This window comes from Acomys minous (assembly GCF_964271855.1).
Source record: "Acomys minous genome assembly, chromosome: 2".
Lineage (NCBI taxonomy): Eukaryota > Metazoa > Chordata > Mammalia > Rodentia > Muridae > Acomys > Acomys minous.
Window position 1 is genome coordinate 57,060,875 of NC_140484.1, and position 101,889 is coordinate 57,162,763.

General features: G+C 48.4%; 9 protein-coding genes across 10 annotated transcripts; all 9 read left to right on the forward strand.

Annotated features, from left to right (window-relative positions):
• Positions 1–16,660: 16,660 nt before the first annotated feature.
• Positions 16,661–17,659, forward strand: LOC311592939 (uncharacterized protein; the record flags this gene model as incomplete). The annotated part of the gene is made up of 1 exon (XM_084773843.1): positions 16,661–17,659. One exon carries the CDS (start codon positions 16,661–16,663, stop codon positions 17,210–17,212), a length of 552 nt encoding a protein of 183 aa, XP_084629969.1. The 3' UTR covers positions 17,213–17,659.
• Positions 17,660–28,779: 11,120 nt separating this feature from the next.
• Positions 28,780–34,851, forward strand: LOC311592941 (uncharacterized protein; the record flags this gene model as incomplete). Its single annotated transcript, XM_084773845.1, has 2 exons — positions 28,780–29,316; positions 34,417–34,851. One exon carries the CDS (start codon positions 28,780–28,782, stop codon positions 29,284–29,286), a length of 507 nt encoding a protein of 168 aa, XP_084629971.1. The 3' UTR covers positions 29,287–29,316; positions 34,417–34,851.
• A 14,293-nt stretch (positions 34,852–49,144) lies between these two features.
• Positions 49,145–54,712, forward strand: LOC311609588 (uncharacterized protein; the record flags this gene model as incomplete). The annotated part of the gene is made up of 2 exons (XM_084802763.1): positions 49,145–49,590; positions 54,322–54,712. 2 exons carry the CDS (start codon positions 49,145–49,147, stop codon positions 54,710–54,712), a joined length of 837 nt encoding a protein of 278 aa, XP_084658889.1.
• A 4,389-nt stretch (positions 54,713–59,101) lies between these two features.
• On the forward strand, positions 59,102–66,174 carry LOC311592928 (uncharacterized protein). 2 transcript variants are annotated; one of them, XM_084773827.1, is made up of 2 exons: positions 59,102–59,785; positions 65,488–66,174. In XM_084773827.1, the coding sequence occupies exons 1-2, from the start codon at positions 59,154–59,156 to the stop codon at positions 65,732–65,734; spliced, it is 879 nt and encodes a 292-aa protein (XP_084629953.1). In that variant the 5' UTR covers positions 59,102–59,153; the 3' UTR covers positions 65,735–66,174. The 2 variants fall into 2 exon arrangements, with proteins under 2 accessions (XP_084629953.1, XP_084629954.1); XM_084773828.1 differs by lacking the exon at positions 59,102–59,785 and having other exon boundaries at positions 65,168–66,174.
• Positions 66,175–69,740: 3,566 nt separating this feature from the next.
• LOC311592940 (uncharacterized protein) lies at positions 69,741–71,196 on the forward strand. The gene has a single exon (XM_084773844.1). It carries the CDS (start codon positions 69,786–69,788, stop codon positions 70,293–70,295), a length of 510 nt encoding a protein of 169 aa, XP_084629970.1. The 5' UTR covers positions 69,741–69,785; the 3' UTR covers positions 70,296–71,196.
• A 5,992-nt stretch (positions 71,197–77,188) lies between these two features.
• On the forward strand, positions 77,189–78,263 carry LOC311592943 (uncharacterized protein). Its single transcript, XM_084773847.1, has one exon. It carries the CDS (start codon positions 77,239–77,241, stop codon positions 77,713–77,715), a length of 477 nt encoding a protein of 158 aa, XP_084629973.1. The 5' UTR covers positions 77,189–77,238; the 3' UTR covers positions 77,716–78,263.
• Positions 78,264–82,257: 3,994 nt separating this feature from the next.
• On the forward strand, positions 82,258–83,537 carry LOC311592930 (uncharacterized protein). Its single transcript, XM_084773832.1, has one exon. It carries the CDS (start codon positions 82,308–82,310, stop codon positions 82,977–82,979), a length of 672 nt encoding a protein of 223 aa, XP_084629958.1. The 5' UTR covers positions 82,258–82,307; the 3' UTR covers positions 82,980–83,537.
• Positions 83,538–87,577: 4,040 nt separating this feature from the next.
• On the forward strand, positions 87,578–88,274 carry LOC311592944 (uncharacterized protein; the record flags this gene model as incomplete). Its single annotated transcript, XM_084773848.1, has 1 exon — positions 87,578–88,274. The coding sequence occupies one exon, from the start codon at positions 87,578–87,580 to the stop codon at positions 88,052–88,054; it is 477 nt and encodes a 158-aa protein (XP_084629974.1). The 3' UTR covers positions 88,055–88,274.
• Positions 88,275–99,122: 10,848 nt separating this feature from the next.
• LOC311609594 (uncharacterized protein) lies at positions 99,123–100,046 on the forward strand (the record flags this gene model as incomplete). The annotated part of the gene is made up of 2 exons (XM_084802774.1): positions 99,123–99,325; positions 99,497–100,046. The coding sequence occupies exons 1-2, from the start codon at positions 99,135–99,137 to the stop codon at positions 100,044–100,046; spliced, it is 741 nt and encodes a 246-aa protein (XP_084658900.1). The 5' UTR covers positions 99,123–99,134.
• Between the last annotated feature and the right edge of the window lie 1,843 nt (positions 100,047–101,889).

A 101,889-nucleotide genomic window follows, 5' to 3' on the forward strand; every position in this document is an offset into this window, starting at 1 on the left:
GTAGCACCTGTTTTTAATTTCAGAACTGGGGAGGTCTAGAAAAGAGGATCCCTGCAGGCTGGGCATGTTGGCATACACCTTTAATCCCAGCACTCAGGAGGCCAAGGCAGGTGGATCTCTGTGAGTTCGAGGCCAGTCTGGTCTACAAAGGGAGTCCAGGACAGACAAGGCTGCACAGAGAAACCCTGTCTCAAAAAACAAAACAAAACAAAAAAAGAACCAAAAAAAAAAAAAAAAAAAAAAAAAAGAGCATCCCTGGGATACTTTGGCCAGACAGCCTAGCCTACTCAGAGAGTTCAAGGCCAGTGAGAGAGAAACCAAGATGAACAATACCTGAAAAATGACAACTTAGGCCTACATATGCATAGAAATATAAATAAAATAAGGAGAGTGGATGTCCATATGAGGACACAGAGAGAAGATATTGTCTGAAAGCCAAGGATAGAGGACTTGGGAGGTGCCAGCCCTGTACCACCTCCATCTTGGCCCTCCAATCTCAGACACCTAGAACAACGGGCCTCTGATCTTAAAGCCACTAGCTATGTTGTTTGCTACAGAAGCTCCAGTCAATGCCAGGGCTATGGCAAGAGCTGGGCAGACCCAACTGAGAGACGTCAGAACAGTGGGGTCAACCTGGTCCTACAAGGCAAAGCTGCACAGGCTCTGTCTGCAGAAGCTAATGAAACACCGAGCTGGATGTAGGTACCACAAGTATACCAGGCTGGACTCAAGCTTGCTTACTGTGTAGCCAAGGATGAGTTTCAACTCAGAATCCTCCTGCCTCTACCTCCTTCCCAAGTTCTGGAATTATGGGCATGTACTATCAAGCCCAGATTTTATGAAACTTTCACTTCCAGAAAAATGTATCTCAAGATTGGCATGAACGGATATGAGCTGGAGAGGTGGCTCGGTTACTAAAGGGCTTGTCACGTAAGCGTAAGGACCTGAATTCAGATGCCTAGAACCTAAGAAAAAAGCTGGGCACGAGAGCGTACACCTGTAATCCCAGCCCTGGGAAGGCAGAGACAGGACATGCTGGAGTTCACCAGTCAGTCAGCCTAGCTACATTGGTGAGTTCCAAGTACAGTGAAAAACTCTGCCTCAAAAAATAAGGTATACATGACTCTAGCCTTCACCACAATATGCACAGATTCACACATGAACCCTCACACATATGTGCACACATATACCCATACACCACATGTATGTCCACACACACATGAAAAGAAAAAATAAATAAATAGAAGTGCAGCCTCCTCTTACCTGGAAGACCTTGGCCGTCGTGGTGCTGTGGCAGCCACGATGCTGGGGTGAATTCTTGTCCTCACATCAGGAGTGCTGTGGGGTGGATTTTTACACTGGTGACAAGTTCTCAACATCTTTGGGTTTTCCTGAGCTAAGGCTACTAGTGAATCAGGGTGCAGATCTTTATCAGAAGCATCTCTTCTCAGCCTCTCATAAACCAGGACCCTCATCTTACTCTTAAAGTCTATCAATTTTCCCCCAAAACCAAGAAGGCTCCCCCAAAGAAGCTGCAGCCTCTATACACACATCTATCCCCTCACCTGACATCCAGAACAACCTCAGCAAGCTGGAGGTTTTTCAAATGGGATCTAGCATTCAGGGTGTTCGGATGGGTTGACATGCATAAAATGGTAGAGTGCTTGCCTGGCTGTGCAAACCCCTGGGTTTCATGTGCAGCACGCAAAAGCATGGCATATTGGCACATGTCTGTAATCCAACACTTGAGAGGTGGGAACTGAAGGATCAGAAGTTCAAGGTTATCCGCAGCTTCATAACAAACTAAAGCTCTCAAGAAAACCACCTAAGGGGCTGGAGAGGTGGCTCAGCAGTTAAGAGCACTGGCTATTCTTCCAGAAGACCTGAGTTCAATTTCCAGCAAAAACATGGTAGCTTACAGCTATCTGTAACCTCAGTTCCAAGGGACCTGGCACCCTCACAGAAACATATGTGTAGGCAAAACACCAGTACACACACATACACACACACACACACACACACACACACACACACACACACACACACTAAAATAATAAAAAAGAAAACCACCTAAAATGCTAATTTTTACATAAAGATGTGGCTATTTCTATAAATCCACCTCCCCACCTCCCCTAGGGCTCACTGTGTCTAAGGGATCTCTCTGGGTTCCACTGGGACAAATTGTTGGCTTTGGTCTGTCTACCCTACTTAGTTTGCACAAGGTCAGTGAAGAATACTGTGTTTTCTTTGGTTGCTTGGATTTTCAAGACAGGGTTTCTCTGGGTAGCTCTGGCTGTCTTGGAACTTGCTCTGTAGACCAGGCTGGCCTCGAACTCAAAGATCTACCTGTCTCTGCCTCCCAAGTGCTGGGGTTAATGACACAGGAAGAAGACTTGATGGAACAAGAGGTTCCCTTGCTTTTTTCCTTTATCTAAAACAGATCTTTGCGAAAGAAAGTGTGTTTCCCAAGGAACAGACTCAAGAGAAAACGGATACGTTCCCCACCACCACCTGGAGAAAGACACTTTTTAATCCCAAGAAGTTTAGCCTGACAATCATTCAATCAATTTACTGTAATTAAGTCTCTGTCCCAGTAAAACAGAGAGGCTATTCAAGAATCTAGCCACTGGAAAGCACCATCTCGAGACGGCATGCGCCACCTAATGGAGGAGATAAAAAGCGCATGCCATCCCTGCAGCCCTTTCGCAGAGGAAGTTGAGGCTTTGCTACAGCCGCTTAGATCTTGTCTATTGGTAGGAGATGCATGGTCTTGAGCCTGGCTCGGTGGTGTACGCCTTTAATCCCAGCACTTGGGAAGCAGGACGATCTCTGTGAGTCTGCAAAGCAAGTCCAGGACAGTCAGGGCTACAGGAAAAACCCTGTCTCAAAAAACCAAAGGGGTTGGGGGGGGGGGCAAAGAAGGAGAAGGAGAAGGAAAAGTAGAAGGAAGAGAAGAAGGAGAAAAGAAACGAAAAAATGCACGGTCTTTTCCATCAGAAATGATAATGATGAAATCTTGGGAAGTGTATTAATTGTCTCTCCAATATGTTCCTCGGGAAAAGTCTTTCTCCAGCATTTAAGACAAAGATCTATTTTAGATGAAGAAAGAAAGCAGGGGAATCTCTTGTTCCCTCAGGTCTTTTTCCTGCGTCATTAATGACGGTGTACTCCGGAGAAGAGCAGCTGGGTTGAGGAACTGGCTTGAATGGCTCCGGGGCTTGAAGATGGCAGAGGAAGAGGTGACAGCTTTTGATTATCACCTCAGATTGTTTCTATGACAGCAGAAGTGTGACCAACCTGCTCTGCCTCGGGACTGATTCTTCCCTTGATGGGAGAGCAGCCATCCGGTTTGAAAAACTCTTCCCGGAGAAGCAAATCGAAAAACGCAGAGCAAACAAAGAAAACTCCTTAGGCGATTGGAATTTCACAGCTTGCAGTCCAGCACACTGGGGAACCATAAATGTGCAATTCCACAAAGACTGCTAAAGTGCAGGATTCACCTTTACTGCTTCTAAGAGGAAATGGATGTTCAGGGAGGTGTGGATAAACAGCAGCCCTCTAGTTGGGGATGCAGTGCACTCAAGGGTTGAGTCAGTTAACTTGCTTATGCGCCTCTGCCCCTGTATTCACTCAGTTCTGACTTGCACCCCTGCATCGATTTGAATATGCACCTGCACCCTGGATCTGCTCGCCTGTCCAAGCACCTGCACCCCTGTTGTCTTACAGTTTCTGCGCCTGTAATAAAAACACCGTGACCACAGCAACTAATAAAAGAAAGCATTTAATTGGGTTTATATTGTTCCAGAAGCCTTAGATGGCTCCTCCTTTCCAGCTTTGCTGCCTGCAAGATTACAACTCTCTCTGGAGCTGGTTTCACTCCCTGTGTGCAGTTCGCCTGGGCAGATACCTCACAGCTCTGGCATATAGAAGATGTTGGGGCCTCCGATGCAATCCAGAGTTCACTCTCACAGCTCCATGCAATGATCTCTCAAGGCCTTCATGCAGGGACTTCTCTTCCATACGCCTGGCCTCAGTGGCTCTCCTCAACTGCAGAGGAAGATACCGTAACCCTTTACTCACGGGTCCTTCAGTGCTCAAAAGCCAGAGCCACGTGGACAACATTGCCATATTTGCTGCCTGCTAGGTAGTTACCCCGGCCCCTTGAAACACATTTGTGGAAGCTTTTGTTTGCCGTTCCTTTCCAGGAACAGAACTTCCTTAGGCCTTTCATTTTCACAAGTTGGAAGCTTTACCTGGTATGGTTTTACCCTGAGGGTGCCCCTCTCTTCATGGTAACTGAGACCAGGTCTCTCCTCAACCTCCTTATCTCTTTCAGCACAAGCCTTGACAACATTACATTTCCCGCGTGTCCTATTTCTTTCCAAACTACATTTTGTATTTCTTTTTGCCCCACCTGATTTTTTCCGCTGCAGGCCTGCACAAGACTGATTACTGATAACCATACCACAAAGTCAACATTAAGTGGTTTTGAAATCTCCCCCAACAAAGAAATTAGTCCATTACTTTTCAATTTAGCCTCAGGCAAATTCTTAGGACGGGGAGGCTGGATGCTAGACACAGCTTTGCTAAGATACCACAGGGATGGACTCTAGGCCAGGCAGTAAGACTCTTCCCCTCCGAAACCTCCGGAGCTGAGCCTCCGCAGCTCACATTGTTCTCAGGACTACTACTTTCCAGGCTCCTACTGGAGTGGCCCGTTAAGCTCTGCCTATAACAGTTAAGCACTTTCATACTCCAAATACACAAAGTTTTCCATAGTCCTCAAAAAAAAAAATTGCCTAGGGCTTTACAGCAATAGTTCGCTCCCTGCTCCCAACTTCTGTTTTAGAGGTTGTATTATTGTGATAAAAAGTAATGATCAAGGCCCACCATGGTGGTGTAAACTAGTCCATGTAACGATAACTAGTCCACCGACCAGTCCAGCTGGTCAGTTATTGGGGGGCCGAGGGGGGTCGCAACCTGTATTTAAAGAAATGGGCGAGAGAGAGACATAGAGCTCAAGCGAACAGTTGCTTGTCAAGAGCCATTTATTGAAGGTAATGGCAGGCTTTTTAAAACCTGCTTTAGTGAGGGCGGGGGTACGCAAGGAGAGTAGTGGAAAAGTACAAAATCTTCTGGGTTGAGCCCCGGGAACATTAGCAAGGGGAGGGGTCTTCCAGGTGAGACAAAGCAGGATATCTCTGTGGTTATCTTAGGATCAGATCGCTGTCTTCTCAGGGTTAAGCCGGATGCCTTGCATACCTAATGAGTGGCCCAGCAGGATGTTTGCTGCAAATACTGAATGGGTGGGGGTCGGCCTCAGGCCTTTTGGTCCCTGGCAGTGGTGCACACCTTTCATAACAGCACTCGGGAGGCAGAGGCAGGCAGATTGATGTGAGTTCGAGGCCAGCTAAGGCTACACAGAGAAACCCTGTCTTGAAAAACAAAACAAAAAACGAACAAAAAAAGACAAAAGAAAACAAAAACAAAGGGAGTCCAGGACAACTAAGGCTCCACAGAGAAACCATCTCGGAAAAACAAAAAACAACAACAAAACAAAACAAAACAAAAAAACCCCTAATGTCTATGTGGCCATCTGTTCTACCTCTTTGATTTTCCTCTACCTCTCAGGAAGATGATTATGTGATAACAGCAAGAAGCGTCATATAAAAATATTACCTGATATGACTATAGGCAGTCTCCAGGAAGATGCTTAAAAGTTCAAGGCTGCCCTGAAGTCAGATGAGGCAGCAGGCCTAAAATTCTACAAGCTGCATCTTCTGCTCCAGGCCTGGCATGAGGTGGCTCTATCATAGTCATAGAAAAATCTCCGTTCTCCCCTCTTTGGGGCTTTCTGGACAGCAGCAAGCCTGCTCACCCTAGATGTCCTGATGTGTCTGTTAAATCTGCTCACCTAGATATTCTGTGTCCTTGGGGCTATGGCCTGGCTCACTCTAGCTGTTTCTTACCCCTAGTCCTCACTGTAACCCTGACCAAATACGTTTCATATGCCACTGCTGGAGCTGTGCTGTCTTGACATTCCTAACGAGTTCATTTCTTGTGAATTCGGCCTCACTCACGCTTTTCTGGACATAGGCATGTAGTAGACCAACCGTTGGAATGTAACATGAATGGCCTCTGGTTTTGTTCTCGGTAGAGCCCTGTTCCCCCTGAAGTCTCAAGACCACACAGTCCTCCCTGCCCACATCTCTAGGTACATTCTGGTCTTCCAAACTCACACCACAACTCCCCTGTGTGCCTCTCTTCTTGTTGCTTTTTAGAGTTTCTATGTATCTCCAAAATCCTCCAGAGTCCTGAAAACCAGTTCCAAAGACCTGTGAATCACACAGTGAGGCCTAACAGAGCAACCAGCCAGGTTCTCTGTTATCCCCCTTTTCTCATAGTCCTGACCTGTGAGGACCACCTTGAAGAAAGAAGGCTGTGTTCTGTGGTAGTTTCAGAGAGATTTCAGTTCATAATGTAGAGGAAGGCATGGTGCACACACACACACACACAGACATACACACATACACACACATACACACACACATATACACACATACACACATATACACACGCACACACACACATACATACACACATACACACACACACACACATACACACACACACACACACACACACACACACACACGCAGGCATACACGTGCTTGAGTGATACTTGCATCTCCTTTTCTGTTTTTCTTTCTTTCTTTTCTCTTCTTTTCTTTCTTGGCTTTTCAAGACAGGGTTTTTCTGTGTAGCCTTGGCTGTCCGGGAACTCACTCTATAGACCAGGCTGGCCTTGAACTCACAGAGATCTGCCTGCCTCTGCCTCCCAAACACTGGGATTAAAGGCATTGTGCCACCACTACCTGGCCCTTTTTCTGGTTATTTTTGTTTGTTTGGTTTTTGGTTTTTGTTGTTGTTGTTGTTGTTGTTTTAAGAGTTTAAAACAAAAGCCACAGAGGTAGGTGCCTAGCATCTGTGAAGCCTTGGGTTTCCTCTCAGGAAACACACACACAAATTTAGACATAATAGGGGCTGGAGAGATGGCTCAGAGGTTAGGAGCATTGTCTGTTCTTCCAGAGGTCCTGAGTTCAATTCCCAGCAACCACACGGTGGCTCACAACCATCTATAATGTGATCTGATGCCCTCTTCTGGCCTGCAGGTATAAGTGCTGGCAGAGCACTGTATACAGAATAAAATCAATAAATCTTAGAAGAAGAAGAAGAAGAAGAAGAAGAAGAAGAAGAAGAAGAAGAAGAAGAAGAAGAAGAAGAACAACAACAACAACAACAACAACAACAACAACAACAACAACAACAACAACAACAACAACAAGAAGGCTGGGCGTGGTGGTGCACACCTTTAATCCCAGCACTTGGGAGGCAAAGATAGGCGGATCACTGTGAGTTCAAGGCCAGCCTGAAACCACCACCAACAACAACCAAAAAAAAAAAAAAAAAGAAAGAAAGTGAACTCCTAGAACACTTCAGAGCTGGAACATATTTTTAAAAATTAAACATGATAAAACTGAAAAATAAAGATAAACATAAGAGTCTGAGTGAAGCTGAATTTAAAAGCAATTTGACAGATCAACTTCAAGACAGAATAACATGTGAGATGTAGTCAGTATTATAAGCTAATGCTATCCCCTCCTGTAATCCAGGGCTCAGAAGACTCAAGCCAGATCACATGAGGATTTGTACACATCACAGGACACTGACAAGGAAGCCATTAGGAACTACAGCTGCTGTCACTTCAGCCACTGCCCGCAGTATTGCAGAGGTGTCATGACCCACGAACCTTGGCTAGGAGCAGTCTTCCCCCAGTACGCCTACCCTGGCAGCCAATGTCATGTTACGTTATTCACAGACACAGATGTCCAAGCCCAGGCTCCACCGCCATCAGTCAGCTACACACAGTTACGCTGGTGCCTGTAACACACACACAAACACACCATGGGCTAGACTGCTCTCTATGGGAACACCACCTGTGAGCAACTGTCTCTCGCCATGATTTCAGTCCTGGTTACATTTCTATTGCTGTGATCAAACGTGCTGAACAAGGGTTTATTAATCTTATAATTCCAAGTTCCAGCCCGTCATTGAAATGTCAAGGCAGGAGCTCAAACAGCCAATCATCACACAAGAGAAGAGAGAATCAACGGCACTACACTGCTTGCTTGCTTTCATTTTCCTCACTCTAATATAGTTCATGGACCTCTCTAGGGAATGGTGCCACCCACAGTGGGCTGGGTCTTCCTACATCAGTTAACAATCAAGACAATTCCCTGCTGACACATATGCCCACGGTCCAACCTGATCTAGGCCATTCCCCATGGAGATTGTCTTGCTGTGTGATTCTAGGCTGTGTCAAGTAGGCAATGAAGGCTAGCCAGCACTGCCACCCTGGCTTGGTTCCCATGACAGTGGCCATGGCTGTTGGGCACCCACTGGACTGAAGGAAAGGGCAACTATACTCTAGTTTCTGGACTTCAAAAGAAATTTCTCCTCCACCACTTCCTTCATGTGACTGTGATTAGTCCCCTCCCATCTTCCCTTTTCTACCTGTCCTCCACAATACTCCTGAAACACTGCCATCTGGCTTGGTTCCTGCCTTCATATACTTCACAGAGCATTTCTCTAGCCTGGTGGGGCTAAAAATCAGAAGTCAGCCCTGTTCCTGCATCCTCTCTCTTCTCTGGTACAGACATCCTTGCTCACATCATTGGTCCCCCGTCATCTGATTCTGGCCTGGTCTCATCTTCCCATGGATGAGATTGGCTGCTACAAATTATCCCCTGAGCTTCTATGACTGCATCTTGACACCACTGCCCTCATGCTATGCACAGAGAGTGTCCAGTGTGAGTCTAGGATGGAGAGTGTCCAGTGCGACTCTAAGGGTGCCTTCAGTGTGATGCCCGGCACTTCCTGTTCTCTCTCACTGGCCTTGTGTTTCCTTCTCCTATTCCTTCTTTCAGGTGTTTGCAGGCTTTCTGATTACACAGGGAGAACACCCATCTTACACTGCCACATAAGTCACTTTCTTATTAATGCATTTGCCCCCATCTTGTCTTCAACATTAAATTTAACACCAATGTTAAATTCTAGGATGTTATGACACAGCCTGCCAGCGTCCTGCCCCAGAGGAAGGAGGGGCTTGAAGAAATGGGGATGCAAGGAGAAGGAGGGAAAAGTCAGACATGGGGCATCATTCAGTTTCTTTTCATGAGAGACAGACAGAGAGGAAGCACATCTAGAGATGGCTTAACCTACTCTGACAACCTGTGTCTCTTGTAAGCTTTATTTATACACAAAATCATTTCCTTAGAAACTTTAAGTATTGATTACATAGCTTTAAGTCTTCCTTGGTTACATAAGTATATAGGACACAAAGAAACAAAGTGAGCAAACAGCAGATTTCATGAGAACTAAAAATTAGCATTATGATAAAATTCTTTTTCTTTTAACTCAGTTTTCTTCCTCAAGGTTGGTGTCATGAAGCCTTTCAGTCACAGAAATGCTAGACAGAATGACTCTATTTGAGTTTGATCCTGTTTCAGTTTGGCACAGAATTAAGAGAATCAAAAATTATTTCCTACTACCTGTTACATCAGACTTATCTTTCTACAGAAGTCCAATATCTCTGACCCTTCTTTAATTCTTCTTCTCTTTCCTCTATTTTTCTTTTATGTTTGACATAAGACCATCATTCCTTTTCTTTGATTCTTAAACTATTGTGTAGCTCCTTATTTAAGCAAAGGTGGTCTGTTGCTACAATATCAGAAAAATCCTGGTGTGACAAGTCTGCTCAGGAAAGCAGGAAGTTCACGGTTTCCTCTGTGTCCATCATGAATCCTTGTTTCAATACGATTACCATCTTTATTGCCATCCTGTAAGGGACAGGAGAACATCAGGGTTCTTAAAGCCATTTACTTTGCCTTCAGGAAGGTACCAAGATCTGTCAACAACAGCCTGATCAAAATCTTTGACTGTCCATTCTAGTTTTTTATTTCTAAAGCTGAAGATGAAAGCCTAATGATTCAACTTTGGTTTGTCTGCTTCTAAAATCTCTGTCAGTTTGTCTTCTTTAACAATTTTTTCTCAAATCCTCTATCTCATGCTTATTAATATCTTTATTAATAATCTAAAGATAAATTTAAATAGATTCTATGGAAGACTCAATTTTCTGCATAGCTGATTTTTCTAGGGAACTTCCATTGGTTTTATTATTATTTTTTTTATTAACACCAGCTTTTGTTACATTATTCCAGCTCTAGCCTTTGGAGAGAGAGCCCTTAACAGTAAGAAATATCCACCAAGGGCAAGAAGGATCAACCCAAGATGTCCAGGCATTGGAACTTTCTCAAGCAGTGCCCCCAAGAACTCTTGGCCTCGCCAACAGCTGACCTGCATATTACTAAAATAGCAATCTCTCTGTCCCCTAAGGTGGTTAGCAAGGCAAGGGAGGAAGCAGGTGCCAGAGCTTGCAGAGTGCCAACTGCAGCAGAACACATACATAAACACACACACACACACACACACACACACACACACACACACACACACAAACTGGACTTTCGAGCATCAGTCTGTAGGAATGTCAACCACACATAGTGATTTACACTCGTACCTGATTGTGGAAGACACTAAATCCTCTATATTCTGGGTTTCATAATACCATTATTATTGTACTAATAGGGAGCTGGAGAGATGGTTCATTAGTTAAGAGTGTGTAGTGTACTTGCAGAGGATGCAAGTTCAGTTCCCAGCACATATACTGGGTGTCTCACAACTGCCCATATTGTAGCTGCAAGGGAATCTGATGCCCTGTCCTGGTATCCAAGCCCACTGAGTGCTAGGAATTGAACTTAAGTCTTCTGCAAGAATAGTGCATGCTCTTCACTCCTGAGCCATCTCTTGGCTCCAATATATTAATATTCTCAGAATATTATTAGTTATGTAAATTATATAAATACATTATTGAATGTGGTGGTATAGCATGTATTTAATACTTATTAATAGACACAGTAAAAGAGCATCAGGATGTGAGAAAGGTTCTACATAGTGACTCGGATATGGGGAACACAAGTGTGTGAATACTTTGCAAAACTCACCAAACTGCATTAAAGATCTCTAAATTCATTGCATTTAAGAGTATGTAAATTACATTCCAATAAAAATAAATTCTAATTAAAAATATTTATTAATATAAATATTAACATAATAGTAAATTTTAGTGTAGTCAAATTACTAATGCATTAATATCTTGTTGCTTACATCTTAATATATTAACATATTACTTTATATTACTTAATAATGTGTAATATATTAGTAGTAATATTACCACAGCCAATTATTATTTTATATACTTATATCATTTCATAATTATTATAGTATTTATTGTGTTATAATTATTATATTGTGAATTTATCATATCCTAACTAATAATCGACATCATTAACATTTTTGAATGTTTACTGCTGCTCATTACTGTCTAGAAGCAAGCTCTGGCCACACATCCTTGAGCTGCTCTGCCCTCTGCTGGCAGCTCCCAGGGCTACAGGACTCCACGCAATCTTCAGGGTTGCCTGTTGTTGAGGTTAAAGGTTCATTCTAAGACCAGCTTCCTTTTCTCTCAGGAGATTCTTAAGTAGGAAACATGTCTTCAGTGACGAAACATCACTTGCCACACAGTTTGGACTCATAGAATAGAGCAATAAGTCTGGAAGAGCTGCTGACTTCTCTGGGGTTTTGTTGTTGTTGTCTGTTGGTGGTGGTTTTGGTGGTGTTGGTGGTGGTAGTTTTTTTCTTTCTTTGTTTGGTTTCTTTTTGTTTTGTTTTGTTTTGTTTTTCGAGACAGGGTTTCTCTGTGTAGCCTTGAGCCATCACTGCCATACAGAACAACAGAGTGGTCCAGATAGATGGTCAGGACCTGGTTTAGGGAAGAGGGAGTTTCCTAGACAGCCAGATTTAAGGAGCTTCCTGCATGAGAAATGGATACCTGCCCCATCGAGCTGGATGACAGCCTAGCAGAGGAATCCTGCTAGGCTCCAGCTCTGAGCAGACATCCATTGGTTCTGTTTCTCTCTGGTGCTCCTGTTCTCGCAGGGAGTCTCATACAATTTGAGTGCAATTACTTGCTTCCGTTAGTGAGTTAATAGATCCCCAAAGAGTTCCTGGCATTCTAATGGTGCCAAGGCTCTTACACCACAATTGAGCTTAGAGAACAGTCTGGTGTCTGCAAACAGTCTGGAGATGGAGGGACATCCGGGCAGCTGCAGAGCTGCACAAGGCATCTGATCCTATGGGGGCAGGACCTGGCCACAGCTTCTTCTGTGGACCACTCTGTAGTAGAACCTGGCCATGGCTTCCTCTTTTGACCTTTAGAAACCATATAGACATTTGCAGAACATCTTACCAGGGAGGTGCAGGAGAATGGATTCGGACTCTTTAAGGAAGACTATGACCAGCCATCCTGAACATCTGACCTATTCCTTGGGGGTCCTGTGGCCTTTGACATATCTTAGCAGAGGAGTGGAGGATGCTACATCCCATGTCCAGGTCTGTAGGGCTCTGGGAACCATTGTGAACTGGAAGTGATCATGAGCCCAAATGTCCTACCATGGAGCCAAACTTGCCAGGAAGACCTCAGGATGGACAAAGAAGAAAACTCTCACAGGCCCAAGTATCAAGCCCGCCCACCAGCCTGGATGCTGTCAGTGAACTTTAGTTCCTCAAAGTCACTAAACAGATGAAGCTTTCAGAGCAGTGGAGTGAGCCAGAGAGGGTATTTCATAAACAAGAGAAGGCACTGAGTGAAGTGACACAGCAGGATGGACCACCCTCTTAGTGAGGACGGAAAAACAGCCCACAGCCATGGACAGAGGGCCAGTGGCTTCGGAATGTGACTCCAATCAGGGATGGGCTGGAATAAATATCAGCAAATGCAAATCAAGCCCAGAAGGCTGAGGCAGCAGGATTGCTAGGAGTTCAGAGCCATCTTGAGCTATAGAGTGTGTTCTAGGCACATCAGAGTTACGCTGTGGGACCCTGTCTCAAAAAGAAAAAAAAATAATAATAATCAAAAAGAAAGCGAGGGCTGGGAAGCTGACTCAGGTAGTAAAGGGCTTGCTGCACAAGCCTGAGGACCTGAGTTGGATGCCAGAACCACATAAAAGCCGGGAAAAGTGACACTCAGCTGTAACATCAAAGCCGGAGAAGCAGAAGCCAGATGCTTGGAGCTCGCCGGCTAGCCAGGCTGGTCGAACCGGTGAGCCTCAGTGAGAGACCTTGCCTCAGTGAGGTGGGAGTTGATTGAGAAAGACACCTAATACCAACCGCTGGCCTCCGCATACATGGGCATGCATGCAAGGGCGCATACGTGTGTCCAAATGCGCGTTTTACAGAGGAAGAGAGAGAGAAAGAGATCAAAAGCACACCCACGCCTGCCTAAGCACTGTTGGCAAGAAGGTGGGAACAGGGAACTGGGTCACTGCTGGCAGGAATTTGTGACAGTACTCAGGAGAACAATGAGACTCCTTCCTATATGACATTACCAACCCCACTTCTAAAATCCCCCCCTTGCTCATGACATGTTAGCACCACGTTAGCACCATGCACAGCACCCAAGAAGTGGAAACAGCCTCAGTGTCTACTAAACACAAATGAGTAAGGAAAATACAGTCTACACATACAGGAAAATGAACTTCCCACCACAAATATCCTGTCGTGTATGTGACACTATGAATGAGCCTGAAGGACACCATGCCTAACGGGGTATCCCATATCTCTGAAGGCTGAGTGGTTGCAACATATCAGTTTCATACCTCCAGAACAGAATGCCAGAGAAGAGTAATTTACAAAGAACCTCTTACCATGCTGAAGGCTGGGACGCCCCCAGGTGCCACAGCTGGCATCCCATAGTTGAGCCTGGAAAAACCATCTACAGTCTCAGCTACTCAGGAGACAAAGACAGGAGGACGATGAGAGCCCGGGGAAGTTGAGGCAAGTCAGGGCAACACTGTGAGACTCTGTTGAAATGGGGGAGGGGTATAACTGTCTGGGCCAATTATTACTGGACTTTCTTAGGCCACAAGCTTCCAATAGTGACATGGAGACCTTTCATTAATTATGAAAGATTGGCTTGTTCTCCAACTAGCTCTTAACTTAAATTGTCTCATTATACTAATCCACTTGTTACCTTTTCTTCCACTGGGCTTGTTTGGTTTTGGTTTTTGGTTTTTCGAGACAAGGTTTCTCTGTGTGATAGTCATAGCTATCCTGGGATTCTCTTTGTAAACCAGACTGGCCTTGAACTCAGGGAGTCCGCCTGCCTCTGCCTCCGGAGTGCTGGGGATTAAAAGCACCTGCCTTCTTCCTCCAAGTTTGCCTGGGAATCTTCCAGCCTCTGATTCTTTCCCAGAGTTCCTATCTCTGCCCAGAATTCCCATCTTCCTCTCCTGCCTCATCTATTGGCCGTTCAGCTCTTTATTAAACCAATCAGAAGGTGTTGGAGGGAGTGTTTACAAGATACGATGCAGGTGCTGAGCAACTAGAGTAAGGAAATAAAAGTCCAGGCAGTACTTAGCAATCTGGTGGCACAGAATTAACAATTGAACATACAAAGACAACCTTAACACAGTGAGCAAAATGGTCACCCTAATGGGGAAGGGGGGCAGCTGAGGCGGTGGGCAGCTGCATGCTTCAGGTAAGATGCACCCACTGTTACAATAGTGGTATGGATGTTATGGGGTAACCAATTGCTATCCAATCAGATTGGAGGCCTGCCTCACAAGAGGGAGTTTATGCTTGGTGGTGTAAATCTACCTAGGAAGATCATAGGCCCAACCTGGGGGACCTATTACTGTTGTCTTGGTAAATGACTATGTTGTTAAGCTGTCTGCTGAATATTGGTGTTCATACACGTAGATTAGTGCTGCTCTCAACCTTTGTCAGATAATTTTCTTTTTGTGGTGGGCAATGGTTAATGCAGAAACTCATATCTGGTCAAAGTCTTGAGAACAAATGGCTGTCAAGTAATCAACCCTAAAAGAGAAATCCATACCAAACCTCCTTCCCACCAAGACTCAAGGAACATCACTGAAGAGGAGACAGAAAGATCCTCAGAGCAGGAGGAAGGGGAGGAGCGCTGTGAGACTGTCTCCTCGACACGACAGGGATGCTGCACTCACAAACTCACAGCAGGAATGGCTGCCTGGACAAGAGCCACACAATGTTGAATAGGGACAGCATTCCAGCACAAATAGGGGGGCAAGATATGAGGTTCCACCCCAGCTGTGATGCCCCTGGCAGTTAAAGGCTGAGTCACTTTTCTCCAGGAACATAGCCTCTGTGTAAGCTGTCCAGGACTCAGGAAATAAATGCAGACTCATGTTCATGCAAGTGAGCTTATTTAAAACTCAATGGATTGTTAAAAATAAACAAATAAAGGCCAGTGAGACAGCTTAGGGAGTAAAGGCACTTGCTACCAAGCATAATAAGGAAACAGAGAGGCATGTTGGGATAAAGACTTCCAGAGGGAATGGGTGGGAGTCAAAGCATTATATACAAGGATGAAAGTGTCAACAAATAAATAAAACATTGTCTTTACAAAGAAAAAAAGAAAGCCACCTGCCAGCAGCATCTGGACTGGCCCCTTTGGCTGTGTCTTCTCATGACAGGAAGACAGAAACCATACCACCATACCTGCTAGCCCTTTCACAGCGACAAGGGTCCACTCATGGCAGTGGAGATGACACCACCCACACCCAGGCCATCACAGCACAACTGCACTGGAGTAGTTTCCGGCCCTTGAGTTTGGAGACATAGCCAGTTTTCAGAAGAAAGAACTTCTGTCCCCTGGAACTAAGTTGAGCAGAGATGCAGGCTCTGACTGGCAGCAGCCCCAGGGGGATGGGCACTGAGTGGAAAAGCGAGAAAATAACCAGTCTTCATGGCCAGACAGGCTTGGCAGGGAAAGGGACCCCACTGTAGGTGTGAGAATGGGGTGAGTTTGCACTTACAGGAGAACAGTGCAAAGTACATCCCAAGAGGCTGATGACATAGGCATGAAGAAACTGAGGCAGAAGAAGCATGGGAGTATCTATTTAATTTGTGTATGGTGTGCTGACAGAGAGCAACCAAGTGCCGCCTGTAGGAAGGAGGTAATGACTCATTTGCTTTCTTCTTTATTGTGTCCAATAAAACACTATGGGTGACTAGAAAAATTAGAAAATAAAATAAATGTCAACATCTAAAGTATGTGCATGTGACAAAGATGGTGTTCATATGGGTCACATGATCAGCAGAGACTGCAGGTGACTGGCCTCTTGGGGACATCCTTAACCACCTGAAGCACATGCTCTAACAATGGGATAGGGGATGACAAAAACAAAAACAAAACAAGCAAGTAAACAAAAAAACAAACAGGAAAAGCAATGCAAAAATAAACAGGGATCCTCAGCTGAGCCAGCAGGAAGCCACTGTAAGGAGAAAACATGAAAATTTGGAGTCAAGGAAGTGACTGAGGCAGACTTGCACCTGACTCTAAACAGGGATATAAAAGCCAGAGGCTCAGGAGGCTCCACATCTGCACATCTTCCCTCTCTGCCTGCTCCTCTGACCTGCTCCATCCTCACCAAACACCAGAACCATGACCTGCTGTGGCTGTTCCGGAGGCTGTGGCTCCAGCTGTGGGGGCTGTGGCTCCAGCTGTGGGGGCTGTGGCTCCTGCTGCTGCAAGCCTGTGTGCTGCTGTAAGCCTGTGTGCTGCTGTGTGCCCACCTGTTCCTGCTCCAGCTGTGGAGGCTGCAAGGGAGGCTGTGGCTCCTGTGGGAGCTGCAAGGGAGGCTGTGGCTCCTGTGGGGGCTGCAAGGGAGGCTGTGGCTCCTGTGGGGGATGCAAAGGAGGCTGTTGTCAGTCCAGCTGCTGCAAGCCATGCTGCTGTCAATCCTGCTGTTGCAAGCCCTGCTGCTGCCAATCCAGCTGCTGCAAGCCTTGCTGCTGTCAATCCTGCTGTTGCAAGCCCTGCTGCTGTCAGTCCTGCTGTTGCAAGCCCTGTTGCTGTCAGTCCAGCTGTTGCAAGCCCTGCTGCTGTCAGTCCAGCTGCTGTTGCAAGCCCTGTTGCTGTCAGTCCAGCTGTTGCAAGCCCTGCTGCTGTCAGTCCAGCTGCTGTGCCCCCGTGTGCTGCCAGTGCAAAATCTAAATCTCTCAGCACTTCAGTTTTCCTGATGCTCCATGACCCACCTAGAGTTCCCGAATTAGTTCCTTTCTACATACTTTCCTCCAGATTCTTGTAATCCATCTGCACCTTTCATCCATGTCCTTATCTCCTTCCCTGGCACAACCCTCCAGCTGGGTCTTGTCTCCACCTACCCTCTGGAAGAACGTGCCTCATAGGCCCTGGAAATGACCCTTCGTAGAATAGCTGGGTAGCCATAGGCGGCCTCTTTGAGGCTGCTGACATCCAGAGTTTGACCCGCACAGGAGTCTGTGCTTCTGAGCTGTCAGGGACTGTTTTCAATGGGTTCTCAACCTTCTGGACCTTGAGTCTTCCAGGCTACTTCCTTTTACCCTGTGACTCGGTTTCTAAGACCTCCTTGTTGCCTCATACTTCTCCTGCTTGAATAAATAAAATAATAAACAAATTTTCTTCGTGTGTGAATATACATGTTTAATGGGGCAGTCTGTACAGATACATGTGAGTGTGTGTATATGTGGAAGCCCCAGGTCAATCTTGATTGCCACTCCTTAGTAGCTGCTGTGGTGATTAGTAATTGTCATCTTGATGGAATTCAGGGTCGCTTAGGAGCCAGGCCTCCAGGCACACTTGGGAGGGATTATCACAGAATGATTGAGGTTGATCTCTGAAACAGTCTATGAGGGCTTGCCTTTAACACTTCAGTTGATGTACAAAGACCCACCTTAATGGTGTGTGCACTATTCTAAGTGCATGGTATTCTGGGCTGTATATGATGGAGAAAATGAGCTAACCACGACCATCCATTCGCCTACTGGACTCTGCTTCCTGATGGTTTAGGGGATGTGACCAGGGGCTCCCCTGACTTCGCTGCAACTATGAAGAACCCTCTTGATCTGTCAGCCAGAATAAACCCTTTCTCCTTTAAGCTGCCTTGCCAGGATATTTCACCATAATCATGGGAAAGTAACAAAGACAGCCATTCATTTTGTTTTTTGAGGCAGGGTTTCCACTGGCTGGGATCCTGGGTTCTCTGATTAGGGCTCTCTGACTAGCTCAATTTGTCCACTGAGCTCCAAGTGTCCTCCTGACTCTGAAAGAAAAGTGACCAGTTACAATGGTTAGTTAGCACACAAAGAAATTTGCCATGTTATTTGAATGTGAATAACTCAAATGAACACAAAATGCCTGTGTTGACTCTGCAGTCTCATGGAAGAGCAATCCTGTGCAAGGCTTCCCACATACAGACTCCCCTTTGCGAACATGTAGCCGTGAAAAACAAGTGTTTCATCATGGTGCATTGTATGGTGACAAAAGCTCCCAGTAGGGTGATGGATATGATTTAAGTGGTGAGTTTAAAGTGGAATGCCTACCAGGAAAGTGGGATAGGTGTGAGGACATACTATTGGGACTCTACATGAGTGAAATATGGGAGAACAGGGAAATAGAAGAATCCAGTGGGGTCCTAGAAACCTACAAGAAGAACATTATATGGGCATATCTGGACCCAGGAGTTCTGCTCAAACTATGGCACCAAACAAGGACAATATGTGTAGTAAACATTGAACCCCTACCCAGATCTAGCCAATGGACAGGACATTCTCCACAGATGAGTGAAGAGTGGGGACTGATTTTCATATGAACTCTGATGCCCCATATTTGACCATGTCCCCTTGATGGGGAGGCCTGGTGGCACTCAAGGCAAGGATAGCAGGCTACCAAGAAGAGACTTTATACCCTATGAGCACATACAGAGGAGGAGGTCCTGCTCAGACACAGTCATAGGAGAGGGAAATAGGGTGAAAGTAGGAGGGAAGGAGGGAGGGATGGACAGGGAGGAGGAATGGGAGGATACAAGGGATGGGATAACCATTGAGATGTAATATGAACGAATTAATAAATAATTAAAAATAAAGTGGAATGCCTGTCTGCAGTTAGAAACATCCCACTCTCTTTCCACAGAACAATATAGATAAACCTCACAGACCACCGATGTGCTACGTGAGAAACAGAACAAGATGTAGAACAACTGTTGATGCTAATAAACATGGTGGGGAGACGAAGCCAGACAGATCTTGGGGCTTGTTGCCCAAACAGTGTAGTCTACTTCACCAGTTCCACCTCAGTGAGAGACACTGTCTGACAAAACAAGATAGAAGGAACTAGAGAAATGAAGTCAAGCTGTCTAGACTTAAAAACTGCAACAGCGCTAAAAGCTCTATATGACAGCTCTGGCATTTTGGGGAAAGTAGACTAAGAACCTGTGGAAAGTCTCTTCAAAACCACCGAATGGAGCCAAGTGTGGTGGCGCACACCTGGAATCCCAGCACTCGGGAGGCAGGGGCAGGCTGGTCACTGTGAGTTCAAAGCCAGTCTGGTCTACAAAATGAGTCCAGGACAGCCAAGGCTACACAGGGAAACCCTGTCTCAAAATAACAAAAAAGAAACAAATCCACCAAATTAGGTGCAGCTAAAAGAGACTAAAGGTAAACCAAAACTAAACTAAACTAAAACACAGCCTTGAGAGACTAAGACAGTGACTGAGATATCAGTTCAGATGTGTGTGAGAGAGTCTGAAAATCACTTAAGACCCCGGGCTCAAGTAGTACGTAAACACAAAGAACATTTATTCTGCAGAAACAGCCTGCTTGCCCGGGTCAACCATCCACACAAAATGGTGGCAACCACGAGGAGGAGCTTGCAGGCTCTCTTAACTGCTTCTGGGGGAATCCTACCTGTGGCTATGTGATTCTAACTGGGATTTTCTGGAGCCTAAGGAGGTTATGTGACTCCGTCGGGGATTGGACAGTGCCTGTGGAAGTGGGCCAGTGCTTGTGGAAGCTATATGACTCTAGCCATGGACCTTTTAGCAATGTCTGGTCCTCTCACATGTAGATAGCCACAGGTCATCAAAGAGATGCCACGTGGCTAACAAATCCACTCCCTGGTGTCTACCAGATACACAGTCACAGAGAAAATGTGGCTACCAGCATATAGTGGTCTTCTTTGTACAAAACATACTGGAAAGACCCCAAATTTTTTCTCAACTAGTGAATGAGTGCATGCAATATGGAGGATGCAAATGACAGAATATCACTGAACAGTGAAGAATAAATACTGACTGGTCAGTTCTAAGGATGGCACCATTCATTCCTTAGGAAAGGGGCATTGAATTAAGAGTAGTGAAAAGGCACCAAGCGCAAGCAAGCAACCAAGCAAGCAAGCATGCATGCATTGGCTGCTCTCTGCTCTTGACTGTGGATGTGATATGATACGTTGGTTGAAAGCTCTTCCACGAATTCTCCACACGATGGACTGCAACCTAGAAGTATAAGCTGAAATAAGCTCTTTTCTCCAGCACAGTGCATTTTGTCAGGGTAATTCAATACAGCAACAGGTACAACAAGACAGTCTCACGGAGAGAAACAAGGAAGACCCCCAGATTCACCAGACACCACAGACCATGAACACACACAGCAGGCACAGCGCCTCCCCAGGGGACAGTTCAACTGACCCCAAAAGAAGTAAACTGAAGGGCAATGCCTGGAAGCTCCAAGACAACCGGCCATTCTTGTGGAGGGGTACCCCCAATCAGAGCATACCTCTGCTTCCCTACAAAGCTGGGACATTCCCAAGCAAGCACTAGGATTGAGCACATGATGCAGGAAAAAGGGAAGCTGTGCCCCAGGAGAAGGGCTGGCCGTGTGGAAGCAGCAGGAGTAGAGTCCTCAGGGGTCTGTGGCTGGGTCAATAAACAAGGATCTTCTTTCTTCTTCTTCTTCTTCTTCTTCTTCTTCTTCTTCTTCTTCTTCTTCTTCTTCTTCTTCTTCTTCTTCTTCTTCTTCTTCTTCTTCTTCTTCTTCTTCTTCTTCTTCTTCTTCTTCTTCTTCTTCTTCTTCTTCTTCTTCTTCTTCTTCTTCTTCTTCTTCTTCTTCTTCTTCTTCTTCTCTTTCCTCTTCTTCATCTCCATTTTGTTTTTGTTCGTTTGTTTGATTGATTGATTGTTTTGTTTCATTTACTTTTTGGAGACAGGTTTTCTCTGTGTAGCCTTGATGGTGCTGGTCTTGCTTTGTAAAGGTTTTGGCCTCAAGATCACAGAGACTTGCCTGTCTCTGCCTATCTGAGTTCTACCATTATGAACATGAGGCAGGCAGTGTGGCTTTTCCTAGGTTTGAAACCTTAAATATTAACTTCATGCAAGGAGAACAGACTCCTATATGGTGTTCACATTTATGGTCCAGAGACTCTTTGCCAGGCAAATCAGCCCTCACCTCACCTCACCTCACCTCACCTCACCTCACCTCATGTCCAGCAGGTTCTCAACTAGTGGATCTCGGTCCATTTGAGGGAACCATAGAAGATCTCTTATATATCTTATGCTTGCATTGCAATTCATCACAGTAGCAAATTACACTTAGGAAGTAGCAAGGAAGTCATTTTAGGGCTGAGGGTATCCAGAACATGAGAAACATTGTTAAAGAGTCACAGCATTAGGAAGGTTGGGAACCACTGCTCTAAGGCTGGCAGAGCTCTGGGCTAATGATAGACTGAGGTGGGGGTTTCCCCACAAAACCTCATGGATGGACATGGCATGGGATGGGCTCAGGACTCAGCCAAGTACAGGAGCCAGCTGCTAATTGAGAAACTCTGGGTCCATTGGAGAAAAGAGTGTCCAGTGGGTCATCTCTGGGGCAGGACGAGAGACTAACTCCATCCTGTAAGCCTACACGCACTCTGAGAAGGGGCAGCTGGAGTGTGACTTGGGAAGGAAGGGAAGGCAGAGAGTAGGGAAGGGTAGTCTGACCCACAGACAGCCAGTGCTCTTCTAGGATCCCTGGGCCCATCCTGGACTGAGGTGGAACTGAAGTGGGGCCATCTGCATCTTTAGCACAGACCTCGGAAGCCCCAAATCCTTTCAGAGCTCCTCTCCCCTATATAGTCTGAATCTCAAGTGTCTCACTCAGGCTCATATATTGGGCACAAGGTCCCTGCCTTATGGTCTTGATTGCAAAACTGCAGAGCCTTTAAAAAGTAGGAGAGAGGCAGGCATGGTGCTTCAGGCCTTTAATACTAGCACTCTGGAGTCAGAGGCAGGTGGGTCTCTGTGAGTTCAAGGCCAGCCTGGTCTACAAAGTGAGTCCAGTACAGCCAAGTGTACACAGAGAAACCCTGTCTCAAAAAACAAAACAAAGAAACCAAAAAAACAAACAAGTCCTGTCAAAGTGTCACTTAAAATCAGTGTCAATAGAAAAACTAATGGACTCTACACATAAATTATAGGGATGAATAATACACTCGGGCTTTAAGAGATACATCTAGTGAAAAAAAGCTTGCTTCAGAGGTGTGAGGAGATAAGTTTGATCACCCCAAACACTTAAATGCCTGTTATGGTACCATGAAGCTACAGGACTGGGGAGGTGGATGCAGCCAGATCTCAGGCTTCATTCACTAGCCTGTGCTAAGAGGAGAGTCACGAGCCAGTGAGAGACTTGGCCTCAAAACCCAGGTTCACCAATGCCTTCCACATACACAAGCACATATCTGTCCTTCAAAACACACAAAGAGGGGTGGGGAAGGAGGCAAAAAGAAGAGGAAGAACATGGCAGGGTGGGCAAGGCAGTCTGCCTACAATCCCAACAAAGAAAAGGCAGACACAGCATCCCCAGCAAGCCGGCTAGATACAACAGTCAGAATAGGGACCTCTGGTTGCTGCAGGAAACATGCACAGTAGAATGACTCAGGAGGACACCTACTAGCTGACTCTGGCCAAGACAAGCATCCACACAGCTGAATGCATTCCAAAAAAATGTACACACTAAATCACACACACACACACACACACACACACACACACACACACACAGAGAGAGAGAGAGAGAGAGAGAGAGAGAGAGAGAGAGAGAAAGAGAGAGAGAGAGAGAGAGAGAGAGAGAGAGAGAGAGAGAGAGAGAGAGAGAGAGAGAGAGAGAGAGAGAGAGAGAGAGAGAGAGAGAGAGAAAGAGAAACACACATACTCACTCACACACCCACACAGAGACATGGTCCTGCACGAACACACACACAAACACACACACACACACACACACACACACACAAATACAGTCGTATATACATTCCATGGGCATACACAAGCCAAAAAAGCCTGAAATGTTGGTTGGTATTTTCCCAAAATGAGGAGCTTGATCCACTCAGGACACAAATTCAGCACTAGAGTTATTGTGATGAGGCAACAAGAATGCAGCAACCAATGGTGGTACCTGTGGAGATGACAACTACAGCAAAACAAAAGAGAGTGGTCCTAAAAATGGCACAAACAGGAACCAGGAAGTGCCCATGTGCATCCAGGTAAGTGACCCTGAGAAGGGATATAAAGGCCCAGGTTCAGGAGGCTCCACACCTGTACACCCCACTTTCTGCCTGCTTCACTGTCCTACTCCACCGTCAACCAAACACCAGAACCATGACCTGCGGTGGCTGTTCTGGAGGCTGTGGCTCCAGCTGTGAGACCGGTGGCTCCTGCTGCTGCTGCAAGCCTGTGTGCTGTTGTGTGCCTGTGTGCTGCTGTGGGGGCAGCAGGGGAGGCTGTGGCTCCTGTGGAGGTTGCAAGTCCAGCTGCTGTGAATGTAGCTGCTGCAAGCCCTGCTGCTGTCAGTCCAGCTGCTGCAAGCCCTGTTGCTGTCAGTCCAGCTGCTGTAAGCCTTGCTGCTGTCAATCCAGCTGCTGCAAACCTTGCTGCTGTCAGTCCAGCTGCTGCAACCCCTGCTGCTGTCAGTCCAGCTGCTGTAAGCCCTGCTGCTGCAACCCTTGCTGCTGTCAGTCCAGCTGCTGTGAGCCCTGCTGCTGTCAGTCCAGCTGCTGTAAGCCCTGCTGCTGTCAGTCCAGCTGCTGTAAGCCCTGCTGCTGTCAGTCCAGCTGCTGTAAGCCCTGCTGCTGTCAGTCCAGCTGCTGTAAGCCCTGCTGCTCTTAGTCCAGTGGTTGAAAGCCCTGCTTCTGCTAGTATGGATGCTGAAAACTCCATAGCTGGCAGGCTGGTTGCTGTGCCCGAGTATGCTGCCAGCACAATCCCTGGGTTTTAGCTACTCAGGGCTATTACAGTATAGGCCCTGTCCCTCTCAGGACTTCCCAGCCCAGGCTTGGACTCCCTTTCCCAACACACTGAGCCACTCTCCTCCACTAGCTCTGCCTCTCTCTCTCATCCTTCTTCCTTCCCAAAAATGAGCATTTCCTTTTGGCTTCTTGGTGGTCCAGCTGCTACAACTGTAGCTTTGGCACCTCTGAGGGCTACAAGGCAAGATCTTGCAGCTCTAGTTGCCATGGGCCTCGGGTTTACAACAAATACATCCATGCCACCCCTGTCACTCTGAAAACCATCTGAAGACATTTCTGTGGTATCACTCTCACCTTGTAGCCCATGCCAATCCCTGCAGTGAAGGCCCTCCTCAACCCACTCACTCTAAGACACCAAGAATCATCATCTCTGCCCTTTCCACTTTCAATAAAGCCAATACTCCAGTACACTATTGCTCTCTTGTGTCTTTTTTCCTCTTGTTGTGTAGGGATTTACTGGAATAGCCACTGTAGTCACACAACATTTCAGTAGACCATAGGCCAGTGGGCAGTGTGTCTTCCTCACACTGTGGCAGAAGCATCAAGGACAGCCACTCTGCCCTTACTCTGCAACTCCTCCCTGAATCTGAGGAATCAGACTCACATCACCGTCCTCTTCCTGATCATCTCCAGCTAAGGCTCCTATCAGAAATTGCCACAGACACAGTAGCTTATTAACAATACAAGCAGTTCTTCTCATCTATGGAGGGTAGTTCAAGTGTAGTAGAGCTTGTTCTGGCTTTGAACGGTGTGTGTGTGTGTGTGTGTGTGTGTGTGTGTGTGTGTGTGTGTGTGTTTGTGTGTATACATCTGTCTGTATGTCTGTCTCTACGTCTGTCTGTCTGTCTGTGTGTCTGTCTTTGCAAGGTAGTGTGCCCATAGGCACCTGATTATAGGTACACTTGCAGGGTGTGTATAAGCAAAGGCCAGAGGCCAGTGCTAGGTGCCTCCTTCATTTTGCTCTTATTTATTTACTTATTTATTTATTCTTTTATTTACTTTAGATTTAGGACACATGATTTCTCTGTTGAACAGCTCTGACTGCCCTAGAACTCGCTCTGTAGATGAGGCTGGGCTCACAGAGATCAACGTGCTTCCTGTTTATCATTCGACATAGGATCTCTCTCCCTGAGACTTGGACCTCACCGATTACAGGTGTCTGGCGAGTGAGACCCAGAGATCCATGTCCACTGTCTTAGGGTGTCTTTTGCTGTGAAGAGAAACCATGAACACAGCAAGTCCTCTAAGGGAGAACCTTTCATTTGGGTGGCTCACAGATCCATAGTTTATTCCACTCTTGTCATGGCAGGAAGCATGGCGGCACCCAGGAGACATGGTGCTGGAGAAGGAGCTGAGAAATCTTCATCTGCATTGGCAGGCAGCAGGAAGACAGTGTGCCACTGGGCCTGGCTTGATTTTCTGAAAGCACAGAGCACATGCCCCATGGCACACGGCCTCATCTCCAATATTGCCACTCCTTGTGCGTCTGTGGGAGCCATGTTCATTCAAACCACAGAGACAGGGTATTTAGTTATTTGGAGTGTGGGAGGAGGGAAGTTAGAAAGGGTAGATAATAAGGCCATGGGTAAGTTGGAGACCTGAAGACAAAGCCGAGAGGAGTTTGGGGGTAGAACTGGCGCTGCTTTCTAGACTGATCTGACTGCACAATAGGCTCTGTCTCAGAGTTCCTCTGGACAACATCAAATTGTGAAAGAAGCCAAGAAGCAAAAAGACAAGGAGAGGAACTATGAGTGCTCCTGGGTATGGTGCAAGAGAGGTTTGTTATAGACATGTGGCAGATCATAAAGAAAGGCAGACACATCTGGGAGACTCCTAAGTGGTCCTGGCCTCGAACCATGTAGGGACAGTGGCAGGGGAAGAGAGAGGCTGGAGCCAAGCACTCCAGCCAGGAGGTCAAAAGAAGGGGCAGAGAAAGAGACAGTTATGGAACCCTAAAATCAGGATTCCTATGGAAGAGCGGCTCAAGCCCATGGGCTGGAGAGGTCAAGGTACAGGCGGGGTATGGGAGCCATACCCTGTGATAGGGAGGGCCTGAGGGATGCTGGGAGGACCTGCAGGCCAGATTGGCTTAGGGACCTTCACGAGGCACATCAGCCAGTGGTCCAAGGTTTGATTTTGAGTGTGTTTTGTTGCAAGACAGGGTTTCTCCACGGAGCCTTGACTCTCTTGCACTTGCTTTGTAAAGCAGTTTGGCCTCAAACTCGCAGAGATCTGCCTGCCTCTGCCTCCCTGTGTGCTAAGATGAAAAGTAGGAGCCACCCAGTGTGGCTTGTCCCACGTTCGAAACGGTAAATGTTAACTACATCAGTGGAGAACAGTCTCCTATGTGGTGCTCACATTCATGGTCCAGAGACCCCTTGCCAGGCAGCTCGGCCATCACCTCACCTCACCTCACCTCACCTCACCTCACGTCCAGCAGGTTCTCAACTAGTGGATCTCAGTCCCTTTGAGGGAACCATAGAATATCTCTTACATATCTTATGCTTGTATTTCAGTTCATCACTGTAGCGATTACACTTAGGAAGTAGCAAGGAAGTCATTTAAGGGCTGAGGGTATCTAGCACATGAGGAACGTTGTTAAAGAGTCATAGCATTAGGAAGGTTGGGAACCACTGCTCTAAGGTTGGCAGAGCTCTGGGCTAATGCTAGACAGTTGTCTGAGGTGGGGGTTTCCACACCAAACCCCATGGAGTGGACAAGGTAGGGGTCAGGACTCAGCCAAGTACAGGAGCCAGCTGCTAATGGAGAAACTCTGGGTCCCGTGGAGTAAAGACTGTCCAGTGGGTCATCCCTGGGGCGAAAGGAGAGACTGACTCCATCCTGTAGGCCTGCATGCACTCTGAGAAGGGGCAGCTGGAGTGTGACTTGGGAAGGAAGGGAAGGCAGAGAGTAGGGAAGGGTAGTCTGACCCACAGACAGCCAGTGCTCTTCTAGGATCCGTGGGCCCATCCTGGACTGAGGAGGAACTCAAGTGGGCCCATCTGCATCTTTAGCACAGACCTCGGAAGCCCCAAATCCTGTCAGAGCTCCTCTCCCCTATATGGTGTGAATCTCAGACTCAAATATTGGGCCCAAGGTCCGTGTCTTATGGTCTTCATTGCAAAGCCGATGAGCCTTTAAAAAGTTGGAAAGAATCAGGCGTGGTGCAGCACGTCTTTCAAACTAGCACTCTGGAGTCAGAGGCAGGTAGGTCTCTGTGAGTTCAAGGCCAGCCTGGTCTACAAAGTATGTCCAGGACAGCCAAGCCTACACAGAGAAACCCTACCTAAAAACAAACAAACAAACAAATGCTGTCAAACTGTCACTTAAAATGAGGGTCAACGGAAAAACTAACGGACTCTACATGTAACTTATAGACTTGGGTTTAAGAGATACATCTAGTGATAAAGTGCTACAAGCACAGGTGTGAGGACTTAAGTTTGATCCCCCAAAATACATTAAAAGCCTCTTATGGTAACATGGAGCTACAGGACTGGGGAGGTGGATGCAGCCAGATCTCAGGCTTCATTCACTAGCCTGTGCTAAGAGGGGAGTCACGAGCCAGTGAGAGACTTGGCCTCAAAACCCAGGTTCACCAATGCCTTCCACATACACAAGCACATATCTGTCCTTCAACACACACAAAGAGGGGTGGGGAAGGAGGCAAAAAGAAGAGGAAGAACATGGCAGGGTGGAAAAGGCAGTCTGCCTACAATCCCAACAAAGCAAAGGCAGACACAGCATCCCCAGCAAGCCGGCTAGATACAACAGTCAGAATAGGGACCTCTGGTTGCTGCAGGAAACATGCACAGTAGAATGACTCAGGAGGACACCTACTAGCTGACTCTGGCCAAGACAAGCATCCACACAGCTGAATGCATTCCAAAAACATGTACACATTAAATCACAGAGAGAGAGAGAGAGAGAGAGAGAGAGAGAGAGAGAGAGAGAGAGAGAGAGAGAGAGAACACACACACTCACTCACACACACACACAGAGGCATGGTCCTGCACGAACAAACACACAAACACACACAAACACACACATACACACACACACACACACACACACACACACACACACACACACACACACACACAAATACAGTCGTATATACATTGCATGGACATACACAAGCAAAAAAAAGCCTGAAATGTTGGTTGGTATTTTACCAAAATGAGGAGCTTGATCCACTCAGGACACAAATTCAGCACTAGAGTTATTGTGATGAGGCAAAGAGGATGTAGAGACCAGAGGATAGTAATGTGGAGATGACAACTACAGCAAAATAAAAGAGAGTGGTCCTAAAAATGGCACAAACAGGAACCAGGAAGTGCCCATGTGCATCCAGGTAAGTGACCCTGAGCAGGGATATAAAGGCCCAGGCTCAGGAGGCTCCACACCTGTACACCCCTCTTTCTGCCTGCTTCACTGTCCTACTCTACCGTCAACCAAACACCAGAACCATGAGCTGCTGTGGCTGTTCTGGAGGCTGTGGCTCCAGCTGTGAGACCGGTGGCTCCTGCTGCTGCTGCAAGCCTGTGTGCTGCTGTGTGCCTGTGTGCTGCTGTGGGGGCAGCAGGGGAGACTGTGGCTCCTGTGGAGGTTGCAAGTCCAGCTGCTGTGAGTGTAGCTGCTGCAAGCCCTGCTGCTGTCACTCCAGCTGCTGCAAGCCCTGTTGCTGTCAGTCCAGCTGCTGTAAGCCTTGCTGCTGTCAATCCAGCTGCTGCAAACCTTGCTGCTGTCAGTCCAGCTGCTGCAACCCCTGCTGCTGTCAGTCCAGCTGCTGTAAGCCCTGCTGCTGCTACCCTTCCTGCTGTCAGTCCAGCTGCTGTGAGCCCTGCTGCTGTCAGTCCAGCTGCTGTGAGCCCTGCTGCTGTCAGTCCAGCTGCTGTAAGCCCTGCTGCTGTCAGTCCAGCTGCTGTAAGCCCTGCTGCTGTCAGTCCAGCTGCTGCCAACCCTGCTGCTCTTAGTCCAGCGGTTGAAAGCCCTGCTTCTGCTAGGTTGGTTCTGAAAACCCCATAGTTGGCAGGCTGGTTGCTGTGCCCGAGTATGCTGCCAGCGCAATCCCTGGGTTTTAGCTACTCAGGGCTATTACAGTATAGGCACTGTCCCTCTCAGGACTTCCCAGCCCAGGCTTGGACTCCCTTTCCCAACACACTGAGCCACTCTCCTCCACTAGCTCTGCCTCTCTCTCTCTCATCCTTCTTCCTTCCCAAAAATGAGCATTTCCTTTTGGCTTCTTGGTGGTCCAGCTGCTACAAGTGGAGCTTTGGCACCTCGGAGGGCTACAAGGCAAGATCTTGCAGCTCTAGTTGCCATGGGCCTCGGGTTGATAACAAATACATCCATGCCACCCCTGTCACTCTGAAAACCATCGGAAGACATTTCTGTGGTATCACTCTCACCTTGTAGCCCATGCCAATCCCTGCAGTGAAGGCCCTCCTCAACCCACTCACTCTAAGACACCAAGAATCCTCATCTCTGCCCTTTCCACTTTCAATAAAGCCAATACTCCAGTACACTATTGCTCTCTTGTGTCTTTTTTCCTCTTGTTGTGTAGGGATTTACTGGAATAGCCACTGTAGTCACACAACATTTCAGTAGACCATAGGCCAGTGGGCAGTGTGTCCTACCTGGCACAGCTCTTCCTCACACTGTGGCAGAAGCATCAAGGACAGCCACTCTGCCCTTACTCTGCAACTCCTCCCTGAATCTGAGGAATCAGACTCACATCACCATCCTCTTCCTGATCATCTCCAGCTAAGGCTCCTATCAGAAATTGCCACAGACACAGTAGCTTATTAACAATACAAGCAGTTCTTCTCATCTATGGAGGGTAGTTCAAGTGTAGTAGAGCTTGTTCTGGCTTTGAACGGTGTGTGTGTGTGTGTGTGTGTGTGTGTGTGTGTGTGTGTGTATGTGTGTGTACATCTGTCTGTACGTCTGTCTCTACGTCTGTCTGTCTGTCTGTGTGTCTGTCTTTGCAAGGTAGTGTGCCCATAGGCACCTGATTATAGGTACACTTGCAGGGTGTGTATAAGCAAAGGCCAGAGGCCAGTGCTAGGTGCCTTCCTTGATTTTGCTCTTATTTATTTACTTATTTATTTATTCTTTTATTTACTTTAGATTTAGGACACATGATTTCTCTGTTGAACAGCTCTGACTGCCCTAGAACTCGCTCTGTAGATGAGGCTGGGCTCACAGAGATCAACGTGCTTCCTGTTTATCATTCGACATAGGATCTCTCTCCCTGAGACTTGGACCTCACCGATTACAGGTGTCTGGCCAGTGAGACCCAGAGATCCATGTCCACTGTCTTAGGGTGTCTTTTGCTGTGAAGAGAAACCATGAACACAGCAAGTCCTCTAAGGGAGAACCTTTCATTTGGGTGGCTCACAGATCCATAGTTTATTCCACTCTTGTCATGGCAGGAAGCATGGCGGCACCCAGCAGACATGGTGCTGGAGCAGGAGCTGAGAAATCTTCATCTGCATTGGCAGGCAGCAGGAAGACAGTGTGCCACTGGGCCTGGCTTGATTTTCTGAAAGCACAGAGCACATGCCCCATGGCACACGGCCTCCAACAAGGCCTCATCTCCAATATTGCCACTCCTTGTGCGTCTGTGGGAGCCATGTTCATTCAAACCACAGAGACAGGGTATTTAGTTATTTGGAGTGTGGGAGGGGGGAAGTTAGAAAGGGTAGATAATAAGGCCATGGGTAAGTTGGAGACCCTGAAAACAAAGCCGAATGGAGTTTGGGGGTAGAACTGGCGCTGCTTTCTAGACTGATCTGACTGCACAATAGGCTCTGTCTCAGAGTTCCTCTGGACAACATCAAATTGTGAATGAAGCGAAGAAGCAAAAAGACAAGGAGAGGAACTATGAGTGCTCCTGGGTATGGTGCATGAGAGGTTTGTTATAGACATGTGGCAGAGCATAAGGAAAGGCAGACACATCTGGGAAACTCCTAAGTGGTCCTGGCCACGAACCATGTAGGGACAGTGGCAGGGGAAGTGAGAGGCTGGAGCCAAGCACTCCAGCCAGGGGGTCAAAAGAAGGGGCAGCGAAAGAGACAGTTAGGGAACCCTAAAATCGGGATTCCTATGGAAGAGCGGCTCAAGCCCATGGGCTGGAGAGGTCAAGGTACAGGCAGGGTATGGGAGCCATACCCTGTGATAGGGAGGGCCTGAGGGATGCTGGGAGGACCTGCAGGCCAGATTGGCTTAGGGACCTTCACGAGGCACATCAGCCAGTGGTCCAAGGTTTGATTTTGAGTGTGTTTTGTTGCAAGACAGGGTTTCTCCACGGAGCCTTGACTCTCTTGCACTTGCTTTGTAAAGCAGTTTGGCCTCAAACTCGCAGAGATCTGCCTGCCTCTGCCTCCCTGTGTGCTAAGATGAAAAGTAGGAGCCACCCAGTGTGGCTTGTCCCATGTTCGAAACGGTAAATGTTAACTACATCAGTGGAGAACAGTCTCCTATATGGTGCTCACATTCATGGTCCAGAGACCCCTTGCCAGGCAGCTCGGCCATCACCTCACCTCACCTCACCTCACCTCACGACCAGCAGGTTCTCAACTAGTGGATCTCAGTCCCTTTGAGGGAACCATAGAACATCTCTTACATATCTTATGCTTGCATTTCAGTTCATCACTGTAGCGATTACACTTAGGAAGTAGCAAGGAAGTCATTTAAGGGCTGAGGGTATCTAGCACATGAGGAACGTTGTTAAAGAGTCATAGCATTAGGAAGGTTGGGAACCACTGCTCTAAGGTTGGCAGAGCTCTGGGCTAATGCTAGACAGTTGTCTGAGGTGGGGGTTTCCACACCAAACCCCATGGAGTGGACAAGGTAGGGGTCAGGACTCAGCCAAGTACAGGCGCCAGCTGCTAATGGAGAAACTCTGGGTCCCGTGGAGTAAAGACTGTCCAGTGGGTCATCCCTGGGGCAAAGGGAGAGACTGACTCCATCCTGTAGGCCTGCATGCACTCTGAGAAGGGGCAGCTGGAGTGTGACTTGGGAAGGAAGGGAAGGCAGAGAGTAGGGAAGGGTAGTCTGACCCACAGACAGCCAGTGCTCTTCTAAGATTCTTGGACCCATCCTGGACTGAGGAGGAACTCAAGTGGGCCCATCTGCATCTTTAGCACAGACCTCGGAAGCCCCAAATCCTGTCAGAGCTCCTCTCCCCTAGATGGTGTGAATCTCAGGCTCAAATATTGGGCCCAAGGTCCCTGTCTTATGGTCTTCATTGCAAAGCTGTTGAGCCTTTAAAAAGTTGGAAAGAATCAGGCGTGCTGCAGCACGTCTTTCAAACTAGCACTCTGGAGTCAGAGGCAGGTAGGTCTCTGTGAGTTCAAGGCCAGCCTGGTCTACAAAGTATGTCCAGGACAGCCAAGCCTACACAGAGAAACCCTACCTAAAAACAAACAAACAAACAAATGCTGTCAAACTGTCACTTAAAATGAGGGTCAACGGAAAACCTAACGGACTCTACATGTCACTTATAGACTTGGGCTTTCAGAGATACATCTAGTGATAAAGTGCTACAAGCACAGGTGTGAGGACTAAAGTTTGATCCCCCAAAATACATTAAAAGCCTCTTATGGTAACATGGAGCTACAGGACTGGGGAGGTGGATGCAGCCAGATCTCAGGCTTCATTCACTAGCCTGTGCTAGGAGGAGAGTCACAAGCCAGTGAGAGACTTGGCCTCAAAACCCAGGTTCACCAATGCCTTCCACATACACGAGCACATATCTGTCCTTCAACACACACAAAGAGGGGTGGGGAAGGAGGCAAAAAGAAGAGGAAGAACATGGCACGGTGGACAAGGCAGTCTGCCTACTATCCCAACAAACCAAAGGCAGATACAGCATCCCCAGCAAGCCGGCTAGATACAACAGTCAGAATAGGGACCTCTGGTTGCTGCAGGAAACATGCACAGTAGAATGACTCAGGAGGACACCTACTAGCTGACTCTGGCCAAGACAAGCATCCACACAGCTGAATGCATTCCAAAAAAATGTACACATTAAATCACACACACACACACACAGAAAGAAAGAGAGAGAGAGAGAGAGAGAGAGAGAGAGAGAGAGAGAGAGAGAGAGAGAGAGAAACACACACATTCACTCACACACCCACACAGAGGCATGGTCCTGCACGAACACACACACAAACACCAAAGACACACACACACACACACACACACACACACACACACACACAAATACAGTCATATATACATTGCATGGAAATACACAAGCAAAAAAAAGCCTGAAATGTTGGTTGGTATTTTACCAAAATGAGGAGCTTGATCCACTCAGGACACAAATTCAGCACTAAAGTTATTGTGATGAGGCAACAAGGATGTGGAGACCAGAGGACAGTAATGTGGAGATGACAACTACAGCAAAATAAAAGAGAGTGGTCCTAAAAATGGCACAAACAGGAACCAGGAAGTGCCCATGTGCATCCAAGTAAGTGACCCTGAGCAGGGATATAAAGGCCCAGGCTCAGGAGGCTCCACACCTGTACACCCCTCTTTCTGCCTGCTTCACTGTCCTACTCCACCGTCAACCAAACACCAGAACCATGAGCTGCTGTGGCTGTTCTGGAGGCTGTGGCTCCAGCTGTGAGACCGGTGGCTCCTACTGCTGCTGCAAGCCTGTGTGCTGCTGTGTGCCTGTATGCTGCTGTGAGGGCAGCAGGGGAGGCTGTGGCTCCTGTGGAGGTTGTAAGTCCAGCTGCTGTGAGTGTAGCTGCTGCAAGCCCTGCTGCTGTCAGTCCAGCTGCTGCAAGCCCTGTTGCTGTCAGTCCAGCTGCTGTAAGCCTTGCTGCTGTCAATCCAGCTGCTGCAAACCTTGCTGCTGTCAGTCCAGCTGCTGCAACCCCTGCTGCTGTCAGTCCAGCTGCTGTAAGCCCTGCTGCTGCAACCCTTCCTGCTGTCAGTCCAGCTGCTGTGAGCCCTGCTGCTGTCAGTCCAGCTGCTGTAAGCCCTGCTGCTGTCAGTCCAGCTGCTGTAAGCCCTGCTGCTCTCAGTCCAGCTGCTGTAAGCCCTGCTGCTCTTAGTCCAGCGGTTGAAAGCCCTGCTTCTGCTAGGATGGATGCTGAAAACCCCATAGTTGGCAGGCTGGTTGCTGTGCCCGAGTATGCTGCCAGCGCAATCCCTGGGTTTTAGCTACTCAGGGCTATTACAGTATAGGCACTGTCCCTCTCAGGACTTCCCAGCCCAGGCTTTGACTCCCTTTCCCAACACACTGAGCCACTCTCCTCCACTAGCTCTGTCTCTCTCTCATCCTTCTTCCTTCCCAAAAATGAGCATTTCCTTTTGGCTTCTTGGTGGTCCAGCTGCTACAAGTGGAGCTTTGGCACCTCTGAGGGCTACAAGGCAAGATCTTGCAGCTCTAGTTGCCATGGGCCTCGGGTTGATAACAAATACATCCATGCCACCCCTGTCACTCTGAAAACCATCTGAAGACATTTCTGTGGTATCACTCTCACCTTGTAGCCCATGCCAATCCCTGTAGTGAAGGCCCTCCTCAACCCACTCACTCTAAGACACCAAGAATCCTCATCTCTGCCCTTTCCACTTTCAATAAAGCCAATACTCCAGTACACTATTGCTCTCTTGTGTCTTTTTTCCTCTTGTTGTGTAGGGATTTACTGGAATAGCCACTGTAGTCACACAACATTTCAGTAGACCATAGGCCAGTGGGCAGTGTGTCCTACCTGGCACAGCTCTTCCTCACACTGTGGCAGAAGCATCAAGGACAGCCACTCTGCCCTTACTCTGCAACTCCTCCCTGAATCTGAGGAATCAGACTCACATCACCGTCCTCTTCCTGATCATCTCCAGCTAAGGCTCCTATCAGAAATTGCCACAGACACAGTAGCTTATTAACAATACAAGCAATTCTTCTCATCTATGGAGGGTAGTTCAAGTGTAGTAGAGCTTGTTCTGGCTTTGAACGGTGTGTGTGTGTGTGTGTGTGTGTGTGTGTGTGTGTGTGTGTGTATACATCTGTCTGTACGTCTGTCTCTACGTCTGTCTGTCTGTCTGTGTGTCTGTCTTTGCAAGGTAGTGTGCCCATAGGCACCTGATTATAGGTACACTTGCAGGGTGTGTATAAGCAAAGACCAGAGGCCAGTGCTAGGTGCCTTCCTTGATTTTGCTCTTATTTATTTACTTATTTATTTATTCTTTTATTTACTTTAGATTTAGGACACATGATTTCTCTGTTGAACAGCTCTGACTGCCCTAGAACTCGCTCTGTAGATGAGGTGGGGCTCACAGATATCAACGTGCTTCCTGTTTATCATTCGACATAGGATCTCTCTCCCTGAGACTTGGACCTCACCGATTACAGGTGTCTGGCCAGTGAGACCCAGAGATCCATATCCACTGTCTTAGGGTGTCTTTTGCTGTGAAGAGAAACCATGAACACAGCAAGTCCTCTAAGGGAGAACCTTTCATTTGGGTGGCTCACAGATCCATAGTTTATTCCACTCTTGTCATGGCAGGAAGCATGGCGGCACCCAGCAGACATGGTGCTGGAGAAGGAGCTGAGAAATCTTCATCTGCATTGGCAGGCAGCAGGAAGACAGTGTGCCACTGGGCCTGGCTTGATTTTCTGAAAGCACAGAGCACATGCCCTATGGCACACGGCCTCCAACAAGGCCTCATCTCCAAAATTGCCACTCCTTGTGCGTCTGTGGGAGCCATGTTCATTCAAACCACAGAGACAGGGTATTTAGTTATTTGGAGTGTGGGAGGGGGGAAGTTAGAAAGGGTAGATAATAAGGCCATGGGTAAGTTGGAGACCTGAAGAAAAAGCCGAGAGGAGTTTGGGGGTAGAACTGGCGCTGCTTTCTAGACTGATCTGACTGCACAATAGGCTCTGTCTCAGAGTTCCTCTGTACAACATCAAATTGTGAATGAAGCCAAGAAGCAAAAAGACAAGGAGAGGAACTATGAGTGCTCCTGGGTATGGTGCATGAGAGGTTTGTTATAGACATGTGGCAGAGCATAAAGAAAGGCAGACACATCTGGGAGACTCCTAAGTGGTCCTGGCCTCGAACCATGTAGAGACAGTGGCAGGGGAAGAGAGAGGCTGGAGCCAAGCACTCCAGCCAGAGGGTCAAAAGAAGGGGCAGAGAAAGAGACAGTTATGGAACCCTAAAATCAGGATTCCTATGGAAGAGCGGCTCAAGCCCATGGGCTGGAGAGGTCAAGGTACAAGCGGGGTATGGGAGCCATACCCTGTGATAGGGAGGGCCTGAGGGATGCTGGGAGGACCTGCAGGCCAGATTGGCTTAGGGACCTTCACGAGGCACATCAGCCAGTGGTCCAAGGTTTGATTTTGAGTGTGTTTTGTTGCAAGACAGGGTTTCTCCACGGAGCCTTGACTCTCTTGCACTTGCTTTGTAAACCAGTTTGGCCTCAAACTCGCAGAGATCTGCCTGCCTCTGCCTCCCTGTGTGCTAAGATGAAAAGTAGGAACCACCCAGTGTGGCTTGTCCCACGTTCGAAAAGGTAAATGTTAACTACATCAGTGGAGAACAGACTCCTTTATGGTGCTCACATTCATGGTCCAGAGACCCCTTGCCAGGCAGCTCGGCCATCACCTCACCTCACCTCACCTCACCTCACGACCAGCAGGTTCTCAACTAGTGGATCTCAGTCCCTTTGAGGGAACCATAGAACATCTCTTACATATCTTATGCTTGCATTTCAGCTCATCACTGTAGCGATTACACTTAGGAAGTAGCAAGGAAGTCATTTAAGGGCTGAGGGTATCTAGCACATGAGGAACGTTGTTAAAGAGTCGTAGCATTAGGAAGGTTGGGAACCACTGCTCTAAGGTTGGCAAAGCTCTGGGCTAATGCTAGACAGTTGTCTGAAGTGGGGGTTTCCACACCAAACCCCATGGAGTGGACAAGGTAGGGGTCAGGACTCAGCCAAGTACAGGAGCCAGCTGCTAATGGAGAAACTCTGGGAACCGTGCAGTAAAGACTGTCCAGTGGGTCATCCCTGGGGCAAAAGGAGAGACTGACTCCATCCTGTAGGCCTGCATGCACTCTGAGAAGGGGCAGCTGGAGTGTGACTTGGGAAGGAAGGGAAGGCAGAGAGTAGGGAAGGGTAGTCTGACCCACAGACAGCCAGTGCTCTTCTAAGATTCTTGGACCCATCATGGACTGAGGAGGAACTCAAGTGGGCCCATCTGCATCTTTAGCACAGACCTCGGAAGCCCCAAATCCTGTCAGAGCTCCTCTCCCCTATATGGTGTGAATCTCAGACTCAAATATTGGGCCCAAGGTCCCTGTCTTATGGTCTTCATTGCAAAGCCGTTGAGCCTTTAAAAAGTTGGAAAGAATCAGGCGTGGTGCAGCACGTCTTTCAAACTAGCACTCTGGAGTCAGAGGCAGGTAGGTCTCTGTGAGTTCAAGGCCAGCCTGGTCTACAAAGTATGTCCAGAACAGCCAAGCCTACACAGAGAAACCCTACCTAAAAACAAACAAACAAACAAATGCTGTCAAACTGTCACTTAAAATGAGGGTCAATGGAAAAACTAACAGACTCTACATGTAACTTATAGACTTGGCTTTAAGAGATACATCTAGTGATAAAGTGCTACAAGCACAGGTGTGAGGACTTAAGTTTGATCCCCCAAAATACATTAAAAGCCTCTTATGGTAACATGGAGCTACAGGACTGGGGAGGTGGATGCAGCCAGATCTCAGGCTTCATTCACTAGCCTGTGCTAAGAGGGGAGTCACGAGCCAGTGAGAGACTTGGCCTCAAAACCCAGGTTCACCAATGCCTTCCACATACACAAGCACATATCTGTCCTTCAACACACACAAAGAGGGGTGGGGAAGGAGGCAAAAAGAAGAGGAAGAACATGGCACTGTGGGCAAGGCAGTCTGCCTACTATCCCAACAAAGCAAAGGCAGACACAGCATCCCCAGCAAGCCGGCTAGATACAACAGTCAGAATAGGGACCTCTGGTTGCTGCAGGAAACATGCACAGTAGAATGACTCAGGAGGACACCTTCTAGCTGACTCTGGCCAAGACAAGCATCCACACAGCTGAATGCATTCCAAAAAAATGTACACATTAAATCACACACACACAGAGACAGAGAGAGAGAGACAGAGAGAGAGAGAGAGAGAGAGAGAGAGAGAGAGAGAGAGAGAGAGAGAGAGAGAGAAACACACACACTCACTCACACACCCACACAGAGGCATGGTCCTGCACGAACACACACACACACACACACACACACACACACACACACACACACACATACAGTCGTATATACATTGCATGGACATACACAAGCAAAAAAAAGCCTGAAATGTTGGTTGGTATTTTACCAAAATGAGGAGCTTGATCCACTCAGGACACAAATTCAGCACTAGAGTTATTGTGATGAGGCAACAAGGATGTGGAGACCAGAGGACAGTAATGTGGAGATGACAACTACAGCAAAATAAAAGAGAGTGGTCCTAAAAATGGCACAAACAGGAACCAGGAAGTGCCCATGTGCATCCAGGTAAGTGACCCTGAGCAGGGATATAAAGGCCCAGGCTCAGGAGGCTCCACACCTGTACACCCCTCTTTCTGCCTGCTTCACTGTCCTACTCCACCGTCAACCAAACACCAGAACCATGAGCTGCTGTGGCTGTTCTGGAGGCTGTGGCTCCAGCTGTGAGACCGGTGGCTCCTGCTGCTGCTGCAAGCCTGTGTGCTGCTGTGTGCCTGTGTGCTGCTGTGGGGGCAGCAGGGGAGACTGTGGCTCCTGTGGAGGTTGCAAGTCCAGTTGCTGTGAGTGTAGCTGCTGCAAGCCCTGCTGCTGTCAGTCCAGCTGCTGCAAGCCCTGTTGCTGTCAGTCCAGCTGCTGTAAGCCTTGCTGCTGTCAATCCAGCTGCTGCAAACCTTGCTGCTGTCAGTCCAGCTGCTGCAACCCCTGCTGCTGTCAGTCCAGCTGCTGTAAGCCCTGCTGCTGCAACCCTTGCTGCTGTCAGTCCAGCTGCCGTGAGCCCTGCTGCTGTCAGTCCAGCTGCTGTAAGCCCTGCTGCTGTCAGTCCAGCTGCTGTAAGCCCTGCTGCTGTCAGTCCAGCTGCTGCCAACCCTGCTGCTCTTAGTCCAGCGGTTGAATGCCCTGCTTCTGCTAGGATGGATGCTGAAAACCCCATAGTTGGCAGGCTGGTTGCTGTGCCCGAGTATGCTGCCAGCGCAATCCCTGGGTTTTAGCTACTCAGGGCTATTACAGTATAGACACCGTCCCTCTCAGGACTTCCCAGCCCAGGCTTGGACTCCCTTTCCCAACACACTGAGCCACTCTCCTCCACTAGCTCTGCCTCTCTCTCTCATCCTTCTTCCTTCCCAAAAATGAGCATTTCCTTTTGGCTTCTTGGTGGTCCAGCTGCTACAAGTGGAGCTTTGGCACCTCTGAGGGCTACAAGGCAAGATCTTGCAGCTCTAGTTGCCATGGGCCTCGGGTTGATAACAAATACATCCATGCCACCCCTGTCACTCTGAAAACCATCTGAAGACATTTCTGTGGTATCACTCTCACCTTGTAGCCCATGCCAATCCCTGCAGTGAAGGCCCTCCTCAACCCACTCACTCTAAGACACCAAGAATCCTCATCTCTGCCTTTTCCACTTTCAATAAAGCCAATACTCCAGTACACTATTGCTCTCTTGTGTCTTTTTTCCTCTTGTTGTGTAGGGATTTACTGGAATAGCCACTGTAGTCACACAACATTTCAGTAGACCATAGGCCAGTGGGCAGTGTGTCCTACCTGGCACAGCTCTTCCTCACACTGTGGCAGAAGCATCAAGGACAGCCACTCTGCCCTTACTCTGCAACTCCTCCCTGAATCTGAGGAATCAGACTCACATCACCGTCCTCTTCCTGATCATCTCCAGCTAAGGCTCCTATCAGAAATTGCCACAGACACAGTAGCTTATTAACAATACAAGCAGTTCTTCTCATCTATGGAGGGTAGTTCAAGTGTAGTAGAGCTTGTTCTGGCTTTGAACGGGGTGTGTGTGTGTGTGTGTGTGTGTGTGTGTGTGTGTGTGTGTATACATCTGTCTGTAGTCTATCTCTACGTCTCTCTGTCTGTGTGTGTCTCTCTTTGCAAGGTAGTGTGCCCATAGGCACCTGATTATAGGTACACTTGCAGGGTGTGTATAAGCAAAGGCCAGAGGCCAGTGCTAGGTGCTTTCCTTGATTTTGCTCTTATTTATTTACTTATTTGTTTATTCTTTTATTTACTTTAGATTTAGGACACATGATTTCTCTGTTGAACAGCTCTGACTGCCCTAGAACTCGCTCTGTAGATGAGGCTGGGCTCACAGAGATCAACGTGCTTCCTGTTTATCATTCGACATAGGTTCTCTCTCCCTGAGACTTGGACCTCACCGATTACAGGTGTCTGGCCAGTGAGACCCAGAGATCCATGTCCACTGTCTTAGGGTGTCTTTTGCTGTGAAGAGAAACCATGAACACAGCAAGTCCTCTAAGGGAGAACCTTTCATTGGGGTGGCTCACAGATCCATAGTTTATTCCACTCCTGTCATGGCGGGAAGCATGGCGGCACCCAGCAGACATGGTGCTGGAGAAGGAGCTGAGAAATCTTCATCTGCATTGGCAGGCAGCAGGAAGACAGTGTGCCACTGGGCCTGGCTTGATTTTCTGAAAGCACAGAGCACATGCCCTATGGCACACGGCCTCCAACAAGGCCTCATCTCCAATATTGCCACTCCTTGTGTGTCTGTGGGAGCCATGTTCATTCAAACCACAGAGACAGGGTATTTAGTTATTTGGAGTGTGGGAGGGGGGAAGTTAGAAAGGGTAGATAATAAGGCCATGGGTAAGTTGGAGACCTGAAGAAAAAGCCAAGAGGAGTTTGGGGGTAGAACTGGCGCTGCTTTCTAGACTGATCTGACTGCACAATAGGCTCTGTCTCAGAGTTCCTCTGGACAACATCAAATTGTGAATGAAGCCAAGAAGCAAAAAGACAAAGAGAGGAACTATGAGTGCTCCTGGGTATGGTGCAAGAGAGGTTTGTTATAGACATGTGGCAGAGCATAAAGAAAGGCAGACACATCTGGGAGACTCCTAAGTGGTCCTGGCCTCAAACCATGTAGGGAGAGTGGCAGGGGAAGAGAGAGGCTGGAGCCAAGCACTCCAGCCAGGGGGTCAAAAGAAGGGGCAGCGAAAGAGACAGTTAGGGAACACTAAAATCGGGATTCCTATGGAAGAGCGGCTCAAGCCCATGGGATGGAGAGGTCAAGGTACAGGCGGTGTATGGGAGCCATACCCTGTGATAGGGAGGGCCTGAGGGATGCTGGGAGGACCTGCAGGCCAGATTGGCTTAGGGACCTTCACGAGGCACATCAGCCAGTGGTCCAAGGTTTGATTTTGAGTGTGTTTTGTTGCAAGACAGGGTTTCTCCACGGAGCCTTGACTCTCTTGCACTTGCTTTGTAAACCAGTTTGGCCTCAAACTCGCAGAGATCTGCCTGCCTCTGCCTCCCTGTGTGCTAAGATGAAAAGTAGGAGCCACCCAGTGTTGCTTGTCCCTCGTTCGAAATGGTAAATGTTAACTACATCAGTGGAGAACAGACTCCTATATGGTGCTCACATTCATGGTCCAGAGACCCCTTGCCCGGCAGCTCGGCCATCACCTCAGCTCACCTCACCTCACCTCACGACCAGCAGGTTCTCAACTAGTGGATCTCAGTCCCTTTGAGGGAACCATAGAACATCTCTTACATATCTTATGCTTGCATTTCAGCTCATCACTGTAGCGATTACACTTAGGAAGTAGCAAGGAAGTCATTTAAGGGCTGAGGGTATCTAGCACATGAGGAACGTTGTTAAAGAGTCGTAGCATTAGGAAGGTTGGGAACCACTGCTCTAAGGTTGGCAGAGCTCTGGGCTAATGCTAGACAGTTGTCTGAGGTGGGGGTTTCCACACCAAACCCCATGGAGTGGACAAGGTAGGGGTCAGGACTCAGCCAAGTACAGGAGCCAGCTGCTAATGGAGAAACTCTGGGACCCGTCAAGTAAAGACTGTCCAGTGGGTCATCCCTGGGGCAAAAGGAGAGACTGACTCCATCCTGTAGGCCTGCATGCACTCTGAGAAGGGGCAGCTGGAGTGTGACTTGGGAAGGAAGGGAAGGCAGAAAGTAGGGAAGGGTAGTCTGACCCACAGACAGCCAGTGCTCTTCTAGGATCCGTGGGCCCATCCTGGACTGAGGAGGAACTCAAGTGGGCCCATCTGCATCTTTAGCACAGACCTCGGAAGCCCCAAATCCTGTCAGAGCTCCTCTCCCCTATATGGTGTGAATCTCAGGCTCAAATATTGGGCCCAAGGTCCCTGTCTTATGGTCTTCAATGCAAAGCTGTTGAGCCTTTAAAAAGTTGGAAAGATCAGGCGTGGTGCAGCACGTCTTTCAAACTAGCACTCTGGAGTCAGAGGCAGGTAGGTCTCTGTGAGTTCAAGGCCAGCCTGGTCTACAAAGTATGTCCAGGACAGCCAAGCCCACACAGAGAAACCCTACCTAAAAACAAACAAGCAAACAAATGCTGTCAAACTGTCACTTAAAATGAGGGTCAACGGAAAAACTAACGGACTCTACATGTAACTTATAGACTTGGGTTTAAGAGATACATCTAGTGATAAAGTGCTACAAGCACAGGTGTGAGGACTAAAGTTTGATCCCCCAAAATACATTAAAAGCCTCTTATGGTAACATGGAGCTACAGGACTGGGGAGGTGGATGCAGCCAGATCTCAGGCTTCATTCACTAGCCTGTGCTAAGAGGATAGTCACGAGCCAGTGAGAGACTTGGCCTCAATACCCAGGTTGACCAATGCCTTCCACATACGCGAGCACATATCTTTCCTTCAACACACACAAAGAGGGGTGGGGAAGGAGGCAAAAAGAAGAGGAAGAACATGGCACGGTGGACAAGGCAGTCTGCCTACTATCCCAACAAAGCAAAGGCAGACACAGCATCCCCAGCAAGCCAGCTAGGTACAACAGTCAGAATAGGGACCTCTGGTTGCTGCAGGAAACATGCACAGTAGAATGACTCAGGAGGACACCTACTAGCTGACTCTGGCCAAGACAAGCATCCACACAGCTGAATGCATTCCAAAAACATGTACACATTAAATCTCACACACACACAGAGAGAAAGAAGAGAGAGAGAGAGAGAGAGAGACAGAGAGAGAGAAAGAGAGAGAGTTAGAGAGAGAGAGAGAAACACACACACTCACTCACACACCAACACAGAGGCATGGTCCTGCACGAGCACACACACACACACACACACACACACACACACACACACACACACACACACACACATACATTGCATGGACATACACAAGCAAAAAAAAGCCTGAAATGTTGGTTGGTATTTTAGCAAAATGAGGAGCTTGATCCACTCAGGACACAAATTCAGCACTAGAGTTATTGTGATGAGGCAACAAGGATGTGGAGACCAGAGGACAGTAATGTGGAGATGACAACTACAGCAAAATAAAAGAGAGTGGTCCTAAAAATGGCACAAACAGGAACCAGGAAGTGCCCATGTGCATCCAGGTAAGTGACCCTGAGCAGGGATATAAAGGCCCAGGCTCAGGAGGCTCCACACCTGTACACCCCTCTTTCTGCCTGCTTCACTGTCCTACTCCACCGTCAACCAAACACCAGAACCATGAGCTGCTGTGGCTGTTCTGGAGGCTGTGGCTCCAGCTGTGAGACCGGTGGCTCCTGCTGCTGCTGCAAGCCTGTGTGCTGCTGTGTGCCTGTGTGCTGCTGTGGGGGCAGCAGGGGAGACTGTGGCTCCTGTGGAGGTTGCAAGTCCAGTTGCTGTGAGTGTAGCTGCTGCAAGCCCTGCTGCTGTCAGTCCAGCTGCTGCAAGCCCTGTTGCTGTCAGTCCAGCTGCTGTAAGCCTTGCTGCTGTCAATCCAGCTGCTGCAAACCTTGCTGCTGTCAGTCCAGCTGCTGCAACCCCTGCTGCTGTCAGTCCAGCTGCTGTAAGCCCTGCTGCTGCAACCCTTGCTGCTGTCAGTCCAGCTGCCGTGAGCCCTGCTGCTGTCAGTCCAGCTGCTGTAAGCCCTGCTGCTGTCAGTCCAGCTGCTGTAAGCCCTGCTGCTGTCAGTCCAGCTGCTGCCAACCCTGCTGCTCTTAGTCCAGCGGTTGAATGCCCTGCTTCTGCTAGGATGGATGCTGAAAACCCCATAGTTGGCAGGCTGGTTGCTGTGCCCGAGTATGCTGCCAGCGCAATCCCTGGGTTTTAGCTACTCAGGGCTATTACAGTATAGGCACTGTCCCTCTCAGGACTTCCCAGCCCAGGCTTGGACTCCCTTTCCCAACACACTGAGCCACTCTCCTCCACTAGCTCTGCCTCTCTCTCTCATCCTTCTTCCTTCCCAAAAATGAGCATTTCCTTTTGGCTTCTTGGTGGTCCAGATGCTACAAGTGGAGCTTTGGCACCTCTGAGGGCTACAAGGCAAGATCTTGCAGCTCTAGTTGCCATGGGCCTCGGGTTGATAACAAATACATCCATGCCACCCCTGTCACTCTGAAAACCATCTGAAGACATTTCTGTGGTATCACTCTCACCTTGTAGCCCATGCCAATCCCTGCAGTGAAGGCCCTCCTCAACCCACTCACTCTAAGACACCAAGAATCCTCATCTCTGCCTTTTCCACTTTCAATAAAGCCAATACTCCAGTACACTATTGCTCTCTTGTGTCTTTTTTCCTCTTGTTGTGTAGGGATTTACTGGAATAGCCACTGTAGTCACACAACATTTCAGTAGACCATAGGCCAGTGGGCAGTGTGTCCTACCTGGCACAGCTCTTCCTCACACTGTGGCAGAAGCATCAAGGACAGCCACTCTGCCCTTACTCTGCAACTCCTCCCTGAATCTGAGGAATCAGACTCACATCACCGTCCTCTTCCTGATCATCTCCAGCTAAGGCTCCTATCAGAAATTGCCACAGACACAGTAGCTTATTAACAATACAAGCAGTTCTTCTCATCTATGGAGGGTAGTTCAAGTGTAGTAGAGCTTGTTCTGGCTTTGAACGGGGTGTGTGTGTGTGTGTGTGTGTGTGTGTGTGTGTGTGTGTGTGTGTGTATACATCTGTCTGTAGTCTATCTCTACGTCTCTCTGTCTGTGTGTGTCTCTCTTTGCAAGGTAGTGTGCCCATAGGCACCTGATTATAGGTACACTTGCAGGGTGTGTATAAGCAAAGGCCAGAGGCCAGTGCTAGGTGCTTTCCTTGATTTTGCTCTTATTTATTTACTTATTTGTTTATTCTTTTATTTACTTTAGATTTAGGACACATGATTTCTCTGTTGAACAGCTCTGACTGCCCTAGAACTCGCTCTGTAGATGAGGCTGGGCTCACAGAGATCAACGTGCTTCCTGTTTATCATTCGACATAGGTTCTCTCTCCCTGAGACTTGGACCTCACCGATTACAGGTGTCTGGCCAGTGAGACCCAGAGATCCATGTCCACTGTCTTAGGGTGTCTTTTGCTGTGAAGAGAAACCATGAACACAGCAAGTCCTCTAAGGGAGAACCTTTCATTGGGGTGGCTCACAGATCCATAGTTTATTCCACTCCTGTCATGGCGGGAAGCATGGCGGCACCCAGCAGACATGGTGCTGGAGAAGGAGCTGAGAAATCTTCATCTGCATTGGCAGGCAGCAGGAAGACAGTGTGCCACTGGGCCTGGCTTGATTTTCTGAAAGCACAGAGCACATGCCCTATGGCACACGGCCTCCAACAAGGCCTCATCTCCAATATTGCCACTCCTTGTGTGTCTGTGGGAGCCATGTTCATTCAAACCACAGAGACAGGGTATTTAGTTATTTGGAGTGTGGGAGGGGGGAAGTTAGAAAGGGTAGATAATAAGGCCATGGGTAAGTTGGAGACCTGAAGAAAAAGCCAAGAGGAGTTTGGGGGTAGAACTGGCGCTGCTTTCTAGACTGATCTGACTGCACAATAGGCTCTGTCTCAGAGTTCCTCTGGACAACATCAAATTGTGAATGAAGCCAAGAAGCAAAAAGACAAAGAGAGGAACTATGAGTGCTCCTGGGTATGGTGCAAGAGAGGTTTGTTATAGACATGTGGCAGAGCATAAAGAAAGGCAGACACATCTGGGAGACTCCTAAGTGGTCCTGGCCTCAAACCATGTAGGGAGAGTGGCAGGGGAAGAGAGAGGCTGGAGCCAAGCACTCCAGCCAGGGGGTCAAAAGAAGGGGCAGCGAAAGAGACAGTTAGGGAACACTAAAATCGGGATTCCTATGGAAGAGCGGCTCAAGCCCATGGGATGGAGAGGTCAAGGTACAGGCGGTGTATGGGAGCCATACCCTGTGATAGGGAGGGCCTGAGGGATGCTGGGAGGACCTGCAGGCCAGATTGGCTTAGGGACCTTCACGAGGCACATCAGCCAGTGGTCCAAGGTTTGATTTTGAGTGTGTTTTGTTGCAAGACAGGGTTTCTCCACGGAGCCTTGACTCTCTTGCACTTGCTTTGTAAACCAGTTTGGCCTCAAACTCGCAGAGATCTGCCTGCCTCTGCCTCCCTGTGTGCTAAGATGAAAAGTAGGAGCCACCCAGTGTTGCTTGTCCCTCGTTCGAAATGGTAAATGTTAACTACATCAGTGGAGAACAGACTCCTATATGGTGCTCACATTCATGGTCCAGAGACCCCTTGCCCGGCAGCTCGGCCATCACCTCAGCTCACCTCACCTCACCTCACGACCAGCAGGTTCTCAACTAGTGGATCTCAGTCCCTTTGAGGGAACCATAGAACATCTCTTACATATCTTATGCTTGCATTTCAGCTCATCACTGTAGCGATTACACTTAGGAAGTAGCAAGGAAGTCATTTAAGGGCTGAGGGTATCTAGCACATGAGGAACGTTGTTAAAGAGTCGTAGCATTAGGAAGGTTGGGAACCACTGCTCTAAGGTTGGCAGAGCTCTGGGCTAATGCTAGACAGTTGTCTGAGGTGGGGGTTTCCACACCAAACCCCATGGAGTGGACAAGGTAGGGGTCAGGACTCAGCCAAGTACAGGAGCCAGCTGCTAATGGAGAAACTCTGGGACCCGTCAAGTAAAGACTGTCCAGTGGGTCATCCCTGGGGCAAAAGGAGAGACTGACTCCATCCTGTAGGCCTGCATGCACTCTGAGAAGGGGCAGCTGGAGTGTGACTTGGGAAGGAAGGGAAGGCAGAAAGTAGGGAAGGGTAGTCTGACCCACAGACAGCCAGTGCTCTTCTAGGATCCGTGGGCCCATCCTGGACTGAGGAGGAACTCAAGTGGGCCCATCTGCATCTTTAGCACAGACCTCGGAAGCCCCAAATCCTGTCAGAGCTCCTCTCCCCTATATGGTGTGAATCTCAGGCTCAAATATTGGGCCCAAGGTCCCTGTCTTATGGTCTTCAATGCAAAGCTGTTGAGCCTTTAAAAAGTTGGAAAGATCAGGCGTGGTGCAGCACGTCTTTCAAACTAGCACTCTGGAGTCAGAGGCAGGTAGGTCTCTGTGAGTTCAAGGCCAGCCTGGTCTACAAAGTATGTCCAGGACAGCCAAGCCCACACAGAGAAACCCTACCTAAAAACAAACAAGCAAACAAATGCTGTCAAACTGTCACTTAAAATGAGGGTCAACGGAAAAACTAACGGACTCTACATGTAACTTATAGACTTGGGTTTAAGAGATACATCTAGTGATAAAGTGCTACAAGCACAGGTGTGAGGACTAAAGTTTGATCCCCCAAAATACATTAAAAGCCTCTTATGGTAACATGGAGCTACAGGACTGGGGAGGTGGATGCAGCCAGATCTCAGGCTTCATTCACTAGCCTGTGCTAAGAGGATAGTCACGAGCCAGTGAGAGACTTGGCCTCAATACCCAGGTTGACCAATGCCTTCCACATACGCGAGCACATATCTTTCCTTCAACACACACAAAGAGGGGTGGGGAAGGAGGCAAAAAGAAGAGGAAGAACATGGCACGGTGGACAAGGCAGTCTGCCTACTATCCCAACAAAGCAAAGGCAGACACAGCATCCCCAGCAAGCCAGCTAGGTACAACAGTCAGAATAGGGACCTCTGGTTGCTGCAGGAAACATGCACAGTAGAATGACTCAGGAGGACACCTACTAGCTGACTCTGGCCAAGACAAGCATCCACACAGCTGAATGCATTCCAAAAACATGTACACATTAAATCTCACACACACACAGAGAGAAAGAAGAGAGAGAGAGAGAGAGAGAGAGACAGAGAGAGAGAAAGAGAGAGAGTTAGAGAGAGAGAGAGAAACACACACACTCACTCACACACCAACACAGAGGCATGGTCCTGCACGAGCACACACACACACACACACACACACACACACACACACACACACACACACACACATACATTGCATGGACATACACAAGCAAAAAAAAGCCTGAAATGTTGGTTGGTATTTTAGCAAAATGAGGAGCTTGATCCACTCAGGACACAAATTCAGCACTAGAGTTATTGTGATGAGGCAACAAGGATGTGGAGACCAGAGGACAGTAATGTGGAGATGACAACTACAGCAAAATAAAAGAGAGTGGTCCTAAAAATGGCACAAACAGGAACCAGGAAGTGCCCATGTGCATCCAGGTAAGTGACCCTGAGCAGGGATATAAAGGCCCAGGCTCAGGAGGCTCCACACCTGTACACCCTCTTTCTGCCTGCTTCACTGTCCTATTCCACCGTCAACCAAACACCAGAACCATGACCTGCTGTGGCTGTTCTGGAGGCTGTGGCACCAGCTGTGAGACCGGTGGCTCCTGCTGCTGCTGCAAGCCTGTGTGCTGCTGTGTGCCTGTGTGCTGCTGTGGGGGCAGCAGGGGAGACTGTGGCTCCTGTGGAGGTTGCAAGTCCAGCTGCTGTGAGTGTAGCTGCTGCAAGCCCTGCTGCTGTCAGTCCAGCTGCTGCAAGCCCTGTTGCTGTCAGTCCAGCTGCTGTAAGCCTTGCTGCTGTCAATCCAGCTGCTGCAAACCTTGCTGCTGTCAGTCCAGCTGCTGCAAGCCCTGTTGCTGTCAGTCCAGCTGCTGTAAGCCCTGCTGCTGCAACCCTTGCTGCTGTCAGTCCAGCTGCTGTGAGCCCTGCTGCTGTCAGTCCAGCTGCTGTAAGCCCTGCTGCTGTCAGTCCAGCTGCTGTAAGCCCTGCTGCTGTCAGTCCAGCTGCTGCCAACCCTGCTGCTCTTAGTCCAGCGGTTGAAAGCCCTGCTTCTGCTAGGATGGATGCTGAAAACCCCATAGTTGGCAGGCTGGTTGCTGTGCCCGAGTATTCTGCCACTGCAATCCCTGGGTTTTAGCTACTCAGGGCTATTACAGTATAGGCACTGTCCCTCTCAGGACTTCCCAGCCCAGGCTTGGACTCCCTTTCCCAACACACTGAGCCACTCTCCTCCACTAGCTCTGCCTCTCTCTCTCATCCTTCTTCCTTCCCAAAAATGAGCATTTCCTTTTGGCTTCTTGGTGGTCCAGATGCTACAAGTGGAGCTTTGGCACCTCTGAGGGCTACAAGGCAAGATCTTGCAGCTCTAGTTGCCATGGGCCTCGGGTTGATAACAAATACATCCATGCCACCCCTGTCACTCTGAAAACCATCTGAAGACATTTCTGTGGTATCACTCTCACCTTGTAGCCCATGCCAATCCCTGCAGTGAAGGCCCTCCTCAACCCACTCACTCTAAGACACCAAGAATCCTCATCTCTGCCTTTTCCACTTTCAATAAAGCCAATACTGCAGTTCACTATTGCTCTCTTGTGTCTTTTTTTCCTCTTGTTGTGTAGGGATTTACTGGAATAGCCACTGTAGTCACACAACATTTCAGTAGACCATAGGCCAGTGGGCAGTGTGTCCTACCTGGCACAGCTCTTCCTCACACTGTGGCAGAAGCATCAAGGACAGCCACTCTGCCCTTACTCTGCAACTCCTCCCTGAATCTGAGGAATCAGACTCACATCACCGTCCTCTTCCTGATCATCTCCAGCTAAGGCTCCTATCAGAAACTGCCACAGACACAGTAGCTTATTAACAATACAAGCAGTTCTTCTCATCTATGGAGGGTAGTTCAAGTGTAGTAGAGCTTGTTCTGGCTTTGAACGGGGTGTGTGTGGATGTGTGTGTGTGTGTGTGTGTGTGTGTGTGTGTGTGTAAGTGTGTGTACATCTGTCTGTATGTCTGTCTCTACGTCTGTCTGTGTGTCTGTCTTTGCAAGGTAGTGTGCCCATAGGCACCTGATTATAGGTACACTTGCAGGGTGTGTATAAGCAAAGACCAGAGGCCAGTGCTAGGTGCCTTCCTTGATTTTGCTCTTATTTATTTACTTATTTATTTATTCTTTTATTTACTTTAGATTTAGGACACATGATTTCTCTGTTGAACAGCTCTGACTGCCCTAGAACTTGCTCTGTAGATGAGGCTGGGCTCACAGAGATCAACGTGCTTCCTGTTTATCATTCGACATAGGATCTCTCTCCCTGAGACTTGGACCTCACCGATTACAGGTGTCTGGCCAGTGAGACCCAGAGATCCATGTCCACTGTCTGAGGGTGTCTTTTGCTGTGAAGAGAAACCATGAACCCAGCAAGTCCTCTTAGGGAGAACCTTTCATTGGGGTGGCTCACAGATCCATAGTTTATTCCACTCTTGTCATGGCGGGAAGAATGGCGGCACCCAGCAGACATGGTGCTGGAGAAGGAGCTGAGAAATCTTCATCTGCATTGGCAGGCAGCAGGAAGACAGTGTGCCACTGGGCCTGGCTTGATTTTCTGAAAGCACAGAGCACATGCCCTATGGCACACGGCCTCCAACAAGGCCTCATCTCCAATATTGCCACTCCTTGTGCGCCTGTGGGAGCCATGTTCATTCAAACCACAGAGACAGGGTATTTAGTTATTTGGAGTGTGGGAGGGGGGAAGTTAGAAAGGGTAGATAATAAGGCCATGGGTAAGTTGGAGACCTGAAGACAAAGCCGAGAGGAGTTTGGGGGTAGAACTGGCGCTGCTTTCTAGACTGATCTGACTGCACAATAGGCTCTGTCTCAGAGTTCCTCTGGACAACATCAAATTGTGAATGAAGCCAAGAAGCAAAAAGACAAGGAGAGGAACTATGAGTGCTCCTGGGTATGGTGCAAGAGAGGTTTGTTATAGACATGTGGCAGATCATAAAGAAAGGCAGACACATCTGGGAGACTCCTAAGTGGTCCTGGCCTCGAACCATGTAGGGACAGTGGCAGGGGAAGAGAGAGGCTGGAGCCAAGCACTCCAGCCAGGGGGTCAAAAGAAGGGGCAGCGAAAGAGACAGTTAGGGAACCCTAAAATCGGGATTCCTATGGAAGAGCGGCTCAAGCCCATGGGCTGGAGAGGTCAAGGTACAGGCGGGGTATGGGAGCCATACCCTGTGATAGGGAGGGCCTGAGGGATGCTGGGAGGACCTGCAGGCCAGATTGGCTTAGGGACCTTCACGAGGCACATCAGCCAGTGGTCCAAGGTTTGATTTTGAGTGTGTTTTGTTGCAAGACAGGGTTTCTCCACGGAGCCTTGACTCTCTTGCACTTGCTTTGTAAACCATTTGGCCTCAAACTCGCAGAGATCTGCTTGCCTCTGCCTCCCTGTGTGCTAAGATGAAAAGTAGGAGCCACCCAGTGTGGCTTGTCCCACGTTCGAAATGGTAAATGTTAACTACATCAGTGGAGAACAGACTCCTATATGGTGCTCACATTCATGGTCCAGAGACCCCTTGCCAGGCAGCTCGGCCATCACCTCAGCTCACCTCACCTCACGTCCAGCAGGTTCTCAACTAGTGGATCTCAGTCCCTTTGAGGGAACCATAGAACATCTCTTACATATCTTATGCTTGCATTTCAGCTCATCACTGTAGCGATTACACTTAGGAAGTAGCAAGGAAGTAATTTAAGGCCTGAGGGTATCTAGCACATGAGGAACGTTGTTAAAGAGTCGTAGCATTAGGAAGGTTGGGAACCACTGCTCTAAGGTTGGCAGAGCTCTGGGCTAATGCTAGACAGTGTCTGAGGTGGGAGTTTCCACACCAAACCCCATGGAGTGGACAAGGTAGGGGTCAGGACTCAGCCAAGTACAGGAGCCAGCTGCTAATGGAGAAACTCTGGGAACCGTGCAGTAAAGACTGTCCAGTGGGTCATCCCTGGGGCAAAAGGAGAGACTGACTCCATCCTGTAGGCCTGCATGCACTCTGAGAAGGGGCAGCTGGAGTGTGACTTGGGAAGGAAGGGAAGGCAGAGAGTAGGGAAGGGTAGTCTGACCCACAGACAGCCAGTGCTCTTCTAGGATCCGTGGGCCCATCCTGGACTGAGGAGGAACTCAAGTGGGCCCATCTGCATCTTTAGCACAGACCTCGGAAGCCCCAAATCCTGTCAGAGCTCCTCTCCCCTATATGGTGTGAATCTCAGGCTCAAATATTGGGCCCAAGGTCCCTGTCTTATGGTCTTCATTGCAAAGCTGTTGAGCCTTTAAAAAGTTGGAAAGATCAGTCGTGGTGCAGCACGTCTTTCAAACTAGCACTCTGGAGTCAGAGGTAGGTAGGTCTCTGTGAGTTCAAGGCCAGCCTGGTCTACAAAGTATGTCCAGGACAGCCAAGCCTACACAGAGAAACCCTACCTAAAAACAAACAAGCAAACAAATGCTGTCAAACTGTCACTTAAAATGAGGGTCAACGGAAAAACTAACGGACTCTACATGTAACTTATAGACTTGGGCTTTCAGAGATACATCTAGTGATAAAGTGCTACAAGCACAGGTGTGAGGACTAAAGTTTGATCCCCCAAAATACATTAAAAGCCTCTTATGGTAACATGGAGCTACAGGACTGGGGAGGTGGATGCAGCCAGATCTCAGGCTTCATTCACTAGCCTGTGCTAAGAGGAGAGTCACGAGCCAGTGAGAGACTTGGCCTCAAAACCCAGGTTGACCAATGCCTTCCACATACGTGAGCACATATCTGTCCTTCAACACACACAAAGAGGGGTGGGGAAGGAGGCAAAAAGAAGAGGAAGAACATGGCACGGTGGGCAAGGCAGTCTGCCTACTATCCCAACAAAGCAAAGACAGACACAGCATCCCCAGCAAGCCGGCTAGATACAACAGTCAGAATAGGGACCTCTGGTTGCTGCAGGAAACATGCACAGTAGAATGACTCAGGAGGACACCTACTAGCTGACTCTGGCCAAGACAAGCATCCACACAGCTGAATGCATTCCAAAAAAATGTACACATTATATCAGAGAAAGAGAGAGAGAGAGAGAGAGAGAGAGAGAGAGAGAGAGAGAGAGAGAGAGAGAGAGAGAGAGAGAGAGACAGAGAGAGAGAAACACACACACTCACTCACACACCCACTCAGAGGCATGGTCCTGCACGAGCACACACACACACACACACACACACATACAGTCGTATATACATTGCATGGACATACACAAGCAAAAAAAAGCCTGAAATGTTGGTTGGTATTTTAGCAAAATGAGGAGCTTGATCCACTCAGGACACAAATTCAGCACTAGAGTTATTGTGATGAGGCAACAAGGATGTGGAGACCAGAGGATGGTAATGTGGAGATGACAACTACAGCAAAATAAAAGAGAGTGGTCCTAAAAATGGCACAAACAGGAACCAGGAAGTGCCCATGTGCATCCAGGTAAGTGACCCTGAGCAGGGATATAAAGGCCCAGGCTCAGGAGGCTCCACACCTGTACACCCTCTTTCTGCCTGCTTCACTGTCCTACTCCACCGTCAACCAAACACCAGAACCATGACCTGCTGTGGCAGTTCTGGAGGCTGTGGCACCAGCTGTGAGACCGGTGGCTCCTGCTGCTGCTGCAAGCCTGTGTGCTGCTGTGTGCCTGTGTGCTGCTGTGGGGGCAGCAGGGGAGACTGTGGCTCCTGTGGAGGTTGCAAGTCCAGCTGCTGTGAGTGTAGCTGCTGCAAGCCCTGCTGCTGTCAGTCCAGCTGCTGCAAGCCCTGTTGCTGTCAGTCCAGCTGCTGTAAGCCTTGCTGCTGTCAATCCAGCTGCTGCAAACCTTGCTGCTGTCAGTCCAGCTGCTGCAACCCCTGCTGCTGTCAGTCCAGCTGCTGTAAGCCCTGCTGCTGCAACCCTTGCTGCTGTCAGTCCAGCTGCTGTGAGCCCTGCTGCTGTCAGTCCAGCTGCTGTAAGCCCTGCTGCTGTCAGTCCAGCTGCTGTAAGCCCTGCTGCTGTCAGTCCAGCTGCTGTAAGCCCTGCTGCTGTCAGTCCAGCTGCTGCCATCCCTGCTCCTCTTAGTCCAGCGGTTGAAAGCCCTGCTTCTGCTAGGATGGATGCTGAAAACCCCATAGTTGGCAGGCTGGTTGCTGTGCCCGAGTATGCTGCCAGCGCAATCCCTGGGTTTTAGCTACTCAGGGCTATTACAGGATAGGCACTGTCCCTCTCAGGACTTCCCAGCCCAGGCTTGGACTCCCTTTCCCAACACACTGAGCCACTCTCCTCCACTAGCTCTGTCTCTCTCTCATCCTTCTTCCTTCCCAAAAATGAGCATTTCCTTTTGGCTTCTTGGTGGTCCAGATGCTACAAGTGGAGCTTTGGCACCTCTGAGGGCTACAAGGCAAGATCTTGCAGCTCTAGTTGCCATGGGCCTCGGGTTGATAACAAATACATCCATGCCACCCCTGTCACTCTGAAAACCATCTGAAGACATTTCTGTGGTATCACTCTCACCTTGTAGCCCATGCCAATCCCTGTAGTGAAGGCCCTCCTCAACCCACTCACTCTAAGACACCAAGAATCCTCATCTCTGCCCTTTCCTCTTTCAATAAAGCCAATACTCCAGTACACTATTGCTCTCTTGTGTCTTTTTTCCTCTTGTTGTGTAGGGATTTACTGGAATAGCCACTGTAGTCACACAACATTTCAGTAGACCATAGGCCAGTGGGCAGTGTGTCCTACCTGGCACAGCTCTTCCTCACACTGTGGCAGAAGCATCAAGGACAGCCACTCTGCCCTTACACTGCAACTCCTCCCTGAATCTGAGGAATCAGACTCACATCACCGTCCTCTTCCTGATCATCTCCAGCTAAGGCTCCTATCAGAAACTGCCACAGACACAGTAGCTTATTAACAATACAAGCAGTTCTTCTCATCTATGGAGGGTAGTTCAAGTGTAGTAGAGCTTGTTCTGGCTTTGAACTGGGTGTGTGTGGATGTGTGTGTGTGTGTGTGTGTGTGTGTGTGTGTGTGTGTAAGTGTGTGTATATCTGTCTATTTGTCTGTCTCTATGTCTGTCTATCTGTCTGTGTGTCTGTCTTTGCAAGGTAGTGTGCCCATAGGCACCTGATTATAGGTACACTTGCAGGGTTTGTATAAGCAAAGGCCAGAGGCCAGTGCTAGGTGCCTTCCTTGATTTTGCTCTTATTTATTTACTTATTTATTTATTCTTTTATTTACTTTAGATTTAGGACACATGATTTCTCTGTTTAACAGCTCTGACTGCCCTAGAACTCGCTCTGTAGATGAGGCTGGGCTCACAGAGATCAACGTGCTTCCTGTTTATCATTCGACATAGGATCTCTCTCCCTGAGATTGGACCTCACCGATTACAGGTGTCTGGCCAGTGAGACCCAGAGATCCATGTCCACTGTCTTAGGGTGTCTTTTGCTGTGAAGAGAAACCATGAACACAGCAAGTCCTCTAAGGGAGAACCTTTCATTTGGGTGGCTCACAGATCCATAGTTTATTCCACTCTTGTCATGGCGGGAAGCATGGCGGCACCCAGCTGACATGGTGCTGGAGAAGGAGCTGAGAAATCTTCATCTGCATTGGCAGGCAGCAGGAAGACAGTGTGCCACTGGGCCTGGCTTGATTTTCTGAAAGCACAGAGCACATGCCCCATGGCACACGGCCTCCAACAAGGCCTCATCTCCAATATTGCCACTCCTTGTGTGTCTGTGGGAGCCATGTTCATTCAAACCACAGAGACAGGGTATTTAGTTATTTGGAGTGTGGGAGGGGGGAAGTTAGAAAGGGTAGATAATAAGGCCATGGGTAAGTTGGAGACCTGAAGACAAAGCCGAGAGGAGTTTGGGGGTAGAACTGGCGCTGCTTTCTAGACTGATCTGACTGCACAATAGGCTCTGTCTCAGAGTTCCTCTGGACAACATCAAATTGTGAATGAAGCCAAGAAGCAAAAAGACAAGGAGAGGAACTATGAGTGCTCCTGGGTATGGTGCAAGAGAGGTTTGTTATAGACATGTGGCAGAGCATAAAGAAAGGCAGACACATCTGGGAGACTCCTAAGTGGTCCTGGCCTCAAACCATGTATGGACAGTGGCAGGGGAAGAGAGAGGCTGGAGCCAAGCACTCCAGCCAGGGGGTCAAAAGAAGGGGCAGAGAAAGAGATAGTTATGGAACCCTAAAATCGGGATTCCTATGGAAGAGCGGCTCAAGCCCATGGGCTGGAGAGGTCAAGGTACAGGCGGGGTATGGGAGCCATACCCTGTGATAGGGAGGGCCTGAGGGATGCTGGGAGGACCTGCAGGCCAGATTGGCTTAGGGACCTTCACGAGGCACATCAGCCAGTGGTCCAAGGTTTGATTTTGAGTGTGTTTTGTTGCAAGACAGGGTTTCTCCACGGAGCCTTGACTCTCTTGCACTTGCTTTGTAAACCAGTTTGGCCTCAAACTCGCAGAGATCTGCCTGCCTCTGCCTCCCTGTGTGCTAAGATGAAAAGTAGGAGCCACCCAGTGTGGCTTGTCCCACGTTCGAAATGGTAAATGTTAACTACATCAGTGGAGAACAGACTCCTATATGGTGCTCACATTCATGGTCCAGAGACCCCTTGCCAGGCAGCTCGGCCATCACCTCAGCTCACCTCACCTCACGTCCAGCAGGTTCTCAACTAGTGGATCTCAGTCCCTTTGAGGGAACCATAGAACATCTCTTACATATCTTATGCTTGCATTTCAGCTCATCACTGTAGCGATTACACTTAGGAAGTAGCAAGGAAGTCATTTAAGGGCTGAGGGTATCTAGCACATGAGGAAGGTTGTTAAAGAGTCGTAGCATTAGGAAGGTTGGGAACCACTGCTCTAAGGTTGGCAGAGCTCTGGGCTAATGCTAGACAGTTGTCTGAGGTGGGGGTTTCCACACCAAACCCCATGGAGTGGACAAGGTAGGGGTCAGGACTCAGCCAAGTACAGGAGCCAGGTGCTAATGGAGAAACTCTGGGTCCCGGGCAGTAAAGACGGTCCAGTGGGTCATCCCTGGGGCGAAAGGAGAGACTGACTCCATCCTGTAGGCCTGCATGCACTCTGAGAAGGGGCAGCTGGAGTGTGACTTGGGAAGGAAGGGAAGGCAGAGAGTAGGGAAGGGTAGTCTGACCCACAGACAGCCAGTGCTCTTCTAAGATTCTTGGACCCATCCTGGACTGAGGAGGAACTCAAGTGGGCCCATCTGCATCTTTAGCACAGACCTCGGAAGCCCCAAATCCTGTCAGAGCTCCTCTCCCCTAGATGGTGTGAATCTCAGGCTCAAATATTGGGCCCAAGGTCCCTGTCTTATGGTCTTCATTGCAAAGCTGTTGAGCCTTTAAAAAGTTGGAAAGAATCAGGCGTGGTGCAGCACGTCTTTCAAACTAGCACTCTGGAGTCAGAGGCAGGTAGGTCTCTGTGAGTTCAAGGCCAGCCTGGTCTACAAAGTATGTCCAGGACAGCCAAGCCTACACAGAGAAACCCTACCTAAAAACAAACAAACAAACAAATGCTGTCAAACTGTCACTTAAAATGAGGGTCAATGGAAAAACTAACGGACTCTACATGTAACTTATAGACTTGGCTTTAAAGATACATCTAGTGATAAAGTGCTACAAGCACAGATGTGAGGACTTAAGTTTGATCCCCCAAAATACATTAAAAGCCTCTTATGGTAACATGGAGCTACAGGACTGGGGAGGTGGATGCAGCCAGATCTCAGGCTTCATTCACTAGCCTGTGCTAAGAGGAGAGTCACGAGCCAGTGAGAGACTTGGCCTCAAAACCCAGGTTGACCAATGCCTTCCACATACGCGAGCACATATCTGTCCTTCAACACACACAAAGAGGGGTGGGGAAGGAGGCAAAAAGAAGAGGAAGAACATGGCACGGTGGGCAAGGCAGTCTGCCTACTATCCCAACAAAGCAAAGGCAGACACAGCATCCCCAGCAAGCCGGCTAGATACAACAGTCAGAATAGGGACCTCTGGTTGCTGCAGGAAACATGCACAGTAGAATGACTCAGGAGGACACCTACTAGTTGACTCTGGCCAAGACAAGTTCCACAGAGCTGAATGCATTCCAAAAAAATGTACACATTAAATCACACACACACAGAGAGAAAGAAGAGAGAGAGAGAGAGAGAGAGAGAGAGAGAGAGAGAGAGAGAGAGAGAGAGAGAAACACACACACTCACTCACACACCAACACAGAGGCATGGTCCTGCACGAGCACACACACACACAGACACACACACATACATTGCATGGACATACACAAGCAAAAAAAAGCCTGAAATGTTGGTTGGTATTTTACCAAAATGAGGAGCTTGATCCACTCAGGACACAAATTCAGCACTAGAGTTATTGTGATGAGGCAACAAGGATGTGGAGACCAGAGGACAGTAATGTGGAGATGACAACTACAGCAAAACAAAAGAGAGTGGTCCTAAAAATGGCACAAACAGGAACCAGGAAGTGCCCATGTGCATCCAGGTAAGTGACCCTGAGCAGGGATATAAAGGCCCAGGCTCAGGAGGCTCCACACCTGTACACCCTCTTTCTGCCTGCTTCACTGTCCTACTCCACCGTCAACCAAACACCAGAACCATGACCTGCTGTGGCTGTTCTGGAGGCTGTGGCACCAGCTGTGAGACCGGTGGCTCCTGCTGCTGCTGCAAGCCTGTGTGCTGCTGTGTGCCTGTGTGCTGCTGTGGGGGCAGCAGGGGAGGCTGTGGCTCCTGTGTAGGTTGCAAGTCCAGCTGCTGTGAGTGTAGCTGCTGCAAGCCCTGCTGCTGTCAGTCCAGCTGCTGCAAGCCCTGTTGCTGTCAGTCCAGCTGCTGTAAACCTTGCTGCTGTCAATCCAGCTGCTGCAAACCTTGCTGCTGTCAGTCCAGCTGCTGCAACCCCTGCTGCTGTCAGTCCAGCTGCTGTAAGCCCTGCTGCTGCAACCCTTGCTGCTGTCAGTCCAGCTGCTGTGAGCCCTGCTGCTGTCAGTCCAGCTGCTGTAAGCCCTGCTGCTGTCAGTCCAGCTGCTGTAAGCCCTGCTGCTGTCAGTCCAGCTGCTGTAAGCCCTGCTGCTGTCAGTCCAGCTGCTGTAAGCCCTGCTGCTGTCAGTCCAGCTGCTGCCAACCCTGCTGCTCTTAGTCCAGCGGTTGAAAGCCCTGCTTCTGCTAGGATGGATGCTGAAAAACCCCATAGTTGGCAGGCTGGTTGCTGTGCCCGAGTATGCTGCCAGCGCAATCCCTGGGTTTTAGCTACTCAGGGCTATTACAGTATAGGCACTGTCCCTCTCAGGACTTCCCAGCCCAGGCTTTGACTCCCTTTCCCAACACACTGAGCCACTCTCCTCCACTAGCTCTGCCTCTCTCTCTCATCCTTCTTCCTTCCCAAAAATGAGCATTTCCTTTTGGCTTCTTGGTGGTCCAGCTGCTACAAGTGGAGCTTTGGCACCTCTGAGGGCTACAAGGCAAGATCTTGCAGCTCTAGTTGCCATGGGCCTCAGGTTTACAACAAATACATCCATGCCACCCCTGTCAATCTGAAAACCATCTGAAGACATTTCTGTGGTATCACTCTCACCTTGTAGCCCATGCCAATCCCTGCAGTGTAGGCCCTCCTCAACCCACTCACTCTAAGACACCAAGAATCCTCATCTCTGCCTTTTCCACTTTCAATAAAGCCAATACTCCAGTACACTATTGCTCTCTTGTGTCTTTTTTCCTCTTGTTGTGTAGGGATTCACTGGAATAGCCACTGTAGTCACACAACATTTCAGTAGACCATAGGCCAGTGGGCAGTGTGTCCTACCTGGCACAGCTCTTCCTCACACTGTGGCAGAAACATCAAGGACAGCCACTCTGCCCTTACTCTACACCTCCTCCCTGAATCTGAGGAATCAGACTCACATCACTATCCTCTTCTTGATCCTCTCCAGCTAAGGCTCCTATTAGAAATTGCCACAGACACAGTAGCTTATTAACAATACAAGCAGTTCTTCTCATCTATGGAGGGTAGTTCAAGTGTAGTAGAGCTTGTTCTGGCTTTGAACGGTGTGTGTGTGTGTGTGTGTGTGTGTGTGTGTGTGTGTGTGTGTGTACATCTGTCTGTGTTGCTGTCTGTCTGTGTGTGTATCTTTGCAAGGTAGTGTGGGTGCATGCATCTTAATATAGGTACACTTGCAGGGTGTTTGTAAGCAAAGGCCAGAGGCCAGTGCTAGGTGTCTTCCTTCATTTTGCTCTTATTTATTTACTTATTTATTTATTCTTTTATTTACTTTAGTTTTAGGTCATATGATTTCTCTGTTGTACAGCTCTGACTGTCCTAGAACTTGCTCTGTAGATGAGGCTGGGCTCACAGAGATCATCGTGCTTCCTGTTTATCATTCGACATAGGATGTCTCTCCCTGAGACTTGAACCTCACCAATTACAGGTGTCTGGCCATTGACACCCAGAGGTCCATGTCCACTGTCTTAGGGTGTCTTTTGCAGTGAAGAGAAACCATGAACACAGCAAGTCCTCTAAGGGAGAACCTTTCATTGGGGTGGCTCACAGATCCATAGTTTATTCCACTCTTGTCATGGCGGGAAGCATGGCGGCACCCAGCTGACATGGTGCTGGAGAAGGAGCTGAGAAATCTTCATTTCCATTGGCGTGCAGCAGGAAGACAGTGTGCCACCGGGCCTGGTTTGACTTTCTGAAAGCACAGAGCACATGCCCCATGGCACTCCGCCTCATCTCCAATATTGCCACTCCTTGTGTGTCTGTGGGAGCCATTTTAATTCAAACCACAGAGACAGGGTATTTAGTTATTTGGATTGTGGGAAAGGGGAGGGGAGAAAGATTAGTTTGAAGGGTTGACAAGAAGGCCATGGGGAAGTTGGCGAACAGAAGAAAAATCCAAAAAAGTCTGGGGAAAGAACTGGGTTTCCTTTCTGTGACTGATCTGATTGTACTCTCTGCTCTGTCTCAGGGTTTCTCTGTAGAATATCAAATCATGAATGAAACAAAGAAATAAAAAGAAAAGGAGAGCAACTATGAGTGCTCCAAGTATATGGGAGAAGAAGGCTTTTTATACACATGTGGCAGAGCATAAAGAAAGGCAGACACATCTGGGAGACTCCCAAGTGGTCCTGGCCATGAACCATGTAGGGACAGTGGCAGGGGAAGAGAGAGGCTGGAGCCAAGCACCCAGCCAGGGGGTCAAAAGAAGGGGCAGGGAAAGAGAGAGTTATGGAACCCTAAAGTCGGGATTACTATGGAAAAGCGGCTCAAGCCCATGGGCTGGAGAGGTCAAGGTACAGGCGGGGTATGGGAGCCATACCCTGTGATAGGGAGGGCCTGAGGGATGCTGGGAGGACCTGCAGGCCAGATTGGCTTAGGGACCTTCACGAGGCACATCAGCCAGTTGTCCGAGGTTTGATTTTGGTTTTGTCTTATTCCAAGACAGGGTTCCTCCATGGAGCTTTGACTCTCTTGGACCTGCTTTGTAAACCAGTTTGGTCTCAAACTCACAGAGATCTGCCTGCCTCTGCCTCCCTGAGTGCTTAGATGAAAAGTAGGAGCTACACCGTGTGGCTTGTCCCACATTCGAAATGGTAAATGTTAACTACATCAGTTGAGAACAGACTTGTTTATGGTCCAGAGACCCTAGGCCAGTCAGCCCTCACCTCACCTCACCTCACCTCACCTCACCTCACCTCATGTCCACGAGGTTGTCAACTAGTGGATCTCAGTCCCTTTGAGGGAACCATAGAAGATCTCTTACAAATCTTATGCTTGCATTTCAGTTCATCACAGTAGCAAATTACACTTAGGAAGTAGCAAGGAAGTCATGTTATGGCTGAGGGGATACAGAACATGAAGAACTTTGTTAAAGGGTCGCAGAATTAGGAAGGTTAGGAAACATTGCTTTAAGGCTGGCAGTGCTAATGCTAGACAGTTGTCTGAGGTGGGGGTTTCCACAGAAAACCAAATGGTTTGGACAGGGCATCGGATGGGCTTAGCCAAGTACGGGAGGTAGCTGCTAAGGAGAAACTCTGTGTCCATTCGAGAAAAGAGTGTCCAATGGGTCCTTTCAGAGCTCCTCTCCACTATAGGGTGTCTATGTGAAGTGTCTACCCCAGGCTCATGTATTGGGCACAAGGTCCCTGCCTTATGGCCTTGATTGCAAAGCTGTAGAGCCTTTAAAAAAGTAGGAGCCAGCCGGGCATGCTCTTGCACGCCTTTTACACTAGCACTTGAGAGGCAGAGGCAGGTGGATCTCTGTGAACTGGACACCAATGGAGTCTACACAGGGAGTCCAGGAGGGGCAGCCAAGGCTACACAGAGAAACACTCTCTCATAACCAACCCAAAACCAACAGCAAACACAAGCAGGACCTGCCTGGTGAAAGCAGATTTCCAGCAGCAGCTCCTCTGGGATTCACATTGCACAAGCCACACCCACCACACCACTGCCAACTGCTCTCCTTGCCTTCTGCTCTGTAGCCATGGGAACAAGCCATGCCCTTGTGTGCCCATCACTCCACACTGGCCTACTCTGCTTTGCCTTCTCCTCCATTGGCTGAGCCTTCTGAATTCATGAGCCAAAATAAAGCTTTCCTTTCTGAAGATGTTTCGGCCAATTAGTTTGCCATTGCAAGGAACACAGGTAACTAACACGCCATCTACTTGCCCTACTCCATGGCCCAGGGAACCTCAACTTCAGTCAGTCTCCTGCCATCCTAGGCCTACTTCACAATTCAAGGCTGGACGAGTGCCTACCTCTCTTCTTGACTCCTACTGCCCCTTGTGTGCATCAGGCTCAGTCTTGCTTCTGCTAACTGTCTGATCCCACTAGGGAAGACCTTTTCCCAAAAGCCAGCCTTCCCTCTGGGGCTTGAAGAAAGTTTGGCTTGCAAAAGAAAAGTGAAGAGGGATCCTGCTCAACTATGGCACCAGCCAAGTACAATACAGGCCGTAAACTTTAAACCCCTACCCAGATCTAGCCAATGGACAGGACATTCTCCACAGTTGAGTGGAGAGTGGGGTATGACTTTCACAAGTACTCTGGTGCCTCATATTTGACCATGTCCCCTGGAGGGGGAGACCTGGTCGCACTCAGAGGAAGGATATCAGGCTACCAAGACGAGACTTGAAAAAAATGAAAAAATAAAATAAAATAAAACAACAAAGAAACCAACAAACAAAAACAAAAAAAGAAGAGACTTGATACCCTATGAACATATACAGGGGGGGAAGTCCCCCTCAGGCACAGTCATAGGGGAGGGGAGTAAGGGGAAAATGGAAGGGAGGGAAGAATGGGAGGATACAAGGAATGGGATAACCATTTACATGTAACAAGAATAAATTAATTTTAAAAAGGAAAAAAAGAAAAGAAAAAGGAGTCATCGTCTGTGTAGAGGCCCACACCTTTAATTCCAGCACTCGGAGGCAGAGCCAGGTGCATCTCTGTGTGTTCAAGGCCAGCCTGGTCTACAAAGAGAGTCCAGGACAGGGCTACAAAGAAAACCATGTCTCAAAGAATAAAACAAACAAACAAAGAGAGCAAACAAACGCTGTCAAATTGTCACTGAAAATTAAGGGTCAATGGAAAAACAAAGGGACTCTAAAGATAATGTATAGGAATCAAAATAGACTTGGCGTTTTAGACATACGTCTTTGATAAAAGTGCTTGCCTTAAGTATGAGGACTTAAGTTTGATCCCCAAACCCACCATAAAAGCCTGCTATGTTGACAATGAGCTACAGCACTAGGGAGCTGGATGCTGTTAGATCTCAGGCCTCATTCAGCTACTGGCCTAATGGGAGAGTCACCAGCCAGTGAGAGACTTTGCCTCAAAAACATGGTGGACAGCTCCTGATGAAAGACACCCAGGTGGACCTCTGCCACATACACTTGCACACGTGTGTGGCTGAACACACACAAAGAGGGGGTGGGGAAGGAGGCAAAAAGAGGAGGGAGGACTTGACAGGGTGGGCATGGCAGTCTGCCTAGTATCCCAACAAAGCAAAGGCAGACACAGCATCCCCAGCAAGCTGGCTAGATACAACAGTTAGAATAGGGACCTCTGGTTGCTTCAGGAAACATGCACAGTAGAATGACTCAGGAGGACACCTACTAGCTGACTCTGGCCAGGACAAGCATCCATATGGTTGAATGCATTCCCAAAATTGTACACACTCAATCATACACACACACACACACACACACACACACACACACACACACACACACATGAATAGCCATGCAAATTCATTGTATGCACATATACAACCAAAAATATTAACCCAAATATAAGTTTGTGTTTTCCCAAGATGAGCTGACCCATTGAGGGTATTGATCAATTCAGGAGACCATTTCAGCACTACAGTTGGACCAATAAGGCAACAAAAAGCCAGAGACAAGTGGATGTTGCATGAGGAGATGACAAGTGAAGAAAAACAAAAGAAACTGGTCCTAAAAATGGCACAAACAGGAACGAGGAAGTGTCCATGTGCTGCCACGTAAGTCACCCTGAGGAGGGATATAAAGGCCCAGGCTCAGGAGGCTCCACACCTGTACAACCATACTCTCTCTGCCTGTTTCACTGTCCTTCTCCACCCTCAACCAAACACCAGAACCATGACCTGCTGTGGCTGTTCTGGAGGCTGTGACTCCAGCTGTGGGGTCTGTGGCTCCTGCTGCTGCTGCAAGCCTGTGTGCTGCTGCAAGCCTGTGTGTTGCTGTGTGCCAACCTGTCCCTGTTCTAGCTGTGGGGACTGCAAGGGTGGCTGTGGCTCCTGTGGGGGATGCAAGGGAGGCTGTTGTCAGTCCAGGTGCTGCCAATCTAGCTGCTGCAAGTCTTGCTGCTGTCAATCCTGCTGTTGCAAGCCCTGCTGCTGTCAGTCCAGCTGCTGCCAATCCTGCTGCTGCAAGCCCTGCTGCTGTCAGTCCAGCTGTTGTAAGCCCTGCTGCTGTCAATCCAGCTGCTGCAAGCCCTGCTGCTGTCAGTCCAGCTGTTGCAAGCCCTGCTGCTGTCAGTCCAGCTGCTGTGCCCCCGTGTGCTGCCAGTGCAAAATCTAAATCTCTCAGCACTTCAGTTTTCCTGATGCTCCATGACCCACCTAGAGTTCCCGAATTAGTTCCTTTCTACATACTTTCCTCCAGATTCTTGTAATCCATCTGCACCTTTCGTCCATGTCCTTATCTCCTTCCCTGGCACAACCCTCCAGCTGGGTCTTGTCTTCATGTACCCTGTGGAAGAACGTGCCTCATAGGCCCTGGAAATGACCCTTGGTAGAATAGCTGGGTAGCCATAGGTGGCCTCTTTGAGGTGCTGAAATCCAGAGTTTGACCTGCACAGGAGTCTGTGCTTCTGAACTATCTGAGACTGTTTTCAATGGGTTCTCAACCTTCTGGACCTTGAGTCTTCCAGGCTACTTCTTTTTACCCTGTGACTCGGTTTCTAAGACCTCCTTGTTGCCTCATACTTCTCCTGCTTGATTAAATAAAAATAATGAACAAATTTCCTTCGTGTGTGAATATACATGTTTAGTGGGGCAGTCTGTACAGATACATGTGAGTGTGTGAGTATGTGGAAGCCCCAGGTCAATCTTGATTGCCACTCCTTAGTAGCTGCTGTGGTGATTAGGAATTGTCATCTTGATGGAATTCAGGGTCCCTTAGGAGACAGGCCTCCAGGCACACTTGGGAGGGATTACCACAGTTGATTGAGGTTGATCTCTGAAACAGTCTATGAGGGTTTGCCTTTAACACTTCAGTTGATGTACAAAGACCCATCTTAATGGTGTGTGGACTCTTCTATGTGCATGGTATTCTGGGCTGTATATGATGGAGAAAATGAGCTAACCACGACCATCCATTTGCCTACTGGATTCTGCTTCCTGATGGTTTAGGGAATGTGACCAGGGGCTCCCCTGACTTCGCTGCAACTATGAAGAACCCTCTTGATCTGTCAGCCAGAATAAACCCTTTCTCCTTTAAGCTGCCTTGCCAGAATATTTCATCATAATCATGGGAAAGTAACAAAGACAACCATTCATTTTGTTATTTGAGGCAGGGTTTCCACTGGCTGGGATCCTGGGTTCTCTGATTAGGGCTCTCTGACTAGCTCAGTTTGTCCACTGAGCTCCAAGTGTCCTCCTGACTCTGAAAGAAAAGTGACCAATTACAATGGTTAGTTAGCACACAAAGAAATCTGCCATGTTATTTGAATGTGAATAACTCAAATGAACACAAAATGCCTGTGTTGACTCTGCAGTCTCATGGAAGAGCAATCCTGTGCAAGGCTTCCCACATACAGACTCCCCTTTGCGAACATGTAGCCGTGAAAAACAAGTGTTTCATCATGGTGCATTGTATGGTGACAAAAGCTCCCAGCAGGGTGATAGAAATGATTTAAATGGTGCGTTTAAAGTGGAATGCCTACCAGGAAAGTGGGATAGGTGTGAGGACATACTATTGGGACTCTACATGAGTGAAATATGGGAGAACAGGGAAATAGAAGGATCCAGAGGGGTCCTAGAAACCTACAAGAAGAACATTATATGGGCATATCTGGGCCCAGGAGTTCTGCTCAAATTATGGCACCAAACAAGGACAATATGTGTAGTAAACATTGAACCCCTACCCAGATCTAGCCAATGGACAGGACATTCTCCACAGATGAGTGAAGAGTGGGGACTGATTTTCTTTTTTTTTTTCTTTTCTTTTTTTACTTTATTAATTTATTCTTGTTAGATCTCAATGGTTAGCCCATCGCTTGTATCCTCCCATTCTTCCCTCCCTCCAATTTCCCCCTTATTCCCCTTCCCTATGACCGTTCCTGAGGGGGATTACCTCCCCCTGTATATGTTCATAGAGTATCAAGTCTCTTCTTGGTAACCTGCTGTCCTTCCTCTGAGTGCCACCAGGTCTCCCCCTCCAGGGGACATGGTCAAAGTTGAGGCACCAGAGTATGTGAGAAAGTAATATCCCACTCTCCACTCTACTGTGGAGAGTGTTCTGTCCATTGTCTAGATCTGGGTAGGGGTTTAAGGTTTACCGCCTGTATTGTCCTTGGCTGGTGCCTTAGTTTGAGAGGGACCCCTGGGCCCAAATCTGCCTATCATAATGTTCTACTTGTAGGCTTCTAGGACCCTCTGGGTCCTTCTACTTTGCCATTCTCCCATGCTTCTCTCATCTAGAGTCCCACTAGAATGTCCTCCCCTCTGTCTCAGTTTTCTGGTAAGTGAAGGCTTTCGTGGGACATGCCCCTTGGGCTAATGTGCAGATATAAGGGAGTATATACCATTTGAGTCTTTCTGCTTCTGGCTTAACTCACTCATTATGATCATTTCTAGCTCAATCCATTTGTCCACAAATTTCGGGAATTCCTTGTTTTTAATAGCTGAGTAGTATTCCATAGTGTATATGTACCACAGTTTCTTTATCCATTCTTCTACTGATGGATACTTAGGCTATTTCCATGTTCTGGCTACATATGAACTCTGATGCCCCATATTTGACCATGTCCCCTTGATGGGGAGGCCTGGTGGCACTCAAAGGAAGGATAGCAGGCTACCAAGAAGAGACTTTATACCCTATGAGCATATACAGAGGAGGAGGTCCCGCTCAGACACAGTCATAGGAGAGGGAAATAGGGTGAAAGTAGGAGGGAAGGAGGGAGGGATGGACAGGGAGGAGAAATGGGAGGATACAAGGGATGGGATAACCACTGAGATGTAATATGAACGAATTAATAAATAATTAAAAATAAAGTGGAATGCCTGTCTGCAGTTAGAAACATCCCACTCTCTTTCCACAGAACAATATAGATAAACCTCACAGACCACCAATGTGCTACATGAGAAACAGAACAAGATGTAGAACAACTGTTGATGCTAATAAACATGGTGGGGAGACGAAGCCAGACAGATCTTGGGGCTTGTTGCCCAGACAGTGTAGTCTACTTCACCAGTTCCACGTCAGTGAGAGACACTGTCTGACAAAACAAGATAGAAGGAACTAGAGAAACGAAGTCAAGCTGTCTAGACTTAAAAACTGCAACAGCGCTAAAAGCTCTATATGACAGATCTGGCATACATCTAGTGATAAAGTGCTACAAGCACAAGTGTGAGGAATTAAGTTTGATCCCCAAAACACATTAAAAGCCTGTTATGGTAACATGGAGCTACAGGACTGGGGAGGTAGATGCAGCCAGATCTTAGGCTTCATTCACTAGCCTGTCCTAAGAGGAGAATCACCAGCCAGGGAGAGACTTCGCCTCAAAACCAAGGTGGACAGCTCTTGATGAAAGATACCCAGGTAGACCACTGCCTTCCACATACACAAGCACATATATGACCTTCAACACACACAAAGAGGGGTGGGGAAGGAGGCAAAAAGAAGAGGAAGAACATGGCATGGTGGGCAAGGCAGTCTGCCTACTATCCCAACAAAGCAAAGGCAGACACAGCATCCCCAGCAAGCCGGCTAGATACAACAGTCAGAATAGGGACCTCTGGTTGCTGCAGGAAACATGTGCAGTAGAATGATTCAGAAGGACATCTACTAGCTGACTCTGGCCAAGACAAACATCCACACGGTTGAATGAATTCCCACACATGTATACAGAGACAGAGAGAGAGACAGAGACAGAGAGGGGGGGAGGACAGACAGACTGACAGACACACACACACACACACACACACACACACACACACACATACACACACAGACAGACAGACACATGAATAAATATGCAAATTCATTTATTTCACATTTACAACCGAAAAATTTAACCCATATGTAAGTTTGTGTTTTCCCAAAATGAGCTGTCCCATTGAGGGTCTTGATCCATTCTGGACACAGATTCAGCACTATAGTTACACGGAAAAGGCAACAGAAAGCCAGGGACAAGTGGGCAATGCATGAGGGGATGACAAGTGAAGAAAAACAAAAGAAAGTGGTCCTAAAAATGGCACAAACAGGAACGAGGAAGTGCCCATGTGCAGCCATGTAAGCGACCCTGAGCTGGGATATAAAGGCCCAGCCTCAGGAGGCTCCACACCTCTCCACTTCCCTCTCTGCCTGCTTCACTGTCCTTCTCCACCCTCAACCAAACACCAGAACCATGACTTGCTGTGGCTGTTCTGGAGGCTGTGGCTCCAGCTGTGGGGGCTGTGAATGCAGCTGTGGGGACTGTGGCTCCTGCTGCTGCAAGCCTGTGTGCTGCTGTGTGCCAGTGTGCTGCTGTAGGGGCTGGAAAGGAGGCTGTGGCTCCTGTGGGGGCTGCAAGTCTAGCTGCTGTGAGTGTAGGTGCTGCAAGCCCTGCTGCTGTCAGTCCAGCTGCTGCAAGCCCTGCTGCTGTCAGTCCAGCTGCTGCAAGCCCTGCTGCTGTCAGTCCAGCTGCTGCCAACCCTGCTGCTGTCAGTCCAGCTGCTGCAATCCCTGCTGCTGTCAGTCTAGCTGCTGCAAACCCTGCTGCTGTCCTTCCAGCTGCTGTGAGTGTAGCTGCTGCAAGCCCTGCTGCTGTCAGTCCAGCTACTGTAAGCCCTGCTGCTGTAAGCCCTGCTGCTGTCAGTCCACCTGCTGCAAGCCCTGCTGCTCTCAGTCCAGCTGCTGCAAACCTTGCTGTGGTTAGTCCAGCTGCAGAAAGCCCTGCACCTACTACTCCAGATGCTTCAAGCCCTATTGTTGGCATGCTGGCTGCTGTGCCCAAGTATGCTGCCACCTCAATATTTGGGTTCTGGCTTTGCAGGGCTGTTACCATATAGGCACTCTCCCTGTCAGGACTTCCCGGCCCCGGCTTTGACTCTCCTTCCCAACACACTGAGCCAGTCTCCTCCACTAGCTCTGTCTCTCTCTCATCCTTCTTCCTTTCCAAGAATGAGCATTTCCTAGAGCCTTCTTATTAGCCCAGCTGCTACCAGTGTAGCATTGGTACCTCTGAGGGATACAAGGCAAGATCTTGCAGCTCTACTTTCCATGGGCCTAGGGGTCAATAAGAAATACTTCCATGCCTCCCCTGGCACTTCTGCCAAGCATCTGAAGTCATTTCTGTGGTATCACTCTCACACTTTAGCACGGGGCTATCCCTGCAGTGAAGACCCTCCTCAACCCACTCACTCTAAAGCCACCAAGAATCCTCATCTCTGCCTTTTACACATCGAATAAAGCCACTACTCTGGTACACTATTGCTGTGTTGTGTCTCTCCTCTGGTTTGGTAAGGGTGCATTGCAGTAGCACCTGTGGTCACACTGCATTACTGTAGACCATAGGCCAGTAGGCAGAGTGTCCTACCTGGCACAGCTCTTCCTCACACTATGGCAGAAGCATCAATGTCAGCCACTCAGCCCTTACTCTGCAACTCCTCTCTACATCTAAGGAAAGCAGACTCACATCTCCTGTCTCTTCGCTGATCATCTCAGCTAAGGTTGCCATCAGAAATTGCCATAGACACAGCAGCTTATTAACAATAAAAGCAGTTCTTCTCATCTATGGAGGGTAGTTCAAGTGTAGTACATATTCTTCTGGCATTGTGTGTGTGTGTGTGTGTGTGTGTGTGTGTGTGTGTGTGTGTCTGTATGTGTGTGTGTTGTGTCTGTGTGTCTCTGAAATTAGTGTGCACACATATACCTAAATATAGGTACACATGCAGGTGCGAGGATTTGCAAAGACGTGAATCAATGCTAGGTCTATTCCTTTATTTCTATCTTATTTATTTATTTATTTTGATTTTAGGAGACAAGGTTTCTTTGTGTAGGAACTTTGGCTGTCCAGAGGCCCTGGACAGAGATCCTGCAAACCCTAAGAGACCAGAGTTGCCAGGCCAGACTACTTTACCAAGCAAAACAATCAATAACCATTGAGGGAAAAAACAAAATATTCCATGACAAAAACAAATTCAAACAGTACCTATCCACAAAACTAGATTTATAGAGGGTACTAGGAGGAAAACTCCATCCCAGACGGGTCAAGGTACAGCCAAAAGTACTCAGGAAATAGATAACTATACCATGGCAAAAACACAACTGTACAAACGCTCCACTGGAACCAACATCAAAATTAAGACTCTTAACGCTCACTGGTCATTAATATCTCTTAACATCAATGGTCTCAATTCTCCAATAAAAAAGACACAGACTAACTGAATGGGTGTATAAACAAGATCCAACATTCTTCTGCATTCAAGAAACAATCTCACCCGTAACGATAGGCAGTACCTCAGGGCAAAAGGTTGGAAAAAAATATTCCACCTTGGTCACAAAAAAATGGTCACAAGAAGCAAGCAGGTGTAGCCATTGTAATATTGAACAAAATAGATTTTCAACCAAAATTAATCAAAAGAGATATGGAAGGACACTTCATACTCATCAAAAGGTGAAGTGAAACGAGATGACATCTCAATTCTAAACATCTATGCTCCCAATACAAGGACACCCACATTTGTAAAAGATCTGCTAAAGAAGCTTAAACCACACATCGGTCCCCACACAATAATAGTGGGAGACTTCAAAACCCCACTCTCACTGAAGGGCAAGTCATTGAAACAGAAACTAAGCCGAGAAATAACATCATTAACCAATGCCATGAGTCAAATGGATCTAACTGATATCTACAGAACCTTTCACCCAAACAAGAAAGAATATACCTTCTTCTCTGCACCCCATGGAACCTTCTCCAAAATTGAACACATCGTAGGTCACAAAGCAAGCCTCAACATATACAAGAGGATTGAAATGATACCTTGTATTTTATCAGATCACCATGGTCTTAGGATGCAATTCAACAACACAGAAATAACAAAAAGCCTACACCTACATGGAAACTAAACAACTCTCTGGTAAATCGCACCTGGGTCAGGGAAGAAATCAAGGAGTTTCTGAAATTCAATGAAAATGAAGGAACAACATACCCAAATTTGTGGGATACATTGGAAGCAGTGCTAAGAGGAAAATTCATAGCACTAAGTGCCTTTAAAAAGAAATTGGAAACATCCCACATAAGCATCTTAATGACACAACTGGAATCCCTAGGGGAAAAAAAGAAGCAGAAACACCCAAAAGGAGTACATGTCTGGAAATAATCAAACTCAGGGCTGAAATTAACAAATTAGAAACTAAGAAAACAGTCCAAAGAATCAACAAAACCAAAAGCTGCTTCTTGGAGAAAATCAACAAGATAGACAAACCGTTAGCCAAACTAACTAAAAGGCAGAGAGAAAGTACTGAAATCAACAAAACCAGAAATGAAAAGAGAGACATAACAACAGACACTGAAGAAATACAAAGAATCATAAGATCCTACTTCGAAGGCATATATGCCACAAAATTTGAAAATCTAAGGGAAATGGACGATTTTCTTGATCAATTACACTTGCCAAAGTTAAGTGAAGATCAGCTAAACAAGCTAAGTAGTCCCAATTCCCCTACAGAAATAGAAGCAATCATTGATAGTCTCCCCGCCAAAAAAAGCCCAGGGCCAGATGGTTTCAGTGCAGAATTCTACCAGACCTTCAAGGGCAAGCTAATACCGATACTCTTCAAGCTACTCCAAAAGATAGAAATGGATGGAACATTACCAAACTCATTCTATGAGGCCATAGTCACATTGATACCTAAACCTCACAAAGACTCAACAAAGAAAGAGAATTTCAGACCAATTTCTCTTATGAACATCGATGCAAAAATACAAAATAAAATACTTGCAAAACGAATACAAGAACACATCAAAGATATATCATTCATCATGACCAAGTAGACTTCATTCCAGGCATGAAGGGATGGTTTAATATACAGAAATCCATCAATGTAATCCACCATATAGACAAACTGAAAATAAAAAACCACATGATCTTCTCTTTAGATGCAGAGAAAGCATTTGATAAAATCAACACCCATTCATGTTTAAAGTTTTAGAGAGATCAGGGATACAAGGCACTCTCCTCAACATAATAAAGACTATATACAGCAAGCCAATAGCCAAAATCAAATTAAATGGTGACATGCTCAAGGAAATTCCTCTAAAATCGGGACCAAGGCAAGGCTGCCTACTCTCTCATATCTCTTCAATATAGTACTCGAAGTTCTAGCCAGAGCAATAAGACAACAAAAGGAGATCAAGGGGATCCAAAGGGGAAAAGAGGAAGTCAAATTAATACTATTTGCAGATGATATGATAATGTACATAAGTGACCCTCAAATTTCCACCAGAGAACTCCTACAGCTGATAAACAACTTCAGTACATTGGCTGGATACAAAATTATCTCAAAAAAGTCTGTAGCCTTCTTATACACAAATGACCAGATTGCAGAGGAAGAAATTAGGAAAACCACACCCTTCACATTAGCCACAAGCAATATAAAATACTTAGGAGTTACTCTAACTAGGGAAGTGAAGGACTTGTTGGGAAAAAATTTCAAAGCTCTCAAGAAAGAGATTGAAGATGACATGGGAAGATGGAATGATCTTCCTTGCTCATGGATCAGGAGAATCATCATAGTAAAAAGGGCTATCTTACCAAAAGCAATCTACACATTCAAGGCAATCCCTATCAAAATATCTGCACAATTTTTAAAGACATTGAAAGTTCAATTCTGAACTTCATATGGAAAAACAAAAAACCCCGGATAGCTAAAACAATCTGGTACAATAAAAGGTCCTCCGGAGGAATCTCCATACCTGATCTCAAACTGTACTATAAAGCAATAGTAATTAAAACAGCATGGTACTGGCACAGCAACAGGCTGCTTGATCAGTGGAATCAAATCGAAGACCCACATATGAATCCATACACATATGGTCACTTGATTTTTGACAAGGAAGCCAAGTCCATTCAATGGAAAAAGGATAGCATCTTCAACAAACGGTGCTGGTCTAACTGGATGTCTATGTGTAAAAAAATGCAACTGGACCCATATTTGTCACCTTGTACAAAACTCAAATCCAAGTGGATTAAAGACCTCAACATAAAACCAGAGACACTAAGTCACTCTGAAGAAAAAGTGGGGAAGAGCCTGGAACATATTGGCACAGGAGACAACTTCCTGAAGAGAACACCAACAGCCCAGGCCTTAATGTCAACAATTAATAAATGAGACCTCATGAGGCTGAGAAGCTTCTGTAAGGAAGGAGACACTGTCAACAGAACAAAGCGACAGCCTACAGACTGGGAAAAGATCTTCACCAACCCTACATATGACAAAGGTCTAATATCCAAAATATATAAAGAACTCAAGAAATTAAACACCACCAAACCAAATAAATCAATTGAGAAATGGGCCTCAGAACTAAACAGAGAATTCGCAACAGAGGAATATCAAATGGCTGAGAAACACATAAAGAAATGCTCAACCTCCTTAGTCATCAGGGAAATGCAAATCAAAACAACTCTGAGATTCCATCTTACACCCATCACAATGGCTAAGATCAAAAATTCAAGCAACAGCACATGCTGGTGACAATGTCTAGAGAGAGGAACACTCCTTCATTGCTGGTGGGAATGTAAAACTAGTACAGCCACTTTGGAAATCTATCTGGTGCTATCTCAGAAAACTGGGAATAGGGCTTCCTCAGGACCCGCTATTCCACTCCTTGGAACATACCCAGAAGATGCTCCAGCACACAAGAAACAATGCTCAACCATGTTCATAGCAGCCTTATTCATAATAGCCAGAACATGGAAATAGCCTAAGTGTCCCTCAGTAGAAGAATGGATAAAGAAACTGTGGTACATATACACTATGGAATACTACTCAGCTATTTTAAAAAAAAAAAGGTATTCCCGAAATTTGTGGACAAATGGAATGAGCTAGAAATGATAATAATGAGTGAGTTAACCCAGAAGCAGAAAGAGTCAGATGGCATATACTCACTTATATCTGCATACTAGCCCAAGGGGCATGTCCCATGAAAGCCTTCACTTACCAGGAAACTGAGACAGAGGGGAGGACATCCTATTGGGACTCTACATGAGAGAAGCATGGGAAAATAGCAAAGTAGAAGGATCCAGAGGGTCCTAGAAACCTACAAGAAGAACATTATGATAGGCAGATTTGGGCCCAGGGGTCCGGCTCAAACCATGTCACCAGCCAAGGACAATACAGGCCAGAAGCTTCAAACCCCTACCCAGATCTAGCCAAAGAACAGGACATTCTCCACAGTTGAGTGGAGAGTGGGGTATGACTTTCACACATACTCTGGTGCCTCATATTTGACCATGTCCCCTGGAGGGGGAGACCTGGTGGCACTCAGAGGAAGGATGGCAGGCTACCAAAAAGAGACTTGATACCTTATGAGCTTAGAAAGGGGGAGAAAGTCCCCTCAGGCACAGTCATAGGGGAGGGGAGTAAAGCTAAATGGGAGGGAGGGAAGAATGGGAGGATACAAAGGATGTGATAATCATTCAGATGTAACAAGAATAAATTAATAAAAAAAGAGAAAAAAGTCAGAGTAAATGGAAAAACTAACGGACTCTACACATAAATTATAGGGATTAAACATAGACTTGGGCTTTAAGAGATACATCTAGTGTTAAAGTGCTTGCCTCACAGGTATGAGGACTTAAGTCTGAACCCCAAAACACATTAAAAGCCTGTTATGGTAACATGGAGCTACAGGACTGGGGAGGTGGATGCAGCCAGATCTCAGGCTTCATTCACTAGCCTGTCCTAAGAGGAGAGTCACCAGCCAGTGAGAGACCTGGCCTCAAAACCAAGGTGGACAGCTCCTGATGAAAGATACCCAGGTTGACCACTGCCTTCCACATACACAAGCACATATATATCCTTCAACACACACAAAGAGGGGTGGGAGAAGGAGACAAAAAGAAGAGGAAGAACATGGCAGTCTACCTACTATCCCAACAAACCAAAGGCAGACACAGCATCCCCAACAAGCTGGCTAGATGCAACAGTCAGAATAGGGACCTCTGGTTGCTGCAGGAAACATGCACAGTAGAATGATTCAGGAGGACACCTACTAGCTGACTCTGGCCAAGACAAGCATCCACACAGCTGAATGCATTCCAAAACAATGTATACATAAAATCACACACACACAGAGAGAAAGAGAGAGAAGAGAGAGAGAGAGAGAGAGAGAGAGAGAGAGAGAGAGAGAGAGAGAGAGAAACACACACACTCACTCACACACCCACACAGAGGCATGGTCCTGCACGAACACACACACACACACACACACACACACACACACACACACACACACAGTCGTATATACATTGCATGGACATATACAAGCAAAAAAAAGCCTGAAATGTTGGTTGGTATTTTACCAAAATGAGGAGCTTGATCCACTCAGGACACAAATTCAGCACTAGAGTTATTGTGATGAGGCAACAAGGATGTGGAGACCAGAGGACAGTAATGTGGAGATGACAACTACAGCAAAAAAAAAGGGAGTGGTCCTAAAAATGGCACAAACAGGAACCAGGAAGTGCCCATGTGCATCCAGGTAAGTGACCCTGAGCAGGGATATAAAGGCCCAGGCTCAGGAGGCTCCACACCTGTACACCCCTCTTTCTGCCTGCTTCACTGTCCTACTCCACCGTCAACCAAACACCAGAACCATGACCTGCTGTGGCTGTTCTGGAGGCTGTGGCTCCAGCTGTGAGACCGGTGGCTCCTGCTGCTGCTGCAAGCCTGTGTGCTGCTGTGTGCCTGTGTGCTGCTGTGGGGGCAGCAGGGGAGGCTGTGGCTCCTGTGTAGGTTGCAAGTCCAGCTGCTGTGAGTGTAGCTGCTGCAAGCCCTGCTGCTGTCAGTCCAGCTGCTGCAAGCCCTGTTGCTGTCAGTCCAGCTGCTGTAAGCCTTGCTGCTGTCAATCCAGCTGCTGCAAACCTTGCTGCTGTCAGTCCAGCTGCTGCAACCCCTGCTGCTGTCAGTCCAGCTGCTGTAAGCCCTGCTGCTGCAACCCTTGCTGCTGTCAGTCCAGCTGCTGTGAGCGCTGCTGCTGTCAGTCCAGCTGCTGTAAGCCCTGCTGCTGTCAGTCCAGCTGCTGTAAGCCCTGCTGCTGTCAGTCCAGCTGCTGCCAACCCTGCTGCTCTTAGTCCAGCGGTTGAAAGCCCTGCTTCTGCTAGGATGGATGCTGAAAACCCCATAGTTGGCAGGCTGGTTGCTGTGCCCGAGTATGCTGCCAGCGCAATCCCTGGGTTTTAGCTACTCAGGGCTATTACAGGATAGGCACTGTTCCTCTCAGGACTTCCCAGCCCAGGCTTGGACTCCCTTTCCCAACACACTGAGCCACTCTCCTCCACTAGCTCTGCCTCTCTCTCTCATCCTTCTTCCTTCCCAAGAATGAGCATTTCCTTTTGGCTTCTTGGTGGTCCAGCTGCTACAAGTGGAGCTTTGGCACCTCTGAGGGCTACAAGGCAAGATTTTGCAGCTCTAGTTGCCATGGGCCTCGGGTTGATAACAAATACATCCATGCCACCCCTGTCACTCTGAAAACCATCGGAAGACATTTCTGTGGTATCACTCTCACCTTGTAGCCCATGCCAATCCCTGCAGTGAAGGCCCTCCTCAACCCACTCACTCTAAGACACCAAGAATCCTCATCTCTGCCCTTTCCACTTTCAATAAAGCCAATACTCCAGTACACTATTGCTCTCTTGTGTCTTTTTTCCTCTTGTTGTGTAGGGATTTACTGGAATAGCCACTGTAGTCACACAACATTTCAGTAGACCATAGGCCAGTGGGCAGTGTGTCCTACCTGGCACAGCTCTTCCTCACACTGTGGCAGAAGCATCAAGGACAGCCACTCTGCCCTTACTCTGCAACTCCTCCCTGTATCTGAGGAATCAGACTCACATCACCGTCCTCTTCCTGATCATCTCCAGCTAAGGCTCCTATCAGAAATTGCCACAGACACAGTAGCTTATTAACAATACAAGCAGTTCTTCTCATCTATGGAGGGTAGTTCAAGTGTAGTAGAGCTTGTTCTGGCTTTGAACGGGGTGTGTGTGTGTGTGTGTGTGTGTGTGTGTGTGTGTGTGTGTGTGTACATCTGTCTGTAGTCTGTCTCTACGTCTGTCTGTCTGTCTGTGTGTCTGTCTTTGCAAGGTAGTGTGCCCATATGCACCTGATTATAGGTACACTTGCAGGGTGTGTATAAGCAAAGGCCAGAGGCCAGTGCTAGGTGCCTTCCTTGATTTTGCTCTTATTTATTTACTTATTTGTTTATTCTTTTATTTACTTTAGATTTAGGACACATGATTTCTCTGTTGAACAGCTCTGACTGCCCTAGAACTCGCTCTGTAGATGAGGCTGGGCTCACAGAGATCAACGTGCTTCCTGTTTATCATTCGACATAGGATCTCTCTCCCTGAGACTTGGACCTCACCGATTACAGGTGTCTGGCCAGTGAGACCCAGAGATCCATGTCCACTGTCTTAGGGTGTCTTTTGCTGTGAAGAGAAACCATGAACACAGCAAGTCCTCTAAGGGAGAACCTTTCATTTGGGTGGCTCACAGATCCATAGTTTATTCCACTCTTGTCATGGCGGGAAGCATGGCGGCACCCAGCAGACATGGTGCTGGAGAAGGAGCTGAGAAATCTTCATCTGCATTGGCAGGCAGCAGGAAGACAGTGTGCCACTGGGCCTGGCTTGACTTTCTGAAAGCACAGAGCACATGCCCCATGGCACACGGCCTCCAACAAGGCCTCATCTCCAATATTGCCACTCCTTGTGCGTCTGTGGGAGCCATGTTCATTCAAACCACAGAGACAGGGTATTTAGTTATTTGGAGTGTGGGAGGGGGGAAGTTAGAAAGGGTAGATAATAAGGCCATGGGTAAGTTGGAGACCTGAAGACAAAGCCGAGAGGAGTTTGGGGGTAGAACTGGCGCTGCTTTCTAGACTGATCTGACTGCACAATAGGCTCTGTCTCAGAGTTCCTCTGGACAACATCAAATTGTGAATGAAGCCAAGAAGCAAAAAGACAAGGAGAGGAACTATGAGTGCTCCTGGGTATGGTGCAAGAGAGGTTTGTTATAGACATGTGGCAGAGCATAAAGAAAGGCAGACACATCTGGGAGACTCCTAAGTGGTCCTGGCCTCGAACCATGTAGGGACAGTGGCAGGGGAAGAGAGAGGCTGGAGCCAAGCACTCCAGCCAGGGGGTCAAAAGAAGGGGCAGAGAAAGAGACAGTTATGGAACCCTAAAATCGGGATTCCTATGGAAGAGTGGCTCAAGCCCATGGGCTGGAGAGGTCAAGGTACAGGCAGGGTATGGGAGCCATACCCTGTGATAGGGAGGGCCTGAGGGATGCTGGGAGGACCTGCAGGCCAGATTGGCTTAGGGACCTTCACGAGGCACATCAGCCAGTGGTCCAAGGTTTGATTTTGAGTGTGTTTTGTTGCAAGACAGGGTTTCTCCACGGAGCCTTGACTCTCTTGCACTTGCTTTGTAAACCAGTTTGGCCTCAAACTCGCAGAGATCTGCCTGCCTCTGCCTCCCTGTGTGCTAAGATGAAAAGTAGGAGCCACCCAGTGTGGCTTGTCCCACGTTCGAAAAGGTAAATGTTAACTACATCAGTGGAGAACAGACTCCTATATGGTGCTCACATTCATAGTCCAGAGACCCCTTGCCAGGCAGCTCGGCCATCACCTCACCTCACCTCACCTCACGTCCAGCAGGTTCTCAACTAGTGGATCTCAGTCCCTTTGAGGGAACCATAGAACATCTCTTACATATCTTATGCTTGCATTTCAGTTCATCACCTAGCGATTACACTTAGGAAGTAGCAAGGAAGTCATTTAAGGGCTGAGGGTATCTAGCACAGGAGGAACGTTGTTAAAGAGTCGTAGCATTAGGAAGGTTGGGAACCACTGCTCTAAGGTTGGCAGAGCTCTGGGCTAATGCTAGACAGTTGTCTGAGGTGGGGGTTTCCACACCAAACCCCATGGAGTGGACAAGGTAGGGGTCAGGACTCAGCCAAGTACAGGAGCCAGCTGCTAATGGAGAAACTCTGGGTCCTGTGCAGTAAAGACTGTCCAGTGGGTCATCCCTGGGGCGAAAGGAGAGACTGACTCCATCCTGTAGGCCTGCATGCACTCTGAGAAGGGGCAGCTGGAGTGTGACTTGGGAAGGAAGGGAAGGCAGAGAGTAGGGAAGGGTAGTCTGACCCACAGACAGCCAGTGCTCTTCTAAGATTCTTGGACCCATCCTGGACTGAGGAGGAACTCAAGTGGGCCCATCTGCATCTTTAGCACAGACCTCGGAAGCCCCAAATCCTGTCAGAGCTCCTCTCCCCTATATGGTGTGAATCTCAGGCTCAAATATTGGGCCCAAGGTCCCTGTCTTATGGTCTTCATTGCAAAGCTGTTGAGCCTTTAAAAAGTTGGAAAGAATCAGGCGTGCTGCAGCACGTCTTTCAAACTAGCACTCTGGAGTCAGAGGCAGGTAGGTCTCTGTGAGTTCAAGGCCAGCCTGGTCTACAAAGTATGTCCAGGACAGCCAAGCCTACACAGAGAAACCCTACCTAAAAACAAACAAACAAACAAATGCTGTCAAACTGTCACTTAAAATGAGGGTCAACGGAAAAACTAACAGACTCTACATGTAACTTATAGACTTGGGCTTTAAGAGATACATCTAGTGATAAAGTGCTACAAGCACAGGTGTGAGGACTTAAGTTTGATCCCCCAAAATACATTAAAAGCCTCTTATGGTAACATGGAGCTACAGGACTGGGGAGGTGGATGCAGCCAGATCTCAGGCTTCATTCACTAGCCTGTGCTAAGAGGAGAGTCACAAGCCAGTGAGAGACTTGGCCTCAAAACCCAGGTTCACCAATGCCTTCCACATACACAAGCACATATCTGTCCTTCAACACACACAAAGAGGGGTGGTGAAGGAGGCAAAAAGAAGAGGAAGAACATGGCACGGTGGACAAGGCAGTCTGCCTACGATCCCAACAAAGCAAAGGCACACACAGCATCCCCAGCAAACCGGCTAGATACAACAGTCAGAATAGGGACCTCTGGTTGATGCAGGAAACATGCACAGTAGAATGACTCAGGAGGACACCTACTAGCTGACTCTGGCCAAGACAAGCATCCACACAGCTGAATGCATTCCCAAAAAATGTACACATTAAATCACACACACACACACACACACACACACAGAGAGAGAGAGAGAGAGAGAGAGAGAGAGAGAGAGAGAGAGAGAGAGACAGAGAGAAACACACACACTCACTCACACACCCACACAGAGGTATGGTCCTGCACGAACACACACACACACACACACACACACACACACACACACACACACACAGTCGTATATACATTGCATGGACATACACAAGCAAAAAAAAGCCTGAAATGTTGGTTGGTATTTTAGCAAAATAGGAGCTTGGTCCACTCAGGACACAAATTCAGCACTAGAGTTATTGTGATGAGGCAACAAGGATGTGGAGACCAGAGGACAGTAATGTGGAGATGACAACTACAGCAAAACAAAAGAGAGTGGTCCTAAAAATGGCACAAACAGGAACCAGGAAGTGCCCATGTGCATCCAGGTAAGTGACCCTGAGCAGGGATATAAAGGCCCAGGCTCAGGAGGCTCCACACCTGTACACCCCTCTTTCTGCCTGCTTCACTGTCCTACTCCACCGTCAACCAAACACCAGAACCATGACCTGCTGTGGCTGTTCTGGAGGCTGTGGCTCCAGCTGTGAGACCGGTGGCTCCTGCTGCTGCTGCAAGCCTGTGTGCTGCTGTGTGCCTGTGTGCTGCTGTGGGGGCAGCAGGGGAGGCTGTGGCTCCTGTGGAGGTTGCAAGTCCAGCTGCTGTGAGTGTAGCTGCTGCAAGCCCTGCTGCTGTCAGTCCAGCTGCTGCAAGCCCTGTTGCTGTCAGTCCAGCTGCTGTGAGCCTTGCTGCTGTCAATCCAGCTGCTGCAAACCTTGCTGCTGTCAGTCCAGCTGCTGCAACCCCGGCTGCTGTCAGTCCAGCTGCTGTAAGCCCTGCTGCTGCAACCCTTGCTGCTGTCAGTCCAGCTGCTGTGAGCCCTGCTGCTGTCAGTCCAGCTGCTGTAAGCCCTGCTGCTGTCAGTCCAGCTGCTGTAAGCCCTGCTGCTGTCAGTCCAGCTGCTGTAAGCCCTGCTGCTGTCAGTCCAGCTGCTGTAAGCCCTGCTGCTGCAACCCTTGCTGCTGTCAGTCCAGCTGCTGTGAGCCCTGCTGCTGTCAGTCCAGCTGCTGTAAGCCCTGCTGCTGTCAGTCCAGCTGCTGTAAGCCCTGCTGCTGTCAGTCCAGCTGCTGTAAGCCCTGCTGCTGTCAGTCCAGCTGCTGCCAACCCTGCTGCTCTTAGTCCAGCGGTTGAAAGCCCTGCTTCTGCTAGGATGGATGCTGAAAACCCCATAGTTGGCAGGCTGGTTGCTGTGCCCGAGTATGCTGCCAGCGCAATCCCTGGGTTTTAGCTACTCAGGGCTATTACAGGATAGGCACTGTCCCTCTCAGGACTTCCCAGCCCAGGCTTTGACTCCCTTTCCCAACACACTGAGCCACTCTCCTCCACTAGCTCTGCCTCTCTCTCTCATCCTTCTTCCTTCCCAAAAATGAGCATTTCCTTTTGGCTTCTTGGTGGTCCAGCTGCTACAAGTGTAGCTTTGGCACCTCTGAGGGCTACAAGGCAAGATCTTGCAGCTCTAGTTGCCATGGGCCTCGGGTTGATAACAAATACATCCATGCCACCCCTGTCACTCTGAAAACCATCTGAAGACATTTCTGTGGTATCACTCTCACCTTGTAGCCCATGCCAATCCCTGCAGTGAAGGCCCTCCTCAACCCACTCACTCTAAGACACCAAGAATCCTCATCTCTGCCCTTTCCACTTTCAATAAAGCCAATACTCCAGTACACTATTGCTCTCTTGTGTCTTTTTTCCTCTTGTTGTGTAGGGATTTACTGGAATAGCCACTGTAGTCACACAACATTTCAGTAGACCATAGGCCAGTGGGCAGTGTGTCCTACCTGGCACAGCTCTTCCTCACACTGTGGCAGAAGCATCAAGGACAGCCACTCTGCCCTTACTCTGCAACTCCTCCCTGAATCTGAGGAATCAGACTCACATCACCGTCCTCTTCCTGATCATCTCCAGCTAAGGCTCCTATCAGATATTGCCACAGACACAGTAGCTTATTAACGATACAAGCAGTTCTTGTCATCTATGGAGGGTAGTTCAAGTGTAGTAGAGCTTGTTCTGGCTTTGAACAGGGTGTGTGTGTGTGTGTGTGTGTGTGTGTGTGTGTGTGTGTGTGTGTGTATACATCTGTCTGTACGTCTGTCTCTACGTCTGTCTGTCTGTCTGTGTGTCTGTCTTTGCAAGGTAGTGTGCCCATAGGCACCTGATTATAGGTACACTTGCAGGGTGTGTATAAGCAAAGGCCAGAGGCCAGTGCTAGGTGCCTTCCTTGATTTTGCTCTTATTTATTTACTTATTTGTTTATTCTTTTATTTACTTTAGATTTAGGACACATGATTTCTCTGTTGAACAGCTCTGACTGCCCTAGAACTCGCTCTGTAGATGAGGCTGGGCTCACAGAGATCAACGTGCTTCCTGTTTATCATTCGACATAGGATCTCTCTCCCTGAGACTTGGACCTCACCGATTACAGGTGTCTGGCCAGTGAGACCCAGAGATCCATGTCCACTGTCTTAGGGTGTCTTTTGCTGTGAAGAGAAACCATGAACACAGCAAGTCCTCTAAGGGAGAACCTTTCATTTGGGTGGCTCACAGATCCATAGTTTATTCCACTCTTGTCATGGCGGGAAGCATGGCGGCACCCAGCAGACATGGTGCTGGAGAAGGAGCTGAGAAATCTTCATCTGCATTGGCAGGCAGCAGGAAGACAGTGTGCCACTGGGCCTGGCTTGACTTTCTGAAAGCACAGAGCACATGCCCCATGGCACACGGCCTCCAACAAGGCCTCATCTCCAATATTGCCACTCCTTGTGCGTCTGTGGGAGCCATGTTCATTCAAACCACAGAGACAGGGTATTTAGTTATTTGGAGTGTGGGAGGGGGGAAGTTAGAAAGGGTAGATAATAAGGCCATGGGTAAGTTGGAGACCTGAAGACAAAGCCGAGAGGAGTTTGGGGGTAGAACTGGCGCTGCTTTCTAGACTGATCTGACTGCACAATAGGCTCTGTCTCAGAGTTCCTCTGGACAACATCAAATTGTGAATGAAGCCAAGAAGCAAAAAGACAAGGAGAGGAACTATGAGTGCTCCTGGGTATGGTGCAAGAGAGGTTTGTTATAGACATGTGGCAGAGCATAAAGAAAGGCAGACACATCTGGGAGACTCCTAAGTGGTCCTGGCCTCGAACCATGTAGGGACAGTGGCAGGGGAAGAGAGAGGCTGGAGCCAAGCACTCCAGCCAGGGGGTCAAAAGAAGGGGCAGAGAAAGAGACAGTTATGGAACCCTAAAATCGGGATTCCTATGGAAGAGTGGCTCAAGCCCATGGGCTGGAGAGGTCAAGGTACAGGCAGGGTAATGGAGCCATACCCTGTGATAGGGAGGGCCTGAGGGATGCTGGGAGGACCTGCAGGCCAGATTGGCTTAGGGACCTTCACGAGGCACATCAGCCAGTGGTCCAAGGTTTGATTTTGAGTGTGTTTTGTTGCAAGACAGGGTTTCTCCACGGAGCCTTGACTCTCTTGCACTTGCTTTGTAAACCAGTTTGGCCTCAAACTCGCAGAGATCTGCCTGCCTCTGCCTCCCTGTGTGCTAAGATGAAAAGTAGGAGCCACCCAGTGTGGCTTGTCCCACGTTCGAAAAGGTAAATGTTAACTACATCAGTGGAGAACAGACTCCTATATGGTGCTCACATTCATAGTCCAGAGACCCCTTGCCAGGCAGCTCGGCCATCACCTCACCTCACCTCACCTCACGTCCAGCAGGTTCTCAACTAGTGGATCTCAGTCCCTTTGAGGGAACCATAGAACATCTCTTACATATCTTATGCTTGCATTTCAGTTCATCACCTAGCGATTACACTTAGGAAGTAGCAAGGAAGTCATTTAAGGGCTGAGGGTATCTAGCACATGAGGAACGTTGTTAAAGAGTCGTAGCATTAGGAAGGTTGGGAACCACTGCTCTAAGGTTGGCAGAGCTCTGGGCTAATGCTAGACAGTTGTCTGAGGTGGGGGTTTCCACACCAAACCCCATGGAGTGGACAAGGTAGGGGTCAGGACTCAGCCAAGTACAGGAGCCAGCTGCTAATGGAGAAACTCTGGGTCCTGTGCAGTAAAGACTGTCCAGTGGGTCATCCCTGGGGCGAAAGGAGAGACTGACTCCATCCTGTAGGCCTGCATGCACTCTGAGAAGGGGCAGCTGGAGTGTGACTTGGGAAGGAAGGGAAGGCAGAGAGTAGGGAAGGGTAGTCTGACCCACAGACAGCCAGTGCTCTTCTAAGATTCTTGGACCCATCCTGGACTGAGGAGGAACTCAAGTGGGCCCATCTGCATCTTTAGCACAGACCTCGGAAGCCCCAAATCCTGTCAGAGCTCCTCTCCCCTATATGGTGTGAATCTCAGGCTCAAATATTGGGCCCAAGGTCCCTGTCTTATGGTCTTCATTGCAAAGCTGTTGAGCCTTTAAAAAGTTGGAAAGAATCAGGCGTGCTGCAGCACGTCTTTCAAACTAGCACTCTGGAGTCAGAGGCAGGTAGGTCTCTGTGAGTTCAAGGCCAGCCTGGTCTACAAAGTATGTCCAGGACAGCCAAGCCTACACAGAGAAACCCTACCTAAAAACAAACAAACAAACAAATGCTGTCAAACTGTCACTTAAAATGAGGGTCAACGGAAAAACTAACAGACTCTACATGTAACTTATAGACTTGGGCTTTAAGAGATACATCTAGTGATAAAGTGCTACAAGCACAGGTGTGAGGACTTAAGTTTGATCCCCCAAAATACATTAAAAGCCTCTTATGGTAACATGGAGCTACAGGACTGGGGAGGTGGATGCAGCCAGATCTCAGGCTTCATTCACTAGCCTGTGCTAAGAGGAGAGTCACAAGCCAGTGAGAGACTTGGCCTCAAAACCCAGGTTCACCAATGCCTTCCACATACACAAGCACATATCTGTCCTTCAACACACACAAAGAGGGGTGGTGAAGGAGGCAAAAAGAAGAGGAAGAACATGGCACGGTGGACAAGGCAGTCTGCCTACGATCCCAACAAAGCAAAGGCACACACAGCATCCCCAGCAAACCGGCTAGATACAACAGTCAGAATAGGGACCTCTGGTTGATGCAGGAAACATGCACAGTAGAATGACTCAGGAGGACACCTACTAGCTGACTCTGGCCAAGACAAGCATCCACACAGCTGAATGCATTCCCAAAAAATGTACACATTAAATCACACACACACACACACACACACACACAGAGAGAGAGAGAGAGAGAGAGAGAGAGAGAGAGAGAGAGAGAAAGAGAGAGAGAGACAGAGAGAAACACACACACTCACTCACACACCCACACAGAGGTATGGTCCTGCACGAACACACACACACACACACACACACACACACACACACACAGTCGTATATACATTGCATGGACATACACAAGCAAAAAAAAGCCTGAAATGTTGGTTGGTATTTTAGCAAAATGAGGAGCTTGGTCCACTCAGGACACAAATTCAGCACTAGAGTTATTGTGATGAGGCAACAAGGATGTGGAGACCAGAGGACAGTAATGTGGAGATGACAACTACAGCAAAACAAAAGAGAGTGGTCCTAAAAATGGCACAAACAGGAACCAGGAAGTGCCCATGTGCATCCAGGTAAGTGACCCTGAGCAGGGATATAAAGGCCCAGGCTCAGGAGGCTCCACACCTGTACACCCCTCTTTCTGCCTGCTTCACTGTCCTACTCCACCGTCAACCAAACACCAGAACCATGACCTGCTGTGGCTGTTCTGGAGGCTGTGGCTCCAGCTATGAGACCGGTGGCTCCTGCTGCTGCTGCAAGCCTGTGTGCTGCTGTGTGCCTGTGTGCTGCTGTGGGGGCAGCAGGGGAGGCTGTGGCTCCTGTGGAGGTTGCAAGTCCAGCTGCTGTGAGTGTAGCTGCTGCAAGCCCTGCTGCTGTCAGTCCAGCTGCTGCAAGCCCTGTTGCTGTCAGTCCTGCTGCTGTAAGCCTTGCTGCTGTCAATCCAGCTGCTGCAAACCTTGCTGCTGTCAGTCCAGCTGCTGCAACCCCTGCTGCTGTCAGTCCAGCTGCTGTAAGCCCTGCTGCTGCAACCCTTGCTGCTGTCAGTCCAGCTGCTGTGAGCCCTGCTGCTGTCAGTCCAGCTGCTGTAAGCCCTGCTGCTGTCAGTCCAGCTGCTGTAAGCCCTGCTGCTGTCAGTCCAGCTGCTGCAAACCCTGCTGCTCTTAGTCCAGCGGTTGAAAGCCCTGCTTCTGCTAGGATGGATGCTGAAAACCCCATAGTTGGCAGGCTGGTTGCTGTGCCCGAGTATGCTGCCAGCGCAATCCCTGGGTTTTAGCTACTCAGGGCTATTACAGTATAGGCACTGTCCCTCTCAGGACTTCCCAGCCCAGGCTTTGACTCCCTTTCCCAACACACTGAGCCACTCTCCTCCACTAGCTCTGCCTCTCTCTCTCTCATCCTTCTTCCTTCCCAAAAATGAGCATTTCCTTTTGGCTTCTTGGTGGTCCAGCTGCTACAAGTGGAGCTTTGGCACCTCTGAGGGCTACAAGGCAAGATTTTGCAGCTCTAGTTGCCATGGGCCTCGGGTTGATAACAAATACATCCATGCCACCCCTGTCACTCTGAAAACCATCTGAAGACATTTCTGTGGTATCACTCTCACCTTGTAGCCCATGCCAATCCCTGCAGTGAAGGCCCTCCTCAACCCACTCACTCTAAGACACCAAGAATCCTCATCTCTGCCTTTTCAACTTTCAATAAAGCCAATACTCCAGTACACTATTGCTCTCTTGTGTCTTTTTTCCTCTTGTTGTGTAGGGATTTACTGGAATAGCCACTGTAGTCACACAACATTTCAGTAGACCATAGGCCAGCGGGCAGTGTGTCCTACCTGGCACAGCTCTTCCTCACACTGTGGCAGAAGCATCAAGGACAGCCACTCTGCCCTTACTCTGCAACTCTTCCCTGTATCTGAGGAATCAGACTCACATCACCGTCCTCTTCCTCATCATCTCCAGCTAAGGCTCCTATCAGAAATTGCCACAGACACAGTAGCTTATTAACAATACAAGCAGTTCTTCTCATCTATGGAGGGTAGTTCAAGTGTAGTAGAGCTTGTTCTGGCTTTGAACGGTGTGTGTGTGTGTGTGTGTGTGTGTGTGTGTGTGTGTGTGTGTGTGTGTATACTTCTGTCTGTAGTCTGTCTCTACCACTGTCTGTCTGTCTGTGTGTCTGTCTTTGCAAGGTAGTGTGCCCATAGGCACCTGATTATAGGTACACTTGCAGGGTGTGTATAAGCAAAGGCCAGAGGCCAGTGCTAGGTGCCTTCCTTGATTTTGCTCTTATTTATTTACTTATTTGTTTATTCTTTTATTTACTTTAGATTTAGGACACATGATTTCTCTGTTGAACAGCTCTGACTGCCCTAGAACTCGCTCTGTAGATGAGGCTGGGCTCACAGAGATCAACGTGCTTCCTGTTTATCATTCGACATAGGATCTCTCTCCCTGAGACTTGGACCTCACCGATTACAGGTGTCTGGCCAGTGAGACCCAGAGATCCATGTCCACTGTCTTAGGGTGTCTTTTGCTGTGAAGAGAAACCATGAACCCAGCAAGTCCTCTAAGGGAGAACTTTTCATTTAGGTGGCTCACAGATCCATAGTTTATTCCACTCTTGTCATGGCGGGAAGCATGGCGGCACCCAGCAGACATGGTGCTGGAGAAGGAGCTGAGAAATCTTCATCTGCATTGGCAGGCAGCAGGAAGACAGTGTGCCACTGGGCCTGGCTTGATTTTCTGAAAGCACAGAGCACATGCCCCATGGCACACGGCCTCCAACAAGGCCTCATCTCCAATATTGCCACTCCTTGTGCGTCTGTGGGAGCCATGTTCATTCAAACCACAGAGACAGGGTATTTAGTTATTTGGAGTGTGGGAGGGGGGAAGTTAGAAAGGGTAGATAATAAGGCCATGGGTAAGTTGGAGACCTGAAGACAAAGCCGAGAGGAGTTTGGGGGTAGAACTGGCGCTGCTTTCTAGACTGATCTGACTGCACAATAGGCTCTGTCTCAGAGTTCCTCTGGACAACATCAAATTGTGAATGAAGCCAAGAAGCAAAAAGACAAGGAGAGGAACTATGAGTGCTCCTGGGTATGGTGCAAGAGAGGTTTGTTATAGACATGTGGCAGAGCATAAAGAAAGGCAGACACATCTGGGAGACTCCTAAGTGGTCCTGGCCTCGAACCATGTAGGGACAGTGGCAGGGGAAGAGAGAGGCTGGAGCCAAGCACTCCCGCCAGGGGGTCAAAAGAAGGGGCAGAGAAAGAGACAGTTATGGAACCCTAAAATCGGGATTCCTATGGAAGAGCAGTTCAAGCCCATGGGCTGGAGAGGTCAAGGTACAGGCGGGGTATGGGAGCCATACCCTGTGATAGGGAGGGCCTGAGGGATGCTGGGAGGACCTGCAGACCAGATTGGCTTAGGGACCTTCACGAGGCACATCAGCCAGTGGTCCAAGGTTTGATTTTGAGTGTGTTTTGTTGCAAGACAGGGTTTCTCCACGGAGCCTTGACTCTCTTGCACTTGCTTTGTAAACCAGTTTGGCCTCAAACTCGCAGAGATCTGCCTGCCTCTGCCTCCCTGTGTGCTAAGATGAAAAGTAGGAGCCACCCAGTGTGGCTTGTCCCACGTTCGAAAAGGTAAATGTTAACTACATCAGTGGAGAACAAACTCCTATATGGTGCTCACATTCATGGTCCAGAGACCCCTTGCCAGGCAGCTCGGCCATCACCTCACCTCACCTCACCTCACCTCACGTCCAGCAGGTTCTCAACTAGTGGATCTCAGTCCCTTTGAGGGAACCATAGAACATCTCTTACATATCTTATGCTTGCATTTCAGTTCATCACTGTAGCGATTACACTTAGGAAGTAGCAAGGAAGTCATTTAAGGGCTGAGGGTATCTAGCACATGAGGAACGTTGTTAAAGAGTCGTAGCATTAGGAAGGTTGGGAACCACTGCTCTAAGGTTGGCAGAGCTCTGGGCTAATGCTAGACAGTTGTCTGAGGTGGGGGTTTCCACACCAAACCCCATGGAGTGGACAAGGTAGGGGTCAGGACTCAGCCAAGTACAGGAGCCAGCTGCTAATGGAGAAACTCTGGGTCCCGTGCAGTAAAGACTGTCCAGTGGGTCATCCCTGGGGCGAAAGGAGAGACTGACTCCATCCTGTAGGCCTGCATGCACTCTGAGAAGGGGCAGCTGGAGTGTGACTTGGGAAGGAAGGGAAGGCAGAGAGTAGGGAAGGGTAGTCTGACCCACAGACAGCCAGTGCTCTTCTAAGATTCTTGGACCCATCCTGGACTGAGGAGGAACTCAAGTGGGCCCATCTGCATCTTTAGCACAGACCTCGGAAGCCCCAAATCCTGTCAGAGCTCCTCTCCCCTATATGGTGTGAATCTCAGGCTCAAATATTGGGCCCAAGGTCCCTGTCTTATGGTCTTCATTGCAAAGCTGTTGAGCCTTTAAAAAGTTGGAAAGAATCAGGCGTGCTGCAGCACGTCTTTCAAACTAGCACTCTGGAGTCAGAGGCAGGTAGGTCTCTGTGAGTTCAAGGCCAGCCTGGTCTACAAAGTATGTCCAGGACAGCCAAGCCTACACAGAGAAACCCTACCTAAAAACAAACAAACAAACAAATGCTGTCAAACTGTCACTTAAAATGAGGGTCAACGGAAAAACTAACAGACTCTACATGTAACTTATAGACTTGGGCTTTAAGAGATACATCTAGTGATAAAGTGCTACAAGCACAGGTGTGAGGACTTAAGTTTGATCCCCCAAAATACATTAAAAGCCTCTTATGGTAACATGGAGCTACAGGACTGGGGAGGTGGATGCAGCCAGATCTCAGGCTTCATTCACTAGCCTGTGCTAAGAGGAGAGTCACAAGCCAGTGAGAGACTTGGCCTCAAAACCCAGGTTCACCAATGCCTTCCACATACACAAGCACATATCTGTCCTTCAACACACACAAAGAGGGGTGGTGAAGGAGGCAAAAAGAAGAGGAAGAACATGGCACGGTGGACAAGGCAGTCTGCCTACAATCCCAACAAAGCAAAGGCACACACAGCACCCCAGCAAACCGGCTAGATACAACAGTCAGAATAGGGACCTCTGGTTGATGCAGGAAACATGCACAGTAGAATGACTCAGGAGGACACCTACTAGCTGACTCTGGCCAAGACAAGCATCCACACAGCTGAATGCATTCCCAAAAAATGTACACATTAAATCACACACACACACACACACACACACACACAGAGAGAGAGAGAGAGAGAGAGAGAGACAGAGAGAAACACACACACTCACTCACACACCCACACAGAGGTATGGTCCTGCACGAACACACACACACACACACACACACACACACACACACACACACACACACACACACAGTCGTATATACATTGCATGGACATACACGCAAAAGAAAGCCTGAAATGTTGGTTGGTATTTTAGCAAAATGAGGAGCTTGGTCCACTCAGGACACAAATTCAGCACTAGAGTTATTGTGATGAGGCAACAAGGATGTGGAGACCAGAGGACAGTAATGTGGAGATGACAACTACAGCAAAACAAAAGAGAGTGGTCCTAAAAATGGCACAAACAGGAACCAGGAAGTGCCCATGTGCATCCAGGTAAGTGACCCTGAGCAGGGATATAAAGGCCCAGGCTCAGGAGGCTCCACACCTGTACACCCCTCTTTCTGCCTGCTTCACTGTCCTACTCCACCGTCAACCAAACACCAGAACCATGACCTGCTGTGGCTGTTCTGGAGGCTGTGGCTCCAGCTGTGAGACCGGTGGCTCCTGCTGCTGCTGCAAGCCTGTGTGCTGCTGTGTGCCTGTGTGCTGCTGTGGGGGCAGCAGGGGAGGCTGTGGCTCCTGTGGAGGTTGCAAGTCCAGCTGCTGTGAGTGTAGCTGCTGCAAGCCCTGCTGCTGTCAGTCCAGCTGCTGCAAGCCCTGTTGCTGTCAGTCCAGCTGCTGTGAGCCTTGCTGCTGTCAATCCAGCTGCTGCAAACCTTGCTGCTGTCAGTCCAGCTGCTGCAACCCCGGCTGCTGTCAGTCCAGCTGCTGTAAGCCCTGCTGCTGCAACCCTTGCTGCTGTCAGTCCAGCTGCTGTAAGCCCTGCTGCTGTCAGTCCAGCTGCTGTAAGCCCTGCTGCTGTCAGTCCAGCTGCTGTAAGCCCTGCTGCTGTCAGTCCAGCTGCTGTAAGCCCTGCTGCTGTCAGTCCAGCTGCTGCCAACCCTGCTGCTCTTAGTCCAGCGGTTGAAAGCCCTGCTTCTGCTAGGATGGATGCTTAAAAACCCCATAGTTGGCAGGCTGGTTGCTGTGCCCGAGTATGCTGCCAGCGCAATCCCTGGGTTTTAGCTACTCAGGGCTATTACAGTATAGGCACTGTCCCTCTCAGGACTTCCCAGCCCAGGCTTTGACTCCCTTTCCCAACACACTGAGCCACTCTCCTCCACTAGCTCTGCCTCTCTCTCTCTCATCCTTCTTCCTTCCCAAAAATGAGCATTTCCTTTTGGCTTCTTGGTGGTCCAGCTGCTACAAGTGGAGCTTTGGCACCTCTGAGGGCTACAAGGCAAGATTTTGCAGCTCTAGTTGCCATGGGCCTCGGGTTGATAACAAATACATCCATGCCACCCCTGTCACTCTGAAAACCATCTGAAGACATTTCTGTGGTATCACTCTCACCTTGTAGCCCATGCCAATCCCTGCAGTGAAGGCCCTCCTCAACCCACTCACTCTAAGACACCAAGAATCCTCATCTCTGCCTTTTCCACTTTCAATAAAGCCAATACTCCAGTACACTATTGCTCTCTTGTGTCTTTTTTCCTCTTGTTGTGTAGGGATTTACTGGAATAGCCACTGTAGTCACACAACATTTCAGTAGACCATAGGCCAGTGGGCAGTGTGTCCTACCTGGCACAGCTCTTCCTCACACTGTGGCAGAAGCATCAAGGACAGCCACTCTGCCCTTACTCTGCAACTCTTCCCTGTATCTGAGGAATCAGACTCACATCACCGTCCTCTTCCTGATCATCTCCAGCTAAGGCTCCTATCAGAAATTGCCACAGACACAGTAGCTTATTAACAATACAAGCAGTTCTTCTCATCTATGGAGGGTAGTTCAAGTGTAGTAGAGCTTGTTCTGGCTTTGAACGGGGTGTGTGTGTGTGTGTGTGTGTGTGTGTGTGTGTGTGTGTATACATCTGTCTGTAGTCTGTCTCTACCACTGTCTGTCTGTCTGTGTGTCTGTCTTTGCAAGGTAGTGTGCCCATAGGCACCTGATTATAGGTACACTTGCAGGGTGTGTATAAGCAAAGGCCAGAGGCCAGTGCTAGGTGCCTTCCTTGATTTTGCTCTTATTTATTTACTTATTTGTTTATTATTTTATTTACTTTAGATTTAGGACACATGATTTCTCTGTTGAACAGCTCTGACTGCCCTAGAACTCGCTCTGTAGATGAGGCTGGGCTCACAGAGATCAACGTGCTTCCTGTTTATCATTCGACATAGGATCTCTCTCCCTGAGACTTGGACCTCACCGATTACAGGTGTCTGGCCAGTGAGACCCAGAGATCCATGTCCACTGTCTTAGGGTGTCTTTTGCTGTGAAGAGAAACCATGAACACAGCAAGTCCTCTAAGGGAGAACCTTTCATTTGGGTGCCTCACAGATCCATAGTTTATTCCACTCTTGTCATGGCAGGAAGCATGGCGGCACCCAGCAGACATGGTGCTGGAAAAGGAGCTGAGAAATCTTCATCTGCATTGGCAGGCAGCAGGAAGACAGTGTGCCACTGGGCCTGGCTTGATTTTCTGAAAGCACAGAGCACATGCCCCATGGCACACGGCCTCCAACAAGGCCTCATCTCCAATATTGCCACTCCTTGTGCGTCTGTGGGAGCCATGTTCATTCAAACCACAGAGACAGGGTGTTTAGTTATTTGGAGTGTGGGAGGGGGGAAGTTAGAAAGGGTAGATAATAAGGCCATGGGTAAGTTGGAGACCTGAAGACAAAGCCGAGAGGAGTTTGGGGGTAGAACTGGCGCTGCTTTCTAGACTGATCTGACTGCACAATAGGCTCTGTCTCAGAGTTCCTCTGGACAACATCAAATTGTGAATGAAGCCAAGAAGCAAAAAGACAAGGAGAGGAACTATGAGTGCTCCTGGGTATGGTGCAAGAGAGGTTTGTTATAGACATGTGGCAGAGCATAAAGAAAGGCAGACACATCTGGGAGACTCCTAAGTGGTCCTGGCGTCGAACCATGTAGGGACAGTGGCAGGGGAAGAGAGAGGCTGGAGCCAAGCACTCCAGCCAGGGGGTCAAAAGAAGGGGCAGAGAAAGAGACAGTTATGGAACCCCAAAATCGGGATTCCTATGGAAGAGCGGCTCAAGCCCATGGGCTGGAGAGGTCAAGGTACAGGCGGGGTATGGGAGCCATACCCTGTGATAGGGAGGGCCTGAGGGATGCTGGGAGGACCTGCAGGCCAGATTGGCTTAGGGACCTTCACGAGGCACATCAGCCAGTGGTCCAAGGTTTGATTTTGAGTGTGTTTTGTTGCAAGACAGCGTTTCTCCACGGAGCCTAGACTCTCTTGCACTTGCTTTGTAAACCAGTTTGGCCTCAAACTCGCAGAGATCTGCCTGCCTCTGCCTCCCTGTGTGCTAAGATGAAAAGTAGGAGCCACCCAGTGTGGCTTGTCCCATGTTCGAAATGGTAAATGTTAACTACATCAGTGGAGAACAGACTCCTATATGGTGCTCACATTCATGGTCCAGAGACCCCTTGCCAGGCAGCTCGGCCATCACCTCACTTCACCTCACCTCACCTCACCTCACGTCCAGCAGGTTCTCAACTAGTGGATCTCAGTCCCTTTGAGGGAACCATAGAACATCTCTTACATATCTTATGCTTGCATTTCAGTTCATCACTGTAGCGATTACACTTAGGAAGTAGCAAGGAAGTCATTTAAGGGCTGAGGTTATCTAGCACATGAGGAACGTTGTTAAAGAGTCGTAGCATTAGGAAGGTTGGGAACCACTGCTCTAAGGTTGGCAGAGCTCTGGGCTAATGCTAGACAGTTGTCTGAGGTGGGGGTTTCCACACCAAACCCCATGGAGTGGACAAGGTAGGGGTCAGGACTCAGCCAAGTACAGGAGCCAGCTGCTAATGGAGAAACTCTGGGACCCGTGCAGTAAAGACTGTCCAGTGGGTCATCCCTGGGGCGAAAGGAGAGACTGACTCCATCCTGTAGGCCTGCATGCACTCTGAGAAGGGGCAGCTGGAGTGTGACTTGGGAAGGAAGCGAAGGCAGAGAGTAGGGAAGGGTAGTCTGACCCACAGACAGCCAGTGCTCTTCTAGGATCCGTGGGACCATCCTGGACTGAGGAGGAACTCAAGTGGGCCCATCTGCATCTTTAGCACAGACCTCGGAAGCCCCAAATCCTGTCAGAGCTCCTCTCCTCTATATGGTGTGAATCTCAGGCTCAAATATTGGGCCCAAGGTCCCTGTCTTATGGTCTTCATTGCAAAGCTGTTGAGCCTTTAAAAAGTTGGAAAGAATCAGGCGTGGTGCAGCACGTCTTTCAAACTAGCACTCTGGAGTCAGAGGCAGATAGGTCTCTGTGAGTTCAAGGCCAGCCTGGTCTACAAAGTATGTCCAGGACAGCCAAGCCTACACAGAGAAACCCTACCTAAAAACAAACAAACAAACAAATGCTGTCAAACTGTCACTTAAAATGAGGGTCAATGGAAAAACTAACAGACTCTACATGTAACTTATAGACTTGGCTTAAAGAGATACATCTAGTGATAAAGTGCTACAAGCACAGGCGTGAGGACTTAAGTTTGATCCCCCAAAATACATAAAAGCCTCTTATGGTAACATGGAGCTACAGGACTGGGGAGGTGGATGCAGCCAGATCTCAGGCTTCATTCACTAGCCTGTGCTAAGAGGAGAGTCTCGAGCCAGTGAGAGACTTGGCCTCAAAACCCAGGTTCACCAATGCCTTCCACATACACAAGCACATATCTGTCCTTCAACACACACAAAGAGGGGTGGTGAAGGAGGCAAAAAGAAGAGGAAGAACATGGCAGGATGGACAAGGCAGTCTGCCTACTATCCCAACAAAGCAAAGGCAGACACAGCATCCCCAGCAAGCCGGCTAGATACAACAGTCAGAATAGCGACCTCTGGTTGCTGCAGGAAACATGCACAGTAGAATGACTCAGGAGGACACCTACTAGCTGACTCTGGCCAAGACAAGCATCCAAACAGCTGAATGCATTCCAAAATAATGTACACATTAAATCACACACACACACACACAGAGAGAGAGAGAGAGAGAGAGAGAGAGAGAGAGAGAGAGAGAGAGAGAGCGAGAGAGAGAAACACACACTCACTCACACACCCACACAGAGGCATGGTCCTGCACGAACACACACAACCACACAAACACACACACACACACACACACACACACACACACACACACCCCATGGAGTGGACAAGGTAGGGGTCAGGACTCAGCCAAGTACAGGAGCCAGCTGCTAATGGAGAAACTCTGGGTCCCGTGGAGTAAAGACTGTCCAGTGGGTCATCCCTGGGGCGAAAGGAGAGACTGACTCCATCCTGTAGGCCTGCATGCACTCTGAGAAGGGGCAGCTGGAGTGTGACTTGGGAAGGAAGGGAAGGCAGAGAGTAGGGAAGGGTAGTCTGACCCACAGACAGCCAGTGCTCTTCTAAGATTCTTGGACCCATCCTGGACTGAGGAGGAACTCAAGTGGGCCCATCTGCATCTTTAGCACAGACCTCGGAAGCCCCAAATCCTGTCAGAGCTCCTCTCGTCTATATAGTGTGAATCTCAGGCTCAAATATTGGGCCCAAGGTCCCTGTCTTATGGTCTTCATTGCAAAGCTGTTGAGCCTTTAAAAAGTTGGAAAGAATCATGCGTGGTGCAGCACGTCTTTCAAACTAGCACTCTGGAGTCAGAGGCAGGTAGGTCTCTGTGAGTTCAAGGCCAGCCTGGTCTACAAAGTATGTCCAGGACAGCCAAGCCTACACAGAGAAACCCTACCTAAAAACAAACAAACAAACAAATGCTGTCAAACTGTCACTTAAAATGAGGGTCAACGGAAAAACTAACGGACTCTACATGTAACTATAGACTTGGGCTTTCAGAGATACATCTAGTGATAAAGTGCTACAAGCACAGGCGTGAGGACTTAAGTTTGATCCCCCAAAATACATTAAAAGCCTCTTATGGTAACATGGAGCTACAGGACTGGGGAGGTGGATGCAGCCAGATCTCAGGCTTCATTCACTAGCCTGTGCTAAGAGGAGAGTCACGAGCCAGTGGGAGACTTGGCCTCAAAACCCCAAAATGCCTTCCACATACACAAGCACATATCTGTCCTTCAACACACACAAAGAGGGGTGGTGAAGGAGGCAAAAAGAAGAGGAAGAACATGGCACGGTGGACAAGGCAGTCTGCCTACTATCCCAACAAAGCAAAGGCAGACACAGCATCCCCAGCAAGTCGGCTAGATACAACAGTCAGAATAGGGACCTCTGGTTGCTGCAGGAAACATGCACAGTAGAATGACTCAGGAGGACACCTACTAGCTGACTCTGGCCAAGACAAGCATCCACACAGCTGAATGCATTCCAAAAAAATGTACACATTAAATCACAAACAGAGAGAGAGAGAGAGAGAGAGAGAGAGAGAGAGAGAGAGAGAGAGAGAGAGAGAGAGAGAGAACACACACACTCACTCACACACCCATACAGAGGCATGGTCCTGCACGAACACACACACAAACACACACACACACACACACACACACACACACACACACACACACACAAATACAGTCGTATATACATTGCATGGACATACACAAGCAAAAAAAAGCCTCAAATGTTGGTTGGTATTTTACCAAAATGAGGACCTTGATCCACTCAGGACACAAATTCAGCACTAGAGTTATTGTGATGAGGCAACAAGGATGTGGAGACCAGAGGACAGTAATGTGGAGATGATAACTACAGCAAAACAAAAAAGAGTGGTCCTAAAAAATGGCACAAACAGGAACCAGGAAGTGCCCATGTGCATCCAGGTAAGTGACCCTGAGCAGGGATATAAAGGCCTAGGCTCAGGAGGCTCCACACCTGTACACCCCTCTTTCTGCGTGCTTCACTGTCCTACTCCACCGTCAACCAAACACCAGAACCATGACCTGCTGTGGCTGTTCTGGAGGCTGTGGCTCCAGCTGTGAGACCAGTGGCTCCTGCTGCTGCTGCAAGCCTGTGTGCTGCTGTGTGCCTGTGTGCTGCTGTGGGGGCAGCAGGGGAGGCTGTGGCTCCTGTGGAGGTTGCAAGTCCAGCTGCTGTGAGTGTAGCTGCTGCAAGCCCTGCTGCTGTCAGTCCAGCTGCTGCAAGCCCTGTTGCTGTCAGTCCAGCTGCTGTAAGCCTTGCTGCTGTCAATCCAGCTGCTGCAAACCTTGCTGCTGTCAGTCCAGCTGCTGCAACCCCTGCTGCTGTCAGTCCAGCTGCTGTAAGCCCTGCTGCTGCAACCCTTGCTGCTGTCAGTCCAGCTGCTGTGAGCCCTGCTGCTGTCAGTCCAGCTGCTGTAAGCCCTGCTGCTGTCAGTCCAGCTGCTGTAAGCCCTGCTGCTGTCAGTCCAGCTGCTGTAAGCCCTGCTGCTGTCAGTCCAGCTGCTGTAAGCCTTGCTGCTGTCAATCCAGCTGCTGCAAACCTTGCTGCTGTCAGTCCAGCTGCTGCAACCCCTGCTGCTGTCAGTCCAGCTGCTGTAAGCCCTGTTGCTGTCAGTCCAGCTGCTGCAACCCCTGCTGCTGTCAGTCCAGCTGCTGCAAGCCCTGTTGCTGTCAGTCCAGCTGCTGTAAGCCTTGCTGCTGTCAATCCAGCTGCTGCAAACCTTGCTGCTGTCAGTCCAGCTGCTGCAACCCCTGCTGCTGTCAGTCCAGCTGCTGTAAGCCCTGCTGCTGCAACCCTTGCTGCTGTCAGTCCAGCTGCTGTGAGCCCTGCTGCTGTCAGTCCAGCTGCTGTAAGCCCTGCTGCTGTCAGTCCAGCTGCTGTAAGCCCTGCTGCTGTCAGTCCAGCTGCTGCCAACCCTGCTGCTCTTAGTCCAGCGGTTGAAAGCCCTGCTTCTGCTAGTATGGATGCTGAAAACTCCGTAGTTGGCAGGCTGGTTGCTGTTTCCGAGTATGCTGCCAGCACAATCCCTGGGTTTTAGCTACTCAGGGCTATTACAGGATAGGCACTGTCCCTCTCAGGACTTCCCAGCCCAGGCTTTGACTCCCTTTCCCAACACACTAAGCCACTCTCCTCCACTAGCTCTGCCTCTCTCTCTCATCCTTCTTCCTTCCCAAAAATGAGCATTTCCTTTTGGCTTCTTGGTGGTCCAGCTGCTACAAGTGTAGCTTTGGCACCTCTGAGGGCTACAAGGCAAGATTTTGCAGCTCTAGTTGCCATGGGCCTCGGGTTGATAACAAATACATCCATGCCACCCCTGTCACTCTGAAAACCATCTGAAGACATTTCTGTGGTCTCACTCTCACCTTGTAGCCCATGCCAATCCCTGCAGTGAAGGCCCTCCTCAACCCACTCACTCTAAGACACCAAGAGTCCTCATCTCTGCCTTTTACACAGCAAATAAAGCCAGTACTCCAGTACACTATTGCTCTGTTGTGTCTTTTTTTCCTCTTGTTGTGTAGGGATTTATGGAATAGCCACTGTAGTCACACAACATTTCTGTAGACCATAGGCCAGTAGGAAAAGTGTCCTACCTGGCACAGCTCTTCCTCACATTATGGCAGAAGCATCAATGTCAGCCACTCTGCCCTTACTCTGCAACTCCTCCCTACATCTAAGGAAAGCAGACTCACATCTCTGACGTCTTCGTTGATCATCTCAGCTAAGGTTACCATCAGAAATTGCCATAGACACAGCAGCTTATTAACAACACTAGTAGTTCTTCTCATCTATGGAGGGTAGTTGAAGTGTGGTAGAGATTGTTCTGGCAGTGTGTGTGTGTGTGTGCCTGTGTGTCTGTGTGTTGTGTCTGTGTGTCTGTGAAATTAGTGTGCACACATACACCTGAATATAGGTACACATGCAGGTGCGAATATATTCAAAGTCCTGAGTCAATGCTAGGTCTATTCCTTTATTTCTATCTTATTTATTTATTTATTTATTTATTTATTTATTTATTTATTTTGGGTTTAGGAGACAAGGTTTTTCTATGTAAGAACTTTGGCTGTCCAGAGGGCCTGGACAGAGATCCTGCAAACCCTAAGAGAACACAGTTGCCAGGCCAGACTACTTTACCTAGAAAAACTATCAATAACCATTGAAGGAGAAAACAAAATATTCCACGACAAAAACAAATCGAAACAGTACCTATCCACAAATCCAGCTTTACAGAAGATACTAGAAAAAAAAACTCCATCCCAGAGGGTCAAGGTACAACCATAACTACTCAGGAAATAGATAACTATACCATGGCACTAACACAACTGTACAAATGCTTGCCTGGAACCAACATCAAAATTAAGACTCTTAACACTCACTGGTCATTAATATTGTAAGGCCCTCTCTCTCAGCCAGCCTGGGAACGTGACCCAGGCAAGCTTGGGAAAATGATCCAAAAACAATTGAAGGCAAGCTCAGCTTCAGTTTCTAAGATCAAGGTGGCCAATCGAGATAAACAATTTCAACTAAGGTAAACAATTACCATCTGGAAATTCTCTGGAAACTCCCCAACACCCCTCCCTGCAATAGCCAGTAACATTTAGACAAGCACCCTTAGCGACCACCAGAGCCAATCCTAACATAGGGCAAGTAGCCCCTCCTAACCTTTGCAGTTTTAGCCTTTAAAAGTCTGTAACAGTGACTTGGGGTGTGCCTCCTCCCTCCCTCCCTCCTAAGTGAGGCCCCCTGATGCATGTCAGCAATAAACCTTGTGCCT

Coding starts and splice junctions, on each gene's coding strand:
- LOC311592940 (XM_084773844.1), top strand. CDS start 69,786: ATGACTTGCTGTGGCTGTTCTGGAGGCTGTGGCTCCAGCTGTGGGGGC.
- LOC311592928 (XM_084773827.1), top strand. CDS start 59,154: ATGTGCATCCAGGTAAGTGACCCTGAGCAGGGATATAAAGGCCCAGGC. Junction 59,786..65,487: donor TGTAAGCCCTGCTGCTGTCA/GTCCAGCTGCTG, acceptor TTGTCAGTCCAG/GTGCTGCCAATCTAGCTGCT.
- LOC311592943 (XM_084773847.1), top strand. CDS start 77,239: ATGACCTGCTGTGGCTGTTCTGGAGGCTGTGGCTCCAGCTGTGAGACC.
- LOC311592930 (XM_084773832.1), top strand. CDS start 82,308: ATGACCTGCTGTGGCTGTTCTGGAGGCTGTGGCTCCAGCTGTGAGACC.